Source organism: Canis aureus, chromosome 24 (assembly GCF_053574225.1).
Source record: "Canis aureus isolate CA01 chromosome 24, VMU_Caureus_v.1.0, whole genome shotgun sequence".
In the NCBI taxonomy this organism is placed as follows: domain Eukaryota; kingdom Metazoa; phylum Chordata; class Mammalia; order Carnivora; family Canidae; genus Canis; species Canis aureus.
In genome coordinates this window covers 27,562,456-27,706,634 of record NC_135634.1, presented here as the reverse complement: position 1 = coordinate 27,706,634, position 144,179 = coordinate 27,562,456, and the positions used below count along the sequence as shown (strand labels likewise).

The window sequence follows — 144,179 nt, the reverse complement described above, 5'->3', positions numbered from 1 at the left end:
GAGCCCATGACCCGAACCCAAACTAAGAGTCAGACACTCAACTGACTGAGCCACCCAGGCACCACTATGCTGTTTTTTAAGATTTTATTTTCAAAGTTCTAAACAATTTCTGCACAAATGATTGCATTTTAGTAATATATACATAGGTTCAATTTGGTACATTTCCTCCCCTTGCTCCAAGGTCTAGGTCCTTCTCTTGGGATGAACCTATTCCAGGGTGCCCTGCCCTTCACAAAGAAATGAGAACTCTCCGAGGGCTCCCACCAGCTTCTTACTTATCCGTGAACAGTTGCATTCTATCTGGAAATTAATTCAGAGAACTCCTAGTTGTACAGAAGTTCCTGCCACATGGACTCAGCTTCCTGAATTTTCCTTCCTTTGTAAGTTTCTATCAGTTCAGAAACATTGCAAGCGTTTGCAAAGCAAGTATCTCCAATCACCGCTTAAATTGTAGATTCACGGGGTGCCTGGCTAGCTCGGTTGGGAGAGTATGTGACTTTCTCAGGGTTATGAGTTTGAACCCCACACTTAGTGTAGAAATTACTTAAAAATAAAATAAAAAAAAAAAGCAGATTCAAAATAAACCATGATAAGGCAGTTATTGTAAGGATGAAGAAATAGGCCTGGAGATATTTCACTCTTTTCATTCTATGTGACATAAACATGGGGTTTTTATTAGAGTTTACAATTTGAGTTATAGGATAAATAAGTCATGGGAGGTGATGTACAGCATGGTGACTATAACAATACTGTATTGTACATTTGACAGTTGCTAGGAGAGTAGATCTTAAAAGTTCTCATCACAAGAGAAAAACTTGGGGACGCCTGGGTGGCTCAGCGGTTGTGTCTGCCTTCGGCTCAGGGTGTGATCCCGGAATTCCGGGATCTAGTCCCACATCAGGCTCCCTGTGGGGAGCCTGCTTCTCCCTCTGCCTATATTTCTGTCTTCTCTCTGTGTCTCTCATGAATAAATAAAAAAATCTTAAAAAAAAACAAGAAAAAAATGTTTAACTATGTGAGATGATGGATTTAAGTAAACTTATCCTGCTAATCATTTCCCCACGTCGTAACATTGTACCACTGAAGCTTATATACAATGTTATATGTCAGTTACAACTCTTATTAATTTTTTGAACAGTAAAACGTAGTGAGAACTGTGAGATCTAATATTTTCTAGTGGCAAGGGAAGTTTAGTTCATACATGAAATGTGTTCCTGAATTGGAATAATGTTAAATTGAAATGTATCTATCCTTTAAATTGTGTGATTTGAAACTATAGATTGAATCCAGAAAACAATGATTACTACTGAATATCACAAGATTGTCATTAAAAGTAATTCTGTTACATAGAGGAAGTGGGGGGAGGAGAGGATATTAATTATGCCAGGTCCGCTTTGGTCTTAGATTTCAAATAATTTACTTTCCACCTTCATTTCTAGGAGATATCCAGCTGGTGACAGCCATTAAAGAAAAAAATAAGGCAGTCTTTCCTATCAGGAAACTGGACCCTGCTTTAGAGAAGCTGGGAGAGCAGTGTTCTATGGGGAGAAACATCTCTGAGGTGCGCAGAATATGATTGGTGGCTCCAGCCTGGCAGGTGCACTCCTTCCTGCGCTTCAGCCCCTGTGCCAGAGGAAACTCTGTTTGAGTTTCCCAGTCCTGTTCAAGGCCAAGCTCATCCCACACTTGCATCTTCCCTTCATTTGAGGAGGCCCTATTTGGGAAGATCTCAGAGCACCTGAGGAATACCAGCACGGTTGGCCTGTGACATAGAGGATGTCCCATGTGTGCATCCCAGTTGGAGGGGCAGGCTCAGGAGGGGGCCTTTCATTGAAAGACAGGCGGTGAGTGTATTCCGGCTGCCACCGCTCTGTGACATATGCATGTTGTTAAATCTACACGCACCCAACAGGGATGGTAGAATTTGCCCCCTCATCTGTCAACTCCTCCATGGAAACTGCTCAGTTTTCACCTGCGGAGAGAAACTGATAGAGTTCCTGTCCCTTCTTTGCATCATTGCAGTGTGTCTGCCCCTCAGGTTTGCTCAGTAACAAAGTTCCCGCCACCAATTAGAGGGTGTCTGGGAAAACAACCCTCCTTCGTGTCTGCAAGGCAGGTTACTAGCAGCCCAGTCAGCTCCATTTCCTGGTGGCTTCCAAACTAATAACAGCTATTACCATTTATTAAGGATAGGACTACACGGCCAGCAGTTAGTTGTATCTGCTTTCTCTCTAATTCTTGCCATAACTTCAGTTTACGGGTCAAGGGAGTGAAGCCTAGAGGAGTCAGGCAAAGTGTCTCGATGTCACCCAGCTAATGATATGAAGAGCAAGCCCTCGTGGAAGGTTTGTGGAGTGCCAGGCACTCTTCCAGGCACCATAGAGAAGTGAGTTCAGTATTCCTTCCCCAGATTTTTTTTTAAGTTTTTATAAATTTTTCTCATTTCGTTTTATATTATTTTCCATCATGATAAGTGTACACTTTAATCCCCTTCCCCCTCTTCTCTTCCTCATCCACATCCCTTTGGCAACTATCAGTTTGTTCTCTGTAGTTAAGAGTCTGTTTCTTGGTTTGTCTCTCTCTTCCTTTTTTCCCCTTAGCCCATTTGTTTTGTTTCCTAAATTCCACACATAAGTGAAATCATATGGTATTTGTCTTTCGCTGAGTTATTTTGTTTGTATTTTATTTTTAAACATTTTTTTTAGAGATTTTATTCATTTGTTCATAAGAATACACAGAGAGGAGAGAGAGAGAGAAAGGCAGAGACACAGGCAGAGGGAGAAACAGGCTCCATGCAGGGAGCCCGACGTGGAACTTGATCCCGATCCCGGGTTTCCAGGATCAGGCCCTGGGCTGAAGGCAGCGCTAAACCGCTGAGCCACCAGGGCTGCCCCACTGAGTTATTTGGTGTAGCACTTTACTCTCTAGCTCTGAGTTTTTATAAATTATTTTTAATTGTAGTAGAATACACGTAATATAGAATTTACTATCTTAGCCATTTTTAAGTGTACTGTTAGCTCTGTAGCATTAAGTACATTCACATTGTTGTGTCACCATCAGCAACATCCATCTCCAGAACATTTTCATCTTGCCAAACTGGAACTCTGTCCACATTTAACACTAACTCCCAAGGGATGCCTGGTGGCTCAGTGGTTGAGCGTCTGCCCTTGGCTCAGGTTGTGATCCCAGGTCCAGGGATTGAGTCCTGCATCAGGCTCTCCATATCAGTCTTGCTTCTCCCTCGGCCTGTGTCTCTGCTTCTCTCTGTGTCTCTCATGAATAAAAGAATAAAATCTTTTTAAAAATAAAAAATAAACACTAACTCCCCATTCCCATCCCCCCTCCTCCACCAACTCTTATAAGACAGATACATTTATTATCACCATCCCCATTTTACAGATGAGAAAATTGAAACCCAGAGAGATTCTAGAACTTTCCCAGATCACAGCTAGTAGGTGGCAGAGCTGCGATTCAAAGCCAGACAGTCTGGCTCCTGAGGTCAAGGGCTTAACAACTTTATGGCTTCAGAGACATCTAACCAGTACCATGCTTTTCTGTCTTCCCGCTATTGACCCTATCCAGAAGACCAAGAAGCAGAGCCTAGAAAGTTGGAATACGTTGCAGGCAAGTCCTTGTAAATATGGAAGGAGGGTTGTGTTCAGACCCCTTGGATCCCAGGCTGGTTGGGTTCCCTGCACAGCCACTCAGATGACAGTAGTGAGCCTGTCCTCTCTGAGTCCTACTCTCTGCTTCCATTCATATCTCAAAGGAGCTCTATCTCCCCTCTGTCCTCTGTGCAGCCATAGGCTTTAGTTTGCCTGTGATGAGAGAAGTGGGCTCTGGGCTTTGGCCAGCAAGTGGCAAGCTGGGCCCCAAATGGGAGGTCTTGTCTTGACACTTCTGTAGCTCAGGGGGATGCTATGCTCTCTGTGCCGGAATGGCCTGTGTTCCCCATCACTGCCCAGGAAGCCCGTCTTCACCTGTCCAGGCCAGCACTGCTAAGGCAGCTAATTTACCTCCCTCCTGCCTCTGGCACCTGTTTAACACTGAATGGAAGACAAGCCAGGCCGTTACCCAGCATCTGCATTCGAGAGGGTGGCGTGCAGGAGGTGCCATAACCCTGCACACACACTTCATGTTTTCATCCTTATTTATTTTTATTAGCTTTTTCTTCCTGTTTCCAGCCCTTAAAAAAGCCAGTCTTGAGAAAGGGCAGCTTTTCTATGAGATGAGTCGATAGGAGATTTCTCCAATTGATCAAAGTAAGCTTAATATTCTTCCTAAAAGAGGTAGAACTTTAAAACCCTGCAGCTAATTCATTAGCATACTCTGATCATTACCTAGAATAAATCCCGCCACTGACCTCTGCTTACACCTCTATCAACAACCTAATGAAAGCCCCACGGATCGTGCCTGGGTGGGCACCTCCCCGGCACAAGCTGCCAGAATCAGCCTTTTAAAAGTCAATTAGATCCCCTAAGATTAGGAATAAAACAAGGATGCCTGTTTTCACCACTTCCGTTCAAAATAGTACTGGAGTCCTAGCCAAGGCCATTTGGCAAAAATAAACAACCAAATAAATAAATGGCAGGCACCTGGGCAGCTCAGTCGGTTAAGCATCTGCCTTCGGCTCATATCATGATCCCAGGGTCCTGGGGATGGAGCCCCACATCGGGCTCCCTGCTCAGCAGAGAATCTGCTTCTCCCTCTGCCTCTGCCCCGCCCCCCTGCTCATTCTCTCTCTCTCTCTCTCTCTCCTCTGTCTCAAATAAATAAATAAAATATTTTTTAAAAAATGACAAATAAATAAATGGCATCCAAATCAGAAAGGAAAAGAAAATTGGGATACCTGGGTAGCTCAGCAGTTGAGTGTCTGCCTTTGGCTTAGGACGTGATCATAGGTCCAGAGATCAAGTCCCACATTGGGCTGGCTCCCTCTGAGGAGCCTGCTTCTCCCTCTATGTTTCTGCCTCTGTGTGTGTGTGTGTGTGTGTGTGTGTCATGAATAAATAAATAAAATCTTTAAAAAAAAAGAAAAAGAAAATTATGTTTATAGATGACATGTTCTTATAGAGAGAACATTTTAAAGATTACACAAAAATCTGTTAGAGCTCATAAATTAATTCCACAAAATTGCTGGATACAGAATCAACATGCAAAAATCAGCTGTATTTCTGTACACTAACAGTAAACAATCTGAAAAAGAAATTAACAAAGCAATTCCAAACCCATTTTCAGTAGCATAAAAGAATAAAATACTTCGGAGTAAACTTAACCAAGAAGGTGAAAGACTTGCACACTGAAAACTATAAAACATTGCTAAAGGAACTTAAAGAGGACACAAATAAATACATGTATTCATGGATTGGAAGACTTAATATCATTAAAATGTCCATACTACCCAAAGCCTTCTGCAAATGTGATGTAGCCTCTATCAAAATCCCAAAACGGTTTTTGCAGAATTAGGAAAATCCATCCAAAATTCATGTGGAATCTCTGGGGGCTCCAAACAGCCAAAAGAGTCTTGGTAAAGAACAAAGCTGGGGGACTGACACTTCCTGATTTCAAAACTTACAACAAAGCCACAGTAACCAAAAGAGTGTGGTCCTGGCATAAAGACAGATATATAGACTCAAAAAATAGAATAGAGAGCCCAGAAATGTCAAATGATTTTTGACAAGGGGGTCAAGACTACTCAATGGGGAAAGGACAGTCTTTTCAACAAATGATGAAGGGAAAAGATATTGACAAGCAAAGCATGAAAGTGAGCCCTTTATACCATATATAAAATAAAAAAATAATTTAAAGTGAATCAAAGACTTACACACAAGAACTAAAACAATACAACTCTGAGAAGAAAACAGGTGAAAGCTTCATGACATTAGATTTGGCGCTGGTTTCTTGGCTATCATACAGAAAACTTAGGCAAGAAAAGAAAAAAATAGATAAATTGGGTTGTGTCAAAATTTAACCTTCAGTGCATCAAAGTATACAACCAACAAGATAGACAACCATGAAATGGGAGAAAAATATGTGCAAATTATATAGATATATAATATATAATAGATATATAGGTGTGGGGTTAATATCCAGAATATTTTTCCTACAACTAAGTAACAACAAAACAAACAACCTAATTAAAAAGAGAGCTGAGGACTTGACCAGATATTTCTCCAAAGAAGACATACATATGACCAATACGCACATGAAAAGATAGTCAACATCACTAATCATTAGCGAAATGCAAATGAAAACCACAATAAGATATCACCTCTTCCCCATAGGATGCTGCTATTTAAAAAAAGAAAAAAAAAGATAAGATAAGAAAAGAAAAACACACACACACAGAAAATAGCAGATGTTGATGAGGATGTGGAGAAATTAGAATCCTTGTGTACTACTGTTGGAAATGTAAAATGGTGCAGTAGGGCAGTTCTTCAAATAATTATACATGGAATTACCATATAATCCCACATTCCCACTTCTGGGAATGTACTCAAAAGAATTGAAAGCAGGACTCAAAAGATATTTGTACTCCTTATGTTCATAGCAGTGTTACTTACAATAACCAAAAAGGTGGAAGCAACCCAAGCATCCATCAGGGATGATGGATAAACAAATGTGTTCGAGCCATACAATGGAATATTATACAGCTTTAAATACAGGCCATAATATGGGTGAAGCTTGAGGACACTATAAGTAAAATAAGCCAGTCCCACAGTAGGAAATATACTGTAGATTCCATATATGGGTTACCTATAGTAGTCAAATTCATAGTAACAAAAAGTAGAAAGTAGAATGGTGGCTGCCAGGCACTGGGGGAGTAGAGAAATGAGGATTATTGTTTAATGAGGTTGGAGTTTCTGTTTGGGAAGATGAAGAAGTTCTGAAGATGGATGGTGATGATGGTAGACAACAATGTGAATATACTGAATTGTATATTTAAAAAAGGTTAAGATGCTAAGTTTTGTGTTATGTGTATTTTACACACACACACACACAGAAACACACACACACAAGTTGATCAGATGATGCGACATGTCTTCTCTGAGCCCTCTGTGGTTTTCCACCTCACTCATAATAAAATCCAAGTCTAAGTGCCTCACACTCCAGGCTGCAGGCCCCACACAAGCCCCTGGCTTCCCTGCCCATGCCCAGCACATTCTGTCTCAGGGCCCTGCACTTGTTCTTTGTTCTATCTGCATAGAAAGCTCTACTCTTAGATAATTGCATGGCTCATTCCTTTACTTAATTCAAGGCTCTGCACAAACATCACTTCCTTTGGCCACCCTATTTAAAATAGCACAACCTTCAAATTCCGTATCTTAAAAATAACTTTTTTATTCATAACTTACATCAGTACCCGGCATTATCTTAGCCATTTTTTTAAAGATCTATTTATTTATTTAGAGAGAGAACATGTGCATGTGAAGGGGGGAGGGGCAGAGGAAGAGAGAGAGAGAGAGTGAGAGAGAGAGAGAGAGTCCTCCAGCAGACTGCTCACTGAGCATGGAACCGACACAGGACTCAGTCCCAGGACCCTGAGATTATGACCTAAGCCAAAACCAAGAATCAGATGTGTAACCGACTGAGCCACCCAGGTGCCCCTACCTTAGCCATTATGTGAACTCTATAAGACCAGGGACTTTGCCTTGTTCATTTCTGTGTCCCCACTACCTAAAGTAGTGCTGACCTATAGTAGACATTCAGTAAATATGAGTTGAATGAACTAATGAAAGAAATATATATATTTCTTTCTATATATATAACAGGAATGTTGGTGGAATTGGTGGATAAGTTAGAGCTGGGAGAGCATTTTTCTGTTAGGTTGAGTGTCTTTTATGTTAGGTTATGCATAACCTAAAACAGTTCTGTTGTGGACAGTCTTGGCCTAGCAGTCATGGTAGATCCTATGCATGCATCTTGATGGCATTCATATTGAAGAGCTTCATTTAAATAATAATGTTCAAAAGTCTTAGATCTGGGGCACAGAATTCATTGGCTCTCTGGTGAGTACTCAAAGTTCTGCTCCCTGTGGAGTTTCTGCAGTATCTGGAAGTAGACTCAACAAGTATCCCTCTACTGGGATCTGAATGCTATTTTTCCTTGGTGTCACCTCATCACTGGTTTTAGTTCACGATGTGGGTCTTTAGTCAGGGCAAAATAGCAACAACTTGCTGATGAGAACTCTGGCCAACTCAGTCTAGTTTATTATAAAAGTGGTAAAAGTAGATGATATCAGAATGTGACATGTGAGAATTAGAGTGGCCTCATAATTTATCTTCTAAACTGGGACACTTTTGCGAATAGAATGGGGCAGTATGAATAATTACACTGGGATAATGTATTAGTGAGGGTTCTCTAGAGAAGCAGAACCAATAGGATATTTATTTGTTAATTTATTATTACTTAATTAAGTATTATAAGAAATTGGCTTCCATGGTTATGGAGGTTGGGAAGTCTCAAATGTACAGTTACCAAGCTGGGGACCCAGAATCATGGATGGTGTAGTCATTGTTCAAATCTAAAGGCCTGAGAGCCAGGAGAGCCCAGCTCACAGAGTGTAAATTCCAATGTGAGGGCAGGAAAATAGCAAAAGAGCAAATCCTGTCTCAGTTGCCTTTTTGCTGTATCAAGACCTTCAACTGATTGGACAAGGCCCACTCACAGTGGGAAGAGCAATCTGTTACACACAGTCTGCAGATTTGAATCTTAGTCTCATCCAGACACACCCTTACAGACACACTCAAAATAATGTTTAACCAAGTATCTTCTTGGCCTCTGGGGGCCCAAATTGGCACATATAATTAACCATCACAGATGATAGCATAAGTCAGGACTGTCCTGGGAAAACTAGAATGTATGGCCACCCCAAGTAGCATCCTCTAATGAGGATACAACGTTAAAATGCAGAGGCCTTCCAGGAGCTATTTCAAAAATATTTAGTGGTGTTTGTTTGCTTGTGTGTTGGTTTTGTGCAGAGGAATGGATTCTTATGAGTTTGAAAGAAGAGAGAGACCAAAACATTTCAGTTTCACCCACTAGGTTGGCCAATTTGGTTTTTGACAGTTCTATCCATATGCTTCACTTTTTCTGTGTTTGGGAAATGTGGATGTAGATATAAACAGCAAAATTGTTAAATGGCTCCAGAAACCTGCCTGATAGCTAAAGAACTCATTCAGTAAATTGAGCCTCTGTCTGTGGAGTGGACGGTCATTCTCCAGGTGGGAATGAAGGATTTACTGCTTGTTTTTTTTTTTTCAGATTTTATTTATTTATTTGACAGAGAGAGAAAGAGAGAGAGAGAGCACAAGCAGGGGGAGAAGCAGGCAGAGGGAGAAGCAGACTCCCCACTAAGCAGGAAGCCCAATGTAGGGCTCCATACCAGGACCCTGGGATTTTGACTTGAGCCAAAGGCAGATGCTTAATGGACTCAGCCACCCAGGTGCCCCTGGAATGAAGAACATACTATACTAATGACAAGTGAATGATTTCACACACTCTGAAAATACACATGCTTATGAGGACATGGTCAAGAAGCACAGGAAATCCAATTCACACGGACCCAGCTTGAGGTCTTTACTACACCTTTATATATATTTTAGGGTTACTCTAGTTGCACTACAACAACTAGTTACATAAATGAAATTTATTTTTTTTTTCATAAATGAAGTTTAATAAAAATTTCTCAACCCGGAGCATTTTTGTACTCCAGTGTTGACTCTTGCCTCTGGAGCCTGTGTATGTTTCTGGAGCCAGAGGCATGTGTATTTATCTGGATATCACCAAATGGCCATTTTGGGAAAATCAAAGGTGGTGGGGATTCCAAAAACCCCCAGTTGGGTTCTCAATTTGGGGCTGGATGTTGGAAACACAAATAAAACTAAACTGGGAAGTGGAGGAAGAGAATGTGTAAGAAGATAAAACTATTCCAGATGATACACCAATGATGGACACATTATTACATATTTCTCAAAACCTGTAGGAGGTCCAACACAAAGAGTGAATCCTGGTAGAAACCATGGATTTTAGTTAGTAATAAACTATCAGTATTGGTTAATCCATTATTACAAGTGTACCATCCTAATACAAGATATAAATAATAGGAAAAACTGTTTCGGGTTGGTGGGGGCAGGGTAGAAAGAGTAGGTGGGAACTGTCTGTAAACCTAAAACTGCTGTAAAAAAAAAAGTCTTTTAATTAAAAAAACAAACAGAAAAGAATAATTTATTAAGATAAAAACAAAAGTATCAGAAAACAAGAAATACCTATTATCTTGGCTGTATTATTAACTAGCCTAACATATTTTATAATAATTATGCCCAAAGGTGATATTACAAACATTAGGAATTTACATAAAGTTGGAAAGTATCCAAAAGCTGGACCTAAGTGTGCAAATGTTAGCACACCTTTCCAGAAGCCAGAGCACACCCCAGGATTAGGCCAATCTCTAACGGGCTCTGCAGCCTGCAAGTCACTTGTCACTTGGTAGAGCAAAGTGCAAGCCCACAGCTGGGAGCTCATAGTCCTCTGTAGGATCACCCAGACGCCTATCATTCCTTCCTTGTGGTCAAGCTCCAAGGAGGTACCAGGCTTGTCTGGGGCACCGCCCAACCCTGCAAGGCTCCATGGCTAATCTACTACAGGTGCTATGCCTTCGTGGTGGGGACTCCTCCCTGCAGGCTCCGATGGCCCATCACCTTTTACTTCCCAGGGCTTCTCTTTGCCTGCCTGGAGTGGCTTTATGCAGAAATAATGTTTAAATACCAATGCTATTTAACACTCAGAAACTCTAATTTTATAAGCATAATCCATCTTATCAAGCATGTTATTAAACAATGTTTATAATCAACTTTTACTATCCTCTGAGTATCATGAAGATATACATATTTATATGGACAAGAATACATAGGCCAAAACAACATGAGCATGTACATTATTTTCTCTTTATTTGTAAAGTTGAAATCCTTCCTTTGAAAAATTTCCAGATACATAAAAACTACTCCCTGATTATCTCAGGTCATAATTTGAAGGTCTCAAGCTAATTAAGAATCTTAGGATTATATTTAAAGAAAATATAGGGCAGCTCCAGTGGTGCAGCGGTTTAGTGCCGCCTGCAGCCAGGGGCATGATCCTGGAGATCCAGGATCGAGTCCCACACCGGGCTCCCTGCACCGAGCCTGCTTCTCCCTCTGCCTGTGTCTCTACCTCTCTCTCTCTGTGTGTCTCTATGAATAAATAAATAAAATCTAAAAAAATAAAGAAAATATAATTACTGTTTTTATTAAAAATTTGTAAGAGAAATACAGCACTTAAAAACTTATCCATGCAGCAGAGATGTAGTGATTCCATAGGCCACATTATTTGCAGTGTTGTACATGCAGCCATTAGTTGTCACAACTCTTGTTCGTTAAATACATGCTTACATTTACAGTCTTATTTATATATTCTGTTTTTATTTGAGAGAGAGCATGCAAGCATACACAAGTGGGTAGCTGAGAGGCAGAGGGAGAGGGAGAGAGAGAATTTTTTTAAAGATTTTATTTATTTATTTATTTGAGAGAGACCAAGAGAGTAAGAGTGAGCGCATAAGCAGGGAGGAGGGGAAGAGGGAGATGGAGAAGCAGGTTCCTTGCTGAGCAGGGAGTCCTTTGATCCCAGGACCCTGGGATCATGACCTGAGCTGAAGGCAGATGCTTAACTGACTGAGCCACTCAGGCATCCCCCTTACATTTACACTCTAAAATATTTTATATAAGTAATGATAACCTCTCTGACAAGTATAAGGAATTTAGAATATTCTATTTACTTAAGCTTGTTAGGTAAGATACCCAAAGTCTTGCAAGACCTAAAATGTTATATTCAAATTATATAGCACATCATCATTAAATCAGAGAGAAGATGCATAACTCTCTTTTAAAACCAAAATTCATAATCAAGAGTAATAAGTGAATACAAAACATGGAATTTTATGTCATTTTCATGTATTTATTTTTACTAAGTAATATTAAAACTCTTAAAATTTTATTTAAAATTTAACACAGTGGTTTTTGTAGATTCATTATCTACATGAATTATCTACATTATCTACATTATGTTCACATAATACTGATTGCCATTTCTTTATTCCTTGTAATTTATCAACAGAAACCTCTTTGTTACAGAAGTAACGCTGCATTTTTCCTTTTTCTAATCTAAAATTTTTTAGAGAAAGAAATGGTTTAATATTAGAAAGCAGATATACTTTTTACATTTGTATCGATGACTTATTTATACATTGTTTAAATTTTTAAAATTTTATACTAATTAGGATACTATATGCCTTTTTAAAGATTATCTTCACTATTTTAAGAATATAGTTAGATATTAAATGTATTCAAGTTGTTTTGAAGCTATATACCTTCGATCAATGTTTCAATAACTAAATTAACTTTTTAGGTTGGAGAGGGCCAGATGGCAGAGGAGTGGGTGTCTCACCTCACCTGGCCCCACCAACTTACCTAGATAACTTTCAAAAAATCCTGAAAACCTACGAATTCGACCTGAGTTTTAAAGAGAGAACAGCTGGAACGCTACAGAGAGAAGGGTTTGCACTTCTAACAAGGTAGGAAGATGGAAAAAAGAAAAAAGAAAAAAGAATCCAGTGGGGGAGGAGCCCCTGGAGGAGCAGGGCTAAGGGGGGCGCGAGGGCCTCCAGGACAGGAAAGTCCCGCCCTGGAGAAGCAGGAATTTGAAAAATCTGCACCAGATTCTTCCCGGATGGAAAGGCGCTCAGCAGGGAACCCGGGCAGAACCACAGGAGGGGCAGGGAAGCCCCCAGGTTCCCGGGGTCACTAACAGAGGAGGTGTCCCGGGGGAGAGCGCGGTAAACGGCTGGAGCACACGGCCGGCGGGGCCTCGGGAGCAGCTCGGGCGGGGGCTCCGGGTGGAGGGGGCTGTGCCCTGCTGCCTTCGGGAGCCCTGGCCCCAGGAGCATGATTCCAGCAGCACAGGCCCCGGAGCCCAGGGCGCGGGGGACACAGCCCAGGATCCTGCGCTCCCCTCCCCCTGGGACAGGCGGAGGCAGGGAGGACACAGGACAGCGAGGACGCTCCTGCCGCAGGGCGGGCCCAAGCTGTGCAGATCGGCGCACTCCACCTGGGGAGCATCCAGGCCTCTGCAGACTGAGAGCTGTGGTAGTTACTGCTGGAGCTGACTCCACGGCTGGAGAGCTGGCCACTGCCAGTGTTGTTCCTCCTGGTGTCACCCTCTGCCTGGTAGAGGTGGGGCCACCAGGGACCAGGGGCCTCACAGGGTAAATAGCTCCCACTGAACCCGTGCACCTGGCAGGGGGCAGGGCAGCTCCCCCAGGTGCACACACCTGAGAGTCAGTACAGCAGGCCCCTCCCCCAGAAGACCAGCAGGAAGGACAGAAGAGTAAGTTCTTGACCAAGCAGTGCTGGAAAGCTCCAGAGGAAGTCGAGGGACTTATAGTATATAGAACCAGAGGGTACCCCTCCTATTTCTTTTTCTTCCTTTTTCCAGTACAACTCGTTTTTATATCAGACTGCAAATTTCCAATTTTTTTTCTCTTTTTCCACCTTAACTACAATATTTTACCGTCTCTTCATTTTTAAGATTCTTCCTTTTTGACTTTCATATTCTACAATTACAGGTCCTAGATATATTTTCCACTTCTAGATTCCCTTCAACATACTCAACTTAATTTTGGGAGATATGCAAGATATGTTTTTTTGTTTTGTTTTGTGTTTTTTTGTTTTCTCTGCCTCATTTTGCTCTACAATGGCAGAAGTTAATACCTTCTAAGGGCAGCCCTGGTGGCTCAGCGGTTTAGCACTGCCTTCAGCCCAGGGCCGGATCCTGGAGACCTGGGATCGAATCCCACATCGGGCTCCCTACATGGAGCCTGCTTCTCCCTCTGCCTGTGTTTCTGCCTCTCTCTCTCCCTGTGTGTCTGTCATGAATGAATAAATAAAATATTTTTAAAAATACCTTCTAAAACATGACCAGCATGCACCCAGAACCAAGTGGTATATCATGCTGGTTCATTCTGTGAGATTCCCCATTCCCATTTTGCCCCCCTCTTTTATCTCATTTATGTTTTGGTGGTCAATGTTGGGGCCCTCTACAAGTATTTCTGGTTTATATAAATTTGGGACTGAGCATCTTGTAACATACAGAACTTAATATACTCAGAAACAAGAGGATCACCCTCTAGAACCCCTCAGGTAGACTACATTCTCCCTCCACTACAACTTTGTCACCACCAACATCTCCCAGTTCCCCCCTTTTTTCTTCTCTTTTTTTTTCTTTTTTCCTTTTTTTCCCTCTCTTCTTCTTTAGGATTCTTGGCCTTTTATTTTTTACTACTTTGTTTTAAAATTTGTTTTTCACATTAGTGGTTCTTTTGTTTTATTTCATTCTGAACTTTGTTTTCAATTTCTGGTCTCTGACCTCGGCAGAATCATCTAGGGTGAAATTTACTTAGGTCATGGTTGATATTCTGGACTCAGCCTGCTCATACAGCCACTCTGCACTGAGCAAAATGACTAGAAAGAAGAACTCACCACAAAAGAAAGAATCAGAAACAGTACTCTGTGCCAGAGTTACAGAATTTGGATTAGTTTGATGTCAGAAAGCCAATTCAGAAGCACAATTATAAAGCTACTAGTGGATCTGGAAAAAATCATAAAGGAATCAAGAGACTTCATGACTGCAGGATTTAGATCTAACCAGGCCAAAATTAAAAATCAATTAAATGAGATGCAATCCAAACTGGAGGTTCTAACGATGAGGGTTAATGAGGTAGAAGAAAGAGTGAGTGACATGGAAGACAAGTTGATGGCAAGGAAGGAAGCTGAGGAAAAGAGAAAAATGATAAAAAACCATGAGGAAAGGTTAAGGGGAACAAATGACAGCCTAAGAAGGAAAAAAATCTATGTATAATTGGGGTTCCAGAGAGCGCTGAGAGGGACAGAGGGCCAGAAAGCATATTTGAACAAATCATACCTGAGAACTTCCCTAATTTGAGGAGGGAAACAGGCATTCAGATCCAGGAGATAGAGAGGTCCCCCCCAAAATCAATAAAAACCGTTCAATACCTCAACATTTAATAGTGAAACTTGCGAAATCCAAAGATAAAGAGAAAACCTTTAAAGCGCAAGAGATAAGAGATCCCCAATTTATGTGGGGAGAAATATTAGATTAACAGCAAACCTCTCCACAGAGACCTGGCAGGCCAGAAGGGCTGGCAGGATATATCAGGGTCCTAAATGAGAAGAACATGCAGCCAAGAATACTTTATTCAGCAAGGCTTTCATTCAGAATAGAAAGAGATAAAGAGCTTCCAAATAGGCAGAAACTGAAAGAATATGTGACCATCAAACCTGTTCTGCAAGAAATATTAAGGGAGACCCTGTAAAAGAAAGAGGAAGCCCAAAGAAATAATCCACAAAAACAGGGACTGAATAGGTATTACGATGACACTAAATTCATATCTTTCAATAGTAACTCTGAACGTGAATGGGCTAAATGGTCCGTCCCATCAAAAGGGGCAGGGTTTCAGACTGGATAAAAAAGCAAGACCCATCTATTTGCTGTCTACAAGAGACTCATCTTAGACCTAAGGACACCTACAGCCTGAAAATGAAAGGAGGGAAAAACATTTACGATTCAAATGGTCCTTAAAAGAAAGCTGGGGTAGCAATCCTCATATCAGATAATTAAAGTTTATCTCAAAGACTGTAGTAATAGAGGAAGAGGGACACTATATCATACTTAAAGGGCCTATCCAACAAGAGGACCTAACAATCATGAATATTTATACCCCTAATGTGGGAGCTGCCAAGTATATCAATCAGTTAATAACCAAAGTAAAGACATACTTAGATAATAATACACTAATAGTAGGAGACTTCAACATGGCACTTTCTGCAAATGGCAGATCTAAGCACAACATCTCCAAAGAAACAAAAGCTTAAATGATACACTGGACCAGATGGATTTCACAGATATATACAGAACTTTACATTCAAATGCAACTGAATACACATTCTTCTCAAGTGCACATGGAACTTTCTCCAGAATAGACCACATACTGGGTCACAAATCAGGTCTCAACCAATACCAAAAGATTGGGATTGTCCCCTGCATATTTTCAGACCATAATACTTTGAAACTTGAACTCAATCACAAGAAGAAATTTGGAAGAAACTCAAACACATGGAGATTGAAGAGCAACCTGCTAAAAGATGAATGGGTCAACCAGGAAATTAGAGAATTAAAAAGATTCATGGAAACTAAAGGAAATGAAGATACAACCATTCAAAATCTTTGGGATACAGCAAAAGCAGTCCTAAGAGGGAATACAATATAAGCATCCCTCAAAAAATTAGAAAAAACTCAAATACACAAGCTAACCTCTCACCCAAAGGAACTGGAGAAAGAACAGCAAATAAAACCTACAAAAAGCAGAAGAAGAGAGTTAATAAAGATTCGAGCAGACCTCAATGAAATAGAGACCAGAAGAACTGTAGAACAGATCAACAAAACCAGGAGTTGGTTCTTTGAAAGAATTAATAAGATAGATAAACCATTAGACAGCCTTATTAAAAACAAAAGAGAAAAGACTCAAATTAATAAAATCATGAATGAAAAAGGAGATATCACCACCAATACCAAGGAAATACAAACTATTTTAAAAACATATTATGAGTAGCTATATGCCAATAAATTAGACAATCTAGAAGAAATGGATGCATTTCTGTAAAACCACCAACTACCAAAACTGAAACAGGAAGAAATAGAAAACCCGAACAGTCCAATAACCAGGGAAGAAATTGAAGGAATCATCAAAACCTCCCAAGATACAAAAGTCCAGGGCCAGATGGCTTTCCCAGGAGAATTCTATCAAACGTTTAAAGAAGAAACAATACCTATTCTACTAAAGTTGTTCCAAAAGATAGAAAGGGATGGGACACTTTCAAACTCGTTTTATGAGGCCAGCATCACCTTAATTCCAAAACCAGAAAAAGACTCCACCAAAAAGGAGAATTATTGACCAATATCCCTGATGGACACAGATGCAAAAATTCTTAACAGAATACTAGCCAATAGGATCCAACAGTACATTAAGAATATTATTCACCATGACCAAGTGGGATTTATCCCTGGGATGCAAGACTGGTTCAACACTCGTAAAACAATCAACATGATAGATCATATCAACAAGAGAAAAAACAAGAACCATATGATCCTCTCAATAGATGCGGAGACAGCATTTGACAAAATTCTGTCCTGATCAAAACTCTTCAGAGTGTAGGGATAGAGTGTATCCTACACCCTCTCAGCATCTTAAAAACCATCTATGAAAAGCCCACAGCAAATATCATCCTCAATGGGGAAACACTGGGAGCCTTTCCACTAAGATCAGGAACACGACAGGGATGTCCACTCTCACCACTGCTATTCAACATAGTACTAGAAGTCCTAGCCTCAGCAATCAGACAACAAAAAGAAATAAAAGGCATTCAAATTGGCAAAGAAGAAGTCAAACTCTCCTTCACAGATGACATAATACTGTACATAGAAAACCCAAAAGACTTCACCCCAAGATTTCTAGAACTCATACAGCAATTTGGCAGTGTGGCAGGATACAAAATCAATGCCCAGAAGTCAGTGGCATTTCTATACACTAACAATGAGACTGAGAAAAGAGAAATTAAGGAGTCAATCCCATTTACAATTGCACCCAAAAGCATAAGATACCTAGGAATAAACCTGACCAAAGAGGTAAAGGATCGATACCCTAAAAACTACAGAAGACTTCTGAAAGAAATTGAGGAAGACACAAAGAGATGGAAAAATATTCCATACTCATGGATTGGAAGAATTAATATTGTAAAAATGTGAATGCTACCCAGGGCAATTTACACATTTAATGCATTCCCTATCAAAATACCATGGACTTTCTTCAGAGAGTTGGAGCAAATCATCTTAAGATTTGTGTGGAATCAGAAAAGACCCCGAATAGCCAGGGGAATATTGAAAAAGAAAACCAGAGCTGGGGGCATCACAATACTGGATTTCAAGTTGTAATACAAAGCTGTGATCATCAAGACAGTGTGGTACTGGCACAAAAACAGACACATAGATCAATGGAACAGAATAGAGAACCCAGAAATGGGCCCTCAACTCTGGTCAACTAATATTCAACAAAGCAGGAAACACTATCCACTGGAAAAAGGACAGCCTCTTCAATAAATGGTGCTGGGAAAATTGGACAGCCACATGCAGAAGAATGAAACTGCACCATTCTCTTACACCATACACAAAGATAAACTCAAAATGGATGAAAGATCTATTTTTTTAAATTTTTATTTATTTATGATAGTCACAGAGAGAGAGAGAGAGAGAGAGGCAGAGACATAGGCAGAGGGAGAAGCAGGCTCCATGCGGGAGCCCGACGTGGGATTCGATCCTGGGTCTCCAGGATTGCACCCTGGGCCAAAGGCAGGCGCTAAACCGCTACGCCACCCAGGGATCCCTGGATGAAAGATCTAAATGTGAGACAAGAATCCATCAAAATCCTAGAGGAGAACACAGGCAACACCCTTTTCAACTTGGCCACAGCAACTTCTTGCAAGATACATCCATGAAGGCAAGGGAAACAAAAGCAAAAATGAACTATTGGGACTTCATCAAGATAAGAAGCTTCTGCACAGCCAAAAAAACAGTCAACAAAACTCAAAGACAACCTACAGAATGGGAGAAGATATTTGCAAATGACCTATCAGATAAAGGGCTAGTATCCAACATCTGTAAAGAACTTATTAAATTCAACACCAAAGAAACAAACAATCCAATCATGAAATGGGCAAAAGACATGAAGAGAAATCTCACAGAGGAAGACATAGACATGGCCAACAAGCACATGAGAAAATGCTCCGCATCTCTTGCCATCAGGGAAATACAGATCAAAACCACAAGAGATACCACCTCCCACCAGTGAGAATGGGGAAAATTAACAAGACAGGAAACAACAAACGTTGGAGAGGATGTGGAGAAAGGGGAACCCTCTTGCCCTGTTGGTGGGAATGTGAACTGGTGCAGCCACTCTGGAAAACCGCGTGGAGGCTCCTCAAAGAGTAAAAAAATAGACCTGCCCTACGACCCAGCAATTGCACTGCTGGGGATTTACCCCAAAGATACAGATGTAATGAAACGCCGGGACACCTGCACCCCGATGTTTCTAGCAGCAATGTCCACAATAGCCAAACTGTGGAAGGAGCCTCGGTGTCCATGGAAAGATGAGTGGATAAAGAAGATGTGGTCTATGTATACAATGGAATGTTACTCAGCTATTAGAAAGGATGAATACCCACCATTTGCTTCAAAGTGGAGGGACCTGGAGGGTATTATGCTGAGTGAAATAAGTCAATCGGAGAAGGACAAGCATTATATGGTTTCATTCACACGGGGAATATAAAAAAAAATAGTGAAAGGGATTAAAGGGGAAAGGAGAGAAAATGAGTGGGAATATTGAACACCAATAAAAAATAAATTAAAAAAAAAAAAAGGAATATCAGTGAGGGTGACAGAACAGGAGAGACTCCTAACTCTGGTAAAAGAACGAGGGGTGGTGGAAAGGGAGGTGGGAGGGGGGTGGAGGTGATTGGGTGACAGGCACTGATGGGGGGCATTTGACGGGATGAGCCCTGGGTGTTATACTATATGTTGGCAAATCGAACTCCAATAAAAAATATACAAAAAAACCTTTTAAAAGTTTTTTTGTTTGTTTTGTTTTTGTTTGTTTGTTTTTATGGAGGGGAAATCTCCTTTTCCAACAAGGAAATTATTAGATACTTCTAGAAGACTGATTTCTTTAAACTATTTAAAATACAAATACAGGTGGTTACAGTATATAAATTGCAGCTTCACTTTCTCAGGCAAATTGTACATTTTCTTTCTCCCAGCTGGAGAGTTTTATCTTAAAGGGCCAGAATATTTAAAGCATCAGGTCCCTGGCATTATTTCTTAAACTTCTTTGCACTCTGGGGCATCTTTGAGATTCTTTATCTTATTCATTTTTATTCTTTGTAACTTCTAGAAATCATCAAAATCAGAACTGTGTTGAATTTGAAAGGTTTTCCAACTACATTTGCTGACTCTCTGGAGAGACCGGCTATTCTGGTGATTCTGTGTGCATTTTTGTCCATTCTGGGAGCTGGGTTAAGGATGTAATTAGTCCACACTTCTGGTACAGATGGACTGGCTAGTATTGTAGGTCTTACAAATTAATACAAACTTTTTAAAAAAGGGCTCTTAATTAAGTTTAAAAAGATCTCCTAACTTTGCTCATGACCAGGGCTTCCATATTATACCTTCTTCTTTCACTAAATGTGGGCTTCAGATGGGAAGTGCTGATTGGGTGGGGAGAATTTCTTTTGGGTGGTGTCTTAGTCCTTTTGGGCTGCTCTAACAAATACCCCAAATGAGGTGTCTCATAAACAACAGACACTTATTGCTCACAGTTATGGTTGTGGAGAAATTAGAATCTTCATACATTTCAGATTAGGATGTAAAATAGTGTAACTACTTTCGAAAACATCCTGGCAGTTCCTCAAAAAGCTAAACATAATTACCATTTGACCCAACAATCCACTCCTAAAGAAATGAAAATATATCTACACAAGACTTGTACAAAAATGTTTATAGCAAGGATGCTGGCTGGCTCTGTGGTTGAGCATCTGCCTTCGGTTCAGGGCATCACCCCAGGATCCCGAGATTGAGTTCCACGTTGGGCTCCCCACAGGGAACCTGCTTCTCCCTCTGTCTCTGTATCTGCCTCTCTCTCTCTGTGTCTCTCATGAATAAATAAATAAAACCTTTTAAAAAAGAATGTTAATAGCAGCATTATTAATAATAGCCAAAAAGTGGAAGCACCAATGTCCATCAAGTGATGAATGGATAACAAAATGTGGTATATCCATACAATAGGATATTATTCTCCACATCTTCACATTTATTACCTGACTTTTTTTAGTTGAGAGCAAGAGCACTCAAATAGCACAAGCAGCACAAGTAGAGGAGGAGGGGCAGAGCGAGAGGGAGAGAGAGAATCTTAAGCACTGGGAATGGAGCTTGTCACGAGGCTTGATCTCACAATCCCAAGATCATGACCTGAGCCAAAATTAAGAGTCAGATACAACCGATTGAGCCATCCAGGTGCCCTTACCTGACTTTTTTTAAGTTTAGTGATCTTAAGCAGTATTTCATTGTGGTTTTGATTCACATTTTTCTGATTTCAAGCATCTTTCATGTGCTTATTGGTCATTTCTATATGTTTTCTGGAAATGAGTCTACGCAGACCTTGCTCATTTTTAAATTGGATGGTCTTTCTATTCTTATTTGTAAGAGTTTTTAAAAATATATATTCTAGATACAAATCCCTCATCAAATTTATACTTTGCAAATATTTTCATCCATTCTGTAGGTTTTGTTTAAAATTTCTTGATAGTGTCCTCCTGAAGCACAAGTTTTAATTTTGATGAGTTCCAATGATCTATTTTTTCTTTTTTCCTTGTTTTATTATTTTTGTGAAATATCTTAGAATCTATTTGCAGATCCAGCATCATGAAGATTTGCCCAATATTTTATGGTTTTAATTTTATGGTTTTAATTCTCACATTCAGGTCTGACCCATTTTGTGTTAACTTTTTGTGTCCAACTTCATTATTTAGCATTTGGTTATATAATTATTTTGGTACAATTTGTTTGAAAGAATATTCTTTCCCATTGAATGGTCTTGGCACCCTTATTGAAAATCAATTCACTGTAGACACATAAGTTTATTTCTGGACACTCAACTCTACTCCATTGATCTGTGTATCTATTCTTATGCCAATATCATACTATCCTGATTACCATTGTATTAACTTCAGTTAAGGAAGTGTGAGTCTTCTGATGTTTTCTTTTTTTCTTTTTTTTCTAATAGATTTTATTTATTTATTCATGAGAGACACAGAGAGAGAGGCAGAGACACAGGCAGAGGGAGAAGCGGGCTCCATGGAGGGAGCCCAACATGGGACTCGATTCCAGGTCTCCAGGATCACGCCCTGGACTGGAGGTGGTGCTAAATCACTGAGCCACCGGGCTCCCCTGATATTTTCTTTTTTCAATATTTTTTTTGGTTATTTTGTGTCTCTTGCAGTTCCATATGCATTTTACAAGCAACTTATCAATATCTACAAAGAAGCTGACTCGGATTTTAATAAAGATTTTTGTTGAATTTGTTAAGTTCACTTTGGGGAAATATTACCTTTTTAACAATGTTAGGGTTCTCAATCCATGAACATGGGATACTGCTCCAAAATTTATTCTTTTCGATGCTATTATAAATGCAATTGTTTACCTTACCAGGCTGGTCTTTGGCAAGCATATAGAAATACAATAGATTTTTTGTGTTGATCTTGCCTCCTGCAACCCTGCTGAACTTGTTTATTAGTTCTAATGTTCCTTTTTAAGTGAATTCCCTCAGATTTCCTATATTCAAGATTGTGTTGACTGTGAATAGAGATAATTTTATTTCTTCCTTTCTAATTTGGATGCCTTTTATTTCATTTTATTGCCTAATTGCCTTATTAGAACCTTTAGTACAATATTGAATAGAAGTGGCAAGACCACTTTGTCTCATTCCTGATTTAAGGGAACCATTAAGCATAACATTAATTGTGGGTTTCTCATGGATGTCTTTTATTAGGTCAAAGAAGTTCCTTTATATATTTGTTGACTGTTTTTTTTTTTATCACAAGTACCTTCTTTAATACCCATAACCTATATAGCATCATCTAGCACACCCCACTCACTTCCCTCCATCCACTCTCAGTTCATTTTCTATCATTAAGAGTTACTTGTGGCTTGTTTCCCTCTCCTCTTTTTTTCTTTTCCCCCTTCCCATATGTTCCTCTGTTTTCTTAAATTCTGCATGAGTGAGATCACATGGTATTTGTCTTTCTCTGACTAACTTATTTCACTTAGCATAATACACTCTAGCTCCATCCACATTGTTGCAAATGTAAAGATTTCTTTTGTTTTTTGTTTTTTTTGATGGATGAGTTATAGTCCATTGTGTGTGTGTATGTGTGTGTATCATATCTTCTTTATCCATTTTATCATTCAATGGGTATTTGGGCTTTCTCCATAGTTTAGCTATTTGTTGATAATTCTACTATGAACATCCAGGTGCATGTACCCCTTCAAATCTGTATTTTCGTATCCTTTGGGTATATACCTAGTAGCGCAATTGCTGGATTGTAGGGTAGTTCTATTTTTAACTTTTTTGAGGAATCTCCATACTGTTTTCCAGAGTGCCTGCACCAGTTTACGTTCCTACCAACTGTGCAAAAGGATTCCTCTTTCTCCACACCCTTGCCAACACTTGCTGTTTCTTGTGTTGTTAATTTTAGCCATTCTGACGGGTTTGAGATGATATTTCACCATGGTTTTGATTTGTATTTCCCTGGTGATGAGTGATGTTGAGTATCATTTCATGTGTCTGTTAGCCATCTAGATATCTTCTTCGTAAAAGTGTCTATTCATGTCTTCTGCCCATTTTTTAACTGGATTATTTGTTTTTTGGGTGTTGAGTTTTATAAGTTCTTTATAGATTTTTGGATACTAACCCTTTATCAGATATGTCATTTGCAAATATCTTCTTCCATTCCACAGGCTACCTTTTAGTTTTGTTGACTGTTTCCTTCATTGGGCAGAAGATTTTTGTCTTGATAAAGTCTGAATAGTTTATTTTTGCTTTTGTTTCCCTTGCCTCTGGCGATGTGTCTAGTAACAAGGTGCTATGGCCAGTTTCAAAGAGGTTGCTGCCTGTGTTCTCCTCTAGGATTTTGATAGTTTCCTATCTCACATTTAGGTCTTTCATCCATCTTGAATTCATTTTTGTATATGGTGTGAGAAAGTGATCCAGTTTCATTCTTCTGTGTGTCACTGTCCAGTTTTCCCAACACCATTGCTTGACAAGACTTTTTTAGACTTTTTCCATTGGATATTCTTTCCTGCTTTGTCTAAGATTAGTTGATCATACAGTTGTGGATCTATTTCTGGATTCTGTGTTCTGTTCCATTGATCTATATATCTGTTTTTGTGCCAGTACCATACTGTCTTGATGACTATAGCTTTGCAATATAGCTTGAAATCTGGAATCATGATGCCTCCAGTTCCTTTTCAGAATTGCTTTGGCTATTCAGGTTCAATACAAATTTTAGGATTGTTTGTTCTAGCTCTGTGAAAAATGCTGGTGGTGTTTTGATAGGAAATACTAGTGTTTTGATTCTTTTTTTAATTAAGAAAGGGTGTTGGATTTTGTCAAAAGCTTTTCCTGCATCTATCAAGATAATTACGTGCATTTGTTTTTTTATTCTATTGAGACAGTGTGTTACATTAATTGTTCAGGCATTAAACTAACCTGTATTCCTGGGATAATACCTACTTGGTTGTGGTGTGTAATCCTTTTTATATACTGCTAGATTTGGTTTGCTAGCACTGTGTTGAGGATTTTTGCATCCATATTCATAAGAGATATTGGTCTATAGTTTTCTTGCAATGTCTTTGTTTCGTTTGGGTATCAGGTAATACTGGCCTCTAGAATGGCCTCAGGTAATACTAGAATGAGTTGAGAAATATCTTCTCTATTTTTTGAAAGTTTGTAAAGAATTGGTATCAAGTATTCCTTAAATGTTTGGTAGAATTGATCATTTGGGCCTGAGATCTTTTTGTAGGTAGTATTTTTATTACCAACTTAATGTCTTTATTTGATATAGGCCTATTTAAATTTTCTATTTTGCTTTGAGTTGTTTTCAGCTGTGTCTTTCTAGGAACTTGTCCATTTCATATAAGTTATCTATATATTGGCATACAATTGTTCATATAATTCCTTTAAAATCCTTTTTATTTATGTAAGCTTGGTAGTAATGTCCCCTCTTTCAGTCTGATTCTAATAATTTGAGTCTACCATTATTTTTGGTTAATTTTTATGGATTTTTTTCATCTTTTAAAATAACCAACTTTTGGTTTCATCGATTTTCTCTATTGTTTTTGTACTCTCTATTTCACTAATTTCTGCTCTAATATCTATGATTTCCTTCATTCTGTTTGCTTTTAGTTTCTCTTTCTCTAGTGTCTTAGGATGGAAGGTTAAATTATTGATTATTGATTTGAAATCTTTTCTTTTTTCATGTAGACATTTACAGCTATAAATTTTCCTCTAGGCCCTGCCTTAGCTGCGTAAATTTTGGTATGTTGTATCTTCATTTTCATTCATCTTGAAATAGTTCTTTAATTTCCATTTTTATTTATACTTTGATCTATTGGTTATTTAGGATTGTGTTGTTTAGTTTCCATATATTTGTGAGTTTTCCAAATTACTTTCTGCTATTTATTTCTAATTTAGTTCCATTGTGGTCAGAGAACATACTTGTACTTATTTCAATCATTTTTTAAATTTATTAATTTTTAATGGTCTAACATATAGTCTATTTTGGAGAATATCCCACGTGCAATTGAGAAGAATGTACATTTTGCTGTTGTTGACAGTGTTCTACAGCAGATTCTATTTTTAAAGTCATTATGGAAAATTTCAAATGAATACAAAAGTAAAGACATCTAATGATGAATTCTTCATGTACTCACCACTCAGCTTCAACAATCTCATGGAAACTTTTAGGAGTTTTGGCAGGTAACACCTCAGTGCTTGTCAATTACTGCAACAACTTGGATTCTCTGGTCAGTGATGGCTCCCCAAGGTGAGAAGGTCAAGAGGTACACAGGTCTTTTGGCATACTGCCAAAATGTCCCCTGCTGAGAAGTTGAGGGGTAAGTTCTGAGTAGTGGGTGATCTCTGTTGGGCCTCCAAAAATATTAAAAACAAAGGAACAAAAGAACTGAGCCTTGTTAACATTTTATGGTATGTCTAATACACAGTCAAATAACGGATTCCCCGAGGATCTTGAAGGAAAGATTTTTAATGCAGAGCTAGGTTTTACATTAGATTGTTACATTAGGTTGTTTGCTGAAGTAATTGCTTGTAAAGTGTTATCTTGTCTAAACATTAGTAAAGACTTTATGGCCATATCTTAGCACATCTTTGTAGAGTGTTGAGCAGATGCTCTGTAGTTTTGTTTGGGTGCTATCAGTTAGGTATGGATCACAGCAGGTCTCAATTACTGCTTGTAAAGCTGGCAGAACACTTTCTTATTCACTCTAAGGTCATACTTCTAACACCCCTTTTATTTCAATAAACAAATTACAATATTTATTTTGCCTTATTTTCTAACATCTTCAGTCTTTTGTGAAGGTTTCTATGGCTTCTTCTTTCTCCTGACTCCTGCTCAAGTGACTTGTTTTCTCATGTGTCTTTTTTTTTTTTAAGATTTTATTTATTTATTAATGAGAAACACAGAGAGAGAGAAGCAGAGACACAGGAAGAGGGAGAAGCAGGCTCCATGCAGGAAACCCGACATGGGACTAGATCCTGGGTCTCCAGGATCAGGCCCTGGGCCAAAGGCGGCACCAAACCTCTGAGCCACCCAGGCTGCCCTCTCATGTGTCTTATAATTGATCATTGTGACATTGTGTTCCATGGAACCTGTGTGTAATAGTTCTTTGACTTGGATGTAAGGTGTAATCCTCAAGTCAATATTTACATTTGCTTTTGCAGGCACCTGATATATTAGCAATCCAGGATGTCTTTAAAGTAAATTATCAGTTTGGTGCTTCCAGGATTCTCAGACGGTATACATTCTGATCCTAAACCTGTATGAGGGTAAAATGCAAATTCTTAAACATATTTGTCTCCTTTTCACTCAGCGGAAAGGTCAAGAGAGACAGATTCCCTTAATATCTCAAGAGAAAAATGATGTTTTCCTCCTGGATTACCCAATTAGGTGTGACTTTCAGGGTCCCAGGTTTATAAACAAAGGTCTCCAGGTAGACTTCTCACCTGTGTGGTCATTAGACTTTGCCTCCCTTTCTCCTCAACCAAATTATTTATTTTTAAGATTTTTTATTTTTAAGATTTTACTCATTTATTCATGAGAGACACAGGGAGAGAGAGGCAGAGACAAAGGCAGAGGGATAAACAGGTTCCATGGAGGGAGCCCGATGTGGGACTCCATCCCAGGACCTCAGATCACGCCCTGAGCCAAAGGCAGGTGCTCAACCACTGAGCCACCCAGTCTTGTTTTTTTTACACTTAGAATTTTATGTCAGCTAGAATTTATTTTGTGATCTGTTCAAGGTAGTGCTAGATTGCACTTTTGTAGACTCAAACAGCATTAAAGGAAAAGAACAATAGAAAATTTATGCCAAATGAGTATGTATTAGGAACTTTGATGAGCTCACCTTTAGGGACAAAATGATATACAAAAGCCAATATCAAGTAATAGATTGCCTTCATACCCTTGGTTACTGTCTGCTACTCACCCTAGTCCTCATTCTTTTTGATACAAAAAGTTGAAACAATGGTTATTTTTTTTTTTATATTGCTTTGCTCACTGCATTTCCTCTGTTCTCATACACTAGCTTTTTCCTGATAAGCTGTCCTGTTGAGAAAAACTATTTGCTCTTCATTGTTTTACATCTGACTCCTCCAGGAAGCTGGGACCTAAATAAAAATGGACAATTAGGATGGTGGATAGATACAAAATTTTGGACTGAGTTTGGGTCCATATCAAAGTAATCTGAGGCTGCTGATAAAAGAGTAAGTATTAAATATTCAACCCCATCTCAATATGGAAACTTAGAATCCAGAATAAATCCCATTGCAATTAACTTTGAAGAACCATTCTAATTCTTTGATAATCAAATATGTACTAAATAAATAAGCCATTGACTGGAATGTAAAGGCGGTTTTGTTCTAGAGAGATTTAAATTACAATGCACAGCCTTTTTAGAAACAAGAGAATACTAAAATAAAGACTATTTTCTGTTAAAATGATAAAATATCCAACTTTGGATTCCTTCCTACCCTTTGTTTGGAATAGAAAAGTTTGCTTTCTCTCCTATTTGAGGACACTCTATTTTATTACAGTCTAAATATTATAATTAAGTTATATCTCTGTGATAGAAGTTCTAATATTCTACTTTTACCTTTTCCTGCAGTGAAGCCTTTTCTTATTTTCTGCTTCTCTACTCAGAAGTTTCCCCTGTTTACTTATCTCCACTTGGCTGGTTTTGAGAGAGCATTTGTCATTGTGTTTCCAAGGTTGTAACTTATAGACATTCCAAGAATTACATAAACCTGATAGTTTTTATAGTCACTATGACAACAAGTCTTCGCTCTCCCTCCGTGTCTCGTATCTGTGCTTGGCTGATCACCCCAGAATCAGAGCAACTTCAGAGATGTTATCTGTAAGAAGATGACTTCCCCACCCAGCTTTACTGAGTCATTAATGATAGATAACGTATGTAAGTTTAAGATGTACAATGTGATGACTTGATGCAAGTGTATTTGTGAAATGAGGACCACAGAAAGGTTAATTAACACCTCCTGGGGATGCATTTTTAAGGTCTTTGAGATCTAGCCTAGATGTTTTTCCTACAAAATCTTTTTACTTAAATTGTGCAGAACTACAATGAGGCCTCTAAATATAAGTCAGTACTCTTATCTCAAGAATAAGCCTAGAGTGATGTTTGGCAATCATCTATGTCCTCCGAAGGTATTCCAAGAGTTTGGCAAGGATCTGACTTACTTCTGCCTATAGCCTGTCATCCAATAGCCCATGCGAATTCAGAAGCTAGACTTCTCATCTGTATCTGGAAAAGAAACGGAGAATGGCATCATGTTGGGACATTTTAATGGCCATCTCGGACATCTGAAAGACTGACAGGCTGTGACTGGTAGGATTCCTTTAGGGCCTTATGGTTCAATCTGATGCAGAGCAGGGATCACAAGTCTTAAAGCCAGATGGTCTTGTACACAAATCCTCATTCCTCCATCAGCAGTGTGGTTTGCGGCAAGTCATTTTAACCTCTTTTGAGTCTCAGTTCCTTCATCTGGAAAACTGGAATTAATACTACTTCATAATATTGTTTTGAGGTTTGGGACATCTGGGTGGCTCAGCGGTTGAGCGTCTGCCTTCGGCTCAGGGCATGATCCCAGGGTCTAGGATCGAGTCCCAGATCAGGCTCCTTGAGGAGAGCCTGTTTCTCCCTCTGCCTATGTCTCTGCCTCTGTGTGTGTGTGTGTGTGTGTGTGTCTCATGAATAAATAAAATCTTAAAAAAAATATTGTTTTGAGGATTAAAAAATAATGTTTGTAATTGATAGCCCCCAAAATATCCAGCTTCTAATCCCTGGAACCTGTGAATGTTACCTTTTATGGCAAAAAACAAACAATTCCCCCTCCAAAACACACACACAAAAAAAACACAAAGATTTTGCAGATGTGATTATTGGAGGAAGTCCTCGAGAGGATGTATGACCCCATCAGCCGGACTCAGACAATTGGAGCCTCCTCACCTTCCCCCCTATGCTTGGAATATACATCCTGCCCTCATTTCCACAGTGAGAGCCATTTTCAAGCATACAGCCTGGAGAGAACAATGTGTTTTTGAGACCATCTGGATAGTATACATAATCAAACCCAATTAAGGTCTCTGTATAAACTTTTTCTAAGATTCTGGTAGGCAAGAATGGAGATATATCCATCTGGCCGATACCTGAGACAAGCCCAGTATGAAGTTCCCTTGCTTATTTTACCTGTCACCTACCAATCTGGAGGGGCTTGCCTCTTCCCTTTGTCTCTCCTAGCCCTCCATGTATGGGGACAAATTTGCAAACCACCTGTAATCAAGTCAAAGATCTTAAGATGGGGAGATTCTCCTGAATTATGTGGGAAGGCTCTAAATTCGGTCATAAGTATCCATATAAGAGGGAGGCAGAGGGAGAGTTGACTACAGAAGAAGAAGGCAATGTGGCTACCGAAGCAAGATGCTTTGCAGATGGAGGCAGGAGCCACGAGCCAGAGAATGCAGCTCTAGAAGATTAAAAAAGGCACAGAAATCATTCTCCCCTAGAGCCTTTGGGAGAGTGTGACTCTGCCCACAAATACCTTGATTTTAGCTTAATGAAAATGATTCCAGACTTCTGACTTTCAGAATTGTAAGAGAGTAAATGTGTGTTTTAGACCGCTAAGTTTGTGGCAATATGTTACAGCATCCATCAAAAATATACACAGCATTAAAGGGCCTGGAAAGGAAATGTAGGAAATGTTCAATAACTATTATTGCCTCCTCACCTTCCCTGGTATACACACATGCCAGCTGCTCTTTTTTTTTTTTTTAACGATTTTATTTATTTATTCATGAGAGACAGAGAGAGAGGCAGAGAGAGAAGCAGGCTCCCTGTGGGGAGCCCCATGCAGGACTCAATCCCGGAATCCTGGGATCACGCCCTGAGCCCAAGGCAGATGCGCATCCACTGAGCCACCCAGTGTCCTCACGCTAGCTGCTCCTAGTTGAACACTCACTGTATCAAGGTGACAGCACCTGTAGCTTCAGAATCACCTGGGGAGCTTATGGAGCAAGCTTAAGTTTCCAGAGGTTCTGATTCTGCAGGTTTGGGGAAGTGCCTGGGAATCTGTACTTTCCTCTATGATGCGTCAACCCCTTGAAATTCTTTTTTTTTTTTTTTTTTAAGATTTTATTTATTCATGAAAGACACAGATAGAGAGGCAGAGACACAGGCAGAGGGAAAAGCAGGCTCCCTGCAGGAAGCCCGATATAGGACTCAATTCCAGGACCTGGGATCATGCCCTGAGCTGTAGGCAGACGCTCAACCACTGAACCACCCAGGTGCCCCTTGAAATTGTGATATAAATGATTTGTACCTCACCCCATTTTGCCTATGGCCAAAAATGATCTGCAGTCACTGCCAAGTAAACACCAAGAGGAGGAAGACAAATAGGAGGGGGCTCGCAGGCAAAGGCAGTTTAAGAGCAAGCTGTAGAAATCTGTCTCCTGTGGGGGCATCTTCCTATATTCCAGACCTGTCTTTCTACAGGACCTGTACAGGACTCCTGGGTATGAGGCAGACTGTCAAAATGCCCTTTCCTGGAATATACAAAAATGGTCACAGGAAAAGCGTTGGTGATCCTCCTAAGAACAGATGGAATTACATTTCTCATAATCACAAACATAGTAACAAATGTACAAGAACGTCCTAGGAGTTAAAGAAAAGGTGCCCAGCGGAACTGCAAACAATGCCCTGTTTTCAACTTTATTAATACTTGAGATGTAGCAGGCTGTGTGCTAAGAACACAGCCTGTACTAGGTATTTTATGTACTTCAAGTAATTATATAATTTCATTTAATCTTCTTGACAGCTGCCAAGTTGGTTATTTTCATTGTATAGGTAGGAAAACTGAAGCTCAGAGAGGTTAAGTAAATTGCCTGAGGTCACACAGTTGATGAGTTCTTTTTGAATTAACTGCCTGGGGAAGAATTCTGGATGGCCACAGGGTACAACCTGACCCACACAGTAGCATTTCTTTGCCACTGGCAACTCTATCCCTGGGGTATATCCTCTGGTAAAGTAGCAGGGACCTAGAGGTCGAACCTCTGCTAAGTCCACAGTATTCCTGAGGTTCCTTCATAGATTTGCTTCTCCCCTGGTGGACAGACATGGAAGTTTGTGTCCAGGATAAGGCTACTGCCAGGGTGGGAAGCTGTAAGGACAAACTGATGAGCTATGGCTCAAACACAAGACAGAGAGGAGAGTCAGGGTCACATGGAGAACCATGATGGAGGCGTGAGGGATGCCAGAGTCATCTGGCGTTGTCGATTATTTCTTAATCTTTGGTGTTATGTGGTTTCTGTTTTTAAATAAAAAGATGATCTGTGTCAGTTTGCTTAGGGCTGCCATGACAAAATACCTGACTGAGTGGTTTAAGCAATGAAGTTTATTTTCTCATCATTCTGGAGGCTAGAAATCCAAGATCAAGGTGTCAGCAGGGTTGATTTCTCCTCCCGAGGCCTCTCCTTGGCTTGTAGATGGCCATCTTCTGCCTGTGTCCTCACATGGTCTTCCCTCAGAGTGTGTCTGCATCCTAATACCCTTTTCTTATAAACACATTAGTTACATGAGACTAGAGCCCACCCAATGACCTCATGTAACTTTAATTCTGTCTTTTTTTTGGCTTTATTTTTTAATATTTTATATAAATTCAATTTGCCAACATATAATATATCAGTGCTCATCCCATCAAGTGCCCTCCTTAATTCCCATCACCCAGTTACCCCATTTCCCCTCTGCTACCCTTTGTTTCCCAAAATTAGGAGTTTCTCATGGTTTGTGTCCCTCTCTAATTTTTCCCCACTAAGTTTCCCTCCTTTCCTTTATGGTCCCTTTCACTATTTCTTATATTCCACATATGAGTGAAACCATATGCTAATTGTCTTTCTCCAACTGACTTATTTCACTTAGCATAATACTATCCAATTCCATCCACATTGAAGGAAATGGTAGATATTCATCTTTTCTGATGGCTGAGTACTGTTCATTGTATATATAAACCACATCTTCTTTATCCATTCATCTGTCCAAGGACACTGTGGCTTCTTCCACAGTTTGGCTGTTGTGGACATTGCTGCTATGAACATTGGGGTGCAGGTGTCCCATCGTTTCACTACATCTGTATCTTTGGGGTATATTTCTGTCTTAAAAGAAAGAATCTCCAAATAGTCACATTCTGAGGCCCTGGGGTTAGAACTGCAACATATGAATTTGGGGAGGACACAATGCAGCTCATGCCTGCCTTTGGTCCTATTCATGCTTCTTCCCTCCCCCATCAAAAGAAAAAAATAGTGATTACAGTATAGATCCTTCAGAGTTTGGCTTCATTAGATCCTCCACCATCATTTTCTTCATGGCAAAAATATGCTACCTTCTCTTTGGTACCTTAATGTCCCCTTTTCCTTCATAACTAAAGCAATGAGAAGATGCCACTTGGGTTGAAAGTACCATCATTCCAACAACACATTCAGCTATAATAGAAACCTGAACATCATACTCATCTTATATTTTTATGGCACCTTACAGTTTACAGTTTTATGTCATAGATATCACCTGATGCTTAACATAATTTGGTTATGTGGGAATTGCTATCCTGATTTTGCAGGTATGACAAGAATGAAACTGACCATCCCATGCCTATATGACTAGTAGCATGTGTTAACATGATCTGCTGAGGCCTCCTTGGTAGTTGGATGTCAAGTAAAGGATATCAGGATTCCCTGTGACATTAAGTGGGAGAATAGTTGTCTTAATCCAAACAGAATCAATTTTCCTACCAATAACAGGGTTGGGTAATAATAGTGTTTTTCTTTTTCTCTTTCTTTCTTTCTTTCTTTCTTTCTTTCTTTCTTTCTTTCTTTCTTTCTTTCTTCTCTCTAGAAATGAACTCTCTAGGTTTTTTTAGACCCCAAAGGCATATAACTATCTCTGGCGGTGGGAGGGTGCACAAATAAATTATTGGCCTAAAAAAAATCCTTTGCAATTAGTAGTGCATCAGAACTCCCCTCATATTGCTTCCTCAACTTTTTAAAAAGATTTTATTCATTTATTTGAGAGAAAGACAGAGTGAGCAGTAGGAAGGGGAAGAGGGAGAGAGAAAGAGAAAGAGAGAGAGAGAGAGAGGGAGGGAGGGAGAGTGAGAGAGAGAGAGAGAGAGAGAGAGAGAAGCAGACTCCCTGTTGAGCAGGGAACAGAATGCAGGGCTTGATCCTAGGACCCTGGATCATGACCTGAGCCAAAGACAGACCTCAACCCACTGAGCCACTCAGGTGCCCCGGCTTCCCCAACTTTACCATCTGGACTTTTAGGACTGATGACAGACATGGTTACCTTTTCTTGATTGTTCTTTTATTTCGTTAACATTTGTTAACTGTCTTTTATGTGCCTAGTACTGTGAGGAGTTCTGAGAGGGGAGGAAGCACCAAAAGAAATAGGATTTAGACTTTTCATTCCAAAAGGCACATGGTCCAGTGAGAAACTAATATGACCAGCAATATCACAAAGAAAAGAAAGAAGCAAGTGAGTAAAGGAGTGTCAAGTGTGACATAAATATGTACCACATTCAATTCTCAGATTTAAAATTTGATGACACAAAGGATGAGGCCAATTAAAAAAGATATGTTTCCAGGGTGCCTGGGTGGCTCAGTCAGTTAAGCACCTGCCTTCAGCTCAGGTCATGATCCCAGGGTCCTGGGATTGAGCACCACATTGGGCTCCCTGCTCAGGGGGGACTCTGCTTCTCCCTCTGCCTCTGTTCCTCCACGAGCTTGTGCTCTCTTTCTCTCAAATAAATAAACAAAATCTTAAAAATATATTTGTTTCCTTGATGGTGATCACAAAAATTCTCTCCTTGGTCAGACTCTAGTCAGGTCCTCTGAGCTTTCTTGACCAGGCCTCAACCTTGGCCTATAAAAATTGCACAGATGATTTCATCCAACCCCCTTCCTCCCCTCACCCACACATTAAAGGTCTTGAATACTCACTAACTTGAATTCTAAAGACTCAAGTCAACATCCCCAGGATGCCCCTAGCCACTTTTAAGTGCCTGCCTGAAAAAACACAAAAGCTCAAAGCTACCAAAAGAATGTACTGTTTGTTCTACCCAACACCTGATGTTAGGCACCCAGCAGGCTCTGTAGAGCATTTGCTAGAAGGGGCTTATAATTGTAAATCCTTGCTCTGTCCCTTTGGATGTATATGTATCTCCTACAACTCAGGAGTGATTTTTCTCAAGGACCTGAAAGCCATTCCTTTGAAATGCAATCTTTGGGAAGGATAGGGCCCTATCTCCCAGTCTGTGGGAGGAGAGAGTCCTAAATTTGATAACTGCCACCTAACAGACAAAGCTGCCCTAATAGCATTTATACTGACCAAACATTGGTAATTTTTTATTTCCCTGACTCTGTGCAAGCCCCCAGCTATTTCTCCTCCTTATTCCCCCATTCTTCCTTTGAAATGCCCAGTCACCTCTGAACAAACTGAACTTGAGCTCCATTCACTCTGGACTCTTCCCGACTGCAATAGTGTATTACTGATTACAATCTGTCCTGACCATTTTAACTTGTGTCTGGCTTTTTTAAGTCTTTGACACTGATGATGACAGAATGTCCTCTTAAGTCTTAGGATAGGGGATGTTCTCAAATTGAAAGTCATGAAAAATAGATTTTCATTGCTCCTTAGAAATAAAATCCTGAGGGACACACACACACACACACACACACACACACACTGAAACCATGGAGAAAAGTGAAAGTGAATCAAGGGACCAGAGACTTTTCACTAGGGAGGGCTTGATTAAAAATGCAGCAGAAGGGGTGCCTGTGTGGCTCAGTCGATTAGGCATCTGCCTTCAGCTCAGGTCATGATCTCATTCTTTCCCTGCCCCCTATCCATTCTATCTCAAAAAAATAAAAACTTAACTAGACTTAATAAATGATGGGGAAGGAAGCATTGGCTATAGAAAGATCTCTCGCCAGAAAGTTACAAGGAAATGGGTTTTACCTCCCAGTCTGCCACTCACCAGCCATTTGATTTTAGAGAAGTTTTTTTGCATCTCTGAGCTTCAGTTTCCTCATCTGTAAAATGAGAGGATTGGATTAGATGATTCCATTTCATTCAGATGTATCTGTCAAATATTTATTATATACTCATCACTGTGCTCAACTCTAGGGTTACAAAGATCAGTAGGGCCCAGGCCTTGTCTTCATGCAGGTGAGGGAGTGGACGATAAAGTGTCATAGAAGCTATTGATCAGTGCATGGGGCCTAAGCATGGGAGGAAGTGAATTTAAAAAGGCTAGTAGGGACTCAGAGGCTACCCCAGCAGGGCAGGATTAGTGTACATTAAGGTTAGGAAAAGGGATCGTGGTCAGAAGGGGGAATTACAGAATTTCAAAATTTCAGGTGTAGAGAAATTCTGGCTGGTGATAAGATTACATTGCATGGACATTAAATTTTGAATGTATGATTTAGCGACTCTTATTTGAACTCCTACCAGTAACCCTTTATGATAAAACAATACAGTTCACAGCAGTGGTCACTGGTGCCCAGTCTTTCGGTGGTCTTTGATGATCTCTCAGAATCTAAACTTCCTTAGAAGGATCTGCAGTTATGCTTCTTTGTGTAAGGGCTGTATTAACATTGGATTGCCCATCCAGGCCAACTCTAGACTATGTATGATGCTAAATCACAGCTCCAGTCTACCATTGTGTTTAGCTGCCAGAATTTGCAGATAATCATCATGTTGCAGTGGGTCTTTTTAATTTTGATTCTTTCAATCCTAGTTTTTTTTTTTAAATTATTTGTTTATTTGAGAGAGAGAAAGAGAGAGATAGAGAGAGAGAGCGAGCGCACACAAGAGCGGGGGAAGGAGAAGCAGACTCCCTCCTGAGCAGGGAGCCTAAGGCAGGGCTCAATTCCAGGACCCTGGGATCATGACCTGATCCAAAGGCAGATTCTTGATGATGAGCCACCCATGCGCCCCTCAATCCTAATTTTGAAAAAAATGTCTAAATATAGAAATTTTGAAAGATTGGTGAACTCCACATCCTTAAACCCTTCACCCAAGTTAACCAATTATCAATAATTTGCCACATTTTCATGCTGTGTGTTCTCTATGTATGTGTGTGTTCTATGTGTGTATATACATACACACATACATATATAATCAATATATATTTTTCTGAAACATTTGAAAGCTGCAGACATTGTGACACTACATCTTTAAGTCTTTCAGCACGCGTCTTTCAAGAAAAAAAGCAGTTTCCTCTTACATAACCACATTATTATTATCTGATTGAAAAAATTAACATTAACTCAATATCATCCAGTATAAAAACCACGTTCACACTTCTCCCAAAAATCTTTTGTGTTTTTTTTTTTTTTCGATCAGGGATTTAATCAAGTTTCTTGCCTTGTGTTTGGTTATTCTAACCCTTTGCTTCTTCAAATCTGCAATGGTCCTCTTCCCTTTTGCTTTTGTTTTGGTTTTCCATGGCACTGAATTTGTAGGGGAGTCCAAGCCAATTGCCTTGTAGAATGTCTCATTCTATGAATGTGTCTAATGGTTTCCTCATGCTTAGATTTGAGGTAAGAGTGTCTCGATAATGCATATCCCAGGTGATGTTGTGTACTTGTTATTGACTTATATCAGGAGGCACTGATGATCACTTGGTTATAGTGATGATCACCAGATCCTCCATTGTAAAGATATGTTTTTTCTTTTTGTAATTCATCATCTGTGGGGTGACACTTGTGGATCTGTACTCTTCAAGTGGTCATTTCTGAAAGAAAAGGAGGGGGAGTGAGAAGAGCAGAATAGAAAGGGAAAGGAAAGGACAGTGGAGGAAAGTCAAAGGAAGAAAAGTAAGGGAAGACACAGGAGGAGAAATTGGAACAGTTGTCTTAGTCTACTGAACAAATTAAAGGATTGAAAACAAAACTATTATGTCACATTTCAAATTATAAGTAAAGCTTCCAATAAATAGTGTGGGGAGGGAAAAAATGGAAGCTGGGAAGCTGTGAATAAAAGAGCTGAGGGCAGACTGAGGTTGCTTCCCTAACTTGTTGGATGCTGATCCTGACTTAGGTTCAGTGACAATAAAATAAACTCCAACAGTAATCACTGAATTAGCATTGTTGACATTCCCACCTAGTAAATTTTCCTACTTCTTAATTATGCTTTTATTTTAGATGTGACTCTTTATTTTAATTATATCCAATTATATGTAATTGCATATTCGTAGTTCATTTCATTATGGCTATGAGCAGAGAAGCACTTTGCCAAAAAGAGTGTGTTGACTTTCTGAATATTCCCTTTATTTCTCTTTCCAACTACCAGTGTGTGCAGAGGTGGTTGAGTTCATATGTATATGTCTCCCACTATCAAATGCATCTCTGGGGCACACATTCTTTGACATTGCTGCTATTGAGAGGTAGGATCTATATACTCTCCCCTTGAAACTGAGTGGGTTTTTGCAACTGTTTAAAATCAAGAGAGTGCAGTAGAGGCAACATTATGTGACATCTGAGTGTAGATCATAAAAGTTGATGTAGCCTCAGCTTTGCCCTTGGGAATATTCACTCTTGACACTACTAGCTGCTTTGTATGCAACCTGACTGCCCTGAGCCCACCCTACTAGCAGGAATATCAAATTAACTCCCATGGAAACCATAGGAGAGACCCCAAGATTGCAGAGAGGGGTACCTAAGCAGTCCTCAGATGCTTCAGCCTCTCCCCCTCCTACTACTCCAGCTCTTGCTACCAGCTGTTGGATGTTGTTTTAAGCAATTATGCTTGGGCTGATTTATTTTTTATTTTATTTTATTTATTTATTTGGGGGGGGGGGAGAGAGAGAGAGAGAGAAGCAGGCTCCTCACCAAGCAGGGAACCTGACACAGGGCTCAATCTTAGGACCCCAAGATCATGACCTGAGCTGAATGCAAACACTTAACTGACTGAGCCACCCAGGTGCCCCTTGGGTTGATTTATTATATGCGCAATAGCCAACAGTCCCTAGCACCTTTATCTAGGTGCTAGGCTGCTGTCCTGATTGTTTTCAGAAACTAAAGTGGCTCAGGGAACCAGACATAGGGAATGTGGCTATTAGAATATATCTGAATACAGATCCATTGATTAAATCATTGTCACCAGAACTCCTTTTGTTGTGGTTGTGTCATGAAACTTTAGCCCTCTTTTGCTTACTTAGCAGCGGCTGTATTCTCCTAACACCACAGGTCAGAATCTGAACAGGCAAAAGCAGTGCAGACTAAGTCTAATTTGAATTAGTGTGATGGCAAGGGCTTGAATTTTGGACCCCACCAAACAACACTCCAAAGTGTTGCCTTAGGGTCTCTGCCTTTCTGCTTGGTTTTGCCATTGAAAGGACATCACCATGTGTTGAGCCTCACTTCTTCCTCTTAGCTGGGAACAATACCTCTCCTACCTATTTCACCAGGTCATTACGAGAGGTGTATGTGATAACGTATTGGAAAATATTTTGTGAATTGTAACATAGTGGCCAAGCATAAGTGATTATCTTCATATCTTCACTGCTGACAAATTATTCATCTGTTTTAATTTCCTCAGCTGCAAGGTGGAAATAACATAACATCACCTTCCTCCTACTCTCATCAGAATGCTGCTATAAACAACTGCAATAATATCTAAAATCAGTCAGATTGGGGTGGTGGGAGGAGAGGCCAGGGTGAAATATGTTCAGTAAAATGTGAGGTGTCTTTCAACAAACTGAGTGGCTACTGTGTTTAGACACTAAGCTGGATGCTGGGCATACTACAATCAAGAAATGGTCCTTGCTCTCAAGGATGTTATTGTCTAGTGGAATGTTATGACACATAAAGAGTCTATTTCAATACAGTTTATTAAGAGGTAAAATCAGAGAGCAACTAAGGTGGGCTCAGATCTCATGGGTGGCAATGTAGCATGGTGGTGAAGAGTTCAGAGTCTGCACCCAACAGCTTGGGTCTGAATACTGCTTCCATCACTTATTACTATCAGATCTTGGAAAATTTATTAAGATCTCTATGGCTCAGTTTTCTCATCGGTAAAAACAGAATACTAACCAATCTCAGAGACTTGTGCAAGGACTACATGAATTAATAGATGTGCAAAGCATTTAACACAATATTTGGAATACAGAGTGAACACTCAAAAAAACATGAACTATTTATTATTATTATTTTTTTAAAGATTTTATTTATTTATTTGATAGAGAGAGTGGGAGAAGGAACAGAGGGAGAGGGACAAGCAGACTCCATGTTGAGTGTGGAGCCAACATGAAGCACTATCCTAGGACACCCGGGGTGTGTGGAATCAGAGAGGTTTCTTAGAGGCAGTGACATCTGAGAAGAGATCTGAAGGATGATAGGAGTTTGCAGGTCAAGGGACAAGGTATTAGGAGTGAGGTGGATATATACCAGGCAGAAAGAACACCCAGATTCTTTAAAACAGTGTTTTCTCAAACATTCATGTACATAAAAATCATCAGGAATCTTGTTTAAGTGCAGATTCTGATTCAGTAGCTCTGGAGTGAAACATTTCTTAAAAAGTTCCCAAGGAATGCTAATGATGCTGGTCCCTGTTCTGCACTTCCAGTTGGTAGCAAGGTTCTAACTGGGTGCAATATCTCAAAAGGAAACTGTGAGCTATTTAGGGAGAGCTGGTGTGCAAACTGCTGAGAAAGAGGTTGAGAACTGTTGTGCCAGGCACAGAAAGAGAGCAGGAGAGATGAGATCTGTGATATTGATCGCTACCTAAGGTTCTAGATCACAAAGGTACTTACAAGAAAAGAAAAACAAAATTAAGAACAGTAAAAAAGGCATTAGCTGCCAAATGGAAAGAGTCTGGGGGAAACCCCACTGGAAGAAATGAGACCAACTGAGAGGCTTCCCCCTTAAGTACAGTGAGAGATGGTGGTGGCCTGAACTATGACAATGGCCTTGGGGATAGAGAGGAGTGGGGGTTTCAAGAACTATTAGAAGATAAGATCAACAATTTGGTGACTGATCTGCTTGGGGGATGAAAGTATGGAAAACACAAGGTTATCAACTTTGATTCAGCTGCCACAGTCAAGTGCATAGAGAACAACTGCTCACCAGTGGTACATACAGGCAGTGTCTTCTTCCTCTTAGATGTTCCTGCTACTTTTGGCAATTATTGATTGACCTGCTTTCTTCAAACTACCTTCAAACTCTCAATTTCTACTAACTACTTCAGGCTTAGTAGAGAAACACAGAGCCAGGAAAGTAAATCTGTATGTCAAACTTTAGCCCTTACTCTCTTATTTTGTGTTCATTAGTTGTGTAAGGTGTGTTGGCATTCCCAAAGTAGCTATTACTTTTGAAGTCAAGAGCTGTGTCAAATCTATTGCTTCTATTCCCCACAGTGCTGATGACCAAGGAGGCATTTAATACATACTAGGTGACTATTTGATGGAATAAGATGATTACACATTAATGTCATTTATTACCTCATAAAATAATGATTAAAATAATAACACCTGTAAGGTGTTGAGTTGTTTTACGTGCATTATAAATGCATCAAGGTGCCTGGGTGACTCAGTTGGTTGGGTGGCTGGCTCTTGATTTCCGTTCAGGTCATGATCTTGGGGATCCTGGGATCAAGCCTTTATCCTCAGGTTGGGCTCTGAGCTCAGTGGGGAGTCTGCTTGAGGATTCTCTCTGCGCCCCCCTCCTGTTTGTGCTCTCTAAAATGAATGAATGAATGAATGAATATTTTAAAAGAAATTACATCATCTTCTTTTGTTTATCTGAATGGTCTGAGACCCTTGCATCCAGGCCGATTGGACAATAAACTTGTTTGACTACAGCCTCACAGAATTACCGTAATAGGATGGAAGCCTATCCTATTACTGCCAAGCTCTACTGCCATCTACTGTTTATGTACTCTCTACATTCATATATTCTGCATCCCTTTTCTTCTTTGCTATTGAATATTTGTTTTCTGCAGATCTCAGGGGCTTTCTTTGCTTCAAGCTTCAAACCAGAGTAGATGTAATTTTCTCATAGTTTCCAATCCAGCATAATATTGACAATTTTCTCTTGTGGGCAAAGAGTTTATGCCTTTATGGAATATTAAACATTTTTAAATGTAATGATAATGTTTTTTTCCATAGGCTTTTTGTTTGTTTTTGTTTTTGGTTAAACTAAAAGAAAAAGTCACGGAATTTTGGGGGAATTTTCCCCTATGCCTAGTAGACATCATTAAATTAAGAAAAGACATCTTGGCTACATCCCATTGAGGGTGTAACTCTTACTCATCCTTCAAGGTCATTATTTCAAATGACACCTTCTCCATAAAACTTTCCTTGATTCTCTACTCTGGAAATAAATCCTCCATTGGGAGTTGTTATAATGAGCCACAAAGTAGAAGGACAATAAAAATTCCAGTTAAAAAAATAGCTTTATAAACCAATTCCCGCATTCTCCCTTTCTTGTTGGTTCCCTTTTTCTTTTGCAGACGAGCAAAGCTGGACTCTCAGCTGTAACAATCTTATAAAGTGTTTTTGTTTTAATAAGGAAACATTTTTTGAGGAAGGGCAAGGCCAGAAGCAGGGACACCGTTGGTGGGTGATCTGGTGAGATTTTAGGCAATTAACTTTGTCTTTGATTGCTGCAAGACTTTAGTCTATTAGCTGTCCTTAGGTACTAGATGGTGGAGATTTCAAAGGTTAATGGGCTGCCAGTAGACCAGGACTCTGGCCCATGCACATTTCCCCTCTGGTTCTCTATTTCATAATGCAAATAGTTTGAGGAGGAGGAGGAGCACTAAGCAAGGGGAACTTATTTGAGTAAATTTCTGGCATAACTTAGCTATCTGGAAGTAGTTCAGTGGCACCGTATCTAACGGGGAGGCTGTGGGGTGGTATCAATGCCCTAGTACCTTGACTGCATAGCTCTAGATTGAAGCCCAGTCGGCTACAGGCCAACTTTCGGCAAGTCACTTGAGCTTCCCCCTTGAGAGGATTGATCTTCTCCTCTTCCGTGCGTTGCACGTTACTTCTACCTAGGTCCCTCTCATAGGTGTTTGCACGCTTTTCCCTTCCCTTTCCTTGCTCAAGGTCACAGAACCTCGGTGCGGCGCTCCCTGGGAGTCTGCGGCGCCGGGCCCCGGGCTTCTCCCTTCCACCTGGTGGATGCTCCCGGGTCACAATCCCTCATCCCATCGCACGGCGAGTCGACGAACATCATCACAATTTACAGCAGCCCCACGCTATGAAGAGCCCTTGGGGGCGCAGGGAGGCAGCCGAGGACCTCTTCCCGTCGTCACACCTTCCCCGGAGTATTTGGGAAGGGGGTGGGAGGGACGGCGGCGGGCACAAAGGCGAAGAGCGTTCTCAGGGGAGGAACACAAACCGGGGAGTCTGTGTTTCCGGGAGCACCTCTTCCGGGGGCGGACTGACTTCCGTCTCTGACTCCGCGGTCTTCCGAGTCTCGAGCTCCAGCGCTTCCGCCCGGAGTTGCGCTAGGCTCCCGCTCCCAGAAGCTACTTCCGCCAGGAGTCCCGAGCAGGTCGGTCTGGGAAAGTGGCCCCCAAGGCGGCCTTCCGCTCGTCCCGTCAGCCGGCCCAGGCGCGGCCAGGCCCCCGGCGGCGGCAGCGGCTGCAGGGCCTGTGGCGGAGCGTCCTCTCCGCCCGAGACCCGGGGGGCACCGGGGGCACCGGGAGCGCGAGAGCGACGCGGCGGCCGCGGGCCGGGGGCCGGGGACCGCAGGCCTCGCGGCGCCCACGTCACCTGGGGCGGGGCCCGGCGTCCCCGCCCCGCCCCGCCCCCGCCCCTCCGGCCTGGCCCCGCACTACGGGCGGGTAGTGCTCCTCCGGGGCCCTGCGGCCGTGCGACCGCCTCGGACGGCCCTTGGCTCCGGCCGCGGGCAGCATGGAGTTCGCCGAGCTGATCAAGACCCCGCGGGTGGACAACGTGGTCCTGCACCGGCCTTTCTACCCCGCCGTCGAGGGCACTTTGTGTCTGACCGGCCACCACCTGATCCTGTCCTCCCGGCAGGACAACACGGAGGAGCTGTGGCTCCTGCACTCCAACATCGACGCCATCGACAAGCGGTGAGTGCCCCTGCCACCCGGGGCCCTGGCTGCACCCCCAGGCCGCGCGTCCGGGGTGCCCCTCGCGCCCCTCGCCCAGGCCGCGGGTGGAGGAGCCCGCCCCGGCCGCGCTGGACCCCAGGGGTTGGAGAAAGCCGGAGACCGCGCGGGGCTCGCCTGTGTCCGTGCGCTCTGCGAGCCACTCCCGGGGTCGCCGGGGGGTTGTCACTCCCATCCCGGCGGTCCTTTGTGATACGTGACATTCTTGGGAGCATCTTTAATCTTTAAAAATTTTTTTTATTTTATTTCGTGTTTTTCTTCTTGCACCATCATTTCCCTTGGATTGTTAATCGCCCGCCACAGTTCACCAAGTGTTGGAATGTGATTTAGGGGAAAATCTTCACTTGCCACTGGTGAGTTCTTTTGAGGAAAACTCAAAGAACTTAGTATGTAGTGTCTAAATTCCACAAAACTTTTTTTTTTCTTCTTTTCCTTCAAAAATGTTAACTGTATCGTATTTCTCCTTTTTAAAGAAAAAAACCCCCTTTTTTTTTTTTTTTTTTTTTTTAAGATTTCATTTATTTATTTGTGAGACGCAGAAGCAGAAGCAGAAGCCGAAGTGGGTTCCTCTGGAGACTTGATTCCAGGACCCTGGGATCATGACCTGAGCTGAGGGCAGATGCTTAGTGGACTGAGCCACCCAGACACCCCTCTCCTTATACCTGACCTTCTGGGTCATCAATTGCATGCTTCCTACTATGGGAGATTATAATATTTTTCATTTATCCTTACTAAAGTTCTGCTTTTGGGGAAAAACAACAACAACAACAACACAGAATTGGCTCTTAAGCAAAGATATTAACCTTTTTTTTTTTTTCTTCCCCATCCCAGGCACTGTCTTTCCAAGGCGGTGGCTCAGAGTCAAAAAAGTTATGCTCATGCCTGCAGTCAAAATTCTTATTTCCCCAATGGTCCTGTGTACTTAACTCTAGCCAGGAGAAGGTCAATGGATTATCCAGTTAACACTAAAGTATAAATGAATAACAACAGCTTTTTTATTACCTCTCAGGAGAATTTGGATATTAAGAGGATTCCTAGAAAGGTTATGCCTTAAAAGATGGTAATTTCTAGGGGATCCCTGGGTGGCTCAGTGGTTTGGCGCCTGTCTTCCGCCCAGGGCGTGACCCTGGAGTCCCAGGATCCAGTCCCACATCAGGCTCCCTGCGTGGAGCCTGCTTCTCCCTCTCCCTTTGTCTCTGCCTCTCTCTTTGCGTGTCTCTCTCATGAATAAATAAATAAAATCTTTAAAAAATATATGGTAATTTCTAATGGAAATTACCACTAGAATTAGTCTGCTAAGAAGCAGACTTCTTAGTGAGCTGGAAGCCTGAGCAGGGGCTCCATCCTAGGATCCTGGGTTCATGACCTAAGCTGAGCACAGGCACTTAACTGAGCCACCCACTGCCCCTCATGAACCTTTTTTCTTTTCTCCTCTTCTCTTCTCTTCTCTTCTCTTCTCTTCTCTTCTCTTCTCTTCTCTTCTCTTCTCTTCTCTTCTCTTCTTTCTTTCTTTCTTTTTCTTTCTTCTTTTCTTTTCTTTTCTTTTCTTTTCTTTCTTTTCTTTTCTTTTCTTTTCTTTCTTCTTTTCTTTTCTATGAACCTTTTCTATTAGTCAGTCCTCAGTCTTATTTTTGCTCACTATGTCCTGCATTCTCATGTCTGTATCTTACCAATGCTCTTCTTCTGCCTGGAATGCCTTGTTCCTCCCAAGTTTGTTAAAGATTTATTTAATGTCGTTATGTTCTAGATATTTTGTGAGGCATGAGGAACACCAAGATGAATATAGTTCTTACTTTTTCAGGAGTTTCATAGGTTATCATCCAGTCGTTACTCATCTATCAGTATTTAGTATAAACCATTTTACCTGCCCCCTCTTTTGTAGAATCTTTTAGTTTTCACAGGTAGAAGTAGTCTTCCTCACCTTGAAATCCTATAGCTCTTTATACTTCTTTAATAAATACATATTAAAATTTGTATTTTGATAATTATATATATGTTAGATCCTTGAAGCCAGGACTTCCCTTTGTTTAATTTTTATTTCTTCCAAAACTCCTAACTTGTGCAGATAGGCACATAGGAATTAAAAGAAGAATTGACCTCCAAATGATCAATGATGCCAAAGAATACACATTAGAGTTTCTCTTTACCACCAACTCCCTTTTCTTTTTTTTTTATTTTATGGTTGCTTTTCACACTCTCCTTTCATATTTACCCAGCATTTAGGCCTGGTAGGGCTTAAAAAAGTATGTAAGACATGACCTTTTCATCTGTTAGGGGAGAAATGACAAACTGTGTATACATTTATCTTTTTCCCAGGAAACATGATGATGTGATGGAAAGAGCATAATCTAGGTAGTTGGATCAGAGTTAGTTTAATTATCGGTCTCAAGAAATACTTCATGTGTCTTTTGTGTGCTGCACACTGCCTACGCTCTGCAGGTGCACTGGTGACTAACAAGGGCAGAGAGCTTGTATACTAGCGGAGGAGATAGACATTCAAATAAATCAACAAATAAGTAAATAAGTGTCAGGTAGTAAGTACCAGGAGGGAAAAATAAAGGAAGATGGGAGGGTAGAGAATGCCAGGAGGCAGTGTGCTTAGAAAGAATTTCAGAAAGGACAAGTGACATTTAAATGATGATGTCTGAAGGAAGAGAGGAAGCTAGCCATGTGAATATCGGGAAAAAGAGCATTCCAGCCAGAGGGAACAGTGAATGCAAAGACAGGGACACGACTGGGATGTATGGAGAAGAACAAAGAGGCCAGTGTGACTGGAGGGCAGTGAGAAAGGGTAGAGCCAAGGGGTGTAGCAGAAGCTGGTCAGCGGGATAAGCAGGGGCCAGATGGTGTAGGGCTTTATTTGCCATTGTGATGGTTTTCAAAGGAAGCCCTTGGAGAGTTGAAAGCAAGGAAGGAAGAACTGATAGACTTTTTAGAGGATGGGTCTGGCTACTGGCAGAAAACAGATTGCAGAGGCGCAACAGCAGTGGAAGCAGCGGGCCCAGTTAGGATACCGTTGCATAGTTCAGGGAGAAGGTGATAGTGACTTAAAGAGTGGAAGTGATAGTAGTGTGATCAGAAGCAGTCAGGTTTGAGATGTATTTTTTTTGTTTTTTGTTTTTTTTTGAGATGTATTTTGAAGGCTGAGCTGCCATGCCTTGTTAGTGAATTATAAATGGGATGCACAGTATTAAGGATGCCTCCTTTAGTTCTACCTCTTGTTAGATAGGTGTCCTTGGGCAAGCTACTTAACCTCTTTGAACCTCTCAGTTCTATCACGGAGGAATACAACCCTACTCATATCTAGTAGTAACTTGTATTTCAATGATGCTTTATAAACTCATAGAATGTTCTCATGTACATTGCATACTCAATATTCTTAGATCCTTCCAGCACACGAGGTTTTACACAAGTTACACAGCTATACTTTTTTCTTTTCATGGACCTCAGATGTAGAAAGTTGATTGAGTTAATCTTATTCAGTTGATAACTCATCATTTTCATGATTGATTCATTATAAGGTTTTCTTGTTTTTTTTACATTTTATTCTTCAAGCCCTAATTTTCACCCCTATATTCTACCTCATTCTCAGTCCCTACAGGCAAATATGCTAAGTGTTGCTATTTGTCCTTGGATATATGTCTATCTCTATAAAATATATAACACTATTGTGTGTGAGTTTCATTTCCCTCGGTAAGATTATGTTGCAGGTCTTATCCTATTTCTCAACATTAACTCAGTACTCTTTTTCCAGATCTCTTCATATTGCTGTGTATACATCCATTTTACTGTTTCTGACTACAGCATAGAATTCCAAATTGTCTCCATTTTACATATCTGACCCTTTAGATAACCTCCAATTTCTTGCTATCAAAATGTACTGAAAAAATGTACTCATTTGGGTCCACTTGCAGTCTTGTACAATAATTTCTCTGAGATTGTGTCTAGGATGGGATCAAGCCAGAAGGCGGATAAATAAAATTAGTTCACTTCATCAAGTAATCCTGAAGACTCTCCCTCCAAAATGCCTAGTCCCTTTGCCCCTCCCACTATGATTCCAATTTCTACCACATTGTTGCCAAAGTTTGGTATTATTGTCTTTTTAAGTTTTGCTAGTCTGATGACTGTGGATAGTATCTGTTTGTTTATTTATTTTTAAAGATTTTGTTTATTTATTTGACACACAGAGAGAAAGAGAGAGAGTGCACAAGCAAGGGGAGTGGCAGAGGGAGGGGAAGAAGCAGGCTCCCCGCTGAGCAAGAGGCCTGATGCAGGGCTTGATCCCAGGACTCTGGGACCATGACCTGAGCAGAAGACAGATGTTTAACCAACTGAGCCACCCAGATGCCTCTTATCTCTTTATTTTAATTTGTATTTCTCTAATTACTGATGAGTCTAAGTATCTCTGTATAGACTTATGAGCAATTAAATTTTTTTTTCTTTTCTGTGAATTTCCTTGTCCTAATTTTAAAAATTGGGATTGTTGTCTTTCTAGCATTAATTTGCATCAGTTCCTTTTTTACTCTCTAGGTATCAATTCTATACTTAGACACTGCAGGTGTCTTCTCTTAATCTCACCCATTTGTTGACTTTTCTCAGGTGTTTTGTTGAACAAAAGGCCTTAATTTTAATTCAGGATTTATCAATTTTTTATTGTTTGTACTTTTTTATACTTTATTGTTTGTCCTTCCTTATCCCAAAATCACAAAAATATTCCCTATATTTTCTTCCATATTAGCTTTATAGTTTTACCCTTCACTTTTAGGTCTTAATTCATTTGGCTTCTACCTTCATTTCAAATGTTTTTTCTCCAGGTATCAAGCTGGTTTTCCTAATACCATTACCTAGCAACCCATTCTTGACTGATCTGATCCATCATATGTCAAGTGGTTTCATATATGTATGAAAGGTTTTGTAACATTATGTGTTTGTTTCTTTTGTTTATCTGGGAATGTCTTTTCATTTCTCCCTTACTTTTGAAGGACACTTTTGCTGGATATAGGATTCCTAGTTGACAGTTTTTTTCTTAGCACTTTGAATATATTAGCTTATTGTTTTCTGGCTTCCAAAGCTAGCTTCTTTCTTTCTTTCCTTTCTTTCTTTTCTTTCTTGATTTTATTTATCCATGAGAGACACACAAAGAGAGAGGAGACATGGCAGAGGGAGAAGCAGGCTCCATGCAGGGAGCCTGATGTAGGACTCGATCCTGGGATTCCAGGATCACATCCTGAGCCAAAGGCAGACGCTTAAACTCTGAGCCACCTAGGCGTCCTGCCTCCAAAGTTTCTGATGTGAAATCTGTTCATTGTTTTATTGTGGCTTCCTTGTATGTGACAATTTGCTTCCCTCTTGCTGCTTTCAAGAATTTCTCTGTCTTTTGAAAGTTTGATAAAAATGTTTTGGTGTGGTTCTCTGAGTTTAGCTTACTTGGAGTTCGTTGAACTTCTTGAATGTTTATATTCATGTCTTTCATCAAATTGGGGAATTTTTTAGCCATTATTTCTTAAAATATTCTCGGTCCCTTTTTCTTTTTCTGGGACTCCCACAATGTGTATGTTGGTTCTTTTGTTGGTATCCCACAGGCCCTTAGGCTGTATTCACTTTTTTCCCATTTTTTCTCTTTCTGTTCCTCAGACTTGATAATTACCATTTTATCTTCAGGTTCACTGATTTTTCTTCCTCTTGGACACATCTGCCTTTGAATCCCTCTAGTGAATTTTTCATTACAGTTATTGCACTTTTCAGCTCCAGTATTTCTTGGGGGGGGGGGTGAGGGGGTTTCTCTGAAATGTTCTCTTTATTGGTATTTCCATTTTGTTCACACATCACATTCTTGACTTTCTCCACATCTTCCTTTAGTTCTTTGAGCATCTTTAAGACCATTGTTTTAAAATCGCTGTCTAGTATATCTACCATCAGGTCTTTTTCAGGGAAAGTTTTTTTTTTTTTTTTTTAAAGATTTTATTTATTCATGAGAGATACAGAGAGAGGCAGAGACACAGGCAGAGGGAGAAGCAGGCTCCGTGCAAGGAGCCCAATGTGGTACTCGATCCCAGATTCTAGGATCACACCCCGAGCTAAAGGCAGACGCTCAACCTCTGAGCCACCCAGGTGTCCCCAGGGAAAGTTTTTGTTGATGTATTTTTTTCCTTTGAATGGCCTGTACTTTCTGTTTATTTGTATGCCTTGTGATTTTTTTGTTGTTGTTGAACACTGGACATTTGATCAAATAATGTGGTGACTGACTCTGGAAATCAGATTCTTCCCCTTCTCCAAGGTTTGCTGGGGTATTTTTTGTTTGTTTAATAATTGTTATTTGCTTATAATAATAATTATTGTTGTAAGTTTTCTGGATGCCTGAAGTGTAAATCTTGATGCTGTTAACAGATTACCACAGTCTAAAGTACAGTAGCTTTCTTTTTTCAAGATCGATTTATTTATTTATTTATTTATTTATTTATTTATTTATTTATTTATTTACAAGAGAGCTTACACACACACACACACACACACACATGAACGGGGTGGGAGGGTGGCAGTGGGGGAAGAGGGGAAGAGGGAGAGAAGAGAGTCCCTGCTGACCATAGAGCCCCATATGGGCTCAATTTTAGGAATCTGAGATGATGACCTCAGCCAAAAGTCAAGCAGTTAACTGACTGAGCCACCCAGGTGCCCTTACAGTAGCTTCATATTAAATTGAAATTATGTAGTGTTAGCTATCCAAGTTTGTTCTTATTAAAAGTTGTTTTTGGGCAGCCCTGGTAGCTCAGAGGTTTAGTGCCACCTTCAGCTCAGGGTATGATCCTGGAGACCTGGGATTGAGTCCCATGTCAGGCTCCCTGCATGGAGCCTGCTTCTCCCTCCGCCTTTGTCTCTTCCTTTCTCTCTCTCTCTCTCTCTCTCTGTCTCTCTTATGAATAAATAAATAAATCTTCAAAAAAAAGTTGTTTTGTCTATTTAAGGTCATTTGCATTTTTATATGAATTTTACAATCAACTTGTTAATTTCTTTTTTTTTTTTTTTTAAGAAAAGCCTATGTGATTTTGGTTGGAATTGTGTTGAGTCTGTTGATAAATGAATTTGGTTAGAGTTGACATCTGATATCTTAATATTGAGTTTTCTGTCAAATGAGCAAAGTATATCTCTCCATTCATTTTATTTAGATCGTCTTCAATTTCTTTCAACAGTGTGTTATAGTTTTCATTTAGAAATCTTAGACATCTTTTGACAGATTTCCCTCATTTATTCCACATTTTTGGATACACTTTCAAATAGTATTTTTAAAATTTCAATTTCTAATTCCTTTTGTATTAGTCATGATTTTGACTTTGTATATATATATTTTAAAGATTTTATCTATTCATGAGAGGCACAGAGAGAGAGAGAGAGGGAGAGAGAGAGAGAGACAGATGTAGAGACACAGGCAGAGGGAGAAGCAGGCTCCATGCAGGGAGTCTGACACGGAACTCGATCCAGGGTCTCCAGGATCACATCCCAGGCCTTCAGCGCTAAACCGTTGAGCCACCGGGGCTGCCCGACTTTGTATATTTTATGACACATTGACATCTTCAGACCTTGCAGACCTAGAGAGGGACTTCCTCTCACGTTAGCTATTTGCTAGAGATAGCAAGAAACTTGCCTGCAGGCACACTTTTGATATGCAGACCAACCAATATTAAGTCCATACCCTCTATCTGCTTTCTCAGTCTTTTGCAGTCAGGACTACTATTCTCCTGTCCTAAATTATTCCAGGGGCAGGTATCAGACAATAGGGATCACCTGTATAATGTAGAGCCTGACAAAATTATTCAAACTACCTAATCTTAAACTTGCTCAGCTCACCTACTCACCCTTTTCCATTCCTTTCTGTGAAACCTCAACGGTAAAAGTTCTGGTCGATGCTTTCCTCTTGTTCTGTCTGCCTCCTGACTAACCAGATGCTTCCCCATGTGTGGCCCTGCATGACATAGTATGCTCCTCCTTTTGAGAACAGTGAATAGCAAACTATTTTTTCAATGACAGTTATCTCCTTATCTATCAGCCTTACCATCTTGAATAAAAACCAAGTCCTGAGTATTTTAAACAATTGATGTAATAGTATATAGAAATACTATTTATTTTTGTGTATTGTGTTTGTATCTGACAGCCTTACTAACCTCACTTTTTAATTCTAATAGTTTTTTGTTTTTGTTTTTTTCATTAGCTTTCCTACATAGGCAATCATGTCATCTACAACTAAAGACAGTTTTATTTCTTCCTTTTCAGTCTGGATGCCATTTATTTCTTGCCTCATTGCACTGGCTATTACCTCTCAGTACAATGTTGAATAGAAGGGTGAAAAGCACCTGGGTGGTTCAGTGGGTTAAGCATCTGCCTTCGACTCAGGTCATGATCCCAGGATCACCAAGCCCCATGTCAGCCTCCCTGCTCAGCGGATAGTCTGCTTCTCCCCCTCTCTCTCTGTTGCTACTCCTGCTTGTGCTTGCGCATGTTCTCTCTATCAAAAAAATAAATAAAATTCTTTAAAAAAAAAAAAGGAAGTGGTGAAAGTGAACATCTCTCTTATTTCTAGTATTAGTGAAAAAGTATTTAGTCTTTCACCATTAAATCTACAATTAGTGCTAGGTTTGTTGTGTTGCTTTTGGTCTTGTTTTCTTTTGGTAAATACTATTAGGTTCAAGATGTTTCTTTCTATTCCTAGTTTGCTGAGAGTTGACTTTTTTGTTTTTGTTTTTTAGGATCAGGAATAGATGTTGAATTGTCCAATGCTTTTTCTATATCTATTGAGGTGATCATACAGTTTTTCTTTTTCAGTTTGGCAATATGATAGATTCTTTGACTTTCAAATGATAAACCCCCATCATTCATGATGTATTATCCTTTTTATATATTGTTGGATTTAATTTTCTGATATTTGTTTAGAAATTTTGCATCTGGGTTCATGATAGATATTAGTCTACAATTTTCTCATCATTTCTTTGGTTTTTGTATTAGGGTAATGCTAGTCCCATGGAATGAGTTGATAAATAATTGCCGTTTTTTCAACTTTATGGAAGAGTTTGTCATGAATTGATAGGGTATTTTCTTTAAATGTTTTGTAGAATTACTCATGACGCCACCTAGGCCTGGAGGGTTTTTTGGTGGGCAAGATTTTAATGAAAATTTCATTTTATTTTATAGCTATAGTATTAATTATATTCTTGAGTTTGTGTCTTCTGAGGAATTGGTTTATATCATTTACCTTGTTGAATTTATAGGCATAAAGTTGTTCCTGGTATTTCCTCATCTTTTTAATGCCTATACAATCTGTAGTGATTCTCATTTCTCTAATTTCTTATATTGGTAAATTGAGACTCAGTTTCTTTTTTCCTGACCACTTTGGCTAGTGTCTTATTGCTTTTATTATTTTCAAGAAATCATTTTTGCTTTTATTGTTCCCCATAATTTTCCTTTTTCTATTTCATTGATTTTGGCTCTGATCTTTATCTAATTTTTTTTTTGCTTTGGATTTGACTTGCTCTTCTTTTTTTATTATAGTGAAATCTGAGGTCACTGATACAGAACTTTCTTTTTGAATATAGATGCTCTGCCCAGGCTATTAGCCCCACCCACGTTCCCTCCTGTTAGCCTGGAAACTCTCAAAACCATAAACTGGGATAATTTTAGGATTCACCTTGTTTCCTATCTCCCAAAGATCTCTGTTCTTTGTTGTTTGATGTCCAATGTCTTGAAAACGGTTCTCTCTTTTATCGTCTGGTTATTTTGGTTGTTTCAGGTGGGAGGGTAAATATGGTCCGTGTTATTCTACCTTTGCTAGAAGTAGAAGTGCCAAGCATGTGACTTTTCAAATAAATTTTATAAGAGGCATTCCAGTGTGTTGAGAGATAACTTTAGTAGGATTTGACCCATATTAATGGTGTTTGCCTGTCCAAATTAACAATGCAGTAATATGAGGCATAGGGATGCTTACAATTGAGATGGAGTTCAGGAAGAGTAGCTGTAGGAGTAGTGTCTCTAAACTGGAAAAAAATATAAGTAAAATGATCAGCATTTGGTCAATCTAAGAATTCCTAGTTTAGGGAATACTCAGAATTATTAATGGAAAAGAAAGAGACCAACCACTGGCAAAGCAAAAGAAAAGTCAGAGCTGTCACCTATTAGACAAAACAAAACAACAACAATATAAGTAAGACTAAGATTCCAGTTAAGGTAAAATTACATTTGTACAAACTTTTATAAGTAGATTCGGCATTGATTTAGAATAGATACTGCAAATTAATAGTTTTTAAAGACTGAAAAAGATGCTTATATTTAAAATCAATTACTACAAGGTTGGAAGTAAGTAAAATCTGAAATGAAGTATTTTCCTATGCTCTGGAAATATCTCTATATAAACACTTAACACATAAATTACAGATCTTTTTTCTTTATTCTTTGAAGGAAGGCCCCAAATAATCTTCATTAAATGAAATGGCCTAGTAAAAATTACTTTCTGAATTTGAAAAACTTTAAGTACATATATTTAAAATAATTTATGGCTCACATTTTAATAATACAGGCTTGACCCTTAAACAATTGGGGAGAAGAAAGTTGAATACAGATGGTAATTACAACTACATTCTCTTTTCAAGGAAATAGTCTTATGTTTGAAGATAGAAATATATATGTTCTTAAGCATAATTTGTAATTTTTTACAGATTTGTGGGACCACTGGGTACCATCATCATAAAATGTAAAGATTTTCGAATAATTCAGTTGGATATTCCTGGAATGGAGGAATGTTTGAATATAGCCAGTTCCATTGAGGTAAATATTTCAGAAGCAAAATCTGATAAAAATAAATAGTAATAATAGAGAACTTTATATTCTGACTCAGTGTAGCTCCTTTTTTTTTTAGTAGATACTTGGCCGTGTACTGTGACTCATGTATTGAAAATTGACAGGAAAAGCCTCACCCTGATTCATTGTTATGGGAATGTAATAGGATTTTATTGACTTATAGCAATTTTTAGTGTTACTTATTCCTCCGGGTTCACTATTTGTAGCATTTGACAGGATTTCCTTCTCTTTTTAAGACTCCATAATAGTACATTGTATGTATATATGGTAAGGGTTTTTTTTTTTTTTTAAGTTATTTCTTTTATAAAGCAAGTAATTATCACCAATGATTATAGTCTTTTGTCTTTAGTTAAGTCTGAATTTTCCATACATCAGGCAGTGTGTTTGTTTTATATTTGTATGAACAATATTGAGTATCGGTTCAGATTACAAATACTAGATGTTTTACTTGGATAATTTAATATTTAAATTGAGGAGCTCACGCCATTTTCTTCCCCCTTCAAAACAACTACTTTGCTTTACACTCAAATTTTAAATTGCCTTGTTTTAAATCATTGCCACTAAATTATAGCAATTAACTTTGTAGTATTTTCTAGATAATTATAGACACATTGATTTTTCCCCCCCTTTGGTCTTTGAGTGATTAATCTGGCCTTTGTATCCAAAACAAATACTATTGGCTTAACAATTAAAAGGAAGCAGAAAGGTTTACAAATCTGTAACTAGGATCTTGTTTGTTTTTTAAACAAGAATAGAGAAATAAAACAATTGTTGTGGTGCTGAGAAAAATGGCATGGAATGGGTTTACTTTCTGCCTTTGCTAAATTTTACTTAAAGGAAAGGAGAAGATGAGCTGAACTCTTTTGTTTGTCTTACATATCTTGTCATTTGGAAGTGAGGCAGTAATGTTGATTTGTCCAAATTTGCTAACATGGGTAAGAAACACACTGTTTTTTAGGCTGTTAAATTGAAACACTCTCCTGCTATTTGGGCAGGGGAATGCTACTAACCCATTTCATTTGAGCAGGGGCTTTTTTGTTTTTTTACCAAGTGTGCATTTGAATTTTCACTGACCAGTCTACATTTTTCTTTCTATCCCTTTTATAACTTATAAGATAGCTGGTTGGTGGGTGTTAGTGAAGTTGTATACCATGAAGAATAGTGGTGAAGAAAATATAGGGCAAAGCCTATTACCCCACTTTCTGATTGCATTTACTTAGCTTTGTTATCTGACACTAATCAGTTGTTTAATTAGCTGTATATAGTACTTAATTACTTTAGAAACTGATTACATAGATACTCTTACAGCTGAAAAGAAGCTGTGAATTATGAGTCATTCTCATAATTTGATCTCAGGAAGTGAATGTTCTATTGATTGTTTTTGCAACATAGTAAGTATACATACTGAACTTGGCCTCTTGCTTTTTCCTGGTATCCAATTCCTCTTCCACCTCCCCTATACATCTTGACATAACTTGGAAGTAACAAGTGAATTTCTTATATAGAACAGTTAAGCTATTCTTTGTTATCAAGAATCCATATATCCTAATATATTCTGCTGCCACAAATAGAATCCCATTGGAATAGTAACTGAGAAGTACTCAGTTTTCTAAAATGTAGCAGGAAGTCTGATGAAGCTTTTTTATGTAGTTTCCACTGTCTTTTGGAATTGAAATGTTTTCAGTTCTTTCAGCATTAATGTGTTTAAAGGAAAAGTCCTGGGCAGCCCGGATGGCTCAGCAGTTTAGCGCCGCCTTCAGCCCAGGGTGTGATCCTGGAAACTTGAGATCGAGTCCCACGTCGGGCTCCCTGCATTGATCCTGACTCTGTCTGCCTGTGTCTCTGCCTCTCTCTCTCTCTCCCTCTCCTCTCTCTCTCTCATGAATAAATAAAATCGTTAAAAAAAAAAAAAAAATAAATAAATAAATAAATAAATAAATAAATAAATAAATAAAGGAGAAGTCCTGTGTCTAGTGACATATGATCATGACAAATCAGAATATGTGTTTATTACCTGCTAAAGTGGCTGCTGACTTGCATTAAAAATCGTGGTTGTACCAGCCACTATGGAAAACAGTATGGAGGTTCCTCAGGAAATTAAAATGGAACCACCATATGACAGCAGTCCTACTTTTGGATATATATATTGATCATTGTAGCATTATTCATAATAGCCAAAATATGGAAATAGCCTCAGTATCTGCCAACAGATGAATGCATAAAGAAAATGTGATATTTAAAAAAAAAAAAAAAAAGAAAATGTGATATTTAACTATACATACAATGGAATATCATTCAGCCTTAAAAAACAGTAATCCTGATATTTGTGACAACAAGGATGAAACTGGAGGGCATTATGCTAAGTGAAATAAACCAGACAAAGACAAATATTGCATGTTATTACTTCTATGTGGAATCCTAAAAACCAAAAACAAAACTTAGAGAAACAGACAGTGGAAAAGTAGTTGCTAGGGACTAGGGGGGATAGAGAGAAGTTAGTAAAAGTTACAAACTTTCAATTTAGATATTGAGTACATTTTTTTTTTAATTTTTATTTATTTATGATAGTTACACACACACAGAGAGAGAGGCAGAGACACAGGCAGAGGGAGAAGCAGGCTTCATGCACCGGGAGCCCGATGTGGGATTTGATCCTGGAGACCCAGGATCTGATCAGTTTGTTCTCTGATCCCCAGAAATATTTGGACCTTTTTATTAGGCTTTGTTAAGTGGTATCAAAGGGAGTTATTTAACTTTTCTTCTAGAATAGGTGTGTACACTTTTTTCTTTTGTTTTTTCAGCAAATGTTAACTGAGTGTATGCTATGTGCCAGGTACCTTGTTAGATGCTATAAAAGCATCAAAATTAGCTTCAGTAAGCTATAATCGTATCTAGTGGTAAATACAATGTTAGAGAATTATATGGGTGTCCATCATTATTAGACCATATTTATTTAATACTAATTTGGCAGTTAGGAAGTGTTTTGAATTGCAGTATGTTCCTTTTTCTTTCCTTCATTTCCTTTTTATATCCTAGGCATTGTCTACCCTGGACTCTATCACTCTTATGTACCCTTTCTTTTACCGGCCCATGTTTGAAGTGATAGAAGATGGCTGGCATTCTTTCCTTCCTGAGCAAGAATTTGAACTCTACTCTTCAGCTGTAAGTAACTTTTGAGAGAACTTTGTGTAATGAGAAATAATCCAATACCTTACTTGTGAAATAACTTCCTTTGGACTACTCATAATGTGTTGTTGGTTTATCTATGCCTGAAAGACATTTCTTTTAGCTATTACCAACTGCAGCTTCTGCCATTCGGAGATTTGCACAATTTGATTTCAATGCTGCATCTCAACTGATTTGTCTTCTAGTGGTTTTACTGTATTCCAAATGTTACTTCTTTTAATTTTGAAAATGACATTGGTAAAACATTAATATCTTCATAAAGTTAGTCTTGACGTGTTTTGAGTTGTTGATTATTTTTAATAATCAGTATTCTTAGAAACAACTTTATATGTACTAATTAGGTTCCCCAAAAACTCTGTTGAACCCACTCTGCCTAACATAGTATTAGAGAAACACAGATCATATTTGTTTCCATGGGATAATTCTTGTGTTTTTATATTTTGGGTTATTAAGATCGAGTTACTAGAAGCAGGTTGTCTTTCTCATTCTTCACCATTTTACTCCTTTCTTCTTCCATCACACCTATGTAAATGAGCCCTGGTGGAGAGGATCAAGAAGTGAGGACCAGGGTACTATGTAATTTAAAGAATAAAGATGTCCATGTCAGCAAAGTGATAAAGGAATAGGAAATTCACATTCTTAAGTATGGGGCATTTTTATGTAGTTCATGGATAACCACCTGTATTTATATTTAGTATTTTTATTGCGTTAAAAACTATGTAATAAACATTCTTAAATGCATGATGCTTTTCTGTTGTTATCAGCTACCACCAACTGTTACCTTAGAGGAATCCTTAATTATTTCCTACGTGGAAAACGGCAGTCATGTGGTGATCAGGAAGGGAGATGTCTGGATGATTTGTTTGTTTAATCAAAACTGTGTACAAATGACCTGCCCGTGATTTATTTTAGAGTTAGATGCCGTAAGTGAACCAGTCTAAATCTACACTCTGCAGGTCAGCATTCAAATCAGTCTTATTCTGTGCAGAAATCCTCTGTGCTACAAACATCTATGATGTGGTTGTTTAGCTTCTGCTTGAAATCTTAGTGTGGGAGAATTTGCAAAAACCTAGTGGTGACCCATTTGGGGACAGCTTGAATTCTGAACTGAACTCTGTCTCCCTGTACATAGAGCCAATGTTTCTGATGTTACCTTGTATTATTCGATTTATCTTATTTCTCTACCACGAACTCTTCTTCAGATTAAGAACTCTTATGTCCTCACTAAGTTTTCTGTAGATTAAATATCAATATTACTTGAACTTCTAGTAACAGTGACCTCAGTACCCTACACCGTCCTGGATGCTCTTCCCAGCTCTTCAGATTGTCATTTATTCTCTTAAAATTTGGTACCATCACACTTGGTGTAGATTAGAACTATTACTGATAATTTAAGGCAGCTTAAAGTTGTATTAGCTTTTTTGAGAATTAAGGTGCTAATGAAATAAACTAAAATTCGTACATCTTCTCATGTGTTATTAAGGGATTCACTCTATGTTTTTATATTTTATTTACTTACTAATTTTTATTTAGATTCAATACTTTTCCTTGTAGACATTTTCTTTTTGGTGTAGGTAATTATTTAAGCAATTTGTATATTTGATGTTCTCATATTTTCCTGCAAATTTTGTAATCCATAGATTTAATGAAAATGACTTTAATGCCTTGTTAGAAATATTTAGGCACTATTACTAGATGATGGAAATTTAAGATGAGCAAAGCATGGTTCCTTCCTTCTACTTGCTCAAAATCTAAAAGTTATCTAAATAATCAAGTACAATGAATTAAGTACTGACAAAAGTATCCATAAGGCACAGGGGAAATGACATTATTAGATTTGTGTTATAGAAAATCAATTCTGATGCAGAATGCTAAGAAACTGCTTGAAGTAGATACTGTAGTAATATAAAGATGATGGTTGGACATAGTGCAGAAAGATTCAGAATGAATTAAATGGCGTTGACGACCCATAACCCTGGTTGTGAAAGGTAAAACAGGCAGTGACGTTTTGATAGGATGACACCACTGAGTTGGGATGATACCACAGAGGATGGGAAAAACAGATACCACTGAGATGGGGAAAAAAAGAAAAATGGGTTTAAAGAGAATAAGTTGAGTTCAATTTGGGGGATGGCAATTCAAAGGGCCTGTATGATATACCTGTCATTGAATATATACAAGAGATAGTCTAAAAAAAAGAAAAAAGAAAGAGATAGGCTAGAACTTATTTGAGAGGTCTTTGTTAAAAATGAAAAAACAGAGTAATCAACAAATACACTGTGGAAACCACAAGGAGAAACTGAGATTGCTTAAGGAAAGCATCTAAGGTAAAAAATGATGTCAAGGATTGAACCATTTAAGAGGTGAATGTAGGAAGAATCCAAGGGAAGAGTGAGTTTCAATTAGGAGGGAGTCAACAGTGTGGAAGGCTTCTTATTCATTGTTTGTTTATTATCTCTTTCCTGGGCTAGTACATAAGCTGCTAGAATATAAATTTTATAAGGCCAGGAACCATATCATTCTTGTTTCTTATGTACTGCTAGCACATGAAAGGCAAACAGTAAATACTTGTTGAGTGAATGAATGTAGGTGTGTATTTATTCAGGATAGGGCAAAAGGGTAGTAAAGCCTTCTATATATCATTAGAAATCCCCTGCCAGATTAGACCCCTGTGACTTAATCAGTAATGAGTAATGTTTTTTGTTACCATCTGAAAAACTTTTTAATTACTAGCCAGTCCCCACTTCATAATTGTGTCCAAAAGAGATGTGTACTGAGAGCACAGTACTAAAACTAGCTATCAAGATATCTTGTGTTGCATCCCAGCTGTGTTATTGGCTGTTTGACTTTTTGGGACTCAGTTTCCATGTCTACAAAATGAAAATGTTGAATAAAATGATCTATAGGGTTCCTCCTACTTTAAGCATGCTTTTATTCTTGGATATCATGAAAGATTATTTGAGGCACTTTGTTGAAATACACATACACAGTATATCTGTATACCCCAATCTACCACTTTTGAAATTATATATTAAAAAGGTGATAAGGTCCTGCTTATGATTGAGTAGCTCCTATCTGACAAAACCTGCAGAGATCAATGACAAACTATGAATAAAATACAAAGAAACTACCACCTGAAAGCTCTGGTAATTGAATAGAAAGCAGCCTGTTTTGGAGGGGGTCAAAATGTAGAGAAAGTGAATGGCAGGCAGAGTGAAATTACTATTTGAGGGGCTTTGTCCTGAAGTCAGCATGATTGTGGCATTGATAATGTGGAACAGGTAACATTCCGATAGAAAGCTCACTTTCTGTCTAGTGGGAAGACCCACGTGAAGGCTTGGGGCAACCAGAGAGCCAGAAAAGGGGAACCTTGATTCTGTTGTATACAACCTTGAGCTTCTGGGTGATTGCGACCAGTGCTTGCATGGAGCAGCTGAGGTCAGTCAGAACCAAGAGCTGAGCTGCCTTGCACCTCAGGTGTTAACAGAGTTTGCAGTTTAAATCTAACAAAGTTAACTGGGTGATGGACATTAAGGAGGACACATGAAGTAATGAGTACTGAGTATTACATAAGATGATCAATCACCTCTACCTCTGAAACCAATAATAACATTATATGTTAATTAATTGAATTTAAATTTTAAAAAATCATTAAAAAGGTAAGATAAATCTAACAAAGTAAATTGCCTACTAAAACAAACCACAAGCCACATTAACTCTCTTCAAAAAAGTATGATGAAATGCAGTTTCCACAGCACAACAGTCACAATGTCCAGGATACAATCTAAAATTGAGCTAAGAAATTGTGATCCATTCTGAGGAAAAAAGTTGACAAGTACCAACCCCAAGATGACTTAAATGTTCAAATTGTCACACAAACACTTTAAAACAATTCTTAGGGCAGCCCAGGTGGCTCAGTGGTTTAGCGCCACCTTCAGCCCAGGGCCTGATCCTGGAGACCCAGGATCGAGTCCCACGTCGGGTTCCCTGCATGGAGCCTGCTTCTCCCTCTGCCTGTGTCTCTGCCTCTCTTTCTCTCTGTGTCTGTCATGAATAAATAAATAAAATCTTAAATAAATAAAATAAATAAATAAATACAGTTCTTCAATTGTCTAATTTCTCATAAAGGAAAATACGCTTAGAACCAGAGAAGACAGGAAGTACCAACAGAGAAATATAAAATATTAAAAAGAATCAAAGAATCTTAAAAAGTATCAAATGAAACTTTTAGAATTTTTTTATAATTATATCTGAAATTAAAAACTTGGGATCCCTGGGTGGCGCAGCGGTTTGGTGCCTGCCTTTGGCCCAGGGCACGATCCTGGAGACCCGGGATCGAATCCCACATCGGGCTCCCGGTGCATGGAGCCTGCTTCTCCCTCTGCCTTTGTCTCTGCCTCTCTCTCTCTCTCTCTCTCTCTCTCTGTGACTATCATAAATAAATAAAAATTAAAAAAAAAAACTCACTGGATGAGCTAAAAAGCAGAGGGGAGATAACCGAAAACAGAACCAATGAACTTGAAATTAGAGCAACAGAAATCATTTAGTAGGAAGAAGGGGGAAGTGATAAGTTATAGTAAAATAAGCAGGGCCTCAGAACCTGTGGAACAAAATCAGAATGTCTAGCATGTGTAGTTGGAGAACTAGAAGGAGAGAGTAGAGACAATAAGGCAGAAAATATATTTTAAAAAATAATGTTCAAAAACCTTCCAAATTTGATGAATGATATAAATTTTAAAAGTTCAGCAAGCCCCAGAAAGGATAAATATGAAGAAAACCATACATAGGCACATCATAGTCAAACTGTCAAAGAGCAATGGTAAAAAGATCTTGAAAGCTGCCAGGTAAAAACAAAACACAGAAACAACATTAAGTGAGTGTGGACTGTTCATCAGAAATCATGGCAACCAGAAGAGGGAACTATAAAGTGCTGAGAGACATGGGCAGCCCAGGTGGCTCAGCGGTTTAGTGCCACCTTCAGCCCAGGGTGTGATCCTGGAGACCCAGGATCGAGTCCCACATCGGGCTCCCTGCGTGGAGCCTGCTCCTCCCTCTGCCTGTGTGTGTGTGTGTCTCTCTCTCTCTCTCTCTCTCTCTCTCTCTCCCTGTCTCTCTGTGTGTGTGTCTCTTATGAATAAATAAATAAATAAAATCTTCAAAAAAAAAGTGCTGAGAGACACAAAACCTGCCATTCTTGAGTTTTGTATGTGGTAATAATATCTTTCAAGAATGAAGGTGAGGCAACATTTTCAGATAAAAGGAAACTAAGAATTTGTTACCAAGAGGCCTTTACTATAAGAAGTGTTAAAGGTATTTTGATTGAAGGGAAATAATACCAGAGGGAAACTTGAATATTTATAATTATTGAAGAACATTGGGGGATCCCTGGGTGGCGCAGCGGTTTGGCGCCTGCCTTTGGCCCAGGGCGCGATCCTGGAGACCCCGGATCGAATCCCACATCGGGCTCCCGGTGCATGGAGCCTGCTTCTCCCTCTGCCTGTGTCTCTGCCTCTCTCTCTCTCTATCATAAATAAATAAAAATTAAAAAAAAAATTTTTTTTTAATTTAAAAAAAATTTAAAAAAAGAACATTGGAAATGCTAAATATCTAGGTAAATATGACAATTTATTTTTATTCCTTTTAATGTCTTGAAAATATACATGATTATTAGAAGATTACAGCATTGCCTTTGTGGCAATAATAGTTTATATAGACATAGGTGGAAATTTGAACATTAAAGGTGACTGGATATAGGGTATCTAGTGGGATAAAGATACTTGGACAGTTATATTCTTTGTTGTGAGAATCTGTCCTGTGCATTGTAGGATGTTTCACAGCATCTTTGGCACCATTAGATGCTAGTAGAATTCTTCTCCCCTCACATGTGGTTGTCTTCACACATTAACAAATGTTACTTTTGTGCAAAATCACCCCAGGTTGAGAGCTAGCATCCTAGAGCAATCCTTTTTTTTAGAAATGGGAAGAGGTATAATTTAAAAAGTTAATGCATACATTAAAATTCTATTCTAAAAAGTATTTAACAGCAGGTGGGAAAGAAAAAATAGCAATACAAACTGAACAAACAAAATAAATGTTAGACGCTGTTCCAGCCATATTAACAACTATTTTAGTATCAGTGAGCTAAACATTCCAGTTGAAAGACAAAGATTATCAGAAAGACATAAAGGAAAAAAAAAGCAAGATCCAAATATAAGCTGTGTACAAGAGATGCATTTTGAATATGAAGACACAGGTTGAAAATAAATAAATGGAAAAATATACCATGAATAAAAAAGCAGAAGTAGCTGCATTAGTTCCAGATTTAAAAAAAAAAAAAGATTTCAAGACAAAGTATTATCAAATAACAAGAGTCATTCCATAATAATAAAATTTTTAGGAAGATATATATATGTGCCTAATAAAAAATTGATGGAAGTTAGGAAGAAATAAGTAATTCTTGATCATAATATGAGATTATTAACACTCCAATTAATAGAACAACTAGACTAAAATAAAACAATGACTAGACAAGACGGAGTTCTGAGCAACACTGATATTTATAGAATGCTGCTCACAACTTCTGTATAATATACAGTATTCAAGAACACATGATATGTTTTCCAGGAAAGATTATGTAAGGCTATTAAGTAAATTTCAATATTAAAATGATTGAATGTAATGTAGAATGTAATCTCTAGCCACAAAGAAATTAAGTTAGAAATCAATAACACTAAGGTATTTAGGAATACCCAGAAAATTTCTAAATTAAACAAAACACTTATAAATAATCTGAGTAAAAAATGAAATCATAAAGGAGATTAGAAAATATTTTGAATTGAATGATAATAAAAATGCAACATCAAAATTTGTGGACTATAGCTAAAGCAATGTTTAAAGAGAAACTTAGGGATGCCTGGGTGGCTCAGTGGTTGAGCGTCTGCCTTTGGTTTAGGGCATAATACCGGAGTCCTGAGATCAGGCTCCCTGCATGGAGCCTGCTTCTCCCTCTGCCTATGTCTCTGACTGTCTCTCTCTCTGTGTCTCTCATGAATAAATATATTAAATCTTTAAAAATGAATAAGTACATAAATAGAAACTTACAGCTTTCGAATGCTTAGATTTGGGTGCCTGGAAGGCTCAGTCAAGCATCTGCCTTTGGCTCAGGCTTCCTGCTCAACAGGGAGTCTGCTTCTTCCTCACTCCCTACCCATCCCCCCTGCTTGTCTTGACAACAGGCAAACTAAAAATGAATAAAATACTCGGGAATAAATTTAACAAAAGAAGTGCAGATTCTGTACACTGAAAAACACAAAGCATTGCTGAAGGATATCCAAATAAATGGAGAGATATACCATGTTCATGGATTAGAAGACTATGACTAAGATCTGTAGTGCACTGACTTCTGTAGTGGTCCACAAAGTAAGTACTTTAGGCTTTATGGGTCATGCAGTTTCTGTTAAAACTACACCACTCTGCTATTGTAGTGTGAAAGCAATAGATAACACACAATGAATGAATGGGTAATGCTATGTTTCAGTAAAACTTTACTTATAAAAACAGGCAGTAGGCTGGACTTGGCTTGCAGACTGTTGTTTGCTAACCTCTCATTAAGATGACAGTTGTCTCCAAATTGATTTATAGACTCAGTGAAAATCCTATCAAAATTCCAATGACTGTTTTTTATAGAAATTGACAAAATTATTCTAAAATTTATGTAGATATGCAAAGTTACTAAAATAGCCAGAACAACTGTAGAAAAAATAAATAATTTACTGATTTTAAAACAAAAAACAAAAAAGGAGGGAGGAGGAGACATAGCCTACTAAATATCAAGGCTATTCTAAAAGCTATGGGACTTACTACGAATAACAGTGGGACAGAATAGAGAGCACTCTATGTATGAAAACTTAATATATGCCAGAAAGTGGCCTTGCAGGTCGGTGAACAATCCTATCATTCTCCAGAGTAGGAAATCAATAAGTAATGCCTAATAGTGAAATTCAAGAAGTAACAGTAAAATCATGTTATTTAAAAATTTGGAGGTAAGCACCAGAAATGAAAAGCTAAAGGAGTTGAAAATGGTTGCCTCTAGGGAAAGGGAATTAGGAGATGTAGGTGAACAGTAAACAGGCAAATTGTTTTTTTAAATAATAAATCTTTTAGAAACTGTCTTTAAAATTGGTAAAGAGTAACTTTCTTTGAAAAGCAAAAATGTTTTAATTTAAAAATATATTGTATCATGTAAAGGGTTTTAAAAAAATCTCTTTTAAAATTAATTAATTTTTAAAAATTCACTTTTTCTATAGTACTTTGAACATACTTCAGTTTTTATCTTCCTGGTACTGGAACCCATGACCAGTATGTTAGGCTAACTCTCATTTATCAGAACATATCAAAATTTGCACATGCAAAAGTTTATTTATTTTTTAACTGTAACTAGCTTTCTATGGTTTTCAAGGGGTTTTTATTTTTGAGGTCTGAAATAAGTTGTCATTGGATAATTTTTTATGGTATTCTTTTAATCCTTAGTATAGTTAGAAATTATTTCATTGATTGCTTAACTATTTTTTTAGTATTAAGTCATTATTGTTTTAAGAAAGATATTACCAGTCTTTCTACATTTTCCTTTTTTTTTTTTTTAAAGATTTTATTCATTTATTCATGAGAGACATACAGAGAGGGATAAACAGGCTCCCATTGGGAGCCTGATGCAGGACTTGATCCCAGGACTCAGGATCACAACCTGAGCCAAAGGCAGACATTCAACCACTGAGCCACCCCTACATTTTCCTTTTTTTGAATAACATAAAGGAACAGGGATTTGATGTAGGTAGTAGTTCTTGTTTCATCTATTCTTGCAAAGCATTATCTAGATTATTACAGTCTTCCTGTGGCTATCCTGAAGAGTACCAAAAATAAAGTAAATGGTACCCAAAAAAGAAGGATGAATGGGATGATGTCAGCCTTGACGATCATGGATATATGTAATATATTTAACCTGGAGAATAGGACACAAAGGGGAAAACAACTGTCTTTCACATATTTAGTAGGATACCATGTGCAATAGGAACTTATGCTGAAATTACAGTAAAAACAATAGAGGAAGTTATAGAACCACAATTTGTCCAATTTAAGGAAGCACTTTCTAGGAATGGACGATCCCTAGCATAGCAGGAAGCTGACTGAAGAATAGAACTCCTTTAAGTGTGGGTTAGGTATCCTTATAATAAATTCCTGAGAGATGGCTTCTTCATTGTATGAAAGTTAATCTCTAAGGTCCTTTAAACTTTTCAGATTATTTTGTGACAGAGATACTTGCTTAGTGTTGAAGTATTTTGTGTTTTTCAGACCAGTGAATGGAGGTTAAGCTATGTCAATAAGGAATTTGCTGTCTGCCCTTCTTACCCACCAATTGTCATAGTTCCCAAATCCATTGATGATGAAGCTCTTCGTAAGGTCGCTACATTTCGACATGGAGGACGCTTCCCAGTACTCAGCTATTATCATAAAAAAAATGGAATGGTAAGTGTATAGTACTGCTGCTTGATCCACTGAAAGCCTTGGTTTGCAGTTCTTAGAAATGTTCCCTTTTCTGTGTACTTGTTCATCAGTGTGATTAGTCTCTCCTGCTAGGACTTCCTTCTTTTAAACTTTAGGGAATCAGGACTAGTGTGTTTTTGTTTTTGTTTTTTTTAAATACTGAATCTCTTGCATTAATTGCTTTTATTATTATTATTATTTTTTTAAGATTTTATTTATTTATGAGAACACAGAGAGATAGAGAGAGGCAGAGACACAGGCAGAGGGAGAAGCAGGCTCCATGCAGAGAGCCTGATGTGGGACTCGATCCTGGGGCCTTTAGGGTCACGCCCTGGGCTGAAGGCGGCACTAAACCGCTGAGCTTCCCGGGAATCAGGACTAGTGTGTTTTTATGTGATTAGGATATGATTTGAATTCTTTTCGTGATGCTGCTCAAAATTAGAAAGGCTAGATAGGCTTAACTTCAGAACTCAATACAAAAGGAACTAATGTTCATTTGATACTTGAAATAACACTGTTAGGTAGAAAAGTTTCTTCAACCAGAATAATGGTTGAATAATAAATTAAATACTTTATTTTAATTATCTTTACCAGATTTCCCTGTAAAGGTAAATTGAGCAGACATTTTTATTTTCGAAAGGGAGAAGAGTGACACATTATTGGTTACAACTTTAGTAAACACAGGAGTCAGTAATTGATCAGGCAAACACTTGCTGTATCTATGTTTCTAAATATTTTCCCTTTTTTCTGAGAGAGAGAGAGAGAACATGAGTGGGAGGGATAGGGGTTAGAGCAGAGGGAGAGAATCCTAAGTAGGAGCATGGAGCCTGACATGGGGCTTGATCTGAGATCATGACATGAACCAATATCAAGAGTTGGACGCCCATCTGACTGAATCACCCAGAGCCCCCCTAAATATTTTCTAAATCCGTTTCTGCCCTCTTATTTTCTCTCAGTCAATAACTCTGCTTCTCATTTTGAAACTAGTAGAAAATTAGTGGGTAAGTTATAGTCCTATTTCATTTCCTTTTTTCCCCAAGATAATAAGTCAAGCATAGATATTTAGGATAAAAATATTTCTAAAAATTTGCTCCTTTGGCATCAGGTCATCCATCCCATTTGCTCAGCTGTGTTTCTGTTAATTAGGGTTCATCACAAAGCATTTTAGAAACTGATATTAAATGTACTGTGTATCAATCACATGATTAGCACAGTCTGGAAGTTAGCTGTTGTCATCATCTGGATGACCTTTCTTGATCATGTTAAATTTCAAGGTAGTTAAGGTAACAGCATATGTTATAAGGTGAAATGGAAATAACTCTTAACCATTCACCAGGGAAGAGATCAATATAATACTAATTTCTTGAGAAAAGTTTCAAAATCAGGCCTTTCAAAATATATAGTTGATGGTCTTTGGAAATAAGTTTTTAAGTCTTGAAATACTGAAAAGGATAAAAGAGAGCCATAGGAGAATAAATAATAGATAAACAGCTTTCAAGATTTAAAATGATTCTCAAAGAATATATAAACTTTTTTATTTTAAATTAGTGCCTTTCCTCTTTATAATTTTTTTCTGTAAATTTTTTTGTATATTTTTTATTGGAGTTCGATTTGCCAACATATAACCCCTTTAAAATTCTTGATTAAAAAAAAAATTCTTGATAAAATCTGCCAATGCTGTTTATATAGTTGAAGCAAAAGTTTACTGGCATGTAAGCCATTATTCTTCTACTACAAGGCTGTGTCCAGTAAACAATTTACGGGCTAAATGAATTGTAATATTGATCTCTTTAGCAGTTATAATATATCATGTGGAAGTATTTTGAGATAGTATGAAGAAAAACTGTTAAAGTGCAAGGCTTGTATTTGTTTTACAGTTATTGACTATAGCAAATATATAGAAATATTTCTTTGTTTTGGGTTAAATTCATCTTCAAACTGTCACACCGTTTTTTACATACTTTATAGTTACTTCATTTCTCTTTTCAGTAACTTTCAGGCGGCCCGGGTGGCCCGGTGGCTCAGCGGTTTAGCACCGCCTTCAACCCCGGGGTGCGATCACGGAGACCCAGATCGAGTCCCACGTCAATCTCCCTGCATGGAGACTGCTTCTCCCTCTGCCTATGTCTCTGTCCCTCTCTCTCTTTATGTCTCTCGTGGATAAATAAATAAAATCTTAAAAAAAAAAAAAAAGAAAAGAAACTTTCAAAGCAGCTATTCTTAAATTTTAAACTGCATTGTGCCTCTAGGTAATCATGCGAAGTGGTCAGCCACTCACTGGCACAAATGGGAGAAGGTGCAAAGAAGATGAGAAGCTGATAAATGCTACCCTCAGGGCAGGAAAACGAGGCTACATCATTGATACTCGATCTTTAAATGTAGCTCAACAAGCTAGAGCCAAAGGCGGTGGCTTTGAACAAGAAGCTCATTATCCCCAGTGGAGGCGGATTCATAAATCCATTGAGAGGTAAAAGATTCTGGAGACATTAATGGACTATTATTTGAAGTAAATTAGAGTGAGTAGGTCCTTCGCTGTTCAAAAAATCACAAGTTCTCAATTGAACCTACACATTAACTTAAAGTCAGAACTTCTGGATATCCTGTCGTGTTTTATAAGATAAGCAGAAAACTTAATCTTGGGTGCTCAAAGGTGACTTTTAGTCAAATAACATGCTTTCTCTAAGTTAACTCTGCAATTTCATCATCACAAGGTCCATTCCCCCGCTTGTGGATCACTGGTCACCAAACCTAACTGATCAGATACATTTTTCTAAGTCAGAAGGCTAGAGACTTACTTTCCCCCACACCCACCTGTTCTCACATCCTGTTTCCTCCACTTGCATCTTTTGTTTATGCTTGCAGTTAGAGGTTTAGAGGGGCTTCTGGATGGATGAGTGGGGGTTGGAGCTAATAAAACAGTGGGGTCTGAGCTGGCCCCGGCCATCCCTCCTGAAGGTACTGCATATCTGGCAGATCCATGGGAACAGGATTGCAGATGTTAGTGGTGTGCCTCGTGACTTGTCACAAAAGGCAATGTTCTGACCTGCTCCCTAGTTAGATAACTCAGCTGTGTGAATTGGGTATAATCTGTTCATCTGAAGAATGGTTTACCATGACAGGCATTTTAAGCAGCTTTACAACCATGGTTAAGTATTAGTTTTTCAGTGTTTAATCATCAAGTTATTGTATAGCAAGGTAAATAGTTTTCTACTAACGTGAGCTACTTTTTCTCTTGGATATATTAGAGGTTCGGGTTTTGGTTTGGTTCCCTCTTCATCATTGTATTTTCTATATTCTTTTTTACTTTTTCTTGTTTTTTAAAGGTATCACATTCTTCAGGAGAGCTTGATCAAACTTGTGGAAGCTTGTAATGACCAAACACATAACATGGACAGATGGCTCGGTAAATTGGAAGCTTCCAACTGGCTGACTCACATCAAAGAGATTCTTACAACTGCTTGTCTAGCTGCTCAGTGTATCGACAGGTAAAGTGTATTTTAGTGTTCTGGAATGGGACATGCACTGCTAACCAGACTTTGCTTTTATCCACACTGTGTTTATATTGTGTTAAAAGTTCGTGCCTTGGGCAGTCCCAGTGGCTCAGCGGTTTAGCGCTGCCTGCGGCCCAGGGTGTGATCCTGGAGACCTGGGAATTGAGTCCCACGTCGGCCTCCCTGCATGGAGCCTGCTTCTCCCTCTGCCTGTGTCTCTGCCTCTCTCTCTCTGTCTCTCATAAATAAATAAAATATTTAAAAAAAAGAAGAATGGCTTAAAGTTCGTGCCTCGTCTATACCTTATGTTCAGATCATTGTATAAATTAAGACAATCAATGCCATTCAGTTATTGATGAAGTACTATATAAAATCTGGCATTTAATTGATGACTAATGTTTGTTGAATGAATATAAAACACAGACATATGTCTTCAATGACACAACTTTTTTAAGTACTAAAGGAAGTGTTTATTTCTATAAAAGTCCTCGAATTGTGAATCTACCTATTTTCCTTTCCTTAAACTGAAAAGAAGTTTTCTTATTTGCTCTCAGAGGGCCAAACTTGCCTTCTTACTTTTGAAATACCAGTGAAAGGAAATACATAATTCTGTTACACAGTAAAATGATTCTTTCTCAGATATCTTGTTACAAACTACTTGATACGTGCAGTTATATCAGGATCTCAAGTTGAGAAAACCTGATGGCAGTGATATGAAGTATATGAAGTGATTTTCATTTATTCACTCAATTGAAGGTTGCTAATCCTTGAGATTTGAGGCAGAAGACTTGAACAGAGGCATAAGGATTGATGTAAGTTGTTGCAGAAGCTTAGAATGTCCTTATTAAGAAGGGGATTCCTCTGAAACAATTGGTAGATGTAAGTATTGCCACCATATAGTTGGATGGCACTTTTCATTGAGACTATAATTTATTTTTTTTAATTTTTTTTAAGATTTTATTTATTTATTAGAAAGATAGAGAGAGAGATAGACACAGGCAGAGGGAGAAGCAGGCTCCATGCAGGGAGCCAGACGTGGGACTCAATCCCAGTCTCCAGGATCATGCCCTGGGCTGAAGGTAGTGCCAAACTGCTGAACCACCAGGGCTACCCGAAACTATAATTTGTTTTATTAATGCTTCCAAATTAGGAAACTATGTGTAATTTTTTTTATGGTTAGTGAGAAATTGGTAATAGAACGCGTTGCTTAAGATCATGTGGTGAGTTAATGACAAAATCAGGAATGGGCAGAGATTCTTGGCATTGGGATTTCTAAGCTGGCACTGTTCTTTGTTTTAGGTGAAGCTCATTTATCTAATGAAATATAGGAGTTAAGAGGTACTTTGGCAGAGAAATCAGTATTACAGAATGATATGTTAATGCGAAGGGTTTTGTTTCTTTTTAACCTAAGTTTAAAAGATTTCCCCTTAAATTAGAGAGGAAGACAAACCATGAGAGACTCCTAACTCTGAGAAACAAACAAAGGATTGCAGAAGGGGAAGAGGTGGGGGGTTGGATAAGTGGGTGACAAGCACTAAGGAGGGCACTTGATTGGATGAGCACTAGGTGTTATACTGTAAGTTGGCAAATTTAATTTAAATAAAATATTTTTTAAAAAAAGATTTCCCCTTGCATGATGAATACAGAGGCTTCTGTTTTCTTATAAACTTCAAATGATATTGAACACTTATCACCATGTTATCTGGGTTTGCATCCATAATAATGGGATGCTGCAGGTCAAGGCAACCTAAGATGCAGAACAGTATCCCCACCTTTGTTTGTTTGTTTGTTTATTTATTTATTTATTTATTTATTTATTTATTTATTTATTTTTAAGATTTTTAATTTATTTTTATTTATTCATGAGAGACACAGAGAGAGAGGCAGAGACACAGGCAGAGGGAGAAGCAGTCTCCATGCAGGGAGCCTGACGTGGGACTCAATCCCGGGTCTCCAGGATCACGCCCTGGGTGGAAGGCAGGCACTAAACCGCTGAGCCACCCAGGCTGCCCCCCTCCTTTGTTTAGACTTAGCTGGCTGCCGTAAAAAAACATATACCTCCATAAAAATCTGCCTTTATAATTAATTGCTCAAAATGTAAAAATAGACCTTAGATTAATTGAATTAAATTTAAAATATACCACAGATAACTAAGATATATAGATTCAATATGTACATCAGAAGCCTTAAAATATTTGCTCATACCCTTCTACATAGTCATGAGATTTTATCCTAAGGATGAGGCTGTTAACCTAACCATAGGTGAATGACAGGGAGTCTTATTTTCAAAATTAAAAACTCAAATAATTCAACAAGAGACAAAAAGCTAAGTACATCATCTCCAGTCTGATAAAAATTGGCAATGACCTAAATGTCTAATTCTCACTTAAGTAAATTGTAGTTGATCACCTAATAGAATATTATATAACCATTAATACAATGCTTCTAAAGGTAATATGGAAACATGAGAAAATGTTTGTAATAAAAGTGGAAATACTAAGAAATTACCTTTTGTTATAGCTACCTAAAGGATATAGACACATGGGGAAAGAATTAATAGTAGTCACCAAACTTGAAATTCTTATGGGAAAGTGGTGAGGTTATTTTCTGTTGTCTTAAAATCTTCTTCACTGTCCTTTCAATATAAGAGTTGGAAGAAGGGAAGGGGAGAAGATGTGCTTAATTTAGTTTTTGGGGTTTCCTTCAACTGTTTTTAGAATAATGGAGTCCCAGACTCCTCCTAAGTATCATGATATAGTAGTACCATTGCCACTGACTTCCTAGATTGACAGTTTTATGTTTCTTCTTGTTTTCATGTTTCAGAAAGTGTGGTTTAGCTATTGTTTTCCTAGATCCATTACATTACAAGAAATGAAGGCATCCTTATATAGTCAGCTGATGGTAGAAAGGTAGAATCAGCATCAGAAAGATAGAGAAAAATAACTTTTAAGTGTATGTTAGGGTTTTTTCCCTAAGAGAAACTCTACATGTGCCTTATTTTTCCTCTAAACCCTACTGGACAGAGCAGAATGCATGAGTTTGAAATACTGTACTTAATAAATGTTATTAATAGAGTTGACTGATCATGTTAGGAGTATCCCATTTTGTACTCTGGATTTTCCTATCAGGGAAGGGGCATCCATATTGATTCATGGAACAGAAGGAACTGATTCCACACTTCAGGTTACCTCCCTGGCCCAGATCATCTTGGAACCGAGAAGCAGGACCATCCGTGGTTTTGAGGCCCTGATAGAAAGAGAGTGGCTGCAGGTGAGAAAATCTACTTCGTATGCACAGAAACTGCTAATAATTGATGTGATCCCAGTTTGCAGGAATGGATAGAATTTGTGAAATTTTGATTGATTAAAATGTTTAACCTGTATGTTTAATTTTCTGGGAGCAGTTAATCCTCTCAGTAAATGTTTATATATCCTCACTGCATCTCAATTTTTGTGCCTCTCTGCTTGTATTGCTCACTTGGTATTTCATTCCCTTAACAAACTCTTATTAGTTATACTTTGTTACCTATAGGGGAAATAACAAAAAATGTGAAACAGTCTCTGCTAGAGAGGAAAAAAAACATCAAAACCAGGAAGGGGGTGTGAGGACTTGTAATTATAAGGCATGTGCTCTAGCACTTTCTGCCTGTTGCTTGTCTGGCTTCACCTTATCCTCTTGCCTCACCAGGTGAAATCCTTCTTATGCTTTAAGATACAACTAAATGTCGCTGCTCTCATGCAGTCTTGGGACCTTAACCTTCATCACAGATAAAATCGATCCATTGTCTTCATGCCTTAGTCCTGAAACTACATCCAAATTAAGTGATTCCTTTGAGGTCAGGGAACCATGTCCTGTTTCTCTTTTATCCCTAGGACACAGCACAGTGCAATCACGTAATGCTGAATGACAACTGAAATAAAGGCTTCATGAAATAGATTGAAATCCTTTAAGTCAGAGATTAACTTATAAATGTATATACACTATGTAATTTAGTAAATGTGATTAAGAACAAATGTTTAGATAGATCTTAAAAGTAGAAGCATCTCTGGAGAAAAATCATTTCTGGCCCTTGTAGTTAAAATTTAGATTTATTATGTGTTAATGCTCTTACGTATACCATATTCACCTGCCTCACAACTGACCTGTATCTCTGTTCAAGTGAGACCATCCCAAATATTTGGTAAAAATCTCTTCAGCGACATTCATGATGCATAGCAAACAAATAAGGGAATATGATTTACATACTTATATATTACCATTCCAATGGGTATCAAAACACCATTAGCTAGTGGAAAATGTTCATGACATTTTCTTTGTCAGGTAAGGTAGTATAAGGATCTAAAGATAAAAGCAAGTGTGTGAAATACCTAGAAGGGTATGATTTGGGTTAAGGTCAATACTCAGGTTCTGGGTGAGCCAAAGAGCCAAATGATTCTTAAATTTACTTTAGTCAGTAGAGGTCAGACTCTTCCAGTTCTTTTTTTGAGAGAAGAGGGAAGTAGGGACAATTTTATCTCTAATACAAAAGTATTCCTAAAGAATTTTTTTTCACATGTAATTAAGTATTCAGTATCAGGAGTGACTTTATAAAGTTTGTGTGTGAGAAACCCATATTTATTTCCATTTATGGGTGAGGCTTACATAGTTTACAACAATCTGCCACACTTTGGATAGAGAAAAGGTGGTAGCTGTCTTTTGTGTGGTCCCTGAAGACCATATATTCTTTGACTTTGCTAGAAATTACAGACCTAGAAAATTTTACTTTATAGAATTCACCTAGCATAATTGTAGTTCTTATGGTTACGCCTTAACTGCACAGCCTTGTTAAATATTTGGAAGTCATGGTTTTTTTCCTTAGTTACTGAAAATTGTTTAAATTTATTAATTAAAATCAATTGAAATGATTAAACAGCAGCCATCCAAATTATATGGTGTTCCCTTCAATAAGAGTTTTGTTGCAACTGTGTGAAATAATGGTAATAGAATGTGCTGTAATGTGCTCTCACTAGGCCATGACTGTCACATTTCCATCTTCTGTCTTAGGCTGGTCACCCGTTCCAGCAGCGCTGTGCACAGTCAGCCTATTGTAATAGTAAGCAGAAGTGGGAGTCACCTGTATTTCTTCTCTTCTTGGACTGTGTGTGGCAGATACTTCGTCAATTTCCTTGTTCTTTTGAATTTAATGAGAATTTCCTCATCATGCTCTTTGAGCATGCATATGCCTCACAGTTTGGAACATTTCTGGGCAACAATGAAAGTGAAAGGTGGGTACACTGCTTACATGGGATGGGGGCCATTCCGTTTGTATTTTGTTTTGGTCACTTCCTAAAAGAGACCAGGATTTGGTTTCTACATTAATGTTATTGATAAGATGGTAGAGGTTACAGCTAGTATAAGTTAAATAATATGAAATGTGTTATTATGAGCCTATCCCATCCTAGGTGAGAGCATGTCCTAGACTTTTTTCTATTAGATTAAAATTAGTCCATACACTGATTTAAAAGCTTTGAGTAAATTGGGCAACCATTCAATGTTAATTTTCTTGTATAAGATCATGGCAATCTTACATCTGGAAGAAGCCTTAACATATAATCCAACTCCATCCTCTATCCAGTTTTATAGATTGGGAGGAGAGTATCTAGAAAAGTTAAATGACTTGACCAGGGACACACAGCCAGTTGGTCACCAATAGTGGGGTTATAATACAGGTCTTCCTTCTTTTGCTCCAAAGTTTATCTGTCACACTGTCCTCAGGTCCAGAGGGACAGTCTCACTTTATAGTCCAGACACCATCGAGTTTATAGGTTTAATTAAGAAGATTCCTATCAGAATGATCCTCAAAGGTGCTTAACTGGTAATCTCAGTTGGGTATAGTCAAAAGGCTTCCTCTTCTCTTTTTTCCTTTGTCATTTCAGCTAAAGGGACAGTTTTGTTGTTTTTTTCCTGGAACCACCTTTTGATTTCATTGACACTCTGTCTATTCTCTATTTCGTCTGTCTACTCTCTACTCTTATTCTTTCCTTCTTTCTGCTAGCACTGGTTTAGTTTGCCCTTCTTTTTCCAGTTCTTTAAGGTATGAAATTACTGATTTAAAAGTCACCGATGTGAGATCTTCGTTCTTTTTTAATGTAGGTTTTTACTGCTATAAGTTTCCATCTGAGCACTGCTTTCACTGGATCCCCATTCTTTGTGTTAGCATGTCATGTTTTCATTTTCATTCATCTGTATTTTCTAATTTCTCTTATGATTTCTTCTGTAACCCACTGCGTGTTTAAAATTGTGTTCTATAATTCCACATATTTATGAATTTTCCATTTTTTTCTTCTGTTACTGATTTCTAACTCCATGCTGTTGTAGTTGGGAGAAGATACTTGTATGACTTCAGTCTTTTAAGATTTATTGAAATTTGTTTTGTGGCCTAATGTGTGATCTATCCTAAAGAATGTTTCATGTGCACTTGAGAATATGTACTCTGATGTCGTTGAGCAGAATGTTCTATATTTGTCTTACCTTTTGTTCAAATCCTGTATTTTCTTATTGGTCTTCTTCCTAGTTCAAAACATTATCAAAAGTGGGATATTAAAGTCCTCAACTATATTGTAGAATTGTCTATTTCTATCATGTTCTATCAGTTTTTGCTTCATCTATTTTGTGGCTCTGGTGTAAGGTGCATGTATGTTTATGTATAATTATTGTTTATCTTCTTGATGGATTGACTTTTTTTCTAGCTTATAACATTGTTCTTTGTCTCTTGTTAGAGTTTTTGTCTTAAAGTTTATTTCATCTGATGTAGTTATATTCACTCCAGCTCTCCGTTGGTTACTATTTATGTGGAAAATCTTTTTTCATCCTTTTATTTTCAATCTTTTTGATCTTTGAGTCAAAAGTGAATCTTTTGTAGGCAATATATAGTTGGATCACATTTTTTAATGCATTCTGCCAATCTCTGCATTTTGATTGGAGAGTTTACTTCATTTATATTTAAAGTGATTATTGAAAAGGAATGGCTTATTTCTGCCAGTTTGAGATTTATATTGTTTGTCTTTTGTTCTCTGTCTCCTCCATTACTTGCCTTCCTTTGTGTTTAATTGATACTTAATAGCATACTATTGATTCCCTTCTTATTTATTTTTATGTACATTAACATTTTTTTTTTTTACTGGTTGCCAGGTAGATTTCAACTAACATCCCAAATTTATAACAATCTACTTGAATACAAGCTTAGCTTCAGTAGCATACAAAACTTTGCTCTTTCAAAGCTCCACTCTCCTATATGTTATCACAAATTACATTCTTATATATAATTATATTCTTATGTTCCCATTAATGTGGATTTATTATTATTTTTATCCATTTGTCTTTTAAATTAGGTAGGAAATAAAGAAGACAAAAATACAATAATTTACTTTTATACTCTCATATGTAGTTATCTTTACTGAAGTTATTTTTCTTCATATGGCTTTGAGTTACCATCTGGGGTCCTTTCATTTTAGCTTAAAGGATTCCTTTTTGCATTTCTCTTGTAAAGCAAGTCTTCTAGCAATGGACTCCCTCTCTATTTATCTGGGAATGTCTTAATTTCTCCTACATTTTTGAAGAATAGTGTTCCTGGGTGTAGAGTTCTTGGTAGGTAGTTTTGTTTTTGTTTTGGGTTTTTTTTTCCTATAAGAACTTTAGAAATGTCATTGCTCTCCCTCCTGGCCTCCGTAGTTTCTGATGAGAAATCTGTGGTAGAAGGATGATGAAGGATCCTTCTACATGAGGACTTCTCTCTTGCTGCTTTCAAGATTCTCTGTCTGGCTTTTGTCAGTTTCACTATAATGTGTCTCAGTATGGGTCTCTTTGCCCTTATCCTTCTTGGAGCCCATTGAACTTTTAAATGTGTAAATTTGTGTCTTTTATTGAGTTTGGGGAATTTTCAGCCTTTAATATTTTTATGTATGTGCTTCTTTTTGTGTTTAGTTTTTTCCATTTGTATTGAGGTATAACTGACAAATTGGCCATTAGTTCTTTATATATTCCTGTTCCCTTTTCTCTCTTCTCTTTCTGGGACTCCTACTATACATATATTGGTATCCACAGGCTGCTTAGGCTCTGTTAATTTTTCTTTATTCCTTTTTTTTTGTTCTTCTCAGAGTGGGGCATTTCGGTTGTCCTGTCTTCAGATTTGCTTATTCTGTGCCTGCTCAGATCTGCTATTAAAATCATCTAGTCGGGCAGTCCGGGTGGCTCAGCGGTTTAGCGCCGCCTTCAACCCAGGGCCTGATCCTGGAGACCCAGGATCGAGTCCCATGTTGGGCTCCCTGCATGGAGCCTGCTTCCCCCTCTGCCTGCATCTCTGCCTCTCTCTCTCTCTGTCTTTCATGAATAATAAGCAAAATCATTAAAAAAATTTTTTTAAATAAATAAAGTAAAATCATCTAGTAAGGTTTTTTAAAATTTCAGATATTATACTTTTAAGTTCCAGAATTTCTGTTTGATACTGTTTTATAATTTTGTCTTTTTATTGATATAGTCTAGGTTTTGAGACATTGTTCTCCTGGTTTCCTTTAGTTTTTTGTCCTTAGTTTTGGGTTTTATCTAGTGAAAGCAAAGTCAGTGTTTTCTCAGGGACAATTTCCATTAATTTTTTCCTTTAAACGGGCCATACTTTCTAGGGCTTTTTTTTTTCTTTTTTTCATCATTTGTAATTTTAAATCTGGACATTTAAAATACATTTTTTAAAAGATTTTATTTATTTATTCATGAAAGACACAGAGAGAGGCAGAGACGCAGGCAGAGGGAGAAGCAGGTTCTATGCAGGAAGCCCAATGTGGAACTTAATCCCAAGACTCTGGGATCACACCCTGAGACAAAGGCAAGTGCTCTACCGTTTAGCCACCCAGGCGTCCCGACGTTTAAAATATTTTAAGGTGGTTCTGTGGAAAACAGATTCTTCCCACTCTTCCGAATAACTGTTTATTTAGTCCTTTTCTAAACTATTTTGTAAAGTGTATTTTTTTTCTCATGTGTAGTTTCTAAAGTATCTGTTCTTTTAGTTTGTGTTCAGCTAGTGTTTGACAGTGATTCCTTTGAATGCCTGGAGCCAAGAGAGAGGGAAGAACAGGGAGGAAAAAGTGAAAGGGAAAACCACTCACAACAAAGGAAAAAAATCCTTTTGCAGTCTTTGCAGATGGGCTTTCTGCTGGAATATTCCTTCAGTGTTTAGTCAGGCCTCTGCCTTCACTTCTGGCCCTCACTGAGGCTAGAGATCAGCAAAAACCATTATCTTGGGATCTTCTTGGGCCTTTTCTGAGCATATTTCCTGCCTTGAGCATGCATATGGCTTTCTGAATTCTTCCATATACATGGGCAACTCTGATTTTCCAAAGAATCTTTTTCCATAGGCTTTTGGTGTTCTCTTGTACCCCTTAACCATAATCTTTGCCCACAGTTGGCTATAGGTTGTCCATTCACCTTATGTCTTCTAGGAATGCCCGCCACTTTTCTGCCTATGGTGATTTCCAAGTTAGGCATAACAAAGACATGGGTTCCTGGTAGCCCTTGGACAAGTTAGAACAGAGAGACATAATTCTTTGTGAATAGGGACTGCTCTGTTCCCTCTGGAGCCAGAGACCAGTGTCCCATACTGAGAACATGGGCTAGGGAATGGGTGGGGCAAGAGCAAATAAAAATGTCATAAAGCTTTTTTATGGTCTTTCTGGTTCCCTTTTCCTGATTCTTCATTTACTTATGTGGTGTAAACTTCTATTTCCCAGAAGTCTGACAAAGTAGGTTCTAACCTACTTTGCATTTTCAGTGTTTCTGTGAAGGGATGGGCATTTGGAGTTACCTACTCTGCCATTTTTGCTGGCATCACTCTTCTTCATTTTTGAGGCATAGTTTAGCTGGTAGACATCTTGGTCAACAGTCTTTTTTTTTTCTTTTTTTAAGATTATTTTAGAGGGAGCGAGCACAGAGGTGAGGGGCAGAGGCAGAGGGAAAGAGAATTTTAAGCCGACCTGCACTGAGCATGGCGCCCGATGTAGAGCTCAATCTCATAACCTGGAGATCACAACCTGAGCTGAAGCCAAGAGTTGTACACTTAACCAACTGTGCCACACAAATACCCCAAATATGTCATAATACTGTGTTCTGACTTCATGGTTTCTGATAAGTCAGCTGTTACTTTCATTGAGGGGCCCCCCTCTACATAATGGGTCTTTTTTCTCTTGCTGCTTTTACAATTCTCATTTCCTTTGGCTTTTGACAGTTTGACATTGATATGTCTTAGTGTGGACCACTTTGAATTTATCCTACTTGGATAAATTCCTTAATCTTCTAAGGTATGGAGAATCACATTTGAGAAGTTTTCAGATATTATTTTCCAAACATTTGTTCTGCTTTTTTCTTTTCTCCATCTGGAACGCCTGTTGTTCATGTTGGTATATTTGATGGTATTCCATAGGTTTGGAGATTCTTTTAAATTTTCTTCAGTTTTTCTTTCTTTTCCTCAGAAATTAATAATTTCAATCGACCTATATTCAAATTCATTGATTCTTCTGTCAGTTTATATCTACTGTTGAGTTCCTATGGTCATTTTTCATTTCAGTTATACTTTCAAATCAGGATTTCTTTTTGGTTCTTTTTTTAATAATTTTTGCCTCTGTACCGTCCTTTTGGTAAAGTATTGTTATACTTTCCTTTAATTTTTCAGGCATTTTTCTTCAGCTCTGTGAACCCAGTTATGATAGCTGGCTTTTTGTCTAGTGGGGTACCTGGTGGCTCAGTCGATTAAGAATCTGCCTTCAGCTTAGGTCATGACCCCAGGATCCTGGAATCAGCCCCATGTCGGGTTCCCTGCTCAATGAGGAGTCTGCTTCTCCCTCTCCTTCAGCCCTTTTCCTCAACTCATGCTCTTTTTCTTGACTTGTGCTTTTTCTCTCGCTTGCTGTTTCTCAAGTAAATAAAATTGTACATAAAATAAAGTCTTAGTCAAGTAAGTTCAATATGTTCCCCCTCTCTGAGGGACAGTTTCTTTTGACTGTTTTTCCCCCTGAGTATGGGCCACACATTTTCATTTCTTTGTGTATATTATAATTTGCTTTTTTTGAAAACTGATGCTTTAGATATAATATGGCAAATCTGGAAATTAGATCCTCTATCTTCTGAATGAATAACTCTTTCATCCTTTACTGAGAGGCCCTATGTGTATTGAGAGGCATGACTTCAATGCTCAGGTAGTTTACAACTCTGCTTTAACCTTCAGCTTGTACAGGGCCTTAGGTTCAGCCAGAGGAGAAAGAATTGGGACTATCTCAAGCATTTCCTAGGCATGTGCACATCCTTTTGAATTCCTGGGAATATGTCAGAGCTTTACAAAGCCCCCACCCTACCCCCTGCTACACATGGACATCTCAGTCCCCAAATCTTTTATGATTTTTCCTAGGCTCTTATTTGCCCCAAACTGGCTAGGTGCCTCAGGCAACTATGATGTTAAATAGTTTCTGCTCATTGATTTTTGACAAATACCCTGGGGAATAGGGCTTTTCTCTCTAAGAAAGCTGTGAGTCAGTCAAATTACAGGACTGTACAAAGGAAGCTTTACTAGGGAGCTTCAAGAATATCAAATAGTGATTTGTGCTCTGGGAGTAGTATTTTTGGAGGAGCTCCAGAGCTGGTCTGCCCCTTCTGTGGCTACAAGTTTGCTTACTGGTTTGCAGTGATACTGCAGAGCTAGGAAAAGGGTTTTGGCATTGGCCAAGTTAAAATGCTATGAATCCTATTCTTTCAGAGGTTCATTAGTTTTTCTTGAAGAGTGTTCCTCAGGTTGTCATAGCCTTTTGTTAATTTCCAGAGTTGTGAACATACTTATTTTGACTGTTTTTGCCACTGTTTTCATTACTGTTTAGAGAAGATATACAGAGGTCCTCACCCTACCATTCCAGAAGTCCCACACCTACATGCAACATTTTAAACTAAGCCCTGAGAAACTTTAGGTACTTTCCTTTTTACTGTCATCAGCCTCTTCCTCATTCTTTCCAATGTACGTTAATGGAAAAAGTTCAAGACTTGAAAGTAGATTTGAGTTTGAATCTCTACTATGCCACTTACTAGCCAGGTGACTTCTCTGAATCTACTTCCGCCTATATTAAAGGCAAAAATTAACCTCTGCCACACTGGGTTCTAGTGAGGATCAAACAACACACATGTGAAAACTAGTATAATACCTGTCACATAATAAGTATTTTTTAAAATGTCAGTTCTTTCATTCATTCTTTCTTGAATCTTCTAACACCTACTTAGTCATGAGCCTAGAACTTACCACTGTTGGCATTTTGACACAGAGCCACAGTATTACTCTGGCTGGCACATTGATTCTACTGAATGTGACAGCAAGTACTTCATGCTCTGTGTCATCTGATGCTTAAGAAAAGGAAAGATAATTGATAACCTTTAGCAGTTGGGAGTCAGCATGTGAAATGAAGTATATTTATAGTTTCTTCGATAGACACTAGTACCAAGCAGTGTTAAAAAGTATTACATCAAAAAGGATTCATGGTGAGATATGCCTTTAAAATGCTAAACAAGGGGCAGCCCAGGTGGCTCAGCAGTTCAGGCCAGGGCGTGATCCTGGAGACCCGGGATCGAGTTCCGCATCGGGCTCCCTGCATGGAGCCTGCTTCTCCCTCTGCTTATGTCTCTCTCTCTCTCTCTCTCTCGCTCTGTGTATGTCTCTCATGAATAAATAAATAAAATCTTAAAAAAAAATGCTAAACAAAAGAAAGTTGTACGTGTCAACAAGGCTTTCCTGTTTTATTTTGGTTTTCGTTATTTAGGCGATGAAAGATTACAGGGGAACCTGGGTAGCTCAGTGGTTCAGCGTCTGCCTTTGGCTCAGGTCGTGATCCCAGGGTTCTAGGATCGAGTCCCACATCAGGTTCCCCACAGGGAGCCTGCTTCTTCCTCTGCCTTTCTCTGTGTCTCTCATGAATAAATAAATAAAATCTAAATAAATAAAATCTTAAAAAAAGATTAAAGATTACATACAAATAATCATTACAAAGGAAACTTCAGGGCACTTAAATATATTAGAAATGTAATATCTCATCCTGCCATTTATTATCTGTTTTTTTTAGACAGAGCATGTGTGTGCGTGTGTGCACACAGGAGTGGCAGGGAAGGGTCAGAGGGAAAGGAAGAGAGAGAATCTTAAGCAAGCTTTGCAGTCAGCATGGAACCTGATGTGGGTTTTGATCTCATGGCCCTGAGATCATGACCTGAGCCGAAATCAAGTCAGATGCTTAACTGACTGAGCCACCCAAGCAACCCTTTATCCTGCCATTTCTTAAAGCATGTTCGACTTAACCCCTAAACTATAATTTTATTGGGGGAGGGACAGAATTGGTGATTTACCTTGATTAAATCTGGGTAATGTGGTATAATGTACCTACCTACCTCAAAAAGTCACAAAATAATCGTTAAAGACTTTAAGACACTTTTCAATAAAGTAATGTATATAACTTTAGTTCAGCTTTTTTTTTTTTTTTTTAAGATTTTCTGTATTTATTTGAGAGAAAAAGAGATCAAGCAAAGGGAGGGGCAGAGGGAGAAACAGACCTCACTGCTGAGCAAGGAGCAAGATGTAGGACTTGATTCTGGGACCCTGGGATTATGACCTGAGCTGAAGGGAGATGCTTTACACACTGAGCCACCCAAATGCCCTTATTCTGTATTTAAATAATACATTTGAGGACTTATTTTTGGTGTTATACTTATGAGTATCCCTCAGAACTAGCCTTTAATAAAGGGATTACAAATGTATTTTATCTCACATTCTGATTGCCATTTGGTAGATCCTACCAATAGGGCTGATTAAGAAGGATTCCAAAGCTGTATGGAGAGTGGTGCCAAACCACTTACTGCAGGGGCAGTGGGTACAGTGGTTTCCTATCTTCACCATGCCTGGTTCCTGGAAACATGGTATAGGATTTGCTCTTCTAGCAATTAAATTCCAGTACTACATGAGTTCTTTGATTACATGGATTCTTTTTATTGCTAGCATAAATAAATTAATTAGCACATAATTAACTAATAACCAAGTAGTTTCAGAGACATAACCAGTTTTACAGCAAAACTTCAACTTAAATAGAATCCTGTAAAAATTGAATATGTTATCTTTTTGGTTAATGTAAGGTTAACCACCAATTATCTTTCACTTGTTAAAATTTACTTTTTTTTTTATTTACTTTTTTGAAAATGTACCAGTTCACTTTCTATCCCTGTGAATTTATTTTATGATAAAAGAGTGTTATAGAATTTCAGGATTATTATGAAGGCTGTTTGTTGTGTATAAATATAGATTAAATCTGTATTTATATCAAGATACATACTCATTTTTAATATTTGACAGTCCATCTGTATTTTATATTCATGTAATTTATATATTTAGTGATCTTAAATTAAAATACTGTGCCAGATACAATAAAGAACTTTTGCATATAAACATTCTGTTCTCTAGGTTAATGTTCATTTTTTTTTTTAAGATTTTTATTTATTTATTCATGAGAGACACAGAGACATAGGCAGAGGGAGAAACAGACTCCATGTAGGGAGCCTGATGTGGGACTCGATCCCGGGACCCCAGGATCACGCCATGAGCTGAAGGCAGATGCTCAACCACTGAGCCACCCAGATGTCCCTAGGTTAATATTTAATACCATACCTAAACATGACCAGATTCTGATTTTATCCTCCTGGGAGGCTTTGAAAGCCTATGAAAGTGTTTTGTTGTTATTGAGAGTTATAATGCTGGTTGAATTTTCTGACAAATAATTCTATTTCACAACATTTTATTCCCATGTTTTGTGTTCTGCCTTCTAGTATACAGAGAGAAGAAACTGTCCTCTTGGGAGGAGCATGTAATAGTGGTTGTTATCATTTAATTGCTTTAACTGCAGTTTTCTTCCTCAATTAGATGTAAGTTGAAGCTGCAGCAGAAAACGATGTCTCTGTGGTCCTGGGTTAATCGGCCCAGTGAACTGAGTAAGTTCACCAATCCTCTCTTTGAAGCCAACAATCTTGTCATCTGGCCTTCAGTCGCTCCACAGAGTCTTCAGCTATGGGAAGGTAAGCTGTGCATCCTTTGCAAACTCTTTATCCATAGTCAAGGATCCTCTCTGAACGATCTCTAAGGACCTGCTGCTATTGACATTTGAACTTGGTGAATGGACCTGACCCTCAGACCTGTGTATTACTGCTGTTTTTTTTTTTTTTTTCAAGGTGTAGGCATGGCTCTCTCTTTCATGTCCATTATCTAGTCATACTTCTTTTGTTCAGTCCCCATTCAGAAATTAACAGTGATTTTTCAGTGGGTACTGCTGTTTATATTGGATATTTTCCCTAGATAGGAAGATAACATTAGTGTTTTTAATCATGATTACAAATTACCAGTTTAATCATATTTAGGTATACAGTTCATTCTTGTCAATATATATCCATATCATCATGAAATGGGTCTCCAACACTTTCCATCATGCAAATCTGAAACTCTATTCCTCACTAAACAACTTCCCATCGCTCCTGATAATGGCATCCTGCTTCCTGTGTCTGAGTTTGACTACTCTAGGTACCTCGTATGAATGTGTGGAATCATACAATGTTTGTCTTTTTGTGACTGACTTCTTTCACTTAACATGATGTCCTCAAGATTCATCCATACTGTAGCCTGTCAGAATGTCCTTCCTTTCTAAGGCTGAATAGTTTTCCACTGATAGACACAGGTTGCTTCCACCTTCTGGCACATAGATGCACAAATATCTCTTTAAGACCCTGCTTTTGATTCTTTTAGGTAGGTACCCAGAAGTGGAATTGCTGGATCATATGATAATTCTGTTTAATTTTTTGAGGAACCTCCATACCATTTTTTATAACAGTTGCACCATTTTACACTTCTACCAACAGTGCACAGGGTTCCAGTTTCTCTAGATCCTTGCCAACACTTGCTATTTTCAGCTCTTTCCCCCTTGGTAGTGGCCATTTTAATGAGTATGAGGGAAAATACTTTTTGTGTGAGAAAGTCAGTAGGTAGTTGGGACAGGAATAAATTGTAAGCTCCTAGGAGGTGGCTTCTGTTTCCTTTATTAAGCAACTGTTAGGATAGATTCTTCTGTTAAATGCTATTGGAGAATTAATGAACTAGTCATTCTAGTAAAGTTCTCTAAACATACATAATACCATCAGTGCAGTAATGCACATTTCTCATTATTCATGTGGAATGATAATCCATGCTTAATTTTCAAATCCATTCTAAAGAAGGTATTTAACCTACATTAATTTTTCACACTCCTGAAATTTACTCTATAAATACCAAAGCTTGTTTTTAAAAATATAACCAAAATCTATCTAACATATATTAGCCATCCATTAAACAAAGACTACAAAATGCCATTTCTTTTTAATCATTTTGAATGTAGCAAGTACATCTATACTCATCTTTGCATTAAACAGCACAAAGCTGACACACAGGAATGCTAGCTGTTTGGTAATTAAACTGAAATACCATAAATGTCAATTAGTATATCACTTTTTAATATGTTTTGCCCACAAGGGTAATTCACGTGTAGGAAGCTGTTTGCCCTTTATATGTAAAAGGGCCTCAGATTGCTTTGCTCTCTGAGACTGAGTCTGTTTCTGTCATTTCTCTGGATGTCAGCTCACATGTCTCGTTCCTCTTGGCATATCTGCCATTTGCTGCTTCCTTCCTCCTCAGTTTATGATTCTAATCTTACCTGTTGAGGTGTCCCCAAGCTAGAATTGTGGGAAAGCAACCTCAGGTAGTCTCAAGATTCTCGGAGTCTGAGCTTTAGTACTTTGGGAATTTCGGGCTGCTCAAAAATTTTCTTTGCTAAGTTTATTGATGATTATAGACAGTCACAGGTGAGGGATAAGTGATCTCTTAAGTGAGAGATTACAAATTACCAACTTTAACCATATTTAGGTATACAGTTCATTATTGTCAAGTATATATCCATACTTTTTGTTAAAGATTTCGGGGACAATTTACCTAAAAGCGACTGTCACATTTAATAACTGAAGTGAGTGACTAGCAGCTACTTGGGAGAAAAGCCAGATTTGGAGTTGGATGGCCTGAATGATGATTTAACCAGTTTTTACCAAACCTCATTGAGAGTTTAGAGATGAAGTGTTTGGAGGAAATCTTTGTTGTTATGTGAATGAATTCCTACCATTCCATTAAGAACAGAGTTTCCATATGTGTTTAGTTCCCCACATAGAACTGGAAGAAATTTTGTGTGAGGTAAAATCTTCTCTTAGTAGGTATATGGACTATATAAGGAGACTGACTACTCTTGGACCCTTAAAATGACTCTCCTCTATTTATATTTATATCATAGTTAGCCATTAGTATTAAGTAATTCTTGCATCGAAGAACAGGATTTTAAATACAGGCTCATATCGTAGAAAACTCAAAGTTGTCTTTAAGCTGTGTCTCTATTTTCCCTTTCTGATAGAGTGGCAGTGGACATGTAGGACTCTCTAGTTTGGTTCATAGAAAGTGTTTTAAAGAATCATAAAACCTTTCTGAACTTACTGCTACTGACGTATTGCTGTCTGGAAAGTTTTTGTACCTCCTTATTTGAATATCTCTAAGCCATTATGTTGGATGATATAGTTAATGTAGATTTATGCAGACAAGAAAATGTTTCCTTTTAATCTATAATAAAAGGATAATTATTATTGGGGAAAGAAGGACTTGCCTATAGAATTGGAAGACCACCTCTTGGGACGCCTGGGTGACTCAGTGACTAAGTGCCTGCCTTTGGCCCAGGGCATGATCCTGGAGTCCCAGGATCGACTCCCACATCGGCCTCCCTACATGGAGCCTGCTTCTCCCTCTGCCTATGTCTCTGCCTCTCTGTCTCTCTCTGTGTCTGTCATGAATAAATAAATAAAATCTTTAAAAAAATAAAAATAAAAAAGGAAGACCACCTCTTAAGTAAAGAGACAGGGAGAGAGTGCACTGAAGTTTAGGCTCTTATTATTTTCTTTAATTGAAGTGTAGTTGACATGTATTAGTTTCAGGTGTACAACATAGTGATTCAATATTTTCATACATTACAAAGTGATCACCATGATAAATAAGTCTAGCTGTAGCCTGTCACCATACAAAGCTGTTACACTGTTATTAACTATGTTCTCTAAGCTATATATTGCATCCCCATGTCTTATTTATAACTGGAAGTTTGTGCTTTTTAATCCCCTTCCCTTATTTTGTCTATCATCCCATCTCCCTCCCCTCTGGCAACCATCAGATTGTTCTCTGTATCTATGAATCTATTTGTTTTTGTTTTTGTTTTAAGATTTTATTTATTTATTCATGAGAGACACAGAGAAAGAGGCAGAGACAGAGGCAGAGGGAAAAACAGGTTCCATGCAGGGAGCCTGATGGGGGACCCAATCCCCGGACTGCAGGATCACACCCTGAGCCAAAGGCAGACGCTCAACTGCTGAGCCACCCAGGCATCCCTATTTCTGTTTTCTTTTTGTTGATTTTGTTTTTATTTTTTAGATTGCACATATAAGTGAAATTATATGGTACTTATCAGTCTCCATCTGACTTAATTTCACTTGGCATAATACCCTCTGGGCCCATCTATGTTGTTACAAATAGGAAGCTGTTCTTTTTTTATGTCTGGAAAGTCCATATATTTGTGTATATACCACACCTTCTTTATCCATTTATCTGTTGATGGACACCTAAGTGGCTTCCCTATACCTTGGCTATCATAAATAATGCTACAGTTAACATAAGAGTGCATATAACTTTTTGAATTTGTGTATTCATTTTCTTTGGATAAATACCCAGAAGTGGAAATGCTAGATCATATGGTTGTATATTTTTAATACTCTGAGGAACCTCCATACTGTCTTCCATTGTGGCTACACAATTTTGCATTCCCACCTACAGTGCATGAGAGTTCCCTTTTCTCTGCATCTTTGCCAACAGTTGTTATTTCTTGTCTTTTTGATAATAACCATTCTGACAGGTGTGAGCTAATATCACATTGTGGTATTAGCATTTCACCCTGATAGTGATGTTGAGCATCTTCAGGATTTTTTATATGTAGTATCATGTCATCTGCAAATAGTGGCAGTTTTACTTCTTTTCCTACTTGTGTGCCTTTTATTTCTTTTTCTTGTCTAATTTGGCTAGGATCTCCAATATTGTGTTGAATAAGTGTTAGTAAGAGTAGGCTTCCCTTGTCTTGTTTGTGATAGAGAGGAAAAGCTTTCAGCTTTTCACTGTTGTGTATGATGTTAGTTATTTTGTCATACATGGGCTCTATACCCAGTTGTGACTTTTTAATCATAAATGAAGAATTTTATCAAATTTTATCAAATTTGGGATCCCTGGGTGGCGCAGCAGTTTAGTGCCTGCCTTTGGCCCGGGGCGCGATCCTGGAGACCTGGGATCGAATCCCACGTCAGGCTCCTGGTGCATGGAGCCTGCTTCTCCCTCTGCCTATGTCTCTGCCTCTCTCTCTCTCTGTGTGACTATCATAAATAAATAAAAATTTAAAAAAAATTTATCAAATTTTATCAAAATGTATCTGTTGAGATGATCACATGATTTTATCCTTTTTTTTGTTAATGTGGCATTTTGTGTTGATTCATTTGTGGGTATTGAACCATCCTGGCATCCCTAGAATAAACCCTGCTTGATCATAGTATATAATGCTTTTAATGTATCGTTGATTTCAGTTTGCTAATATTTTGTTCAGGATTTTTGTATCTATGTTCATGAGGGTTATTGGCCTATAATTTTCTTTCTTTCTGCTATTTTTGTTCGGTTTTGGTGTCCGGGTAATGCTGGTCTCATGGAGTGAGTGTGGAAGCAGTCTTTCCTTTTTAATTTTTTGCACTAGTTTGAGAAGAATAGATGTTAACTCTTCTCTAAATGTTTGGCAGAATTCACCTATGAAGGGCAGCCTGGGTGGCCCAGCGGTTTAGCACCAACTTCAGCCCAGGGCCTGATCCTGGAGTCCCGGGATCGAGTCCCACGTTGGGCTCCCTGCATGGAGCCTGCTTCTCCCTCTGCCTCTGTCTCTGCCTCTGTCTCTCTGTCTCTCTCATGAATAAATAAATAAAATATTTTAAAAATATAGTATATTTAATTATACTTTCAGTACCTCAAAATTCCTGCTTATTTCAGAGTATAATAAAACATACATGTGAATTTAAAAAATAATAATAATGCATAATGCATCAAATAATGTTAATCTATTATATGTATCTTTTTGCTTTCTATCTTCCTTTCCCGGATTCAATAGGTATTTTCCTACGTTGGAATAGATCCTCCAAGTATTTGGATGAAGCATATGAAGAAATGGTTAACATCATTGAGTATAACAAGGAATTGCAAGCAAAAGTAAATGTACTTAGGAGGCAGTTGGCAGAACTGGAAACTGAGGATGGGATGCAGGAGAGTCCCTGAAAGATCTTCCCACAATCTGTATAAATAAGGACCTTCCTGGACCTGAATCCCACCTCTCTCTCCTTTGGCCCTTCAGTTCACTTTTACACAGTAGCCTTGAACCTAAGGCTTTTAGATGTGAGAACCCTCTAATGTAGTGGATTTCTCAATACTTTATGAATGAAACTTACTGTAATTACTCGTGTTTCATGTGGCCTGTTAGGCCTCTTTACCTTGGGAGCAGAAAGGAGGTGCTAGTCATTTTATTTTATGTGAAACAGGTGACCTATTTAATGCCATTTGTGTTATATGCCATTTAATCATAAAATTTTTTTGTGTCTACTTTCCAAACAGTGCTCCAGACCAGTCAAGGATATGATTAATCTCGTTAGGGAATATTTGTTAGTTTTAAAAAAGATTAGACTTTTAAACACTCCAAATATAGAAATATTTTTCAAAACCAAAATGGTTGATAAATCAAGAATTTTGTGATTAACATGCCATTTCCAAAACTTTTGCCCTTCTCTTTAAAATAGCTTTAGATTAACAAAGCTGAATTCATTCTCATTTTGGTTGTCAAGAAAGGAAAATCTGAATATTTATTCAAGGTAAATATTTTTACAAGGGTTATAGGTATAATCCTCTGATATTTGCATTAAAAAGTAAATTTTAGCAGTAGACAGTAAAAGTATGTGCAATATAGAAATAAAGTAGGAATTTGTTACTGATATATCGTTACTGTTGCATTAGTTTTTCAGGTTTGTGACCGTACATATTAAATGTGTATCAAATGCTGGATATCCCATTAAACCATCATTTAGGATAGATGTTTATTTGTTACAATTAAGCTACAAATACGGTTTCCTTAAACCAGAAATGCACTGCCCTTGTCTTAAGTTCTTACTGCACTGTTTTATGTATGTACATGTGTTGTTTTATTGTGTTTTAAGTATTCTAAGAGTTTGCTAATAATAATAACTAAGCTTAAACCTTTCATGTTGGCTTGAGCCTTTTGAAAATTTATCTTGACTCTGCCGATTTGTTCATTATATGTTACACAAATCTTTTTGAAGTGGAGGTGAAAGTTTATGAAATGACACAGCTATGTTTTAAACTGCAGAAACAGATTGAAATGTTTCAATATTAAGACTGTATTTATGCTATGCTAGTTTATGCCTGCTACTCTTAAAGTTTGTGGTTCAGTGCTTTCTATATACATTTCTGTTTTGTGGCACTGTTCATTTTAATAAATACTACCAATTCTAGTTTTCCATTGAAAGGATAATTGAAGAGTTAACATCTAATACCATATCCACTCCCATCTGTATATAACCATTTCAGTGTAAAACACACCAAAACTGAACCCTACTTTAGAGATATGTATTGAGCTAAAAATATAATTTAAAAAAATCTAGTCTAGCATAATCTATGGCCACATTCAGATGCCTTGGAAAATACAAATACTTTCTATGTCTAGTTGCCCAAGGTTCATCTTTTTTCTATTTTCTCTGACTGGTAGCAAAAGGCTTGGACAACGACGCATATCAGAACTCTGCTTTGGTGTATTTGCCTGCCTTCTCTGAGCTCAGATTTATTCTCAACTTATTTTCCTAGCAATAGTTATGCATCTCTAGGCATTAAAGCCCTCAAAAAAAGGCTACAGAAAAGCAAAGGAGATCTTGGCTTTCAGTACCTCTGTGTTGTGTGAAATGTTTATATTAATATTTTAAAAGATGAAATACCATAGCTTTTTTTTTATCACCTCTCAAAATTGCTTGCTGCATTTGTTCATGCAGCTGATCTTTTTGTTTGCTCCCATTTTTGTCTCCAGAGTAGATATGAAGGAGCCCTTTTCTTCTCAGCGGGCCCATAAGGAAAACCACTTAGAGTTTTGTTTTGTTGTTTTTAGTGATTCTTTAGAAGTGACTCCTACTCATGACATTGATTGGCTATTATAGGGCTTTTGTAGGTGGGAGTTTTTATTAGGCTCAGTCATGGAGAAATTGTATGCCATCAATTTATACATGTCTTCCTGATGAACGTTTTATGTATGAGCCTGACTCCAGTAATAGCATAGTGTTTCTTTTTTTTCTTTGAGACAGCAATCTTAAGCTATTTGGACAAGTTTGTATTTTAGTATTGATTTATAATTAGGGATTGTGCAAACCTCAGTTTTGTTTATAGGTCATAAAAACAAACTTTGGTATCAGTGCATCTTCAAAGGGGACATCTAATAATGCAAATATTAGTGTTTTCCCAAACTCAAGAACTGTGTCAACAGTATCAATATAATTTAAAGAGGGATTTTAGTAATAATATGAAGTTACCTGTCACTTAGATGAGAAAACTGCATACAATGGATATACTCGTGAGAAGACCCTTGTTAAACATTAAGTTTGGGGAATTATCTTTGATAAATGTGGCTTTAAAAGCTTTGACGAAGAGAGTGGCAGCAGAATTAGTGACCAAATTGCCCCATAGGAGTCAATAATACTCAAGTGAGATATAATCACATTTATATATTTTAAGCATCTTATGAATTCATTTATAGTGAAGGCTGTTTACATTTTGGGAATGCAAAAGTAGGTCCCACAAAGAATATTTTAAAAATACAAAAGATTGCTACAGTCCTCTGTCATCAATACGAGGATCCTTAGATTTTAAATTAACAGGTTTTTTTTTTAGAAACCACAAGAACATAGTTGGTTGATTATATTAAGATTTTGAAACTTTGGGTGGTAAGACTTTTCAGTAATTAATTGTTTGGTCAGAATTTTTCATTCTGGTTTTACTAAAAGGGAAGAAAACTTATTTCTAAGAAAAACCAGGCCTTTGAAGCAAGATTTTAAAGTGATTTTTGGGAAAACTTTGGAAGACAACAGTCATTTCAAACCCTGTAGGAGTAATTTAAAAGATTTCTTTGAACTCCAAGGCCTGATTTACAGAGCTGATATGTCATTGCTTTTCATTTTAAAGGATGAAATTTAGTGATATTTTAGTCTTTGATTCACTCAGTACTTATATTAAATTTTAAAAAATATCTGACCAGTACTTTGTTTCTTGAAGTGAAAAATAGAAGAAACATTTTACTGTATTTACAAAAAAAAAAAAAAAAAAGGTCTGCTCAGAGATGTAACTCCTATAGCTAATCTGGTTTCAGTATTAGCTGTTTTAATTATCAGTCTTTTTTTTTTTTTAATATTTTATTTATTTATTCATGAGAGACACAGACTGAGAGAGAGAGAGAGAGAGGCAGAGACACAGGCAGAGGGAGAAGCAGGCTCCATGCCTGGAGCCCGATGTGGGACCCGATCCCGGGACTCCAGGATCACACCCTGGACCAAAGGCAGGTGCCAAACCGCTAAGCCATCCAGGGATCCCCTAATTATCAGTCTTAACCAGGTCATCGGGTTCACTTTTTATTAGACCCCAACCTGAGGCAAAATTTTGGGTATTCACCCATATTCAGATTTAATGAGTAAAAACTACAAGAGAGTATCATGAGCACTCTTTATTAGAAAGTTATTTCCTGAACCAAAAAAAAGGGCAAATTTTAGAATAGTTGATCCCCTGTTCTGGCAGCTTTGAAATTTACCAGAGAATGAAGTCATTCAGTACATTTGATTCAGGTTTATTATACCTCAAGACAACATAGATTTGTTATTTATTACTCCTTAATGTTAGATCTTTTCTCCCTCTAGAGCTGATACCCTAAGTTTATTACCAAATAGTATTTTTATGTAATTCACCATCTTAACAAAAAATATTTAAAGACTGATTCCTCTATTAATATTTATTCTCAGATGATATGAAATGCTAATTTTCTTACAAGTGTCAGTTTTCTGATTTTTTTTTTTTTCTGGAGTAAACTATTTCTACCATCACTCAGTCTTTATAATCTCATGTTTACAGCATCTTCTTCCTTTATTTTTTTATTTTTTTTCATCTTCTTCCTTTTAACCAAGAGCTCAGACAAGACCTTGTGAAACTGTAGGATGAGGTTTTAGAAAGTTTGAACTTCTTATCTAAATTCTCCATAAGAAAGTCCTGTTTTTGAACTCCATTGTGGGACTGTAGTTTGTACTTAATTTAGCGAAAGATAGTGGGGCTCACTGTAGACACTACATTGTCCTGAAAAATAATTCCTGATGAGAGCTTACTGACTTTTAGAACCATTCTGTTTAACCATCTGTGAGTGTACACATTAAATGTATTGGTAATTTGTAATAAAAACAAGTTGTACAACACTGCCTCTTTCTGCCCAAGACATTTTTCATTTGCTTTACTTTTAAAATGCACATATCTTTGGAGACATGGATTACTCTACACAAATACACCGAGTTCTGTTGCCTAGAATCCTTATAGATCTATTACCATCTACACTAAAAATGTACTTGCACAATTTAGTTATATATATATATATAAAAAGAGTATGTATTTCTTCAATAGCCAGGTATTTGGATTGTATTCTTGATATGTTTGAATGTGACTCTTGAATTCAAGTGCACTATTATTCATGTCTTACACAATAAAATTGCACTGTATGGCAAATATGTCTATAAAGTATGCTTTGCTAAAACCTCAGAGTGCTGTAATGGACAGGTTTCTATTATGTGAACTTGTCTATATATAGTCTTAGGGAAAAATTCTAAACTTTTTAAAGTCTCTGTAACATTTTAATATTATTTGTAATGTTCCCTATGTGATAAGTTCACTTTTGTCCTAAAACTGGAGTCATTCATTGTGAGTTGGCTGCTTTCTCAGGCTTGGTTTACTTAATCATGAAACAGTCTTGTCGAACATGGTACAGTTAGTATGTAAGATTTGTGTGGTGTGCTCTCTGCCTCAGAGGACTGTTGCACAAATGCTAGTGCTAAATGTGTATAGACAATGGTAATAAAATTTGAATATATTCAAATGCTGATAAATTTATAGGCTGACTTTAATTTTTTTTAAATATCTGTGATGGTTTTGGCAGTTTATCTCAAAACTGCTATATACAGGCCTTATATTTTGAAAAAATTCAGATCCACCAAAAAGTTGCAAAACAGTACAATGACCTCCCATATACTGTTCACCTAGATTGAATAATTAACATATGTTACATTTGACTTGACACTCCTGATTGTGTATGTGTATTATTGCTAGTATTTTGCTGAAACATTTGAGGGTAAGCCACAGATACCATGATCTTTCTACATAAATATTTCAGAGGTATCTCTCAAGATTTAGGAGTATGTATTATACATTCTGTTTACTAATTTGTATTGATATGAGTAAATCAATGAGGGAAAAGGGAAAAAGCTCTCTGTTAGAATAGATAGCCAACTATGAAACATAGGAAGAATGACAAAATTAGAAAGTCACTATTTGGCAGTCACCGCAGTCATAATTGATCTAGGCAGTCATCATCTGTGGATGCTAAAACTGGCAAATGAGTCTATAAGAGAAAATATATAGTCCCAAAGTATCTTTCCATAAAATACTAGTTAGTAAAGGGGAGGATAGTAACTTGACAATGAAGGAACCAAGGAGATATCACCTTATCCTCGCATAATTAACATTACTAGTAATAGGGCATACCAACATCATGGATCATAAGTATTAAGAGCAATGCATCATTTTTGTGGCATTTTTGGATTTTGTTTTTCTAAAGATGTTATTTATTTATTAGAGCACACGAGCAACCAGGCGGGGGGCAGGAGAAGAGAGATAAGCTACCCGTTTTGTGGAATTTTTGTAAAAACAAAAACAACCTGGATCTATTTATAGGGAAGCATCAGGCCAACTTAAATTGACAGACATTCTACAACATAACTGGTCTGTATGAAGTTTATAGAAGAAAATTAAAGATAGCTTTTTGTAAGTTTGAACATATTTAAAAATTTTAGGAGCTCAAAATGAACAAAAGGCAGCAGTTAACATTCATATAAAACCATAAAATTAAAATGAGAAAATATTTCAGTTGATGAAAATTACCCCCCAAGATGAAACATTGGACAGAAGAAAACTGACACACATTCCAAAAGGAATGAATACCTTTAAGGAAAACTTATAGATATGAGAAAACACCTCAAGTGAGAAATTTAAAAACTCAGAACAGAAATAGACCAAAAATCAAAGCAAGAAGGGAAAAAATAAGAGTTGAATGAACTCAGGAAAGAATCTGAGGAATAAAGACAAGGTCATCTTGGAGATTACAAGGTCCTTCAGAAGGAATAGGTTCAACTGAAAGTGCATGAAAGAAAATATAAAAGGCCAGAGTAAAAATCGTTAAAATAAGCAAAAGTCACAGAGAAAGAGTTCAACATAGGGGCCATGCAAAGAAGAGCCAGTGTATGAATAATTGGGAGTCCCTGAAGAAAAAAAAATAATAGTGGAACATGGAACAGAACTCATATTTAAACTAATAATTCCAGGGACACCTGGGTGGCTCAGCAGTTGAGTGTCTGCCTTCGGCTCAGGGTGTGATTACAGAGTCCTGCGATCAAGTCCAACATCAGGCTCCCTGCATGGAGCCTGCTTCTCCCTCTGCCTGTGTCTCTGCCACTCTTTCTCTCTCTGTGTCCCTCATGAATAAATAAATAAATAAAATCCTTAAAAAAATATATCCAAGGAAATAAAAACTACAACGGAACAACAAAGAAATACAGTAAACATATGAAATACACAGTAAATATAAGAAATGAAAACTGGAACCAAACATCAGACTTGACCAAAGAATGTGGTTCATCTTTAAAGAAAATATCTCCAAATTGGCTTATAAAGTAAAATACAACTCTGCTGTATATAACAGAATTGAAGTAACTCAAAAAGGTTTTAAAAATTGTGTACTAGTCATGACAATATATTACAGAGCTACAATAATCAAAACAGCATTGTACTAGCATAAACACAGACATAAAGATCGATGGAACAGAATGGAGAGTATAAACCCTCATGTATGTAGTCAGGTGATCTTCAAGAGGGTGCCAAGCCTACATGATAGGGAAAGGACAGTCTCTTCAAAAAATGTTGCCAGGAAAAGAACCATGTGCAAAATGTTTTTTTTACTTTATACCATATACAAAAATTAACTCAATGTATTAAAGATGTAAACATAATACTTTAGAAGAAAACAGAGGAAAACCGTCGTGACATTGCATTTGGCAATGATTTCTTGGATATGACACCAAAAGCACAGGCAACAAAAGCAGAAATAGACAAATGGGACTACATTAAATTTTTTATCAGTATTTTTAAAATTCATAATGAAATAACGTGGGCTTAATATACCTACTTTACAATTCACAAATATTTTTTTACTAGTGCAATGTTCAGAATAACATAAGACCTTTAAAATGCATCTTCAGTGATATTAAGAAATTGATGGAGTAGGCACATCGAACCTCGACACAGAAATGTCGAAAAACAAATTTCAGATCCAAGTTTGTCAGAACTCTGGAGAAGAATCAAAGGTTTGCAGTAACAAAGCAAATGCTGAATGAATTAAAAGGTGACTTGAAAACTGTAGGAAAAATTCACAGAAATTTTTTTTTTTTTAATCTGCCATTGTCCCATCCCTCTCCAGCACAGAGGCAGTCTTGAAACGATGCCAGCCTGTGTTACCACTGTGGGCCTCTGGTGTCTCGTTCTGAAGAGAACAGAGCAGACTTTGGTCAAATATATTGCTTACATCTGTTGTAACCTGTCTAGAGGATACCTCAATGACTCACAGGATGTGTTCATCTCTCGTTGACCTAACTCAGAACTCAGACTCGAGGGCAGTGGGGCTTTGACTCAAAATACTGTAAGAAGGGATCCCTGGGTGGTGCAGCGGTTTGGCGCCTGCCTTTGGCCCAGGGCGCGATCCTGGAGACCCGGGATCGAATCCCACATCGGACTCCCGGTGCATGGAGCCTGCTTCTCCCTCTGCCTGTGTCTCTGCCTCTCTCTCTCTCTGTGACTATCATAAATAAATAAAAAATTAAAAAAAAATACTGTAAGAAGAACTAATAACCTGCAAACACCTGGGGCAAAATATAGTCAAGATGTATCACAGTCAAGACATTTAAGGCCTGGGAGGAAAAGCTTGGGAAGATTCTTTGGGAAATCAAGACATTCAAAGGAACTCATATGTATGGGGCAATCAGAAGCCCACATACATGCCTGAAATAAGACACGTGTTCAGAAAAGTGTTAAGAAGACCCTAAGTTTTCACTCACAAGTGACCCCTAGGCTCAGTGCAAGACTAGTGTTGAAGAATGGCCACAACACAGAACTGATCTGCAAAGATGGGAAGAGGTATTTTTTGCTTGCTTGTTTCAGGTTTATTTTTTTAAGATTTTATTTATTTATTTGAGAGAGAGAGAAGGTGCAAGCAGGGGGAGCAGCAGAGGGAGAGGGAGAAGCAAACTCCCTGCTGAGCAGGGAGCCTGATGCAGGACTCCATCCCAGGACCCTAGGATCATGACCTGAGCCAAAGGCAGATGCTTAACCGACTGAGCCACCAGGTGCCTCCTTTTCAGTTATTTTTTCTAAGCTCCTGGCATTCCAAGAAATCTCTGCCAAAACATTAAGTTAATAGGAGATAAAGGAACGAGATCTCAGTGGCTACACATGACAAGGAATAGTCTTTGCAAAACAAGTTTGAAAAAGTAAACAAATAGACTATTTCAACCTTAAAATAGAACAAAGAGGGGCACCTGGGTGGCTCAGTGGTTGAGCGTCTGCCTTCGGCTCAGGTCGTGATCCCGGGGTCCTGGGATTGAGTCCTGCATTGGGCTCCACAGGGAGTCTGCTTCTCTCTGCCTGTGTCTCTGCCTCTCTCTATGTATCTCTCATGAATAAATAAATAAAATCCTTAAAAAACAAATAGAACAAAGAGTCCCCAGCAAACCCTGGAGAAGGGTAAGAATCTAATTTCCAGTGTTAACACATAATATTCAAATATCTAATTTTCAACAACAGAAAAAAATCACAAGCATGCAAAACAAAAACAAAACCCCCAAAACCAGGAAAGTATGACCTATTCAAAATAACAAATTTTACAACATTTAACAAAATAAATAGAAAGTCTCCCTGAGAAATTCTAGACATTGGAGTAACTAGAAAAAGACTTTAAAGTAACTGCCTTAAGTACTCTGAAAAAGCTAAAGGAAAGCATGGACAAAGAACTAAAGGAAATCGGGAAAATATACAAACATAATACAAATATCAATGAAAAGACAGAAATTGTTAAAAGGAACCAAATTATTGAGCTGAAAAGTATAAGTAAAATGAAAAATTCACTAGAAGTGTTCAGTGAATTATTTAATCAGGCAGAAGAAAGAATCAGCAACCTTGAAGATCAGTAAATTGAAATGATCAACACTGAGGAATAGGAAGAAACAGGATGAAGACCTGGGATAGCCTAAGAGACCAATGGGACACCATCAAGTGGAGCAACATATGGGAGTCAGAGAAAGAGAAGAGAGATACAAGAGCAGAAGGCTTATTTGAAGAATTAGGAGATGAAAATATTCAAATTTGAAAAAAGACCTGAATTTACAAATCCAAGAAACTCAATGACTTCCAAGTAGTGTAAATTCAAAGAGACCTACAGTGAAACATAATCAGACTAAGTAACAGAGGAAATCTTGAAAGCAGTGAAAGAATCAAAACATATAAGGGATCTTCAATAATACTATCAGTTGATCTTTCATCAGAATCCATGGAGGCCAGGAGAAAGATGATACATTTAAAATATTAAAAGAAAAAAATCTCAGGTGAAAATGCTATATCCAGAAAAATGTCCTCCAAAAATAATGGAGAAATTAAGATATTTCCAGATTAACAAAAGTTCAGGGAGCTTGTTACCACTAGACTCGGTCTACGAGAACTACTAACAGAAGTCAGTCAAGGTGAAATGAAAGAACCCCAGTCGATAACAGAAACCCATATAAAGAAATAAATATCTCCACCAAGTGTAAAATATGGACAAATATAAAAACCAATATTATTGCATTTTGGTTTGTATCTCCACTTTAATTTTCTACAGGATTTAAAAAACAAAGACATAAAAAATAATTATAAATCTATGCTGTTTGGCACACAATGAATAATGATGTAATTTGTGATATCAATAGCAGAGTGGGAGACAGAGTTATATAAGAGCAGATTTGTGTAGTTAAGTTGATAGGGGCACCTGGGTGGTTCAGATGGTTAAGCATCCAACTCTTGATTTCAGCTCAGGTCATGATCTCAGGGTCATGAGATTGAGCCCTGCATCAGGCTCTATGCTGAGCATGGAGTCTGCTTAAGAGTCTCTCCTACCCCCTTCCACCCCTTGGCCCCACTCAGGCACTCTCTCTCTTTAAAAAAAAAATTAAATTAAAAGGTTTCTCTCCCTTTAAAAAAATAAAGTTAAGTTGATATCAATTCAAATTAGATTGTTATTTGTTAGATTGTTTAGGTTACCAATCTTACCATAAAAATAATATCTTTTGGAGAAAATGAGAAGGAGATCTAAAGCCACTACAAATAAAACAACACAAAAGATAACAGTAATGGAGGAAATAAGGGACAAAAAAAAAATGTAAGACATACAGAAAAGAAATAGCAAAATGGTAGAAGTAAATTATTCCTTATCAGTAATTATTTTAAATGTAAATAAATTACAAATTACAATAAAAGTAAAGGGAAGAATAAATCTGAAAAACACCATGATCTCCTGGCTGTGCAAGATAGGTTCAACATTTAAAAATTAATTGATGGGGAGATCCCTTGGTGGCTCAGCAGTTTAGTCCTGCCTTCAGCCCAGGGAGTGAGCCTGGTGTCTAGGGATCGAGTCCCACATCAGGCTCCCTGCATGGAGCCTGCTTCTCCCTCTGCCTGTGTCTCTGCTTCTGTGTGTGTGTGTGTGTGTGTGTGTGTCTCATGAATAAATAAATAAAATCTTAAAAATAATAATAAAATTAAAATTAATTGATGGAACCCATCACATCACAGGGAAAAACAAAAATCACGTGATTCTACTAATGGATTTAGAAAAAGCACTTGACCAAAAGTAACTCCAATTCATTATAAAAACTCAAAGCAAACTAAGAATAGAGAATTTCATTTACTAAATAAAGAACATCTACAAAAAGCCTATAGTTAATATCATGCTTATTGGTAAAAACAAAACAAAACAAAAAACTGGAAACTTTCCCCACTAAGATCAGGAACAAACATGAATATCCCCTTATCACTACTTTTCAACATTTACCTGGAAATCCTACCTGATGCAATAAGACAGAAAATGAAATTAAAGATATACATATTGAAAAGGAAGATATAAAACTATCTTTGCAGGGACACCTGTGTGGCTCAGTGGTTAAGCATCTGCTTTTAGCCTGGGGTGTGATCCTGGAGTCCCGGGATCGAGTCCCATATCAGGCTCCCTGCATGGAGCCTGCTTCTCCTTCTACCTATGTCTCTGCTTCCCTCTTTCTCTCTATGTCTCTCATGAATAAATAAATAAAATCTTTTAAAAAAAATAAAACTATCTTTGCAGCTGAGATAATAATAATCTATTAGAAAATCAGGAAGACTTAACCAAAAAAAAAAGGGGGGGGGGTGGACCTACAAGTGATTATAGCCAGGTTGCAGGATACAAGGTTAATATATAAAAATCAGGACACCTGGGTGGCTCAGTAGTTGAGCATCTGCCTTTGGCTCGGGGTGTGATCTTGCAGTCCCAGGATTGAGTCCTGCATCAGCCTCTCTATAGGGAGCCTGCTTCTCCCTCTGCCTATGTCTCTGCCTCTCTCTGTGTGTCTCTCATGAATAAATAAAAATCTTAAAAAAAAAAAAAAGTCAATCATTTTCCTATATACCAGCAATGAACAAGTAGAATATGAAATTTATTTTTTTAAAGATTTTATTTATTTATTCATGAGAGACACAGAGAGACAGGCAGAGACACAGGCAGAGGGAAAAGCAGGCTCCATGCAGGAAGTCCGATATGGGGCTTAATCCCAGAACTCTGGGATCACGACCTGAGCCAAAGGCAGACGCTCAACCACTGAGCCACCCAGGTGTCCTTGGAATATGAAATGTAAAATATAATACCATTTACATTAGCACTTCCAAAAACAAAATAGTAGAAATCTAACAAAATATGTACAAAATCTCTATGAGAAAAACTATAAGATCTGACTAAAGAAATCAAAGAACTGGGCAGCCTGGGTGGCTCAGCGGTTTAGCGCTGCCTTTGGCCCAGGGTGTAATCCTGGGAAACTGGGATCGAGTTCTTTCTGCAGAACCTGTCTTTCAGCCTCTCTCTCTCTCTCTCTCTCTGTCTGTCTGTCTCTCATGAACAAGTAAATAAAATCTTTTTCAAAAAATCAAAGAACTAGCTTGATCCCATGTTAATGATAAAAAGATTAATATTGTCAGGATATCAGTTCTTCCCCAAATGATCTATAGATTCAATGTAATCCCAAGGAAAATCTCATCAAGTTATTTTGTGGTTATCGACAAAATGATTCTAAAGCTTATATGGAGAGGCCAAAGAAGCAGAATAGCCAACATAGTATTGAAGGAGAACACCCAAATCAGAAGGCTGATGTACCCAACTTCAAGACTTACTATAAAGCTATAGTAATCAAGACAGTATAGAACTGGTGAAAAACTAGACAAGTCAGTGGAACAGAATAGAGACTCCAGAAATAGACTTATGCAAATATAGGCAACCGATCTTCGATAAAGGAACAAAGGCAACACAATAAAGAGTCTTTCCAATAAATAGTGCTGAAACAACTGGATATTTATATTTATATAATAAACATATATACACACACATACACCTTTCATAAAAATTAACTGAAAACGATTTATAGACCTAAATGTAAGCTGCAAAATGATAAAAATCCTAGAATATAATATAGGAGAAAACCTAGATGACCCTAAATATGGTGATTACTTTTTAGTTACAATACCAAACACATGATCCATGAAAGAAACAAATCAGTAAACTGGACTTCGTTAAAACAAAAATTTCTATTCTGCAAAAGAATAGAATGTATTGGATTCTCATTCAAGAGAAGACAAACCATAGAGAGGGAGGAATTATTTGCAAAAGACAATATCTGATAATGAACTGTTATTCATAAAGTACTTTTAAAAACTTTTAAAACTCAAAAATAAGAAAATGAACAACCTGGGGACGCCTGAGTGGCTCAGCGGTTGAGCGCCACCTTCAGGCCGGGGTGTGATCCTGGAGACCTGGGATCGAGTCGGGCTCCCCGCAGGGAGCCTGCTTCTCTCTCTGCCTGTGTCTCTGCCTCTCTCTGTGTCTCTCATGAATAAATAAAACCTTTAAAAAAAAAAAAAAAGAAAATGGACAAGCTGGTTAATAATGAACAAATGATCTGTACATATATCACACCAAAGTAGATGCCAAGCAAACATGAAAAGACGCTTAGAATCATATGTCAATAGGAATTTGCAAATTAAAACTACAAGGAGATACCACTACACATCTACTATACAGTGAATATCTAAAACACGTCACCAAATGCTGGTGAAGATGTGTAGTAACTTTCATTGGACTTTATTGATAACTGATAGGAATGCAAAATGGTCCAGCCACTTTGGAAGACAGTTTGGGAATTTCTTACAAAACTAAACATACTCTTACCAAACAAATCAGCAATTCTCCTTGGCATTTAGCCAAAGGAGTTAAAAACTTATGTTCACATAAAACCTGCAAATGAATATTTACTATTGTTTTACTCATAATTGAAAAAGCTTGGAAGCAAACAAGATGTCCTTCAGTAGATGAATATTTAAATAAATTATGGTATATCCAGATAATGAAATATTTTTCAGTGCTAAAAAGCAAAGGAATGTTATTTAGAATTATGAAAAGACAAAGGGGAAACTTTAAATGCAAATTACTATATAAAAGAGAGCAATGGGAAAAGGCTACATACTGTATGATTTCAACTATATGATATTCTGGAAAAGGCAAAACTATGGAAACAATGATGGTTAATGTTCTTTGTCAACTTGGCCAGGCTATGGAGTACTATTCTTAAGTAATATCTCTGAGTGTCTTTGAGGATGTTTCCAGATGAGATTAGCATTTGAATCAGTGGACTTACTAGATTGCCTTACCCAATGGGAGCTGGTATCATCTAACACATAGAAGGATTGAATAGAACAAAATGCAGAGGAGGTACCTGGGTGGCTCAATTTTCTGCCTTGGAAATAAGTGGCACATCAGGCATCCTGATCATAGGGAAATCCGCTTCTCCCTCTCCCTCTGCCCCACCCCTCTCAAATCTTAAAAAAAAAAAAAAAAAAAAAATTAAAAAAATTAAAAAAATTAAAAAATGCAGATGAAGGGAGAATTGCCTGCAGCAGTTGTTGCTGTGGTCTTCTTATGGCGAATGTCCATGTCCCTCATTTCTTCCACATTTACTAGTTGGAATTCTTCTGTAAGAGTTTCTCCTTCTGGGCAGCCTGGGTGGCTCAGCAGTTTAGCGCCTCCATCAGCCCAGGGTGTGATCTAGAGACCTGGGATCAAATCCCACGTCTAACTCCCTGCATGGAGCCTGCTTCTCCCTCTGCCTGTGTCTATGCCTCTCTCTCAATCTGTGTCTCTCATGAATAAATAAATAAAATCTTTTAAAAAAAAAGAGTTGCCCCTTCTACCTCATTTATCTATTCATTATTTATATCAATACAGACTGTATAGCCTGGAGGATATTTTTATTATTTTTTTTATTATTTGGGTTTGTGATGTGAAAGCCAAAACCTCAACCCTGAAAATGGAGGGAAAGTCTGAATATTATCAGAATCTAAGTTAGGGTAACAGAAACCTACTTTGATGACTTAATCCAAAGGATTGGAGGAAGACACAGACTTGGCAAACCTGGAAATCTAGCCTGGAAAGAGGCAGGTCCCAAGGCTTCCCAAGGACAGGAAGCCCACGGCAGTGGCTGCCAGCCAGGACTGATCTTCTCAGAGGGGTCTTGCGCTGGTGGGGACCAGTCCTTCTGTTTTCAGCCCCTCCCTCACTCCCACCAGGATTCAAATCCAGTGGAAGTGCCTGTCCCTTGGCTGGAAGAGGAAAGGGGCTGATGATATTAATACCAGATTGTTTCCCTGAGAAAGACAGGAAATAGATGGCAGGTAGCCAGAAACCACTTACCTTTCAATTCCTTGTAGATTAGCCCTTCTTCATGTGCCTCAGAAACAAAGATTTAAGCCATGTCTCTCCCTCTCCAAACCGCTCCCCCATTCAGACCAGCAGCAATGGCAGTTGGGTTGCCCCACTCAGCAACATCCCTACCAGCAACCGCACTCAAAGTAAGCTCAGGATCTCTGACACCATCACAAGGTTTGAGGAAAACAACAAAGATCACTGCTCATGATACGATGTGGTGTATTAGAAAGGGAAGTGATCCAGTGCTTGGGTCACCATTCTGGTCCCTAGTCCTTGAACAAATATCTTCTCTTCTCTGGAAGGAGCTTTGCTCCTTCTACTGTGAAGTGGGTATGGTGCCCTTTATAATCTCTAAGGCCTCCTGAGAGGCTAAAAAGCCTATAATTAAGATTTTAGAGTTCAAATACACCAGAGAAAGACCAATAATGAGAATCATATTGTATGATGGGCCCCTGGGTGGCTCAGTTGGTTGAGCGTCTGCCTTCAGCTCAGGTCTTGATCCCCGGGAGTCCTGGAATTGAGTCCCAGGATGAAGTCCGGCATCAGGCTCCCTTCCCAGTTGGGGAGTTTGTTCTCCCTCTGACCCCCCACTCTCTTGTGTGCTCTCTCAAATAAAAAATAAAATCTTAAAAAAAAAATGTCGTACAAGAAAATGTTGAAGAAACGGAGCCTTCTAAGAACCTGTAAAACAGAAAATTAGACATTGCATAACATCATAGATTCTTTTATTTTTTTTGAAAGGTTTTATTTATTTATTCATGAGAGACAGAAACAGGTGGAGACATAGGCAGAAGGAGAAGCAGGCTCCCCGTGGAGAGCCGGGGCATTAGGGGGTTGGGAGGGGCTCCATCCTAGGACCCTGGGATCAGGGCTTGAGCCAAAGGCAGAGGCTCAACCGCTGAGGCACTCAGGCGTCCCACATCATAGATTTTTAATGTTGGAGGTCGCTTTCCTTAGAGTTTCCTTAGAGTTTTCCAAACATTATATGTTCTCATTCATTTGGGGAATATAAATAATAGTGAAAGGGAATATAAGGGAAGGGAGAAGAAATGTGTGGGAAATATCAGAAAGGGAGACAGAACGTAAAGACTGCTAACTCTGGGAAACGAACTAGGGGTGGTAGAAGGGGAGGAGGGCGGGGGGTGGGAGTGAATGGGTGACGGGCACTGGGGGTTATTCTGTATGTTAGTAAATGGAACACCAATAAAAAATAAATTAAAAAAAAAAGAGTTTCCTTAGAGTTTTCCAAACTCCTGACGTGCTTGACAATTGCTTGGGGATCTTTAAAAGTGCGTGATTCAGTAGACGGAGTGGGGGCTACCTTGAACCAAGCCCTTAAGCACGGGTTGATTGGTGGCTCTCACCTTGGACACTGGAATCACTTGAGGGGCTTTAACAAAACAACTTAAGCCTGGGCTCCTCCCCCTCCAAACCTCCCAAAGGAGATTCTGATTCGCTCAGTCCTGAACGCAGCCTGGGCACTGGGAGGTTCAAAAAGTCCCCGGGGATCGCAGTAGGCGCGCAGCATCACCTGGAGGGCTGGTGGAGCGCAGCTCGCGGGGCCCCGCCCGGGAGAGCCTGACTCTGCAGGCCCGGGACGCCGCCGGAGACCTTCAGGTCTAACAAGTTCCCAGATGACCCAGATGATGCTCACTGGGCCGCTCCGTGCCCTTGGGGGGTGATGCTTCCCACGTGGGAAACCAAGAGGACAGGATTCGCTCAAGGATTCGCTCTCCTGGCTCGGGGTCCTGCGCTGCGTCCTCGGCCGGTCCCGCCCCGCTCCCCAGGTCCCCGGCAGAGGTGCTGCACGCCTGCCCGAGCCGGTTCCCGCGGTGGGGTGGGGGGTGGTACGGGGGGCCGATGCCCGCGGAGGGGGAGGCCCTTGCAGAGCTGCGCGCACCCTGACCCTGCAGCGGGGCCCAGGCCAAGACGCGCAGCCTGGACCTGCCGCCGCGGGGGACTCCCTCGCCCGACCGGTCCAGCACCCCGGCCCCCTCGTGACCCGGGGCCCCCGCCGAGGAAGGGGATTGGTGCGCGGAGGGGCGGGTTCAGGGGAGGAGGGGAATAAAGGCGCGGCGCACGGGGCTGCCCGGCTCTCCGCCCGCGGCCGCAGCTCGGGTTCCCGCGGCGCAGCATCCGGGGCGGCCCTGCGGGAAGGTCAGTGCGGGGGTGGCCGGACGTGCCCCCCGGGGCTGTGCCCGGGACGGATCCCCGCTGGGCGCGTAGGCCGACGTCGCGGGGCCCCCGGTGTGACCCCGGGATTCCAGCCGACACCGGGGCCGCGGGGGGGCGGGGAGGGCGGGGCGCTGCTGGGGTCGACACGTCCCCTTCCACCTTGCGAGGACCCCCTCTGCCCAGGAATAAGGGTGGGCGCCACGGTTCTCCGGCCGTTTCCCGGGAAGGATGCGACCCCACACCCCCTCCCCCAGGGCCAGGCCAGGCCGGGGACCCGTGTGCGGCTCTTGGGTCCCCTCCTCGCGTCCCGCAGAGCCAGGCCTCCTCCAAGACCCTCTGTATCTCAAGCTTAGGGCTCTGGGTTTGTGTTTTGTTTTTCTAGGCTTTTTTTTTTCCCCCTGGCTTTCGGCTCATCGCCAAGGTAAGTCCGGACTTGACCTGCTCGTGCAGTCTTTACGTTGGGCAGTTTGCTAAGTGCTCTTCGTGGTTCGCTCTGTTAAACGCTCTCAGCAGGCGGGGGTGGGGGGGGGTATCTGAGCCCTGGGCCGGTGGGTGCCCCCCTCCGCGCCCACGCAGATGAGTCCTCTTTGTCTTCTTCCTGGGTGCCTGGTCGCATCCCTCCTCTTTTTTTTTTTTTTTTTTTTTAAGATTTATTTATTTATTCATGAGAGACACAGACAGAGAGGCAGAGACACAGGCAGAGGGAGAAGCAGGCTCCCTGCAGGGAGTCCGACGGGGGACCCGATCCCGGGACCCCGGGACCTCATGATCACGCCCAGGGCCGATGGCAGGCGCTAAACCACTGAGCCACCCAGGGATCCCGCATCCCTCCTCTGGAGGGAGACGTGTGAGGGTGGTGGAAGGAGGGTTTGTTTTTTTTTTTTTTAGTATATTTTTGTATTGGAGTTCGATTTGCCAACATAGCATAACACCCAGTGCTCATCCCGTCAAGAGCCCCCCTCAGTGCGCGTCACCCAGTCACCCCAACCCCCCCACCCACCTCCCCTTCCACTACCCCCTTGTTCGTGTCCCAGAGTTAGGAGTCTCTCATGGTTTGTCTCCCTCTCTGATATTTCCTACTCGTTTTCTCTCCTTTCCCCTCTATTCCCTTTCACTATTTTTTATATTCCCCGTATGAGTGAAACCATATGATGATTGTCCTCCAGTTGGCTTACTTCACTCAGCATAACACCCTGGAAGGAGGGTTTGTTTGAGACTCCACGAATCCGATTTCGCACCCCCTCTTGGTGGTGTGTTTGCCTGACCTTGGGCAGGTCAGTTCATCCTGCGAAATGGAGAAAAGATCCCAGCTTCAGGGGTAGGTGAGGGTTAAGTAAGAGTTCAGGAAAGCAGGCCTTTCATCTGTGCTGCTGTAGTCAGGGGCCTGATTTTTTTCCTTGGGTCAGTTCTATGAAGAGTACACATTGCTTATTTAAGGAACAGGACGATTTAAAGGGGATACTGGGGCAACCCACCTGGCTCAGCGGTTTAGTGCTGCCTTCAGCCCAGGGCGTGATCCTGGAGTCCCGGGATCGAGTCCCGCATCGGGCTCCCTGCTTGGAGCCTGCTTCTCCCTCTGCCTGTGTCTCTGCCTCTCTCTCTCTCTCTCTCTGTGTCTCATGAATAAATAAATTTTTTAAAAATCTTAAAATAAAAGGAGAGACTGCCTTGCGAATGTGTTATTTAAGCATTATGGGTCTTTACAGCAAAGAGGTAGGAGAACCTGGGGGCTTGGGGGGGCCGGGGTGGGGGGGCATGGTTAGTAGCTTCCTGGTGCTGGAAAATTTGGAGCCTGGAAGTCGTCAGCCAGGCACATGGCACCTCTTTAGTGAAAGCAGTGTCCCAGAGTGCAGGGTAGGAAGCCCCACTAGGAGGGGTAGGGAATGGAGGTTGGGAGCAACCCAACACCCCTGGGACTGGGAGAGGAAACAAAGCCAGCAGGAGGACAAGATAGGTTTTAGCAGGTTTATAAGCAGAGGGAGAAAAACACATTGGGGAGTTAAGTGGGACAAGATCTTGAGAGATTTTGTTTTTTAAGAGTTTATTTATGAGAGACACAGGGAGAGGCAGAGGGAGAAGTAGTCCCCACCCCCCAGCAGAGCCTGATGTGGGACTGGGTCCCAGGACCTGGGATCAAGCCCTGAGGCAAAGGCAGCTGGTCAACCACTTAGCCACTCGGGTGCTCCAGGGCTTGGGAGTTTGAATGAGACTGGGGTTTGGTAGGCACCAACTGAACTGTTAGGTTTCTGGAGGCAGCACTGATCTCTATTGCGTAAATTTTGTAGCTCCTCAGCAATATAGGTGTGTGCAGACCATTTGTTTTTTTGGTTTTTTCTTTTTTTTTTTAATTTTTATTTATTTATGATAGTCACAGAGAGAGAGAGGCAGAGACACAGGCAGAGGGAGAAGCAGGCTCCATGCACCGGGAGCCCGACGTGGGATTCGATCCCGGGTCTCCAGGATCGCGCCCTGGGCCAAAGGCAGACGCCAAACCGCTGCGCCACCCAGGGATCCCTGTTTGTTTTTTTCTTAAGTGAATTTAAATATTTTAAATTGTGGTTGCAGTCACATAATTTAAATTTACCATGTTAACCATTTTTACGTGTATACTTTAGCAGTGTTAAATTTAGGTTACTGTGCAACAGATCTGTAGAACGTTTTCATCTTACTGAAACTATATGCCAAGGAATTAAACACCGATATTCTTTCCCCCTAATTCCACACCCTTAGTAACTATCTTTCTACTTCCTTTTTCTGTGATTTTCATTGCTTTAGGTACCTTGTATAACTTATAAGAGTGGAGTGGTTTGGTAATTGGCCTTTTGTAACTGACTTATTTCACTTTGCATAGTGTTCTGGAGGTTTATCCATGTTTTAGCATGTGGCAAGATCTCCTTTTTCAAGGCTGAACAATATACTGTTGTGTGTATATACCACATTTTGTGCATCCATCCATTTGTCAGTGGCTGGATACTTTTACCTTCATGCTTTAGTGCCAGAGATATTACTTAATACGTTCTTATTTACTGTCTCTATAGCTAAGAATGATTAGAGCTAGGATTTGGTGAGTACTGACCTGTATCAGGTATTGCCAGGAATTGCTCCTAAGAGCTCACAACTTTGTGAGAGAGACAGCCATGTTGTCTCTTGGCATCTAAGACCAATGTATACAAAACCAAGCTCAATGCCTTCTCACCTCACCTGCTTCGTGCAAATTAGAGACTTTAGTATTCTTCTCCTTGATTCCTTAACCAGCACCACCCCCCATATCCATACATGACCAAAGCAGCCTGAGCTCTGAGTCTCTATCTCCGTCAGTCCCACCCTCTTCATGAGGTCACTGCTGTCTTAGAGTTCTGTGGTTCCTGCCCAGAGGGCACACGCCAAGAGTTGGGGAAAGTGGTATAACAACCACCCCTAAAGGCCTGGGCTGGGGAGGCACTCCCTTCTTTCTGGAGAAGAGTCTGTTGACCTGTTTCTTTTTTGTCCCTTTGCAGGTTAAATAAACAAGGTGCTTGAGAGAGAAAGTCTGTGGACTATAATCTAATCTTTAAAGAGGGACTGAGACTGTTTGATGGATTCTCTCTATATAAATTTAATAACTAGATTGGCAGAGCAAATTTTACTGTAGAACAGCTCTTCTCAAAGTATGATCTGGGGAATCCTGGGCTTCCCTGAGATATTTTGTAGGGTCTGTGAGGTCCAGCTATTCTAAAAAGAAGACTAAGATGTCATTTGCCTTTTACATCCTTTCTCTTAAAAGCATACAGTAGCATTTTCCAGTGTACACTGACTTGGGAATGAGCTTTTCCTCTGATTAATGAAGTGTGTTTGCGTGTATTCCAGAATCTTGTGTTTCTAGAACCTTCTAAGAGTAAGTAGGCTTGGAATATAAATAAGTGTTTTCAGAGGTGAATTCAGTTCTTAGTACTTCTACTGTATGCTTACTAGCTACCTTCAGTTATACCCATTATCACTTCTGCGACCTCATTTCCTTTAATAAGTCATCACTTTGAAATCCCTGTTTTCCGTGTGCCTATATGGAAAGAAAAATAACAAAAAGTAAGTATGCTTCATAGTCTTGATTTGAAAACTTTTCTAAATTTTTAAATAATGTGAAAGTATTTTTTTTTTGACATGAAAGTATTCTAAAATGAAAGGATACTTATGTATTTTTTAAGGATTGTTGGCTAAACAGGGGGATGCTAAGAAAACATTTTTCTACTCAGAGCTGTATCATCCATGTCTATAAATGCTGGGGAAAAAAAAATGAAATGATCTATCAGAGTTCCTCGAATAAAGGAAGGGAGGAATTTACTCCAGAGCAGTATACAGAACTAAATAAGACCTAAAAATGTGATCAATTTTGACCATTTTACAGTTGTTAGAAATTTACATTATGTGTCTTATATGCTGGAGAACCCTTTTGAATCATATTATGGTGTCAGTGCTGTTAACTCTGAGATCAACTATTCCGAATCCGCTGAAGAAAAATGAATTGAGTGACCTAAATGTAGTTATGATGAGCTCTTGAAAAGCCAAAAATGATTTGTTATAGCTTTCCAAACTAGAAATGAAAAAGCTTTAAAGCATCTAGTAGGATAGGTTATAAGATTGCAGTGGCTGGAGAAACACAATAAAGCCTTGTTTGGATAAAAAAAAGCATTGAAAGAAATCATAGCACTGTCACTTTGTAATAATATAGAAACTTGTCAAACTAAAAATTTAGCTGCAAACATGAAGACTGAGTTAGGATCTTAACAGAAGTGTATTTTGTCTTACAAATGGAAGAATTTGGGTGGCTCAGCAGTGTAGCACCTGCCTTTGGCCCAGCTTGTGATCCTGGGGTCCCAGGATCGAGTCCCACATCGGGCTCCCTGCATGGAGCCTGCTTCTCCCTCTGCCTGTGTCTCTGACTCTCTCTCTCTCTCTCTCTGTCTCTCATGAATAAATAAAGTCTTAAAAAAAAAAAAAAAAGGAAGAATTTGCAGTCATGGCTGGATTTGTCATTTTGTTTGTATTCATCTGGTATCAGCACCAAACCAGTCATCAGGGAGTATCTTTCTGGCGAACACTTAGCAGCAAACACAAGTAGTGCCAAGGTATTCGGTGTAGAATTCGGTGTAGAATAACTTATTTGAATTTCATGGTTTATTTTGGGACAACTAGATTGAATTTGCACTGATGGGGCCAAAGCAATGCTGGCTAAAACCACAGGTGTCTTTGCAGGAATCAAGGCAGTGGCATCAAAGTACTAGTAGATGGTCTTCATGTGCTTTCTAAAAAAGAAAAAATCTGCCAGTTTTACTTAGGAATGCCTTTTCTGTAACAGTAAAATTGTTAGGTCTTCAAGGGTCAATATTTAATAAAATGTATCTATTTATTTATTAAACATTTTTAATGCCGGGGGAGGGGCAGAGGGAAGAGAGAAGCAGGCTCCTCGCTGAATAGGGAGCCCCATACTGGCTCAATCCCAGGACCCTGGGATCATGACCTGAGCCCAAGGCAGATGCTCAACCGACTGATCCACCCAGGCTCAAAACTTATCTTTACAGTATGGCTTGTGCTGAGGGGATGCACTTGTTTGTGTTAAGGTGTGATGGCTATCTTGAAGTAAAGCACTTTAGTATGATTGAATTGTAGGTGGAACTGGCCACTTTTTTTTCCTTATAGAAAATCATTTTTGCCTCAAGGAATGACCGAAAAACTAGAGTTATTCATGCTTATTCATACAGTTTTTTGTTTTATTTTTTTTTTTTTAAGATTTTATTTATGTATTCATGAGGGAGAGGGAGGGGCAGAGACTTAGGCAGAGGGAGAACCAAGCTCCTGTGGGGAGCCCGATACGGGACTTGATCCCAGGACCCTGTGATCATGCCCTGAGTCAAAGGCAGACGCTCAACCGCTGAGCCACCCAGGCGTCCCGGATGTAGTTTTTAAAAAATGAACCAAGTGAGCTTGTCCCTTTGAGGAAACAACTAATGGCATTTGTTGCCTGTTAACTTGTATCTACCACTGTGAGCTTGATAGCTTCTCAGTATTTAGAAACTTTCTGATAAAATCACTATGACCTTTTGATATTCTATAGTGAAGTGTGTTAACACTGGGAAGTCCTGCATAATTTGCTGAACCAATATTTTCCAAAAGACCAGTGCACAAAATTACAAAATTCTTCAGGGGTAAAGATCTGCTCCAAGCACTAGGTAGACCAGTGGCTTTTAAGATACATAATCCAAAAGGTTCACTGATAATGGCTTCAGATTCTACATTGCAACTAACCTTTACAAAACTACCACGTGTCCACGTGTCAAGTTTTGGTTTGCAAAGATGAGTATCCAGAATTTTCTGAAAAGGCTTTTACAATACTGCTCCCTTTTCCCAGTATTTCACTTCGTGAGTCTGGATTTTTTTTTTCTATATACTTCAATTTAAGTAACAGATTGGGTGCAAGCAGATGAGAATCCAGCTGTTTTCCATTAAGGCAGACAACAAAGATGTACAAACAAATGGCACTCTTTTTGCTATTTTTTTAAATATAATTATTTCATAAAAATCTTTATTGGCTTTAAATGAATTATTATATTAAACATTCATCTGTTTTGCTTTCTAACACAACAAGCATTGTTTGATGTAAACCACATGAACAGAAGCTCTTCAGAGTCCTCAATATTTAAGAATATAAAGAAGCCCACAGACCAAAAAACTTGAGAACTGCTGCCTTAAAAAAAAAAAAAAAAAAAAAAACTGTTGCCTTAACACTATTCAGTTGAACTTGGTGAGAGCAAGGTGATAATCTTGACTTGGAAAAGCTATTTGCTGTAGATGGTTGGCAGTTTTTTGTTTTAAAGGTTCATGCATTGTTAATCAAAGCAGTTGTATGATGGGGACGGTAGTGCTGCTTGGTGGTTAAGAGCTGCATCACTCACTGACCTGGGCATATAGTGAGATAGTGAGCATCAAAATGTTAGCTGTTAATCAAAGTGAAATAAGAAGGACCAACTCAATTACAAATTGTTCACATGGCTAACCTAAAATGCTTTATTTTCAGTTAAGAATGTGAGCCTCAAAAAAAAAAAAAAAAAAGTGAGCATCAGCGTGCCTGGGTGGTTCAGTCGGTTGAGTGTCAGACTCTTGATTTCAGCTCAGGTCATGATCTCAGGGTCGTGGAATTGAGCTCCACATTGGGCTCTGATTGTGGAGCCTGCTTGGGATTCTCTTTCTCCCTCTCCCTCTGCTCCCCCCCTACCCCAACTCTTAACAACAAACAAACAAAAAACCCAACAAGTGTTGGGAACTGTAACGAGGCCTCTGGGCAGAATCTCCCAGAAGCACAGTTATAAGACCCGATCAATGAAGTGAATGCTGATGGTCATGGTGCAACAGAGCCCCAGAATTTCTGACAATGCTGGCAAGAAAAATGAATGAAACAGTGAGGGAGAAATTGGAGAGCATTCCATGTGTTTGATAAGGATGGCAGTGACTGTGTGAGTGCTGGGCTTCACCGTGTGATGACAGACCTGAGAGAGAAGCGAGCAGATGCTGAGGTTGACAAAATGGACAGGGAAGCAGATAATCATGGTGATGGGCACATGAACTGTGAAGACTGTATACATGATGACAGCACTGTGTGGACATTGTATAGAATGGGTTCAATTTCTTGTACCAAATTGTTTATTTACCTCTTCTTTGTAACTTCTCTATAAAAGGTTTCCCCCTGCTGTCCAAAAATATACATGTATAGTGATTAGGATTTCATTCCTCTGTTTTCTTCCCTTATCCTACTGTCATTGTCCTGAAACCTTATTTGAGCCAACTGATCCAGTCACATGTTGCACATGGCTTCCTCTGGATAAATCTAAGCCCTTCTGCACACCTCATCCTAAATGGAATTGGTCAAATGAGGGAAGATCTGGGTTATGCCTTTTTTTTTTTTTTAAGTGGTTTTCATTAGGAAGTGTCAGCATGTTGTAAAAGCGAGGAGCCATAACTCTATATGTAGAGTATGGACAGTCAGCAACATGTACTTCAGAGTTGCACTATTGCAAAACGGGTGTATTATCCATGTACTCATACAGTATTTTTTTGTACTGCTGGTCCTTTACTAGAAACCTTTTCTTTTATTGTTACTTGCTTTTTTTTTTTTTTTAAGATGTATTGATTTATTTATGATAGAGAGAGAGAGAGAGAGAGAGGAGCAGAGACACAGGAGGAGGGAGAAGCAGGCTTCATGCCGGGAGCCTGATGTGGGACTCGATCTGGCGACTCCAGGATCGCGCCCTGGGCCAAAGACAGGAGCCAAACCACTGAGCCACCCAGGGATCCCCTGTTACTTGCTTTTTAAACTCTGTTTAGCCGCTTAAAGAAAATCTGTTTATGGCACAGTTTGCCTCAAGTCCATTCCGAGTTATACATTTGTTTTCCAATAAGAAAATTACAGTTTACCACCTTCTGCTCCCCCCACCCCCCAAAAAAGAATCAAGAGTTCTTACCTGGTTTCAGATGACCACAATGGCTGTAAGGATGATTAACCCAAAGGTCTTCCAAGGGATATTTGGGCCTTTCCTATAATGTGGCCCACAGTGCGGACCTCTTGCATAGTCCTGACTCCCCCCTCCCCCGCCCCTCCCCCCCTCCCCCAGCAGCCAGAAATGCTGTAGCAGAAGCCTCTCTCCTACTTGTTTGGCAAAGTTCGCTGGGACGAAGAGCCCCAGGGACTTTGAAGGGCTGTGTATTACTGTTCTCTTAAGGCCCTGAGTTGAGTGTGGGAGCAGGCTAAGTTCAGATTTTAAACAGTCTTCAAATGTAGTTGACAAATATAAGATGGTTAGATCTGGTGAGCAACTTGGAAGGTGGTAGGTCACCAGAGTCAGCTCTGAAGGCTCATCTCCCAGCTCTTGGAAATCTTACCATGGAAGGAAGCCATAGGGCCATGTGCAGAGTGCAACAGGCCTGACTTTAGAGGGTGGGAACCAGTGGAGCAGGCTAGGTGGCTCTGATTTACTATTTACTCTTGTGACATGCTTGCCTGGGTGTGAGGGATGGAATCAGCAAAATGAAAGCCCTGCATGTGCCTCTAGTCTCAAGCCTTATATGATCAGACCATCTTGACCTCTGAAGGCCAAAATGGATACATGGTCCAGAAGCAATAAAACTGGTGAGAAAGAGGAGAAAGACTAAAATGTACATGATCTGGAAGGAAAGAAGATGGCTCTTCCAAATTGTCCTAAGAAGAGGGCAGTAAAAAAAAAAGTAGTCACAGCTTATGGAGTATCACTGAGGGCCTTTCTATCTTAACCACCTGCTTTTCTAGTTGCATTCGTTCTAAAGAGAACATCTAGGCGTTAGCACAAGATTTGTAGGGCATGAGGTTATTTAATCTGGGGCCCATATGTGCCTTCCCGTGGTGTGTGAACAAATTGCTTACAGTGGTAAAGGTGTGAAGACCTCGCTAGGATCCCCTGACTTGGTGTATCTGGCATTTCTGGCTCTATGTGGGGTCACCTCCACTGTGACCATTAGATGCAGTTGATGTCAGCATTATGCGGTTTCAGTTCTACATCTCTGCCCGGCTTTTGTCTGCCTGCAGTGTTTGATCCCCTTTGCAGAGCCCAGCTCACCGTAGGCTCTTGAGCGGCTTCCTGTCGGCCCACTCAGCAGCCTCTTTAGTTCGGTTCGTGAGTCCAGCTTGCTTTTTGCCCATGAGCTGACAATCTTAGCTTGCGTTTGGAGAGGTTGGGAGAATAAAAGGTGGCATAATGAACCCTGCTCCCCTTTTCCTGCAGGGTGTTTGTAGAGAAATGCCTCTCGCTAGGATGCTGCGGCAGGTCGCCGGCCAGATGCTGGGGAGCCCAGCCTGTGGCTGTTGGATGCCTGCCCCGCCGCTGCGGTTTCTGGGCACCTCCCCTCGGCAGATTCCAGCAGATGCCAGCTTCCACTCCGCCTCTTTCTCTGGAACAGACCAGCCACGTGTCTTAATTACAGGTTGGTTTTTTTTTTTCCCTTTTTTCAGGATTTGCAAATTGATCCTCTTTCTTCTTCTATTTTTTTTCTTGTGCTGTTTCTGCACGGCTTTGTGTTTGGAACAGCTCCCATGCCACCAGCCAACATGTATTCATCAGAAACAGCCTTTTCTACTGTTGGCTTCCTCCAGGATCCCGCAAGCCTGAAATCCTCTCTGTGCCACCGTTGCCAGTGCTTTGTGTCCATGTCGTGATTCTGTATTCTCTGAAGGTCGGCTGCAGGAAACCGGGAGCAGAAGCTGCTGTGGAGCCGGGGTGGCCCGGGGGTGAGGGCGCTCCTGTATAGGGAGTGGGCAGCGCATCAGGTGCGTCTTGCCTTGGCCAAACTCCTCAACCTAAATTCGATGTCCTCGATTCCCAGCAGTTGTTGCACATCCAAGGAACCTGTCCCCATCATCTTACAATGTCGTTGATCACGTCGTCGCCAGAGTTGCTCCTTGTGGCCCTTACCTTGTGTCCACCCAGCCCCTGCTGCCCTGCCCTCCTTGCTCCGGGCCTTCCCTGGCACTCCACACCTTCCAGCCAAACCAACCCCACCTCTGACTTGATGGACACACTTTATTTCCTTCTTCCCACCAGATTGTCTTTCACTGGCTTCTGACATTTCTCACTGTGTGTGTGTGTGTGTGTGTGTGTGTGTGTGTGTATCTTCACTACCTCTTTCTGGTCTTCTCTGGAAATGGACTTAAGGTATAGTCATTTCCCCTATACACCATCCTTCCTGGTTCCAGTCCGATGGCAACAAGTGCTTACAGGAAATCCCACTTTCTGTATCACCCTACCTCATTTATTTCTCCCAGATGAAATTTGTGGTTGCCTCCTCCAGCTATACTCCCAGCCTGCAGCATGCCCATTCCTACTGGTGGCATTTTCGAGCCTCTAAATTAGGAAGCTCTAATAGTCATTTTTTAAAAAGATTTTATTTATTCATGAGAGACACAGGGAGAGAGGCAGCGGCCTAGGTAGAGGGAGAAGCAGGCTCCCTGCAGGGAGCCCAATGTGGGACTTGATTCCAGAACTGGAATTATGCCCTGAGCCAAAGGCAGATGGTCAACCACTGAGCCAGGTTGTCCCTCTAATAGTCATTTTTAATTTTCTTTAGGGCTCCTTGTCGATTCAGTTGTCTACCCTTTTAACAGATGGCTTCCTGGTTTGTCTCCTCTTTCCCCTCCCCTACCCCAGCCCAGTTCTAATGGGGGATGGGCTTCTGGGTAACCCCACCCAAGGCTGATCTCAGACTGTTATATTTAGCTTTGAGTGTTTTGGCACCTGTCGTACTCAAGCTTCAAATAATAAGGGCAGGTCTGAGGGGATTGCTGGCCCAAGGAGGTAGGAGGTTCGACTTTCTTGTGATTGTCCTCTTCCTGCACCCTTGCTTGCCATCAGTCACTCCATGGAAAGAGTTTTATCTCTACAACTAGTATCACCTACATTGATCTCTGTCCTAGCTCGGAAGATATAATTTAGTTCCACCAAGTCAGACTGGGGCTTTCCCTAATTAGCTGAGATTGTCATATAGTCTTATTCTGCTACTACATTCTGGAAATAACTGAATTGGTTAGATTTGGATTAAAGTTCCACTTTTTTCTTCTTCATCTAGGGGGTCTTGGCCAGCTTGGAGTGGGGCTTGCTAACTTTCTGAGGTAAGAGCCCAAAAAGCTGAAATTGAAAATCTGAGTTCTTCAGTATATATATCTTGTCTTTGGCAATATTGAATCATTTTATTTTGCTCTTAGTATCATAGACTTGTAGCAGATCCGTGGCTCATCATTTACCACGCTGGGCCTTTGCCCTATTTGAGACAGTGTTTTCACTGCACCAGGTATATCCTAGATGTACAACTCACAGGTCTTGATTTTTCCCTTCAGGAAACGATTTGGGAAGGACAGTGTGATTTTGTCTGACATAAGGAAACCCCCCGACCACATCTTCCACAGTGGTAAGAGATCAAGACGCCTTGCCTTTGTTTTATCTTTGATTTTCAAAATGCAGTTAGAGAGGTGGCTCATGGGATCAGCTCATAACCAGGCTTGTGATGAAAAGAAAGGCGTTATTAAGGCTCAGTTGTGTGACTTTTAAAAATTGCCTGTTTTGGGGCACCTGGGTAGCTCAGTCATTTTAAGTGTCTGATTTCTGATTTTGCCTCAGGTCATGATCTCACGGTTATGAGATCGAGCCCTGGGTCTGGCTCCATGCTGAGTGTGGAGCCTGCTTGGGATTCTCTCTCTCTCTCTCTCTCTCTCCCCCCCCTCCCCTCCTCCCTCCGCCCCTGCTCTCCCACTCTCTCTCTTCAAAAAAAAAAAAAAATCTATTTTGGTCCCTCATAGCTCTGTGAAGTGTCTACAGTAATGCTGCTGCTTGTTCAGGTGTTACAAGAACAGGAGCGCTCTTCTGAACTCGAAGTGAAGTTGGGAATAACATCTTTGGATCTTATTTGGAATAGTATTTTCTGAATAAAAACTTTGATTCCCAACTTTTTGAGGTTTTAGTTAACTTCTCTGCTCAGAGGGAACACCAAAATCAAGTTCTGTAATGAGGAAAAGAAACTTTAAAAATTTGGAGCAATTAATCCTCCTATTTCAACACAGACTTGCTCTTTAAAAAGGGCCACCTGGGTGACTCAGTGGTTGAGTGTCTGCCTTCATCTCCGGGCATGATCCCAGGGTCCTGGGGTCGAGACCCACATTGGGCTCCCCGCAGGGAGCCTGCTTCTCCCTCTGCCTAGGTCTCTGCCTCTCTCCCTGTGTCTCTCAGGAATAAATAAATAAAATATTTTTTTAAAATTTACTATTTTAGAGGGAGAGAGTGAGAATCCCAAGTAGGCTTTGCATGCTGAGCACAGACCTGACACAGGACTCAATCCCACGACCCCAGATCATGACCTGAGGTGAAATCAAGAGTCCAGTGCTGAACCGACTGAGCCACCGGCGCCCCAACATAGACTTCCTTTTGAACTGCTGTGCACACACACAAACACTTCAGACTCCTCAAGTTTTCTCCTACCTTACAAACATTTTTAGAAAGTCTCCTGGTCCTTCCTGGTTCCATGTCAGCCTTCAGCTTACTGGTACTTTGCTGTTAAGTGGGTGCCACTGAACAAAACCTGCTCTGCCTAGCTCAGGCTTGTGGTCCTTCTATACCTATACCAAGCTCTATGTTCTTTTAAAAATCCACCTCTGGGGCGCCTGGGTGGCTCAGTGGTTGGGCCTCTGCCTTCGGCTGAGGGCATGTCCCAGAGTACCGGGATTGACTCCCACATCGGGCTCCCCTCGAGGAGCCTGCCTATGTCTCTGCCTCTCTCTCTCTATCTCTCATGAACAAATTAAATCTTAAAAAAAAAAAATCCACTTCTATATCCTTTTTAAAATATGTCACTTTTCATCAGAGTGAAATGTAGGGGTGGTTATTAACCGCATCAACTCTGGAGCCAGCTGACTGGTTGGGAGCCCAATTCTTCTACTTATTCTCTATTTGACCCTGGCTACTGCTGATTTCTCTGTGCCTCCGTTTCCTTCCCAGTAAAATATATCTCTCAAAGATTGTATGAGAGCTAAATATACAGAAAGCCCTTAGGACAGTGCCTGGCAAGTGTAAGTCCTGTGTAAGCACTAGCTATTATTACCTGGGGGTGGTTGGGGTTTTTTCTTCCATAAGCAAAATGCTGCAGAGTGTCCAAGTGCCTTAGTCACCAAGCGGGTCCTAGTGGAATTCACGAGTCAACAGGGGAAGGGGTGAAGGGCCACTTAGCTTTTTAAATCCCAAACTCGCACTTCTGTGGTTTTGCTGTGTTCCTGGTAGGCCCATTTATTTATTCCGACATTCTGGATTACAAGAATCTTCGGGAGATCGTGGTAAACAACCGCATCACCTGGTTGTTTCATTATAGCGCTTTGCTCAGTGCCGTTGGGGAAGCAAACGTATCCTTGGCCAGAGCCGTAAATATCACCGGTAAGTTTCTGGGTCTTGCCCCAAATGGTTGGTTTGCCAGGCTTTTTTTCAGTTCTTTGGTAAGAGATTTTTCAGACGGTGGTGTGTCCATTCGTTTCAGGATTGCATAACGTCCTGGACGTCGCAGCAGAGCACAATCTGCGGTTGTTTGTGCCTAGCACGATCGGAGCTTTCGGACCTACTTCTCCCCGGAATCCAACTCCTGATCTCTGTGTTCAGAGGCCCAGGACTATCTATGGGGTGTCCAAAGTCCACGCGGAGCTCATGGGAGAAGTAAGCGCTGTTTGGCAAGATGACTCAGCATTGCCTTTTCTATTCTTTTTTTTTTTTTAATTTTTATTTATTTATGATAGTTACAGAGAGAGAGAGAGGGAGGCAGAGACAGAAGCAGGCTCCATGCACCGGGAGCCCGACGTGGGATTCGATCCCGGGTCTCCGGGATCACGCCCTGGGCCAAAGGCAGGCGCCAAACCGCTGCGCCACCCAGGGATCCCCCTTTTCTATTCTTTTTGCCTCATATGCTTGCTGATTCGTCTTTGGGGGTATCTGGCCTAGCCCCCAGAACTGCTCCTACCGAGTCCTGTTTTTGCCAAGTGGCAGGGTACTGATAGCTCCAGAAGGACTCCTTGGCCTTTGGCCATGTGCTAGCACTCCGTGCTTCCCAGAGGCCCCACGATGGCACCCCCTTCTTCATTTGCTGCCTGCAAATGTGTACTGCTCCATTCTTTCCGGCTCCCAGGATTGGCAGTTAGGGGAGGTGATTTTAAAACTTTGTGTTATGGAGAACGTCAAATGACTTTTGGTTTTATTTATTTATTTATATAATTCTATTTATTTATTCATGAGAGACACAGAGAGAGGCAGAGACACAGACAGAGGGAGAAGCAGGCTCCATGCAGGGAGCCTGATGTGAGACTCGATCCCGGGTCTCCAGGATCACGCCCTGGGCCGAAGGCAGGCGCTAAACCGCTAAGCCACACGGGCTGCCCTGGTTTTATTTTCTTAAATACTCTTCGTCTTTATAACTCCACGGCAAATGTGAGCTGGTGTCTGCTCCCTTAGCCGATGTAGCTGGCCTTGCCCTCCTCTCTCAAAGTCCTCTGCGCACTGTCCAATGCCGCACTGTGGGAACATGCTCCCGGAGGGCTGTTCCGAACCGCAGCAGTGACTCTTCCAGAGGAAGGTTGGAAATCAGTGGAGGCTGATTATTGACCGTGTTGAAATGTCACCAGAGTGACAATTTTTTTTAAAGATAAAAACTTAAGGGTTATTTATTAAAGAAAGTGAGTGGCTATTAGAAATTCTACAGTCTCATTTCCTTTAGCAGTATTTTAATAGAACTGCATGGAAATATACTCCACACGTTCTCCCACCCCATCCCTAAGGCCCCAAAGAGCTGTTTTTTCATTGCATTGCTCTATCTGATTTAAGGATTTGTTTTAAAGTAGCTTTTGTCTTTTTCGTAGTATTATCATTACCGGTATGGGTTAGATTTCCGATGCCTGAGATATCCTGGAATCATTTCAGCTGATTCCCAGCCTGGAGGAGGAACAACTGGTAAGTGCTGTTTTCTGCTTCTGCTCATTAGATGGGCTTTCTAGGTGCCCCGAAGAGTGGCAAGGGACTGGCCGTCTTTTTAGCTGCGTGCTGACTTTCTACATCCCCTCTGGCTAGTGCATCTGAGAAGCTCATGGAATCCTGTTGACTTTAACTTGTTAAGGGCAGCTCATGCTGGTGTTCCAAATGCAGCTCAGAATTGGCCATCCACAGTGCTGAAATCAGATCATATTCAAGAACAAATTTGTCATCTGCGATGTAGGAAGACACCAAATAGGAAATAGCCTCTTTCTTTGAATCCAGCTTTTATTTCTTAATGCAGAAAGCTCCACGAAAATGGACTGTATGTATGCATTGCATATCTTAAAAGGAACGTAAGTATTGTTACTATTATGAGTTTGGACTCAATCATGCATTATGTTTGGTAACTCCTGTATTAGAAATCCTCCCCATGTGAGGGGTCCTGAGGTACAATATAAAAACTAAGCCTTAGGCAGCCCCAGTGGCCCAGCAGTTTGGTGCTGCCTTCGGCCCGGAGTGTGATCCTGGAGACCCGGGATCGAGTCCTACGTCAGTCTCCCTGCATGGAGCCTGCTTCTCTACCTCTCCCTCTGCCCCCCTCTCTCTTTCTGTCATGAATAAATAAATAAAATCTTAAAAATAAAATAAAATAAAACATTATAAAAGCTAAGCCTGATAAAATCCAAAGGATTTTAAAGGAGATTTTCATTTGAGTTACTTTTTAAAAAGCCTTTGCCTTAATACAGTGCTTCTCCAGGTTTGCACTGGGAATCTCTCAGGATCCTTGGTCTTTTTCAAGGAGTCCAAGAAGTCAAAGCTTTTTTCATGTCAATATTAAGATGTTATTTGCCTTTTTTCCACTCACCCTTATGAGTGCCCTGTGGAGTTTTTCAGAGGCTGTGTGAGGTACGGCAGCACAGTGGCCTAAATGCACAGGAGACCCCAGCTGTCTGCTACTAAGCCAGGCAGTGGAGAGATTGTCAAAATGTAAAACACGCCTGATTCTTTTCACTAAATGTTCTTTTGTTTGGAATATATGTTCTTGTATAATATCATACATATGAATATGTTATTGGGTTTATTATCATTTTAAGATGTAGGAATATTTTTTTAATGCTCAGTTAATTTCTGATGTAGTAGGGCAGCCTGGGTGGCGCAGCGGTTTAGTGCCGCCTTTGGCCCAGGGCATGATCCTGGAGACCCGGGATTGAATCCCACATTAGGCTCCCTGCATGGAGTCTGCTTCTCCCTCTCTGCCTGTGTCTCTACCTCTCTGTCTCTCGTTTATTTCTCATGAATAGATAAATAAATAAAATCTTAAAAAAAAAGTTTATAAAAAAATTTCTGATGTAGTAGATATTGATAGGACCCACACTGTAAGACCTCCTTGGGGGTCCTCTGTGTTGTTGAGGATCATAAAGAGGTTCTAAGACTAAGGCATTTGAGAAACACTGCCCTAATGCAAAAGGCTCATTCATCATTTTGTTGTGAGAAGACCTACAGACAGGATTCTCTTTCAGACTATGCGGTCCAGATCTTCCATGATGCCATAAAGAGTGGCAAATTTGAGTGCAACCTGAAACCCAGCACAAGGCTCCCAATGATGTATATTGATGACTGTCTCAGAGCCACCCTGGAGGTCATGGAGGCCCCAGCAGAGTCCCTCTCCATGAGGACCTACAATGTCAATGCCATGAGCTTCACCCCAGAGGACCTGGCCCAGGAGGTTCTTAAGCACATACCAGAATTCCAGATTACATACAACGTGGATTCTGTTCGCCAGGCCATAGGTTGGTACATCATTGCAAACTCCCTGAAAACCCTGAGCACAGTTGGAGTAGAAGATTCCTACCCTACAGCTTTGTGTGAGATTTTAATAGTGTGTCCCAATTCACAGTGCCTGACACTGGACATGTAATGGAATCTTCTAATCTAAGAGGATGGCTATGTATGAGCATAATGGCCACTCTGGTCTGCTCAAAGGAGGAATTTCAAAGAGTGAATCTCTTTTGTGGTACCTTGTATGATAGACCTTTATATAAAATGTTCTAGACCTTTTTTGCAAATATAGAGCCTGAGTAACTTAAGCTTCTCTTCCATGTCTTTTCCTAGCGGATAGTTGGCCGATGAACTTTGATGACAGCAATGCTCGGAAGGACTGGGGGTGGAAACACGATTTTGATCTTCCAGAGCTGGTGACAACGATGTTGAACTTCTATGGTTCTGATACCAGAATTGCGCAAGCTAACTGAGGGAATCAGAAGGGAGAGTTCATGTACCTGAACTCCTGGTCAACTGTCAAGGGAAAACCATAACTACCCCAAGGAACCTAGATTATGTGGAGTGGGAAAGACTCATTGGATGAAAGTTTGGCAGCTCACATTGAACTGCCAGATTGGAGAGTCAAGTTGGCTTTTGCATTTTCAATGCTGTAGGTTTGGTGGTGGGACTTCTAAACCTTTGGTGTTTGCCTAAACTTGCCCAAACACACATGTCACAGAATGAAGATTTTGGTCAGAATAGTTTCCATTTCCTTAATTCAGAGGAATTGACCATTTTGGGGAAGGTAGACATATGTGATGTTTGTCTTTAATTAAATTTAATTTAAATATCCCTCCTAAGACTCCATTATTCTCTTGACTAGACCCCAAAGATTACATTTTAAAGACTGTCAAAGATGAATCTCCTAATTTTAAGAGTGTACTGTCCCATCAGGACATAAAAAATGTTTGCTGTATAATCCCATGTGTTCATAATGTTCAAGACATTTTAACACTTCAAAAATGATCACTTCTAACTTACTTTTTTGTAAAAAGATATATCCATAGGAAATGAAGAATATCAAAGATGATCTAACTAGTAATGGGGAGCACCTCTTATTTTGATTACCTTCCTGCTCGTGAACTAAGTATTGATTACCAGGACTGTCATTCTTTTACCTGGCTGTGTCAGTCTCCTAGAGGAGCTTATATAAATATACAGATTTCTGGGTTCCATACCTTCAGATTGACTCAATAGATGCGGATGGGAATCTTAAAGCACCATCTTGTTATTCTGTTTCGGCTACAACCCACTGGACCAGGTCCAAACACTGTTTTCTAAAGAGAACTATTCTTGTGACAACATTTTCTTTTAATATATGTTCTTAGATTGAGCTTTTAGGATAGCCCCCTCAAACCCTTCTGAAGCAATTTCTATACAAAGATACACAGATTACTTCTTCCAACAGCCTCAGGACATCTGTGAAATCACTAGAGAGTAAAACTGCACAGATTAATCATGGGCATATTGGACAAAGCTGTCATGGACTAAGGCATTTCTGTTATATGCTTAATGATGTGGTTATTTGGAATTTTCAACTGTGGCATAGAAACATGAACTTTTTTTTTGGAGACATAACTGGATTTAAAATCTATTTAATTTTTGGGGTGCCTGTGTGGCACAGTCAGTTAAGCGTCTAAATCTTGATCTCAGGGTTGTGAGTTCATACCCCATATTGTGCTCTGTGCCAGGCCTACTTAAAAAAGCTATGGGGGGTGGGGTCGGGTGGATACCTGGGTGACTCAGTGGTTGAGTATCTACCTTTGGCTCAGGGTGTGATCCTGCGGTCCCGGGATCAAGTTGCACATTGGGCTCCCTGCATGGAGCCTGCTTCTCCCTCCGCCTATGTCTCTGCCTCTCTGTGTGTCTCATGAATAAATAAAATCTTTTAAAAAAGTAGAAAATTAATATAACTTTTAACTGAAGAACTTCTAAATAATTGAATGATTTAATAGTTCATATAGTTTTTTCTCTTAAAGAAAGCGTATTATATTAGTGTATATTATTTTCACTAATAATAATTAGTGGTTTTTTTTTTTTTAAACTTAGATATATTCTGTTAAATTCACTCGAAGTTTTGTTTGGGTTTTTTTCCCCCAGTTTTACTGAGAAATCATTGATGCACATCACTGCAAAAGTTCAAGGTATATTTCATGATGGTTTGGTTGTGAAATGATTGCCACAGTAGGTTCAACTGATATCCATCATCTCTTAGAGATACAATATAAAAGAAAAAGAATAAAAGGAAAAACAGGTTTTCTTTGTGATGAGAACTCTTAAGATTTTGACTCTTCACAGCTGTGCTATGGATCATCCAGCAGTGGTAACTGGAGTCATCATGCTGGACATGACATCTCTGGTACTTACACATCATATCACTGAAACTTTGAACCTTTTGACCACTTTACTCCAATTCCCCCTCCCCCATCTTCCACTTCTGATAACCACAATTCTCAGACTGATTATTTTTTCTTTGAGGTTGGATTTTCTGGGTTTTTTTCCCCACCACATGTGGGATCCTACAGTATTTGTCTCTCTTGGTCTGACTTATTTCACTCAGCATAACACCTTTGGAGTCCATCCATGTTGTTGCAAATGGTAGGATTCCTCATCTTTTCATGGCTTAATAATATTCCATTGTGGATATATATACACCATCATTTCTTTATTCATTTGTCCATCAGTGGACACTTGATTATTTGCGTGTCTTGGTTCTTATCGATAATGCTGCTGTGAATATGAGGGTGCAAATGTCTTTTCAAGTTAGTGTCTTTGCCTTTCTTGGATATATTCCCAGAGTGGAATTGCTGGATCATAGGGTAGTTGTATTTTTAATTTTGTGAGGAACTTCCATAGTGTTTTCTACAGTGGCTGTACCAGTTTACAATCTGGTTGTAAATCTGGTATACAGTCTGGTATACCAGAAGTGCATAAGGGCTCCCTTTTCTCCACATCCTCACCAGTACTTGATCTTTTTTTTAAGATTCATCTATTTATTTTAGAGGGAGAGAGTACATGAGTGGGGGAGGGGGCCGCAGAGGGGAAGCAGACTCCCTGCTGAGCACAGATCCTGATGTGAGGCTCCCATCTCAGGACCCTAAGATCATGACCTGAGCCAAAACCAAGAATCAGACCTTTAACTGGGCCACCCAGACACCTCCCTCTTGTCTTTTTGATGATGGCCATTCTTAGAGATGTGAGGTGATACTTCATTGTGGTTTTAATTTGCATTTTCCTGATGATTAGTGATTAAGCATCTTTTCATGTACGTGTTGGCCATCTGTATGTCTTTTTTGGAGAGGTGTCTATTTAGGTCTTTTACACATTTTTGAGTTGGGTTGTTTTTTTGCAGTTGAGTTATAGGAGTTCCTTATATATTTTGGACATTAACCCCTCATCAAATATTTTTTCCCATCCAGTAGTAGGTTGTCTTTTCACTTTGTTGACAGTTTCTTTTGCTGTGCAGAAGCTTTTTAGCTTGATTTTTTTTTTTAATTATTTTGTTGCTTGAGCTTTAGGTGTCATATCAAAAAAAAAAAATTATCAAGATACAAGTCAAGGCTCTTCATTTGGGAAGGGCAGGGAGTGATCCTCAGACTTGGCTCTGAACTAATCTGCCCTGCCTGGGTATAGCATAGTAATGCTCCATTCCCAGGACTGACTTGTCTCTGAAGGCAATTAGCTCTGCCCACCGGTCTCTCACTTCAAGTGCTGCTGGGCCCCACAGCTTGCAGGGGTTGGTTGTGGCCAGCCCTTTCTGGTCAGATGGAACTGGAAGACATGCTCCACAGTGGGTGTGGCTGTGATTCAACTCCTTACCTGAATGTGGGCAAGCCAGGCTCTCAGGCTGGTGAAATTTTTTGTGTGAGGCCCTAAATCAGGCAGATGTACACCCTAAGTCCTTAGAACACACCGGCAACATGGCTCTGCAGGTGAGCCGTGCTGCTGGTTGGGATGACTATGAGGGTGCTTCAGGTTTGTGCTCAGTCTGCCAAGATCTGTGTGCCTGTGTGTTACAAGCCCCTTGGCCCTTCGGTCACAATCAGATCCCAGTGGCTGAGCCCTGCAGATTCCCCTGCAATCCCTGTAGTACAAGATCAGAATACAGGCTCTTGCAAAGTGACCCACAACACGGGTGGCTGGTTCTTACCGTTGGGTTCTCTTCCTTCTGGGAGAACCAGAGGCTCAGGAGAGACCTCTTGGTGTGGTACTGCACTGGTCCTGGGGGATCGGCAGTCTGTTCAACTATTAACCAAGAAATGAGCTTTCCCCTCATTACATTCACATTTCATTAACGTTATTCAATTAGAGCATGACACGGAGTGGGGAGGGGTAAAGGGAGAGGCAGAAGCAGGCCATCCCACTGAGCAAGGAACCAGACACAGGATTCAATCTCAGAATCCCAGGATCATGACCTTAGTTGAAAGCAGATGCTTAATCAACTGAGTCACCCAGGTGCCCCTCAAGTTCACCTTTGACATTAACTTTTGTATTCTAACAAATCAAGAGTGAGTGATCTTTTGTTCCAATTTGCTGGACATGTAGCATTTTCATTTAAAAATCTATCCCCAACAAGACCCTGAGATCAACAGCCACTTGTTCTACCTAACTGAGCCAGCTGGATACTCCTAGAAGCAGCACTGTTTAAACCATATGTGAAGCTGTTGATGGAAATTTTATCGCAAACCAGAACTCTCTCTCTCTGCATAATACCAGGGCATTCAAAATCCATCCTGTGATTGCCACACCATCACTTACAGTATTGCTTTCAGTGATTCTTAACACTTAACGCTTGAAATTGTAGCTTTATAATCTCAGAGAGCGTTAGAAAATATGTTAATTTACTGCCTTCTTTACGGTCTGCTCTACCAGCACCTGGTATTAGCATTGCTGCAGATTTCTGAGGCTAATAATATATTTCCATCAACAGCATTTTGTTCAGGTTATTGACAGTGCTTAGGGTATCAAAAAGACTTTGTGAGGTCTCATGTATAAGGTGATCCTCTCTAAGGAATACTTTTGGAAGAAAAATTTGCCTTATATAGGGGGATGTGTAATATTTTCTCTATTATTTTTGTTTGAAATCCTTAAGAAAAAAAGATTTAAGAAATGTATTAACAAGAGACAATAATTCATTAAAAAGAAACAATTAAAAATGTTTATTTTGACCAGTTCTTTTTTTTTTTTAAAGAATCTATTTATTCATGAGAAACACACACACACAGAGAAAGGCAGAGACATAGGCAGAGGGAGAAGCAGCCTCCATGCAGGGAGCCTGATGTGGGACTTGATCCTAGGACTCCAGGATCACACCCTGAGCTGAAGGCAGATGCTCAGCCGCTTAGCCACAGAGGCATCCTGACCAATTCTTTATTTAAATGTAAGTGTAATTCTCATGTGACTTCAAAAACCTAAAATATATAGATTACTGAGAAAAGTTTAAAGATAATTTACAGTGTGTAAGAATTAACCAGAGTAAGGATTGTGCTTTCCCAATTTTTTCACGTTCAAGGCATGGAGAAAATACATCATCAAAACATAATTTACAAATGTCATTCGAATATGCCATTTTGTGTAATACCATTTTTCTGTTCCATTAAGAAAGAAAAAACTTGTCCAATTAAACAGGCAATACTTTTACATTACTTGGAATTAATATTTTATATCTTACTGGAGGACTCCTTTTGACTTTACTAGACATAGATTTTTATCACTCATGCATACGTAAAAGGAAAAATAGTCAAATGCGTATTTGGTATACCTGAATCTGACTTTCTGAATCACTTTTGACTCAGATATCTCCTTTTTTGTATCCCGTGTTATCCTCTGTGCTAATAAAAGGGTTGATGATATGGCATTTCTTAAAAGAATTCATAAAAACTAAAAATCATTGGTGCTTTAAATCAGCTTTACAACTGTATTAAGTTAGTGTACTGGTGAACCTGCTTCAGGGGTGAAGCTAAATGTATCTCATTCACCTACAACTGGCTCCCAAGAGTTTGAAAGCTGACACCCACCCTGCAGGTTTCTCTGCCGTGCTTTTCAAAGTGCCTGTGTAGGCAATGCCAACACTCTTAAAATTGCCACTGGTCAACAGCAGTTATAAGATACAGCCTGATTTCAAAGACTTTAAAGAGCAGAAGAAAATGTAAGTCTCAGCCGTCAACAAGAATGAAATCTTGCCATTTGCATTTCCTCTGTGGATGGAGCTGGAAGGTATTATGCCAAGAGAAGTAAGTCAGTCAGAGAAAGATAATTATATGATTTTACTCATATATGGAATTTAAGAAACAAAACAGAGGGGCCTAGGGGAACAGAGAGAAAAATAAAGACAAAATCAGAGAGGGAGACAAAAATAAGACAAAAATATTTATTTAAAAATAAATAAGACTCTTAATTAACCACTCTTAATTAACCATGGGAAACAAACTGGAGGGGAGGTGTTTGGGGGGATGGGGTAACTGAGAGATGGACATTAGGAGGGCACTTGATATAATGAGCACTGAGAGTTATATACAACTGATGAATCACTGAACTCTAACTCTGAAACTAAATATACACTATGTTAATTCATTGAATTTAAATAAAATTAAAAATTTCTAAAAATATAAGTCAGTACAGATAGCTATGTATGACGGATAGATATGGTTGCATTTGTACTCGTGGAGTCCAAGGGCAGCCCCCAGCTGTTCCGGCTGCCACAAGGGCTGAAGAGATGAAGAGGGAAGCTCTGCAGTAACTGGCCATTCTTGGGCCAACTACCTGCCTTTTACATTGCTGGGGACAGTTAATGGGTAAGATGGGCACCAGACCTCTTGCTAAGGATGATACTTCACTGGGGAGACATTAAGGTTCTAGTGAAGGTGAGTCAATATTTCCATTCCTGTCTTTCCTGGGGTACCTGGGTGGCTCATTCAGTTAAGCGTCTGCCTTTGGCTCAGGTCATGATCCCAGAATCTTGGGATGGAGCCCCACGTTGGGCTCCCTGCTCAGTGGGAAGTCTGCTTCTCCCTCTCCTTCTACCCCTCCCCCTGCTTGTGCTCTCTCACTCACTCTTTCTCAAATACAAAATAAAATCTTAAAAAAAAAAAAAAACCCTAAAACTAGTGTCAAAATAGTTTAATTTTAGAAATACTTTTCTTAAAATTATTTGGCACATTCATATACATTAGAGAAAATTTATTTGGTTGGGCAATATATAATTGCTAAATAACAGTTTCCACTCAGTGAAATAGGTAAAACATCTATATTGCAACATTTCAAAAATTTCTAGTTTTCTCCTTAAGTCTTAAAGTTGTTTGGGGGAAGATTTGCTAAATATCTGCCATATGCCTTGAAATTAATTTTGCAATGTTTAGTAAATTCTGGCAATGAACTGCTGTGCTGACACATTTAGTCAGTCTTAAAACAGATGGGATTCTGTTTGAAGGGAAGAAATGAAAAATTTTTAAGAATTCGTCTTAATGGGGCAGCCCTGGTGGCCCAGTGGTTTAGCGCTGCCTTCAGCCCAGGGCCTGATCCTGGAGTCCTGGAATCAAGTCCCACGTCAGGCTCCCTGCATGGAACCTGCTTCTCCCTCTGTCTGTGTCTCTGCCTCTCTCTTTCTCTCTCTCTGTGTGTCTCTCATGAATAAATAAAATATTAAAAAAAAAAGAATCCATCTTAATACAGATTTTAAAACTATTCCCGTTAATGTTGAATTCTGATCACGAGGTAGTAGTTTATGTAATTGTACAGAAACTATTTTCAGCACTTCCCTTCAGTAAAGACAATTTACAATTCCCTGGAAGGACTCTTTTGAAAAAAAAAAAACAAAAAACCAAAACAAAACAAAACAAAACCTCACAATGCTTTTTATGTTTTAATACTCGCTTTGGTAAATGCTTCTGTTTCACTATCATTTTTCATAGCAAGTATCAGGGAACCCAGAATGACTTCATTACTTAAAAAATCTATCTCCTACTGGGGCATTTGGGTGGCTCAGGATTGAACATCTGCTTTTGCCTCAGGTCGTGATCCCAGGATCTTAGGATCCAATCCGACATCAGGCTTCCTGCATGGAGCCTGCTTCTCCCTCTGCCTGTGTCTCTGCCTCTCTCTGTGTGTCTCTCATGAACAAAAATAAAATCTTAAAAAAAATAAATCTATCTCTTACACCTCTCCTATTCTCATAGAAATGTAAAAATATTGATTGGTATTTCCCCCTTTTTACTTAAAAGATGCATGCATATTTACAATTTTGTTTCCCTTTATTTTATTCACTTGTGTGCCATGTGTTGCCATCAACTCTAGTGAGGGTAAATGGCAGGTGTAATCTTAATAGATTCCAAAATTCTTAAACATTTCTTACCAAAGTATAACATAACATTGTATAAAATCCTACATGTTCTGATGGATGCATTTTTAGAGATATGCAAATCTATGCAACCACTTCCCAGAATAAAATATGTGATTTCCCAGAACGCCTCTCACATCCCTTCTATGTCACTACCAATCTTGTCCCAAAGGTAACAACACCCTTAATTCTGACACTATAGATCAGTTTTGTTGTTTTGGAATTACATACATAAAATCATAGAGTCCTTTGCGTGGTGCCTGGTTTCTTTTGTTCAATGCGATATTCATGAGATGCATCCATGTCACCGTGTGTAGACATAGTTTGTTCCACTGCTGTATAGTATTCCAGCGTATGACAAAATCAACATTAAAAAATTAATTTTCCACAAAGATAACAGGCTTTTGAGGAATACAGTGATTTGCATAACCCCTTCTCTTTGGGTTTGGCCCTTGGGTCCTAGTAGAGTGGGCCCTCCATTCTTCCTTTCTGAGCCCAACACTAATTATCTTCTTGCTACAGACCCCCAAGTGGGTCTGGGGATGGGAGGAAGGACTTTCGGAAGCCTGCCAGATCTCAAGACCTTTCTCCTCAACCTTGGTGGGCCTGCCCCAGCCCCTGTACCACCCATCAGGCTCCCTGGCACTTGAGCCCCACCCCCTGCAGTGCCTTGCACTTGTTTTTTTTTTTCCCTCCAGAAATCCAGCAGGGAGGGGGTTGCTGGGAATGAGTTCATCAAGGGGGCCCAAGGGAGAGGAGAGGACAGGCTCTCAGGAATCCTTTATTCTTGTAGTAATAGTATAGCAACAGTGGGGAAACAGGAAGGAGAAAACCAGACCATTGAAAGTGCTGGTGGTTTAATCCCCCTGCCCTGAAAAAATTCAATTTAAATTCTGATGGACATTTGGGTCATTTCCAGCTTGGGACTATTATGAACAGGGGTGCCCTGAGCTTTCTTTGATGTGTCTGTTGGTGAGTGCAAGTTTGCATTTCTGTTGAGCATAGACCTAGGGTCTGTAGCACACGCTGGGTCATACTGTAAGCTCCTCTTTGGTGTACCCTACCTAACAGTGCCAACCAACAGTACGCGGGTTCTGCACATCCTTGCTAGCGTTAGTGTCGGCAGGGTCTTCAATTTCAGTTATTCTGGTGAATGTAAGATCTCATTCCGTTTTTTATTTCTTTGTCTAATTTCTATTAGACTGTGCCTGCCTGCCTGGCTCAGTCAGTTCAGCATCTGCCTTCAGTTCAGGTCATGACCCCAGAGACCTGGGATCTAGCCCCACAACAGGCTCCCTACTCTGTGGGAAGCCTACTTCTGTCTTTCCTGCTCCCCCTGCTTGTGCTCGCTCTCTCTCTGTGAAATAAATAAAATCTTTTTAAAAATGCATAAGGCAGAGAAACTTGGTTACTTTTTTTCATAGAGCTTAATAACATTGTTTTAATCACTTTAATAGATTTATCATTTAGAACAGTTTTAGATTCACAACAAAGTGGAGTGGAAAGTATAGAGTTGCCATATACCCCTGACCCCAACATGCACAACCTGCACCACTATCAACTTCCTCCACCAGAGTGTTACATTTGGTACAATCAGTGAACCTACTACACTGACACATCATAATGACCCAAATTCCACAGTTTAAATTAGGGTTCACTTCTGGCGCTGTGTATTCTATGGCTTTGTACAAATGTATAATGACCAACATACAGCCTTATGGTGTCACGCAGAATAGTTTCATTGTCCTAAAAACCTTCTGTGTTCTACTTATTCATCCCTCCCTCCTGGCAACCACTAATATATTTATATATTTTTTGTGGGTCCTGGGTAGCTTCGAACATCATTGATTTTTTTTTTTTTTAAGATTTTATTTATTTATTCATGAGAGACACAGAGAGAGAGACAGAGACAGAGGTGGAAGGAGAAGCAGGCTCCATGCAGGGAGCCTGACTTGGGACTGGATCCCAGTTCTCCAGGATCATGCCCTGGGCTGAAGGCGGCGCTAAACCGCTGAGCCACCAAGGCTGCCCCATCATTGATTTTCTACTGTCTCCATAGTTCGGCCTTTCCTAGAATGTCATAGAATTAGAATCATATAGTGTGTAGCCTTTGCAGACTGGCTTCTTTCACTCAGTGATACGTGCTTATGTTTCCTTCATGTCTTTTCACAGCTTGATAGCTTATTTGTGTTTAGTGGTAAACACTATTCCATTGTCTGGATGTGCCACAGTTTATCCAGTCACCTATCAAAGGACATCTTGGTTGCTTCCAAGCTTTGGCAATTATGAATACAAGTGCTATAAATATAAAATATTGTGTGGAACTTAAGTTTTCAACTCTTTTGGGTAAGTACCAAAGGAGTGAGATTGCTGGATCATACGGTAAGAATATGTTCAGTTTTTTAAGACACTGCCAGACTGTCTTCTAAAACAGCTGTATTGAGTTCCCACCAGCAATGAATGAGGGTACCTGTCACTCCACATCCTTAGCAGCATTTGGTGTTGCCGGTGTTTAGAATTTTGGCCATTCTACTAGGTGTGTAGTGGTAGTGTCATTTTGTTTTTCAATTCCCTAGTGACATTGATGCTAAACATCTTTTGCATATGCTTATTTGCCATCTGTAGATCTTCAATAAGGTGTCTGTTCAGGTCTTTGTCCATTTTTAAATTGGGTTTTTCATTTTCTTATTGTTGAGTTTTAAGTGTCCTCTATGTATTTTAGATAACAATCTTCTTCCAGATCCATCTTTTGCAAATATTGTCTTTTTATTTTTAGAGGGAGAGCACACACTGGGGCACCTGGGTGGCTCAGTTGGTTAAGCAACCACCTTTTTTTTTTTTTGGTTTAAAAATAGTTTATTTCCTTCTTCACAAATACTTGAGCCTTCTGCCCATTGTGCAAGGCACCACAAATTAAATAAAAACATTTATTAGGGGGATCCCTGGGTGGCTCAGCAGTTTAGTGCCTGCCTTTAACTCAGGGTGTGATCCTGGAGTCCTGGGATTGAGTCCCACATCAGGCTCCTTGCATGGAGCCTGATTCTCTCTCTGCCTGTGTCTCTGCCTGTTTCTCTCTCTTTCTGTGTCTCTCATGAATAAATAAATACAATCTTTAAAAAAACATTTATTAGATTCTATTTGTCTTACATGATTCAAAATCAGTGGGATTTTCAAAGCAAATAGGTGCCAACTGTGAGGGGCTGGGGTGGGGTGGTAGGGGGCATGAATGTAGGCAATCAGGACAGGGGACACATGCTTTCCTACACTGTCTACTCAGGCAGGCAGTGACAGTACGTGAGCATCAGATGAGCAGTAATTCAAAATGAGCATACCCAGGAGAGGTGCTGTATCTCATGGGTTCTCTGTCTACAAGATACAAAGCCTCAAGTACCTCCCTAAAAAGAGTTCTTTAATAGTCTTGATACCACTAACAAAGTATGATTATTAAACATCTTCAATGTGGTTTTCATTACAAAAAAAAAAAAAAAGTTTCACATAAAAGCTTCATAATATAATCCAGAAATAGAATTAGTATATGTTTAAAATCTGAAGTCAGGCTGGCTATTTCTGATCATTTTTTTTCATTACTTCCAGTATTGTTTTTTAATAGTGATAAATATGCACCCAGTTTCCTACCAGTTGAAACATGCATGAAACACTTTGCTCCAGTCAGGATCTCAGGGTCCTGGATCAAGCCCTGTGTTGGGCTCCCCACTCAGTGGGGAATCTGCTTTTCCCTCTCCCTCTGCCCCTGCCCTCCTTCCCATTCTACTTGCTTGTTCAGTCTCATGTTTGCTCTCTTAATTAATTAATTAAGAGAATTAATTAATTAATTAAAATTTTGACTTATTAAAATGATTTTAATGATTTATTTATTTAAATTTATTTATTAAATATTTTATTTACTTATTCATGAGAGACACAGAGAGAGGCAGAGACACGGGCAGAGGGAGATGCAGGTTCCATGCAGGGAGCCTGATAATGGGACTCCATCCAGGGTCTCCAGGATCAGGCCCTGGGCTGAAAGTGGCTAAATCATCCATGTGTGCTTAGTTTCTTCAAAATCTCTGCTGGGATTTACATTGAATCTATAGATTAATTTGAGGAGAGCTGACATCTTTACAATGAAGTCTTTAAATCCATGAACAAGGCCCATCTCCCAACTCCATTATCTCTTTATCCAGATAATTCTTTTTTGATTTTATTTAAATCCAATTAATTAACATATAATATATTATTGGTTTCAGAGGTAATGGTCAATGATTCCTCAGTTTTATATAATACCCAGTGCTCATTACATCACATGCCGTCCTTAATGTCTATCACCCAGTTACTCCAAACCCCTAACCCCTCCCCTCCAGCAACCCTCAGTTTGTTTCATATGATTAAGAGTCTCTTACAGTTTGTTCTCTTCTCTAATTTCATCTTACTTTATCTTTTTCCTCTCTTCCCCTATGATCCTGTTTTGTTTCTTAAATTCCACATATGAGTGAGATCATATGATAATTGTCTTTCTCTGCTTAAATAATTTCACTTAGCATAATATACTCTAGTCCCATCCACATTGTTGGAAATGGCAAGTAGTATTCCATTGCATATATACACCACCTCTTCTTTATCCAATCATCTGTTAGTGGACATGTGGGCTCTTTCCACAGTTTGGCTATTGTGCATTGCTGCTATAAACATTGGAGTGCAGGTGGCCCTTCAGATCACTACATCTCCCAACTGATCATCATTCTTTACATTTTCTATAATTTTTCTCAATTGTGCTTTTCTTATGCAAGAGAAGACTTACATCTCTTGTTAGATCTATTCCTAGGTACTTCATTTTTTTCAATGCTATTTAAATAGTCTCTAAAATATTTTAGTTTTTTTCTTCTTTTGTACATTGACCTATCTAAATTCCTTACTAATTTTTATAGTTTATAGAGTCTTTTGGATTTTCTTTTTTTTTTTTTCTTTTGGATTTTCTATAAAAAAAGAAATCACATCACTTGTGAATCTTGACAATTTTGTTTCTTCCTTTCCAATCTTTATGCATTTCTTTATCTTTCATTTTAGCACTGGGTACGACTTTGAACATGAGGTTGAGTGGAAGTGATACTTGTTAGCACATTTGTGTGTTCCCATCTCAGCGGGAAGGCTTTCAAGATATCACCATTCAGTATAATATTTGCTTTAGGCTTTTTATAGATATCCTTTATTAGATTAAAGAAAATTCCTTTCCTTGCTTATTTGCTGTATGTGATCTTACTATGAATTTTATCAAATGCTTTTTCTGCATCTATTAAAACAATCACATGATTTTTCTCCTTTATTCTGTTGCTATGGCAGATTACATAGATTAATTTTTGAAAGCTAAATCAATTCCTAGAGATACCAGTTTTTTCTAGTATTACTGGTTTTGATTAATATTTTGTTTAAGATATTTGGATCTACGTTGAGGAGAGACATTAGTCTATAATTTTCCTTTTTTTGCATCTCCTAATTAGGTTTAGTTATCAAAATTATGCTGGCCTCATAAAATGAAGTGAGGACTATTTGATATTCTTCTGTTCTCTGAAATGGTTTGCATAATGTTAGTGTTATTTTTTTTCCCTTAAATATTAGAAGAATTCACCAGTGAAGCCATCTGGGCCTGCCTTTTGTGTGTGTGTGTGGGGGGGGGGGGGGCAAAATTTTTCTGATAAGTTCTTTTCAGCTGAAATATGGCAAAATTGATTTCTGTTGCTTAGAACTGTGGTAGTAGTATACAATATTATAGATCATAATGAAAGAAGGGAATCACAAATGGGTCTAGATTTGAGAAAGGTGAAGTCATATACTTTGGTTTGAACATTATTAAAATTAATGCGATGTCAAAAAAGGAGATCTTTAAAAAGTAGGTTCAATATTCTTTTAATCATTGAACAAAAGAATGTTCTATTTTCTTTCTCTTTTAAAAATGGGTCACATAGTTTTCTGTGAGAAATTTGATTTTTCTCCTATAAAAGCTTAAAAGGCTAAACCTATTAGAGAAGTTCAGAAAATGGAATTAAAGAATTCTTAACCTCATAGATTTTGTGATTGTAGGAAATGAGTGAATTTAATTTATCAAATGATGTGGGAAACAAAGGCAAAAAAGAAATTATTAAATTTCCTTACTACCTACAGCCCATTGACAAGTCCTTGAAATGGGCAGAGTGATATTCCTCTAGGGACTCAACTGTCTCCATGCTGAGGGCAAAAGGGAATCTTAACCTGACCCCCAGGACCCTGTAAGTCTACTTTAACATATAAACGTTCCCTTGGAAACTTCTTTTATCTCTACCCCCTAAGATACATTTTGGCAATCATCCTCCAAGCATATGGCCCACTGATACACATCTGAAGGGTCTCATGACTCAGGTTTTACCAAACAATAATAAATGACCCTTTCCCAATAATGGCTAGCCCCCTCAAGGTCCTAGAAACCTAGCTCCCAATATTCCTCAGAGACTTATGCTATCTCTAACCCCTTCCCAACTTGAAAATATATAATGTGCCAGTCCTCATGATCCCAGTGCAGCTCCTTCTGCCCACAGGTCTTGTCCCTGTGCTTTAATAGAACCACCTTTTTGCACCAAAGGTGTCTCAAGAATTCTTTCTTGGCTGTTGACTTTGAAACCTAACGTCTTTCCTACATTATTACATATTTATTTTGTGCATCCAATGAAAAGAAAATGATAGAGTAGGTGTTGGCAGATAAGTAGACAGTCTCTGTGTTTATGGGATTGGCCATCTAATGGAGACATCTTCAAAGGTAGTGTTTCTAGTAGTAGATGTGAATTGTCATAAATAAAATGTACCTCTTATCTTACACAATTGATCTTTTAGATCTATATTACTGGAAGTGATTTAAAGCCTTCAATATAGCAGTTAAGTCAATGTGGCTCAGGCACTTAAGCAACTGACTCTTGGTTTCAGCTGACTTCATGATCTAAGAGTAGTGAGATCGAGCCCCACATTGGGCTCTGTGCTTAGTGCGGCAGTCTGCTTGGGACTCTCTCCTTCTTCCTCTGCCCCTCCCTCTGGCTCTCTCTCGCTCTCTCTCTCTCAAATAAATGAATAAATCTCTTAAAAAAAAAAAAAAAAAAGAACCAGCATCAACCAATGGGACATAACTGGCATTCATTAAGCACTTTACCCAACAGCAGAATACACATTCTTTTCAAGTGCCCATGGAAACTCTAGCTAGATAGACCATATCTTTGGCCATAAAGCAAATCTTAACATACCTGAGTGGACTGAAATCATATAGAATGTGTTCTCCAACCACAATGGAGACAAAGTAGAAATCCACAACAGAATCATAATAGGAAAATATCTGAACAATTTGAGACTAAACAACATACTTATAAATAATCCATGGATCAAAGGGAGGTTTTAAAGAAATAGGTGACGGGGATTAAAGAGTGTACTTGCTGTGATGAACACCGGGTGATATATGGAAGTATTGAATCACTATATGGCTCACCTGAAACTAATATTATGTTAACTAACTGGAATTGAAATAAAAACTTTAAGATTTTTTAAATAAAAAAGATGTTTTTCTAGAAAAAAATTTAAAGAAACTTTTAACATATATTAAACTGATTTTTTTTTCTTTTCTTTTTAGAAAGAGAGCTGGAAATCATCACCCTGTCCTAACAAAAACTAAAAAGCTGAGCAAACCAGGGCACGGGGGTGGCTCAGTTATTCAAGTGTCTGACTCTTGATTTCAGCTCAGGTCTTGATCTCAGGTGGTGAGTTCAAGCCCTGGTTGGGTGCCATGCTGGGCGTGGAGCCTGCATTAAAATAAAAAAAAAAAGCTGAGCAAGCTGGAAAATCAACAACTCTTAGGTCTGTCAGATAAGTGAGGTCACAAGGCATACTGCCACCATCCAAAACTGAAGAAACTTATAGGTGAATATAGAGAATCACAGCTCCCCAGAGCAGAAACCCCGGAGCACAAACCTCTGTGGAACTAGTCCAAGATAGGAAGCCCACGCTGCAACTGATGAGCTGCTGGCGGCTCAGCATGGACAAGTCTGAAACGAAATCCCAGGGAGACTTCTTCACCCGGGGTCCCCACACTTTGGTGAATTTTACTTATGAGCTTGAGTGGATTCTCACATGAACATTAAAAAAAAAAAAGCCCATGGTGAATCTGATGTAATTTTGGAATATAGGTGAGGTTTGGTGGGGTGGGGTCCAGAGCCAATGGCCAAGAAAGAATTCGTGAGATATCTTTGGTGCAAAAAGGTAGTTTTATTAAAGCATGAGGACAGGACCTGTGGGCAGGAAGAGCTGCTGCCCTGGGGTTTTGAGGGGTGACTGATTATACACTTGGGAGTTGGGGGAGGTAAGGAAAAGGGAAATTTCAAAAGGATTTTCATATGTTAATTAAAACTCACAGGATCCTGGAGGCTTTGCTATTGTCAAGTTGTTTTTCCCTGTAGCAAGGCATTAAAATTAAGATCCTGGGAGCTTCCTGGAGGAACATTATACTCTGCCTCAAGTATCTGTCAATGGGCTGCAGCTTTTAAGGATATTTCATTATATCTACATTTTCTTCTGGAAGCTAGATTATTGATAAAAATGCTTTGTTCTTGTAAATCACTAAGATATTTATAAACTGAGGGAGACTCCTGTCTTGTGGGACTGTGATCCCTGTAAGTTAACCACTTTTCCCTTTTCTTAGCTTTAGGGCAGTTAGGAGTGCTTAAGGAAAGTCACACAGATCCCACCTGGGGGCAGGGGTTGCCGGGTGTCAACTTCCGCTTTGTCCTCAGCTAGCCTTCCGCTCCCTCATCAAGTCTGGCATGAATTGAGGTAAAGGAACCAATTTAAAATATGCCAGAGGGTTCCATTCTTCTTAACATGGATGGTTTTATTAAAGCACAGGGAAAGGACCCATGGGCAGGAAGAGCTGCTGCCCTGGGCCTGTGAGGAGTGACTGATTATATACGGGAACTGGGAGGGGTTTAGGGGTAGCGTACTCTCCAAGGAATTTTGGAACAAGGTTTCCAGGACGTTGAGGGGGCTCGGTATTGTTGGGAAAGGTCATTTATTACTGTCTAGTAAAACCTAAGTCATAAGACCCTTCGGAGTGTATATGGGTGGGCCATGTACTTGGGGAATGATAGCCAACACGCATTTTGGGGGTGTAGTGATAAAGGACATTTTTTTTTTTTTTTTTTTTTTTTTATAAAGGACATTTCTAAAGGAATTTTTACATGTTAAAGTAGACTTCTAGGATCCTGGGGGTCAGGCTAAGATTGCCTTTTGCCTTCAGCAAAGTAGGCAGTTGAGTCTCTAGAGGAATGTCGCTCTGCCTGTTTCAAGGACTTGTCAATGTGCTTCATCCTCAGCTAGTACTGTTCCCCCCTTATTACCAGCACATTCCAAAAGCCTATTTACAGCAGTTCCTTTTACCCAGTACCTCATGTTCAGTTATCAAAACATTGGGAGAGGTACTAAAAGGTATAAAACAGTTTAAAGAGATGGAGAGAGCATAACCAGATTCAGTTATGATGAAGATGTTGGAATTATCTGACTGGGAATTTAAAATACTATGATTAATAGGCTAAGGGCTCTAGTGGGCGAAAGAGACACCACACAAGAACAGATGAGCAATATAAGCAGAGAGGGAGAAATTCTAAGAAAGCATAAAAAAGAAATGCTACAAATCAAAAACAGTGTAACAGAAACGAAGAAGGTTTTTTAAAAAGGCTTATGAGTAGACTGGACATTGTCGGTTGAAGAAAACCAAAAATCTAAGTTTGAGGCTATCTGAATGGAAACTTCAAAACTGAAAATCAGAGAGACTGAAAAAAAGAAACAAACCAACAACCCTCAGAACAAAGTATCTAAGAATCGTGGA

General features: G+C 39.3%; 2 protein-coding genes and 1 long non-coding RNA gene across 7 annotated transcripts; all 3 read left to right on the top strand.

Annotated features, from left to right (window-relative positions):
- Positions 1-26,683: 26,683 nt before the first annotated feature.
- Positions 26,684-39,287, top strand: LOC144296494 (uncharacterized). The gene is made up of 4 exons (XR_013363594.1): positions 26,684-26,833; positions 27,592-27,769; positions 28,728-28,908; positions 39,169-39,287. It is a non-coding gene; the product is annotated as an uncharacterized LOC144296494 (long non-coding RNA).
- Positions 39,288-43,389: 4,102 nt separating this feature from the next.
- Positions 43,390-94,428, top strand: MTMR9 (myotubularin related protein 9). 2 transcript variants are annotated; one of them, XM_077868638.1, is made up of 11 exons: positions 43,543-43,674; positions 44,017-44,066; positions 54,411-54,519; positions 57,589-57,714; positions 67,087-67,260; positions 69,528-69,745; positions 70,602-70,763; positions 73,898-74,039; positions 75,813-76,033; positions 85,726-85,877; positions 91,100-94,428. In XM_077868638.1, the coding sequence occupies exons 3-11, from the start codon at positions 54,484-54,486 to the stop codon at positions 91,261-91,263; spliced, it is 1,395 nt and encodes a 464-aa protein (XP_077724764.1). In that variant the 5' UTR covers positions 43,543-43,674; positions 44,017-44,066; positions 54,411-54,483; the 3' UTR covers positions 91,264-94,428. The 2 variants fall into 2 exon arrangements, with proteins under 2 accessions (XP_077724763.1, XP_077724764.1); XM_077868637.1 differs by lacking the exon at positions 44,017-44,066 and having other exon boundaries at positions 43,390-43,674.
- A 13,517-nt stretch (positions 94,429-107,945) lies between these two features.
- Positions 107,946-131,118, top strand: LOC144295943 (L-threonine 3-dehydrogenase, mitochondrial). 4 transcript variants are annotated; one of them, XM_077868636.1, is made up of 10 exons: positions 108,477-108,574; positions 108,975-109,013; positions 118,375-118,573; positions 120,212-120,254; positions 120,480-120,550; positions 122,410-122,559; positions 122,660-122,832; positions 124,026-124,116; positions 125,658-125,927; positions 126,250-131,118. In XM_077868636.1, exons 3-10 carry the CDS (start codon positions 118,390-118,392, stop codon positions 126,387-126,389), a joined length of 1,122 nt encoding a protein of 373 aa, XP_077724762.1. In that variant the 5' UTR covers positions 108,477-108,574; positions 108,975-109,013; positions 118,375-118,389; the 3' UTR covers positions 126,390-131,118. The 4 variants fall into 4 exon arrangements, with proteins under 4 accessions (XP_077724761.1, XP_077724759.1, XP_077724762.1 ...); XM_077868634.1 differs by lacking the exon at positions 108,477-108,574 and adding an exon at positions 118,179-118,262 and having other exon boundaries at positions 108,723-109,013; XM_077868635.1 differs by lacking the exons at positions 108,477-108,574; positions 108,975-109,013 and adding an exon at positions 107,946-108,217.
- Positions 131,119-144,179: the final 13,061 nt, after the last annotated feature.

What these genes read in the sequence shown, in the direction of transcription:
- MTMR9 (XM_077868637.1), top strand. Translation starts at nt 43,493, where the DNA reads ATGGAGTTCGCCGAGCTGATCAAGACCCCGCGGGTGGACAACGTGGTC. An exon ending in TTGAACTCTACTCTTCAGCT is followed by an intron (nt 57,715 to 67,086) that starts GTAAGTAACTTT and finishes TGTGTTTTTCAG; the next exon opens with ACCAGTGAATGGAGGTTAAG. An exon ending in GGCAACAATGAAAGTGAAAG is followed by an intron (nt 76,034 to 85,725) that starts GTGGGTACACTG and finishes TTCCTCAATTAG; the next exon opens with ATGTAAGTTGAAGCTGCAGC.
- LOC144295943 (XM_077868635.1), top strand. Translation starts at nt 118,390, where the DNA reads ATGCCTCTCGCTAGGATGCTGCGGCAGGTCGCCGGCCAGATGCTGGGG. An exon ending in GGGCTTGCTAACTTTCTGAG is followed by an intron (nt 120,255 to 120,479) that starts GTAAGAGCCCAA and finishes TTTTCCCTTCAG; the next exon opens with GAAACGATTTGGGAAGGACA. An exon ending in ACGCGGAGCTCATGGGAGAA is followed by an intron (nt 122,833 to 124,025) that starts GTAAGCGCTGTT and finishes TCTTTTTCGTAG; the next exon opens with TATTATCATTACCGGTATGG.